The sequence below is a fragment of the Eurytemora carolleeae genome, unplaced genomic scaffold (genome assembly GCF_000591075.1).
Source record: "Eurytemora carolleeae unplaced genomic scaffold, Eaff_2.0 scaffold456, whole genome shotgun sequence".
In the NCBI taxonomy this organism is placed as follows: Eukaryota; Metazoa; Arthropoda; class Copepoda; order Calanoida; family Temoridae; genus Eurytemora; species Eurytemora carolleeae.
In genome coordinates, this window is record NW_019402108.1 from 106,103 (window position 1) to 248,913 (window position 142,811).

At 31.7% G+C, this 142,811-nt stretch overlaps 9 protein-coding genes and 2 long non-coding RNA genes across 14 annotated transcripts; 6 read left to right on the plus strand and 5 right to left on the minus strand.

Annotated features, from left to right (window-relative positions):
- The first annotated feature begins 12,879 nt into the window (after window positions 1–12,879).
- Window positions 12,880–14,091, plus strand: LOC111717870 (uncharacterized). The gene has a single exon (XM_023493327.1). The coding sequence runs from the start codon at window positions 13,472–13,474 to the stop codon at window positions 14,012–14,014; it is 543 nt and encodes a 180-aa protein (XP_023349095.1). The 5' UTR covers window positions 12,880–13,471; the 3' UTR covers window positions 14,015–14,091.
- Window positions 14,092–14,898: 807 nt separating this feature from the next.
- Window positions 14,899–20,568, minus strand: LOC111717871 (EIN3-binding F-box protein 1). The gene is made up of 3 exons (XM_023493328.1): window positions 19,469–20,568; window positions 17,556–17,718; window positions 14,899–17,474 (listed from the first exon to the last, which is right to left on the minus strand). The coding sequence occupies exons 1-3, from the start codon at window positions 19,559–19,561 to the stop codon at window positions 16,588–16,590; spliced, it is 1,143 nt and encodes a 380-aa protein (XP_023349096.1). The 5' UTR covers window positions 19,562–20,568; the 3' UTR covers window positions 14,899–16,587.
- Window positions 20,569–20,697: 129 nt separating this feature from the next.
- LOC111717872 (serine/threonine-protein phosphatase 6 regulatory ankyrin repeat subunit A) lies at window positions 20,698–33,538 on the minus strand. Of its 2 annotated transcripts, XM_023493329.1 has the most exons (14): window positions 33,394–33,538; window positions 32,189–32,230; window positions 31,965–32,021; window positions 29,932–29,986; window positions 28,971–29,003; window positions 28,498–28,563; window positions 25,944–25,981; window positions 25,515–25,573; window positions 24,485–24,522; window positions 23,248–23,313; window positions 22,939–22,970; window positions 22,502–22,560; window positions 21,444–21,480; window positions 20,698–20,783 (listed from the first exon to the last, which is right to left on the minus strand). In XM_023493329.1, the coding sequence occupies exons 1-14, from the start codon at window positions 33,433–33,435 to the stop codon at window positions 20,724–20,726; spliced, it is 684 nt and encodes a 227-aa protein (XP_023349097.1). In that variant the 5' UTR covers window positions 33,436–33,538; the 3' UTR covers window positions 20,698–20,723. The 2 variants fall into 2 exon arrangements, with proteins under 2 accessions (XP_023349097.1, XP_023349098.1); XM_023493330.1 differs by lacking the exon at window positions 22,502–22,560 and having other exon boundaries at window positions 20,765–20,783.
- A 4,703-nt stretch (window positions 33,539–38,241) lies between these two features.
- Window positions 38,242–44,129, plus strand: LOC111717866 (uncharacterized). Its single transcript, XM_023493322.1, has 6 exons — window positions 38,242–38,364; window positions 39,993–40,161; window positions 40,360–40,508; window positions 41,501–41,638; window positions 43,825–43,919; window positions 44,021–44,129. Exons 1-6 carry the CDS (start codon window positions 38,326–38,328, stop codon window positions 44,082–44,084), a joined length of 654 nt encoding a protein of 217 aa, XP_023349090.1. The 5' UTR covers window positions 38,242–38,325; the 3' UTR covers window positions 44,085–44,129.
- Window positions 44,130–48,532: 4,403 nt separating this feature from the next.
- On the plus strand, window positions 48,533–51,928 carry LOC111717860 (uncharacterized). Its single transcript, XM_023493320.1, has 5 exons — window positions 48,533–48,654; window positions 50,274–50,370; window positions 50,586–50,929; window positions 51,303–51,397; window positions 51,775–51,928. The coding sequence occupies exons 1-5, from the start codon at window positions 48,616–48,618 to the stop codon at window positions 51,833–51,835; spliced, it is 636 nt and encodes a 211-aa protein (XP_023349088.1). The 5' UTR covers window positions 48,533–48,615; the 3' UTR covers window positions 51,836–51,928.
- A 5,148-nt stretch (window positions 51,929–57,076) lies between these two features.
- On the plus strand, window positions 57,077–77,697 carry LOC111717863 (putative aldehyde dehydrogenase family 7 member A1 homolog). The gene is made up of 20 exons (XM_023493321.1): window positions 57,077–57,188; window positions 57,270–57,319; window positions 59,786–59,837; window positions 60,396–60,458; window positions 60,710–60,817; window positions 61,526–61,590; window positions 62,067–62,145; window positions 62,546–62,602; window positions 63,061–63,124; window positions 63,845–63,933; window positions 64,245–64,346; window positions 64,643–64,752; window positions 65,546–65,626; window positions 66,060–66,147; window positions 67,281–67,409; window positions 68,199–68,317; window positions 73,908–74,037; window positions 75,423–75,540; window positions 75,867–75,943; window positions 77,518–77,697. Exons 1-20 carry the CDS (start codon window positions 57,174–57,176, stop codon window positions 77,533–77,535), a joined length of 1,614 nt encoding a protein of 537 aa, XP_023349089.1. The 5' UTR covers window positions 57,077–57,173; the 3' UTR covers window positions 77,536–77,697.
- Window positions 68,980–70,873, minus strand: LOC111717864 (uncharacterized). The gene is made up of 3 exons (XR_002768938.1): window positions 70,382–70,873; window positions 69,851–69,975; window positions 68,980–69,060 (listed from the first exon to the last, which is right to left on the minus strand). It is a non-coding gene; the product is annotated as an uncharacterized LOC111717864 (long non-coding RNA).
- Window positions 77,698–90,214: 12,517 nt separating the features above from the next.
- LOC111717865 (uncharacterized) lies at window positions 90,215–92,541 on the plus strand. The gene is made up of 3 exons (XR_002768939.1): window positions 90,215–90,356; window positions 91,840–91,880; window positions 92,459–92,541. It is a non-coding gene; the product is annotated as an uncharacterized LOC111717865 (long non-coding RNA).
- A 2,995-nt stretch (window positions 92,542–95,536) lies between these two features.
- On the plus strand, window positions 95,537–112,714 carry LOC111717874 (uncharacterized). 3 transcript variants are annotated; one of them, XM_023493332.1, is made up of 20 exons: window positions 95,537–95,637; window positions 95,695–95,730; window positions 96,313–96,566; window positions 97,144–97,193; window positions 98,475–98,562; window positions 99,087–99,128; window positions 100,026–100,098; window positions 100,525–100,586; window positions 101,557–101,587; window positions 102,040–102,136; window positions 103,486–103,547; window positions 105,012–105,099; window positions 105,390–105,473; window positions 106,106–106,187; window positions 106,872–106,935; window positions 107,642–107,706; window positions 107,764–107,790; window positions 108,087–108,192; window positions 111,658–111,784; window positions 112,426–112,714. In XM_023493332.1, exons 8-20 carry the CDS (start codon window positions 100,534–100,536, stop codon window positions 112,602–112,604), a joined length of 1,065 nt encoding a protein of 354 aa, XP_023349100.1. In that variant the 5' UTR covers window positions 95,537–95,637; window positions 95,695–95,730; window positions 96,313–96,566; window positions 97,144–97,193; window positions 98,475–98,562; window positions 99,087–99,128; window positions 100,026–100,098; window positions 100,525–100,533; the 3' UTR covers window positions 112,605–112,714. The 3 variants fall into 3 exon arrangements, with proteins under 3 accessions (XP_023349100.1, XP_023349101.1, XP_023349102.1); XM_023493333.1 differs by lacking the exon at window positions 101,557–101,587; XM_023493334.1 differs by lacking the exons at window positions 95,537–95,637; window positions 95,695–95,730; window positions 96,313–96,566; ... (2 more) ...; window positions 99,087–99,128; window positions 100,026–100,098 and having other exon boundaries at window positions 100,523–100,586; window positions 101,557–101,729.
- Window positions 112,715–115,863: 3,149 nt separating this feature from the next.
- On the minus strand, window positions 115,864–118,670 carry LOC111717876 (uncharacterized). Its single transcript, XM_023493335.1, has 3 exons — window positions 118,554–118,670; window positions 117,200–117,335; window positions 115,864–116,095 (listed from the first exon to the last, which is right to left on the minus strand). Exons 1-3 carry the CDS (start codon window positions 118,668–118,670, stop codon window positions 115,905–115,907), a joined length of 444 nt encoding a protein of 147 aa, XP_023349103.1. The 3' UTR covers window positions 115,864–115,904.
- A 523-nt stretch (window positions 118,671–119,193) lies between these two features.
- On the minus strand, window positions 119,194–137,192 carry LOC111717868 (uncharacterized). The gene is made up of 17 exons (XM_023493323.1): window positions 137,100–137,192; window positions 137,012–137,047; window positions 132,770–132,983; window positions 132,555–132,604; window positions 132,149–132,236; window positions 131,355–131,396; window positions 129,892–129,964; window positions 129,250–129,311; window positions 128,295–128,467; window positions 126,866–126,982; window positions 125,529–125,590; window positions 125,103–125,190; window positions 121,225–121,308; window positions 121,035–121,116; window positions 120,485–120,560; window positions 119,543–119,607; window positions 119,194–119,430 (listed from the first exon to the last, which is right to left on the minus strand). The coding sequence occupies exons 8-17, from the start codon at window positions 129,264–129,266 to the stop codon at window positions 119,400–119,402; spliced, it is 795 nt and encodes a 264-aa protein (XP_023349091.1). The 5' UTR covers window positions 129,267–129,311; window positions 129,892–129,964; window positions 131,355–131,396; window positions 132,149–132,236; window positions 132,555–132,604; window positions 132,770–132,983; window positions 137,012–137,047; window positions 137,100–137,192; the 3' UTR covers window positions 119,194–119,399.
- Window positions 137,193–142,811: the final 5,619 nt, after the last annotated feature.

Here is a 142,811-nt window from a genome sequence, read left to right on the forward strand (position 1 = left end):
AATTATAGGGTACATTACAGAAAAACGCCATAAAGTGCCTCACAGATATGTACGGAAAAACGGCAAAACCCGTATTAATTTTTTATATTTTTTCTTGATGTTTTTTCACTCTCTCTTGGTTGTTACAAGTATGCTGAACACGGTAAACCCATTTTATATGATTTTGTATATTTTTACTCTTTCTGTGAGCTTGTTCTATGCATTATATGAGTAAAATTCCCCAGAAATTTAAGATTTTTCATGTAGACCTAAAAATCGTCTCAAATGGTCATTTTTCAAAAAAAAATGTCATTTTTTCGGTGAACATCATAAATATATATTAAATTATCCGGTAAAGACTATATTGACTGGAACTGAAGGTGAGGGGAAGGAGAGTGGGATGGTTCTGAAGACACTGAAGGTGGAAGAGGAGAGTGGGACGGTTCTGAAGACTATATTGACTGGAACTGAAGGTGGGAGGGAGAGTGGGATGGTTCTGAAGACTATATTGACTGGAACTGAAGGTGAGGGGAGGAAGAATGGGATGGTTCTGAAGACTATATTGACTGGAACTGAAGGTGAGGGGAGGGAGAGTGGGATAGTTCTGAAGACTATATAGACTGGAACTGAAGGTGTGGGGAAGGAGAGTAAATATTGAAGACAAGGATGATGGTTTTAAGATAGAAAAGTAAAATAAACAACTTTTGAAGTTAATAGTTTAAGTTCAATAGTTTAAAGTTATATTTTGATTTTTAAAATAAAATAAAAATATTTATTTTCATTATGTTTTTTTTCCTCTTCAAAATTAATTTAAACCAATTCACAACGGTACCTCTTATACATTTATCTTGACAATAATGTTGCTCTATGCAATAAAAAAGAAATTGTTGGGTTGTAATCGGAAAAACCATTTTGTAAAGAAGCATCGAAAGTACAATTATTTACTATTCAACAACAGACCCATTTTGCTTTAAAAAGTTGGATTCTATAAAAATATCCTGCGTAGAACAGAATGAGAGCCTATAGTGTCCTAAATCTGTTACTTTAATTAATCTATAGGTTTGACTGTATGCCTCTAACCATAACAATGTGATATGTCTTTATAGTGACTTGGGTTCAGAGCCAAATTCTCTGATCAGCAAATTCACAGCCAACATTTCTTCTTTTCATCCATCTTTGTGTATCCTCTCATCCACAACCAACTTCTTTCTATTCATCCAATATTCATCCCTCACCCACTATTCTTATATTTATTTAAAATCCTGTCATCCCTGACCAACTATTCTTATATTCATTTAAAATCCTGTCATCCCTGACCAACTATTCTTATATTCGTTTAAAATCCTGTCATCCCTGACCCACTATTCTTCTATTCATCCAATATTATCTCATCCCTGACCAACTATTCTTCTATTCATCCAATATTATCTCATCCCTGACCAACTATTCTTCTATTCATCCAATATCCTCTCATCCCTGGCCAACTATTCTTCTATTCATCCAATATCCTCTCATCCCTGACCCACTATTCTTATATTCATTAAAAACCCTCTCATCACTTACCAACTATTCTTATATTCATTTAAAATCCTCTCATCCCTGACCCACTATTCATCTATTCATCCAATATTATCTCATCCCTGGCCAACTTTTCATCTATTTATACAATATTATTTCATCCCTGACCAACTATTCATCTGTTCATCCATATTATCTCATCCCTGACCAACTATTCTTCTATTCATCCAATATTCTCTCATCCCTGACCAAAAATTCTTCTATTCATCCAATATCCTCTCATCCCTGACCAACTATTCTTCTATTCATCCAATATTCTCTCATCCCTGACCAACTATTCCTCTATTCATCCAATAACTCTCATCCCTGACCAACTATTCTTCTATTCATCCAATATTCTCTAATCCCTGACCAACTATTCTTCTATTCATCAAATATCTTCTCATCCCTGACCAACTATTCTTCTATTCATCCAGCATCCTCACATCCCTGACCAAATATTCATCTATTCATTCAATATTCTCTCATCCCTGACCAACTATTCTTCTATTCATCCAATATCCTCTCATCCCTGACCAACTATTCTTATATTCATCCAATATCCTCTCATCCCTGACCAAATATTCATCTATTCATTCAATATTCTCTCATCCCTGACCAACTATTCTTCTATTCATCCAATATCTTCTCTCATCCCTGACCAACTATTCTTTTATTCATCCAATATCCTCTCATCCCTTACCAACTATTCTTCTATTCATCCAATATCCTCTCATCCCTGACCAACTATTCTTCTATTCATCCAATATCCTCTCATCCCTTACCAACTATTCTTCTATTCATCCAATATCCTCTCATCCCTTACCAACTATTCTTCTATTCATCCAATATTATCTCATCCCATGAGCAGCATGACATCCAACAGCACCTCTTCTTCAAGTCAGCATCATTGCAAAAACTGACTCTCCAGTGGGAGGTTGCGTGTTCTATTCTTCTATTCATCCAAAATCCTTTCATCCCTGACCAACTATTCCTCTATTCATCGAATATTCTCTCATCCCTGCTCAACTTTTCTTCTATTCATTCAATATTCTCTCATCCCTGACCAACTATTCTTCTATTCATCCAATATTCTCTCATCCCTGACCAACTATTCTTCTATTCATCCAATATTATCTCATCCCTGACCAAATATTCTTCTATTCATCAAATATCCTCTCATCCCTGACCAGCTATTCTTCTATTCATCCAATATTATCTCATTCCTGACCAACTATTCTTATATTCATCCAATATCCTCTCATCCCTGATTTACTATTCTTCTATTCATCCAATATCCTCTCATCCCTGACCAACTATTCTTCTATACATCCAATATTATCTCATCCCTGACCAACTATTCTTCTATGCATCAAATATTATCTCATCCCTGACCAACTATTCTTCTATTCATCTAATATCCTCTCATCCCTTACCAACTATTTATCTATTCATCCAATATTCTCTCATCCCTGACCAACTATTCTTCTTTTCATCCAATGTTCTCTCATCCTTGACCAACTATTCTTCTATTCATTAATCAATATAATCTCATCCCTCACCAAATATTCTTTTATTCATCCAACATTATCTCATCCCTGAGAGTCCTGCACTACAAACACAAAACAACAATTGTCTTGATTTATCGAAAACAAATTTCAAACACGCAAAAATATATATCTAATTCAAATTTTTCGAAAAAAACATTTTGAATAAAAAAGATTTTTAAGTTAAACATGTATGAAAATTTGAACAAATTTACATAGACTGGAATATTTAAAGAATTTCCGATGGTATTCACTTATATTTACAAAATTAGAATGAGTACCCACCCCATCCCAGTAGTTTTAGGAAGTACGTTAACAGGATTTCAAGTGCACTGGATTTCAAAAACAAATAAAGTCAAAGTTATGAACTCTTTTAAAAGATACAGGGTGTCCCACGAAACATGACAATAGGAAGACGACTTGAAAGTCGTCTTAATATATGTATATATATTTCAGTTTTTAAACTTCACATTTTATTAATAAAGAATTATACTATAAAACACAATGACGATCTTCAGTAGTCAAAATTCTTTGAACAACTAAAATTCCAACGTTTTTTCATCACATAAATTGCGTATTTTTTAAAACATTTTTTTGCAATAGTTTTCCTTTTAAAAAAACAAAGCACATAACTGCTATATGCAAATTATTAGATAGATATAAAAACATGATCACATTTTGCTAAATCGATGATAATAGATATTTTCTTCTAGCCGACATGTACTTGTTAATTAACTGCGCTGATTTAGAAGATGGCACGCACCTCTGACCCTTTAGTAAAAGTAAATTAAACCTAAAGTCTGACCGCGTTAACCTTGTTGCACCGGCTAGTCCTATTGAGTGTCTGCCTTATTTACCCAATGTCCGGGAGACACAGTAAAAATAGGAGCGGAAAGGTTAACCCGTCTCGGATATTCAAATGTACTAAGGCTGCCTGTGATGATGATGTGTAGATGTGAGCATAAGGTTTTTTCTGTGTTGCATAAATTGCGTCTCTTTTTGGTTTAATTCTGATATTTTTAGTATGCTTTTCTGAAGTAGAAATGCCAAGTCACTTTTATAGAGAAACCTCAATAGAATAATAGATAATAAATATTTGATTTGACTGTCTGTCTGTGTCCAAGAAACTTAAAAATTCCTTAACCGATTGGAACCTTTTTTTGGTGATAGCTCACCTGAGCCATGTGACAGTTTGTCTGTGTCCAAGGAACTTAAAAATTCCTAAACCGGAACCTTTTTTTGGTGAGCCATGGGACAGTTTATGGTTGAAAAATTATTTAACGTTTTCGCTTTATACTTATACGAAAGAACACGGGCAGCCATAGTAAATTAAAATTTCCGAGCCGGGTCAACCTTTTCGGTCCCAGTTTGTTCAGTACCTAGATCAATGGACAGGACTAGCCGGTGCAAAAAGGTTGACGCGGTCAGACTTTACGATTCATATAGATTAAATTTACTTTTACTAAAGGGGCAGAGCTGCGTGAGAATGATTTTCGCCCAATGTACTTATTAAGCTGAGAATTATTTTATAACAGCTTTTTCTGTAGTCAATTGTAAAACTTGATTTTTTTCTAAATCAACATTTTTTCTTGGCTTAATCTTTTAGTATGACCTACCATAAACTGTCCCATGGCTCACCAAAAAAAGGTTCCGGTTTAGGAATTTTTAAGTTTCTTGGACACAGACAAACTGTCACATGGCTCAGGTGAGCTATCACCAAAAAAAGGTTCCAATCGGTTAAGGAATTTTTAAGTTTCTTGGACACAGACAAACTGTCACATGGCTCAGGTGAGCTATCACCAAAAAAAGGTTCCAATCGGTTAAGGAATTTTTAAGTTTCTTGGACACAGACAAACTGTCACATGGCTCAGGTGAGCTATCACCAAAAAAAGGTTCCAATCGGTTAAGGAATTTTTAAGTTTCTTGGACACAGACAGACAGTCAAACCAAATATTTATTATCTATTATTCTATTGAGGTAGCTCTGCCCCTTTAGTAAAAGTAAATTCAACCTATATGAAGCGTAAAGTCTGACCGCGTGAACCTTTTTGCACCGGCTAGCCCTGTCCATTGATCTAGGTACTGAACAAACTGGGACCGAAAAGGTTGACCCGGCTCGGAAATTAAAATTTACTATGCATGGCTGCCCGTGTTCTTTCGTATAAGTATAAAGCGAAAACGTTTAATAATTTTTCATCTCTTTCTTAATTTCAAATTTTTGAGTATAAGAGTACAAAGATTGCTTCTAGATAAAGTACATGAATTGCTAATAGATAAAAGTACATAGATTGCTTCTAGGTAAAAGTATATAGATTGCTTGTAGATAAAGTACATGAATTGTTAATAGATAAAAGTACAAAGATTGCTTCTAGATAAAAGTACAAAGATTGCTTCTAGATTAAAGAACAAAGATTGCTTCTTTATAAGATTAAAAAGGTTACTTCTAGATAAAAGTACATAGATTGCTTTTAGATAAAGTACATGAATTGCTAATAGATTAAAGTACATACTACATAGATTGCTTCTAAATAAAAGTACAAAGATTGCTTCTATATAAAAGCACATAGATTACTTCTAGATAAAAGTACAAAGATTGCTTCTAGATAAAAGTACAAAGATTACTTCTAGATAAAAGTACAAAGATTGCTTCTAGATAAAATTGTACATTGATTGCTTCTAGATAAAAGTACATAGGTTGCTTCTAAATAAAAGCACAAAGATTGCTTCTAGATAAAAGTACATAGATTACTTTTAGATAAAAGTACAAAGATTACTTTTAGATAAAGTTCATAGAGTGCTTCATGATAAAAGCATAAAACCAAAGATTAAATATTGTCTTGATAAAAATACAATAATTATTTCTTAAAAAAGTACAAAAAAAGGAATTTATACTTGTTTATAAAACAATAAATTAAGACATGCTTATCAGTGCTGGCCAATAAATAATTATTTGACATTTAAGCTGATCATAAAACTAAAAACCTAGTGAATCAGTTTTTCCATATTAATTATAAGCTTGTACACATTTATAATTTGTTATACAGTATAAATAGTATATAATAAAGCAAATTCAGCAAATCTAGAGATTATTCTGAATTCCCTCCTCTCCTCCATGCACCCTTTATCTACCTTTCCCTTTTCCCAAAACCTATTTCTAACCTTCCCCCGTCCTTCTTTTGCATTTCCCAGCTCTATATATTTTCCCTTCATTTCTCCCTTGCTTCCTCTCCCCTATTTGCTTCCCCACTTTTATCTCTTTTCCTCTTCCTTCCCTTTCCCTCTTTCTATTTATCAATCTTTATATCTATCTATCTTTCTATATATATATCCATCTATCTATCTATCTATATATCTATCTATCTATCCTTCGATATATATATATATGAAGGTGTTTGAACTATATTCCTGATTGAAGGGCTGCCTCTAATCAATGTTCTTTCTGCACGCATAGGAATAGAAGATTGGGATTCATGAAGAAAGTTACAATTCAAACAACTTGAAGGGACTGTAGGCAATATTTAACATGACTCTTTATCCATAGATGTGCAAGTCCAATAATACCCCCTTTCTATTTAGCTCTATATATGGTCAAACTTTAATAGAATGATGGTGGACTAAGCCCGTGGGGTCGGTCAAATAGGCCTAGGGTTAGGCCAGGTACTGTAAAAAGTCTGAACGCGCCATGACCCCTGTCGTATGTTAGTCTGGTTAGGGCGACGTACTGTACCATACGATCGGGTCAGTACACGCTGTTATCTGGCAGGCCGGTACAAACACCACAAACAAACACCAAAACAGACAAACAGACAGACAAGCCAAATTTATATATAGATATATAAATTTGGCTTGTCTGTCTGTTTGTATCCAATAAACGTCAAAACGGCTGAACCGATCGGGCCCAAATTTTTTGTGGGACATCTAGGGACCCCAGGGAAGGTTTATGAATGATCAAAATTTCAAATATTTGTCTCCATCAAAATTCGATCTCCATTAAATTTTTCAAAATTTTGAAAATCCACGAAATTTTTTGTGAAAATCCGCGAATTATTTTTGTTTTGTTTTACGATGTACACAAAGTGAACATGTTCACAATTAATTTAGAAGATGGGCGCGAAGCGCTCTCTAAGGCTAGTCTATATAAAAATTTGGCTTGTCTGTCTGTTTGTTTGTTTGTTTGTCTGTTTGTCTGAATTATTGACCAATGATCATTTCACAAAGGCTATATGCCTTTCACTTTACAAACGATGATTTACAGTTATAACTATAAATCAAATGATGATTTATTCACCTTAATCATTTTATAAAGTTTATTTAACAGCTTTAAAAACTTGAAATTAAAATGGATAGTCTAGGGAACATACTGTATTAATGTACCCTACTGCATATAATTTCTGAATATTTACATGATTTGTATACTTTGAATTCCCTTTCAGGCTAAAAAGGACTGAAAATTTACCTATGTATCAAACTTACCTATGTATCAAACTAACCTATTTATCAAACTTACCTATTTATCAAACTAACCAGTTTTATTTCTTAGGAACTGATTACTAATTTAAAACTTGATCCTTATCAGAATTTATCATGATATCTGGATATATCAGGATATTTCAGGATATATCAGGATCAGGATATATCAGGATATATCAGGATATATCAGGATATATCAAGATATATCAGGATATATCTTAATCTACTAAGATATGAATTAAACTTGTATTTGGTTTTCATCTCTATATATATAAAGTAAACACATTCTCCTCCCTCTAGAGACATGATTCAAATATTAGTTAGATAGACGAACATAAATAGATAGATAGATAGTTAGATAGATAGATACATTTTTTGATAGAAAGATAGATAAATAGTTGAATGATCTGTTCATAGTTGAACGATCAGTTGATGGTTGAACTATCTGTTGTTTGCACCATCAGGCTGCAAACATGTAGAAATTAGAAAATGTCAGTTTGTGGCAAAATTTTAGTTTCTTTGCTTTTCTCATTTTATTTATTATTATGTCTATATTTGTTTCCTCCTTATCAAGGTTGTATATAGCTGCACAACTCCTGTGATATACAAGCAAGAAATATTTTTATTACACTCATTATTTTATCCAGAGATATGAAAAAACCTAGTCCTCGTTCATGACTTGGAGTATGTATAATGTATACTAAGACCGAAGAAAAACCTAGCCCGGGTTCAAGAATTAGGAGTATGTATAATGTATACTAAGACCGAAGAAAAACCTAGCCCGGATTCAAGAAATAGGAGTATGTATAATGTATACTATAGACCAAAGAAAAACGTCTAATTTAGACAACAATTGACACGGTTTTGGGATCTCAAGCTTTTTTAGTCTTGATTAAAAGCAATTTTACATCTTAGAAATTAAAACCATTTTCTTTTTATCTACAATTCTTCAATGTGAGGAGTTAGGATAAAAAATATAAGATTTAAATGTTACCTTCAATTTACTTTACTTTGACGTGTCTTAGTCTCAGTGGAAGTAAATATTTCCATTTACTGATATATCGATATAGCGCTGATTGAAGGATTTTTAACTCTGTTTGGATAATGAGATAGATAGAAAGATAGATGTTACAGCCATACTATTTCTATTGGTTCAGAATAGACAACACACAACTGACTGAATCCTGATTGGATCAGGCGCTAATGGACTCGGCATACAGAAGTGATGCTTTGTTTTTTACTATACATTATATGCACAGGGTGTCCCAATAAACATGGAAATTTAGTGACGAATTCGATATCGTCTTTTAAAATAATTCTTTGATTTAGTACAGTGATACCAATTGAGAAAGCTGTAATCCTTAAGATTTTCGTCTGCTACAGGGTGTCCCATCCCATCATATTAGATCGTCAATGGATCTAAATTACAATTTTCGGGACTAATCAGTAAAATTAAATAAGACTTATATAAAAGTTTTAAAAACGGCTAGGTTTTTCAAGTGTTATGTGTTTATTTTGGCGCTAAAGCTTGGAGATAATCTTATATGATATGGGAAGCACTGTATAATTACAATTTGTTTGTTTATGTTTTGACTGCATACGGTTGTCCTTAGTAAAACAAGAAATTACAGTTTACAAACAGAGTAAACTTGTCCGTTTTCACTGTTTATCTTGCAAAGACATTTTAGACTTATCTTTACAGCCATTTACCGTTTTCATTAAATAAACCTTAGCAGACATAATAATATTATGGCTTTTGAAATTAAGTATTATACAATGCTAAATCATAACAAAGAGGATATCGAATTCGTCACTGAATTCCCGTGTTTATTGGGACACCCTGTATATCGTATAGGAACAATTGGGTATAAAAATTACAGTAAATTTACGTCTTATTTGACCTAAAATGATTTTAAGATTTAAAATCTCTATATCAAGCTGATGCAGATAATGTAAACTTTTGATATTTCAAAATTAGATTATTTGATTAAACAGAATACTTAGTTTGAAATATCTAAGTTGAACGTCATTGGGTTGCAAAGATATAGGGATTAGACAAGCAGAGTTTGTGGCGAAGGCTAAATAAATCTTTTTAAGAATAATTAAAAAGATGCAGTGAAATCTAATGGAAACATAATTTGTATTCTATTTTATTCCAAAGTTTCAGCGCACAAAATTATTTATAGGAGCTTTTTACGGATTTTTGATAGATATTTGTTGAACTATTCTTATAGATATTTTCCAATTATGTTTTTTGTCAAATAAAAAAAATTGGGATTTTTTGCACATCGTTAATAATTTTTTGATATTTTTTAAGCCTACAACATGAACCCTGCTTAAACTAGTTTTGTTTTATCTTACGTTAATTTTTATTTTTTTACTGACCCTGTCTGTCTCTTCAATTTAAAAACTTTTTGAAAAAAAAACTCGAACTCTGAATTAAAAACTGTGTGTATCCAAAGTTTCTCATCTAATACGATTTTTTTCATTCCTTTTCATTTCTGTAATACAGCTTATACAGGGTTACTCACAACTAATAAGACTTTAGAGAATTTAAACTTTCCGTTTTCTTGTATTCCTGATTCTTTTTTTGCCAAATCATTCTATAGCCATTAGAAGACTGACCTAAGGCAAAAGACTTAATTTAGGATTTTCATAAAAAAGAGTTTAAGGTCGTCTTTACAGTCTCATTTTTTTGTGGGTAATCCTGTCGGTTTACCCCTATATTTCTATTTACTGTTATATATGTAATTATCATTATTATGTAATCTATAAATATTTATTAATAAACAATGTTTATTGTTTTTATTGATTATCTAAGATCTAGAAGATAATAAATGATGCTTAGTCAGATTTATTCTATTAAAGGGTTTCATGAATAAATATTCTGTATTTTATTAAATATATATAAACTAGGATTTTCATGCGCTTAACGCGCCCATGCATCTTCTATTTCAATTGTGAACATTTTTTCTTTGTATACATTGTAAAACAATAACAAAAAATGATAATCGAATTTTGTTGCAGGCTAAATTTTGATATCATCCATAAACCTTCCTTGGGATTATGAGAGGTTCCACACCAGTTTGTATCCAATAAACGTCAAAACGGCTGAGCCCAATCGGTTCAGTCGTTTTGACGTTTATTGGATACAAACTGACACCCTGCAGACATCCTGACAGTAAAAATGTAAAAGGAGAGTCTTTGGCACAAACTCGGAATTTCTATTCCCTATATCTTTGAAACCCAATCTAATTTTAATATATCAATGGTTTACACCATCAGGTTTACACCATCAGGTTTACACCATCAGGAGACAAAAACATATTCGAGGTTGTTGTAAACACTCAGTTCCTATAAAGGAAAAGGATTAGATTATTTTTGCTGGATTTTTTTAAAAATATAAAAATCCACCGATGAAGAGTGACAAGAAAATCTGCAAATTTTATTTGTTTTTATTTTTATATCTGTCTATCTTTCTATCACTCTATCTCTCTATTTGCCTAATGAACTCCCCTTCCTTTTCTCGTTAACCCATGATAAGATTTAATCCTTTATGGTTGAGATATACATTCATATACAATATACACATACATATACATATTCATCTTAATATACATACCCAAGCATAGAAAAAAACATTGATCATGCCAATGTGAGTAGAAGTAAGGTGGGAGGAACAGAAACAAACATTGATCATGCCAATGTAAGTAGAAGTAAGGTGGGAGGAACAGAAACAAACATTGATCATGCCACATCACCTTTGTTTTACGCACATTGGTATAATGTTAACGTTTACATTTTGAAGCAAAAATGGGGTGTTCAAATTAATGCTGCACCATTGTTGGTTGGATTTAAGGACAAGACAAGTTAAAATTTTTATATTCAGAGGATAGTGTAGCAAGTAATAAATGCCGTATTCTAAAAAGTTCGTCTCCATATGTATTAGTCCAGGTATAATCCGTAAATGGATATCAAACAGAACACGATCTACATGGCTACAATCCCGTGAACTATCAACGCCACAATACCACTGGGCGTGATCTTGTTTGCTATGTCAACCGGACGTTAGCGATCAATTGATTGTCTAAAACGGGACACAATCCACACGGCTACAATCCCATGAACTATCAACTGGGCGCGATCTCCTTTGAGCTATGTCAACCAGGCATATTCATTACAAGCAGACCCACTTTTATAGAAAGTATAGCAGACCCAGTTTAGAGGATAGTGTAGCAGACCCAGTTTAGAGAATAGTATAGCAGACCCAGTTTAGGGATAGTATAGTACACCCAGTTTAGAGGATACTTTATAACAGACTTAGTTTAGATAAATGGATAGCAGACCCAGTTTAGAGGATAGTATAGCAGACCCAGTTTAGAGGATACTTTATAACAGACTTAGTTTAGAGGATAGAATTATAGACCCAGTTTAGATGAAACTTAATAGCAGACTTAGTTTAGAGAATAATATAGCAGACCCAGTTTAGAGGATAATATAGCAGACCCAGATTAGAGGATAGTATATCAGACCCAGTTTAGAGGATAGTATACCAGACCCAGTTTAGAGAATAGTATAGCAGACCCAGTTTAGGGATAGTATAGTACACCCAGTTTAGAGGATACTTTATAACAGACTTAGTTTAGATAAATGGATAGCAGACCCAGTTTAGAGGATAGTATAGCAGACCCAGTTTAGAGGATACTTTATAACAGACTTAGTTTAGAGATTTGGAAAATCAATTTTCTTCTGTTTAGACGATGTTAGAGAAAGAGTGCATAAGGAAGAGAAGGAAATAAAATTGAGGGGGTGGGGGAGGTAAAGGGAATAAAATTGAGGGNATATATATATATATATATAAAGTAAGATTGTACACGAAACAATTTTAACAGCAATACAAAAAAGGAAAATAATCTGATCAGATAAAAAGATATATATACATTATACATATGATAGAGATGTTTAAAATGTTTTTAAAATTCTATTGTATGTGTGTTTTTAAATGATACTAACACGGTGTCCCAAAAAAACGATCTTGAAGCACATTGTAGCACTCGCCATGGTTCAATTTTTAAAAAATGTTCATTTTTTTAATTTTTTTTTAATGTTCCAAACATTTCCGATTGATTGATTTCAATTAGAGGTATGTATCAGTAAAATTAAGAAAGTATTGACTGTTTGAAGTTTGTCATATTAGCTCAGTTGAGTTCATGAATTTATTTTTTCGAATTTTAAAAATATTATGGAACTTTATTAGTGTTTGAAAAACACTCAAATCTTCTAAACAATCTTAAAAATGCGCAATTATTGTTTAATAGTGGCGGCAAGACCTCAGTTTACAACACAGGAAAGAAACTTCCGTGGTTTTGAGTATCACAAAAGAAATGGTCACAGAAACTTTATGCCTGGTCTAATCATGGACTTTGGGAGCAAATTTCTCAATGCAAGACACCCTGCTTTATGTCATGTCAGAAGAATTGATAAAAAGGCAATGGAGCTAGGGACAGTACTCAATGTGAATAGTAAGACAAGTCCTGGAAATTTATTCAGTGGAAGATCTCGACATGTCAGAACTCCAAGAAATGTTGCCAGGGTAGCTGCAGTAATGAACACATTGTGCCAAACACATTGGAGCTAGAAATACTTCTCCTGTAAGCTCTGCAAGGAGAAACTCTTTAATGTTAAGCAAATCCAGCTGGTCAAGGATATCAACTGATATGAAATATCACCCATATCGGCCAATTAGAAGGCAGTAACTAAAACCTGAAGATTTACCATGAAGAATACAGTTTTGTACCTGGATCAGAACTCTCACAAATAATCAGCTAGGTAAACTTGTCTCAAACTTTGAATTAAATTGTTCTGTAAATTCTCAGAAGGTTCGACGGTATGCTCCTCTCAAGTCTAGTGATCCAGTAAATGGTGGCCGCGGCCTGCTCACTTTATTGTGGAGAAACCAACCTTTCCAAACAAATTGATGGTGTTTTGTGCAGTGTGAAGGTTGATGGAACATTTGGAATGGAAGTATACAGAAATCAAACCATGAATGGGGCTCGATACCATTCTTTGTTACAGTTCACAGCTTTGCCTGAATTAGAAATAAGAAAAGGTGGCAATCTGAATACCCTATGGTGGCAGCAGGATGGCGCACCATGCCATGTTACTGATCACAACATGAGATATCTGGACCGTAAGTTTGAGGGTAGAGTTGTTAGCAGAAGAGCCATTAGAGGGCATGACTGGCCGGCCAGGTCACCTGACCTAAATCCATTGGACTTTTTTCACTGGGGGTTCTTGAAATCCCAAGTATACACACCAAAACCAAGAGATTTAAACGAGTTAAAACTGGCCTTGAAGAGAGCAGTTGCTAGAGTAGACGTTGATATTTGCAGGAGAGCAGTTATGGATGTAAGGAATAGAGCAGAAAATTGTATTGCAAACCATGGTGGGCATTTTGAGTAGAAAGACCATATAAATGTTTTTGTATCAATATTCTATATTATTTTTGTAATTGTAAACCATAATTTTCATATATTGAAATAAAATATGAATATGCAGTGATAAGTTTTTGTTTTACCTATTACAATGTCAATTTCAAATTTCATCCAAGTCAAAATGACAAACTTCAAACGGTCAATACTTCCTAAATTTTAGTGCTACATACCTCTAATTGAAATCAATCGATCGGAAATGTTCCAAAGATTTAAAAAATGTACATTTTTTTCAAAAATTGATTCATGGCGAGTGCTACAAGGTCTTAAAGATCGTTTTTTTTGGACACCCTGTACTAAACTTAAAAATTCTAAAACAAGCTAAGAAAATGTCCGTGTTTCAACCATATTCCTCAATGAACGTTTGAGGCAAATCGGTCAAGGACTGCATGAGTTATAATCGGACATACAAAGAGCAAAGCAAAGATATCTACTATATTATTTATATATATATAATACTGATGATTGCATAAAAGCATGAAACAATTTGTTTATGAATAAAATGTTATAAGAAGATTGTTGCGTTTCAACTGATATATATAATATATATATATACAGGGTGAGTCAAAAAAAAGTGTGATTAGCAGCGCCTGATGCAAAATTGTACCTTGTTTTGTGCAACTCTCGTTTATGGTGTTTTTCAATCTTTTATGGAAATTTTTATTTTTTTGCTACTCCTATGGCCAAGAAAAATCCACAAACCTTTTTTTACTCTCAAAATCAAAAGTTCAGAAAAAAAAAATGTGTATAAATATTATTTCTATATCCATTCTATTATTTTATAAAGATTGAATTACAGAATCACAGAAAATTTGCAAAATTGTAACAAGAAAATTCGCAATTTTCAGTTCTGGTCTTATTTTTAGGAAAGTTCTTTAAATCCTCTAGTTTTTTTTTTCTAAAGTTAAAAATATACGATGTTCAGTGAAACCTGAAGAGCCACTGAAAAACAACGTTTCCTTACTTACGCCCTGCTTTAAGTTTTCAACTAAAGCAACATTCAGGAAATTATGATGTCTGGTTTATCCAAAACATCAAATTGATTAAAAAATCTTTTTATTTTGCAAAAATGTTCAAAAATAAAAATTGTGCGAAATATAATAAATTATACATTTTTTAAAAGTGCTTGACTCAGGCGAATTCAATTATGCAAACACATTTTCCAAACCTAAATGTGTATTATAGTTAGAAAAGTAGACAAAAACTTGAACAGCCAATACTTTTTGAGCTATCGCAAAAAAATTATAGGTTTAGGGTCTCCCCCTCCCCAGTCCGAAAAGGGTTAAGCTTATAATGGAACCTCCTATAGTTACTACTTCCCTCAATTCTCTAATCCTAAATTTCTGTTTGAAATTAAAATATTCCAAGTTTACCATTATTCAGAGTATTGGTTGAATACATTATTTATATTCAAATCCATCCTTACAAAATAATGGAACTACCACACCCCCTAGAAGAAGGCCTTAGAGTTTAGGTATAGGGTAAAAATGCATGTTCAAAGTCCAATGTTCAAGGCCAGCTTATCAATAAAAAATTAGACCGATAACTTTAAAAATAAATCTTAAAAACATTTTGTTTTTGTTTTAGACAATTACAAGAAGTGAGTTGGACACATGTTCCTACATCCATTTTTCAAGGGCTTTTCAAACATATAGTTTTCATGACTGTAGCTTTAGTCACAAAAAAAAATGTATGAGAAGTTTTAGATTTTTTTTTACACAGACTGGACTTTCACTGCCCTTTTATAAAAAGGATGCTTTTGTAAATTAGCCATTTTACAAGGAGGACTATTTTTTAAAAGATCTTGTTTTTTTCTAAGCCCTGTATTCATTTTGAATTAATTGTCTGTTTTTCTTTTCTTGAAAGCTGACCAGGCAATTTGTAGTATTTCAACTCAGCTCTGTATTGATTGCTTACACATGTTTGCAAGGGTCGGATTTACACATTTTCTAGATCATTTAACTTCTGGAAGATTTTTTGAAGAGAGTTTTTGTCTCCATTCACTATCAATAAAAAAAGATAGTGTAAAGCTTAAAACACCCCTTCTAATTTTCCTGTTCTTTATTTCTTCTGTTTTCTTATTTATCTTGTTTTTGCACTTTAAGACCTTTCCAAATAGTCCTTTAAAAGTCTAAGTTGTGGAGAAGGTAGAGGAGAGATATTAGGAGATTTGTAGGAAGAAGGGTATAGAGAATTTATTACTGTGTTCCTTCATTTTATACTCTTTCCCAGTTAGGGAAATTAAAAGGAAACTCATAACTGCACCCCTTATGCAAAATGAGGAGTTGTAAGCCCTGTAAAGCCCTCTTGAGGGAATCTTCTTTATCAGTCCAGTCCTCAGTACAGTCCTCTCAGCAGGTTGAGTAAAAAACCAGTATCATTGTGCATGTTTACCTATAAGGGGCTAAATTACTTCTTTCATCCTCAAAGAACCAAGAGTCTCTATATCTGTATTTAAATTGTATGTTTTTGATATATATCCAGGGTTCTCAGTGTGATACCAAACAGTTGAAGTATCTTCCACCGTCCACAACCTGAGAGTGGTCAACACCGACTTAAGTTCAGGTTCTCTAAGCAAGGCAGGATTCCCTTGTATTCATAAATATCCTCTCCAGTTATATCTGTTCCTGATATATCCAGAGATTTAAGTGTACTCCCACAAAGCTGAAGTATATGCAGCAGTCCTTTTTCTGTGAGTTGGTAACAATCCTTCATTTTCAGGTTCTCTAAACAAGGCAGGGTTCCCTTATATTCTGACAGATAATCTTTACCCATATGTGTAAGCCCTATATCGAAGGATCTAAGTGTACTTCCACAAAGCTGTAGCATCTTTAACAGTCCGTTATATCCAAGTTGTTTACAGTTTCTCATGTTCAAATTCTTTAAATGTGGCAGGGTTCCATTATATTCAGACAGCAAGTCTCCATTAACTTGCGTACCCTCAATATCTAGTGATCTGAGTGTACTCCCACAAAGCTGAAGTATATTCAGTAATCCATTGTCTGTTAGAAGTTTACAGTTGCTCATGTTCAGGTTCTGTAAACAAGTCAGGGTTGCATTGTAATTTATCAATATTTCACCAGTAATTTTTGAATTAGACAAGTTTAGAGATTTAAGTATACTTCCACACTGTTCCAATATTTGTAAAAACCAGACATCATCAATATTTGTGTCTGATATTTTACAAGTCAGCTCTAGAGTTTGGAGTTGTTTTGAAACTATCTTGAAATTGTCAGGAAAATGAAATGAAAAAGAAGAATTTCTTATAATTAAAGAAGACAAAGATGGAAGAGACAATATTTCATTTAATCCAGTTGATGTCAAAGAAAATAGTGTTCTATATGATGGAACCAGGTGAACCATGAGTATTTCAGGATGTTTCTTAACAAGGTACTCAGCACCATCATCTGTAGCATCTTCAACTTCAAAACCTGGAAAATGTAATGGAAATAATGAAATTGAAAATCATTGAGCTGAATCCTTGTTTATGAGAATTAAAATATTTCAATTACCTAAGACTGTTTCAACTTCATCAGCAAACTTGATGAGCTTGTCTGTTGTAAACTCAGTAGAAAACCTCCAGTAATGAACTAGTTTATCCCCACATCCTTCAACTCTGTTCTTGAGAGAAGAGGATACTCCTCTCAGCATCTTCTTACTCCTGTAATCCAGGAACTGCAAAGAATTAAATGAATTCCATGAATTGATAAATGAATGGTCCAAATAGTTTCATTTCTCATCCCATTAGGGTTGAGAATATACATTTAGGGGCATGAAAATACACTTTCGGTGTCATTGTAAACTTCGACAATGGTTTTTTTTGTATGTGTACTAAAACATCAGAAATGTGTACTGCATTTGGGGTGTTAAAAGATGTCTGCCCCTAATATCAATTAATCAAAATTTTTAATCGTAATGGATGGAATTATATGGACCCCGTGAATTCAACCATAAGACATTTTTGATTTCTATAATTTTGAGTCAATGAACTTCCTGTCAACCTAAATACAGATATACCTGGGTAAACCTCTCATATTTAAAATAAGAAAGCCATAGTGATAAGTTTAGAAATAGTATTGGAGGTGGGATAGGATGTTGAATAAGAAATATCTAAAGGTGAATGTGGAAAGAATGATTTTAAAATTGTTGGGAATATCTATAGTACTATAGTTTCAGTAGAAGTAAATATTTCTGTTTACTGATAGCGTCTATTAAAGGATTCATATCTCTAATTGGATAATGAGATAGATAGAAACATTTCTATTGGTTCAGAATTATCAAAATTATCATCCATTTTCGTTTTCTCACTGAACAATTGTTCAGTAAAATTGTTCGATCAGTAAAATCAATTGTTTAATAAAATCGTTTGTTCAGTAAAAAATAACAATTGTTTTTTCAAAAATTTGTTTTGAGAAATTATTAGATCAGTGAAAAAACTATCTTGTTAAAAGTTTGGTCCAAAGTATTGTTCGTTCAGTAAAGGGTTTTTGAATCTTCTTGCAGGGAAATTTGATGTGGTGTCCGTGTACCCTAGGGTTGGTTTGAGGCTAACAATTTAACACTTAATGTCTCAAAACCCAAAAATATTTTAATTAGAAATAAATCCATGCCATTTCATAGTAAGGGTTATAATCTCAAAAAAGGAATCAAATTATTCAAAGAATAGGTTAAATTTGCAAAGATATATTTTTTTAACTGAAAAAGAAAAAGATATTCACAGCATACAGATCCATTGTGTTGCTAAACTTAAATTATCTGATATTCACAAATATAATGCTTCTACTTTAATGTATAAATATATAAATAAAAGTAACACTTCATTTATCTTTAAATGGAATGTTTGCACCATTTGTAGAACCTAATAGGACAAAAAGTTTTTAATTGGAATTAGTATTAGACAAATACCTAAAACCTTTTTCTAAACTATTTATTACAAAAATTGTTCCAACAAATATAAAATGGTCATTTTTATAGTATTCAATTTTAAAACGAATATGAAAATATATCTAGCTTTTAGGGAAGAGGAATTTAAATATAAAAACAGGAACGATGTTTATGTGATTTGTAAGTTTTGTAAACCATGTTCCCTTCAAATTCACCACTTTTTTCCCCTTTTAAAATTACTTTGTGCTTTGTGTAATGTATTAGTTATTTTTTAATTTAAAACAACAAAATGTTTGTATAAAACTTTAGAAGGCCATGGCGAATCAAAACAACTAGAAATAGTTAGGCTTTGGCCTTGGCTAGTTATTTTTTACTGATAAATTATAAATGTAAAATATATTTATTTTTATGTTAGCCAAAATATATTCCTTCCAATTTAGGATAATTCTAAAAGAAAAGGAAGTTAGGTAATTATTTTTGCCGGCTTAAACAGCATACATATTGTGTCTCTTTAGTCAATCAAGATCAGAAATGTCAGTACCTGAAGAATATGCCTGATTATATCAGTACACATATAGTCCAGTGCAGGAACCCTTTCTAGTGTTAGCGCAGTCATTAGAGGGAGTACAGTCATCTTTTCTTTATCCAATTTTTCTTAATACAGTACGACACTGTAGATATTAATAATTGTCCTACACTGACTGAACTGTGTTGATATTTATCCATGGTTTTGATTCCATACTTGCCTTTCCTTCTTATTTATATCCTAGGAGCAAATTAAACAGATCCATTCTTTCATACACACTACACAGTATACCCAACAAATAGAATTTAACTCGACTATTTACTCCAAGGAGTTAACACAACTTTAACTCGTAAATTGTCGTTCCAGAACTCGACTTTAAGCTGAGATTTTCAACCACTTTTGGACAAGTTTTTACAACAATTAAGTCGGCAAAAGGTCGACCTTTAAAGTCGTATAAAAGTCGATTATTAATATTGAGTAAAATTCGATTTTTAAAGTCGAGAAAAAGTAAACTTTCAAAGATTCGACTTTTTAAAGTGAATACTAGCATTAAAACCCTGAAATACCAGTTCCCATTCTGTATTTGTCATGAAGAAATGGAAAATTTGTGTTTCAAGTTTGTAACTAATTCAAAACTGGGGTTTTTTTATGACTTTTTATTCCATTTGCTCTATGGCCGTTTGATCTATTACAATTTGCTCTTTTGACTATTTGCTCAATACCCTTCCTTATAGATCACGGCATTTACTCTAGCGCACAATTTATCTATTTACTATTTGCTTTGTAACTAAACTAATCATTTGCTCTATAAACAATTTTAAGATATGCCTTTTGGCTCTTTTCAATATTTGCTCTATGAGTATACATATTATTTGCTTTATATTAACACTTATAAATATGAACTTTAAATTATAATTCATTTACATGCGATTTTCTGTCTTCAGAGCAAATGGTCTATTTTTGTTATAGAGCATATTTGCGATAAAGCAAGTTGCATATAGAGCAAATGGTTCATAGAGAAAATTACGTGATAGAGCAGGTTTTATAGCACCCAAAAAAATGGAACTGATTCTTAACTCAAATTCTAATTTTTTAATTACACATTTGCAGCCTAAACCAATTTCACAATTCAATTTTTTATTTGGTCCGCAGAAGAGAATTAAAGTTGTTAATCTTTAAATTATCTCACAATTATAATATTTTCTAATTATAAGAAGTATTTTAATAATTTTTTTTTCATTAAAATATTTTTGCGCATTTATTAACTAAATTACAAAATATTTTTCTGTTTTTGTAGAAGAAAATTCATGAGTTCAGAGCACCCAAGTTCCTAAACATAAATGGCAAAGTTTTTTTTTTAATATTTTAACAAATCCGAGCAATGCAGTGTCTGAAATTAACATTAGTTAGATATTTAATGATAAATTGCTACTTTTTTAGTTTGAGCATCTTCATATATAGTATCTTTTTCTTTTGTATGCTCTAAATGATTTGAGAATTCGACCTTCGATTTATCCCGGACTCTTGTCGTCACAAATTTCGGGAAAATATTTTTTAAGTTCACTCTGCAAAAACAAAAACAAAAAAAAATGTACATGTATTTATTTACGAAAATATGAAAATTTATATTTAGATAAGATTCGTTCTAGCAGAACTTTCAACATGTTTGATTTCATTCTAATATCTTGAATTTTGATTTTTACTGTGCATTTTTAGCCATGATCATGACGAATTTTTAAGATTTTAAATGGATGACTTAATAATAGGACTGAATCTGTAACACTTAAAATATTCATCTTCTGGATGTTTGTGCATGGCCTAAACCACAAAGGATAAGAATTCAGAGACGATTTTACTGAGTTTATATTAAAAGTTTTCATAAAGAAAGCCATGGGTTTATAATATTGTTTCTCTTTAATACTCAATAACGGATCAACGCAAATGTCGTCTTCTCTGAAAATCTGCTAAATTTTATTCAAAATCTACGAACCTTTGCAATATCAGCTGGAGTTCTGCCAAATCTATCCCTATATCATATAAATGTAAATTTAAACTTTAAAATATTTAAAATGGAAGGGGAGGAAAATTCATATAGGGTAGAATCACAAAATTAAATTGAAAAAAAGTAAAAATTTGGAATAGGTTGAGAATCTTTTAAAACTGTCCGAAGCTTAAAGACTAACGCTACAGGTCCCACTCAACGTGAAAGAAATTGATTTTTTGCCACAAACTCAAATTGCAACCTTTGATATTTTAAACTTAGATTAACTGATCCATGACAGATTTTATGGTTTGAAATATTTCAGGTTACGACATTGGGTTGCAAAGATACGAAGACTCAAAAACTCAATTTCTTTTAGAGAGAGACAAGTTAAAAAACTACTGTCACGTGGGACGGTGGGTGGGACCTTTGACAATCCGGAAACTCTTAAAATCCCAAAGTTTATTGCGGCTTTTTACATTAAACATAATCTTGTACATGTGAAATGGTGTCTTTGTCATTAACTAAGAATCTTGTCTGTAAATTCAATATTTAAGACAGGGTCGACTTTGAGGCGTCGTAGCGCCTTGGGCTTTGATTTACCACCACTATAGCTCACGTAGTTCTTTACATTTACAATTTAAACTTGAGGATTACTCTATATGGACAGTATATTTCTGTGAATTTCAGCGAAATAAGAAAGATTTTTTTGTCTCGTAACTAATGGGTTAACGCACTTATTTCTAGCTTCGGTTTTTAAAAAGTGATTTTCTTCTATTTTGCTTGAGAGCTTAAGACCTCGAAATAAAGGTAACAAGACAGATTAATTAGAATAACAGACAGAACACTAAATGTCGTCTTTTTAAGATCTCTGGGTGTTTCGTTCACAATAACCTTGAGGCAGCAGCCCAAAGGAGTTACGTGTAGTTGGCGTAGAACAAAGACAGAAAGAGAGCCTGCACATAACTCCTTTGAACTGCTACCTAGGGTTATTGTGAATGAAACGCACAGAGATTTTGAAAAGACGACATTTAAAATTGCTATTAAACAGTTAATTTGAACTTTTCCTGGCTTCAAGACTAGCATTGGCATTAACTAGAATCCGGGCACAGTTTATGGATCCAACCTAATTATACAAGAAATATAAATAAGTTGCAACTTGTAGTCAGAGATAAAATGGTTACAGAGACATAGATAAAAAAGATAAGATATAAATTTAAATGGTTGCAGTAAGCATTTGGAAAAGATTATATGAAGGAGCAGAAACAAGATAACAATTTACAGATTAATAACAAAGATAATAGAATAGGAAGACGACATTATAACACGTTTTTAATTGCATATTTAATGTTGTTACAAAGCAAATGGTCTCATTCTTATTGAACTTTCTAAAGCCATAGCTTGATTCTTAAAGTCGTCTTTTCTATTTCAGAGTTTTCTTGATATTATTGGGACAAAAACAAAAATATTCAACAAAATCATGTTATTAAAAATACATTTTAACCTGTGCTGCGCCATGTAGAGGTGTTGTCCCATCTGAAAAAAGGAATAATTTACACATTTGCACTTTTTGTGGTCTCATTTGTTAATTACCAAAAAAAATTTGCTCGTTACCCAAGTTTTGGTTTTTTGATTCCTCAAAAAATTAAAAACAATAATTCATGAATTTTTGTTTGTTAAATTGATCAAAATTATTATATCTACAAAGTTTTAAAATGTTAAATAATATTTAATTTTCTAAAATCTTCTTTTCAAAAAGCACATCAAAGAAAGACGACGTAAAAAAGTCGCTTTTCCTTGTGAATAAAATTACCTTCGTCTGGGATAGATAGATCACACTGTGCACTAACAAAATAGTTCACCACAGCCTCTTGTCTTCCTGTACAAAACAATATTTAATAATGTTTTGAAAACAACAAAATTCTAGACATTCTGGTAAATTATAAACATAATTGGAAATGCCAGGACTATGGGAATTTTGTTGTTTTTGTTTTTTAAGAGTCAAAACTCGACACGATATTTAAATAGTCCTATTTTGTGGACTATACAAATTTTTTTCGGACAATAAGGTATCGTTTTCCATACTCAAACAAATTATACATTCATTAAAAGCAAATCTAATGAGTTCCCACACAAAATTTGGACCCAATCGGTTCAGCTGTTTTGACTTTTATTGGACAATAACAGACACCCGTGCCCCAGACGTACAAGCAAAGTTTATGTATAGATAGGTGTTATAGATCATTTCCCCAACAGCAATTTCCCCAGTTTTACAACTTCCCCAACATAATATCCTCAGCTACAACTTCCCCAACAGTAATTTCCCCAGTCACAACTTCCCCAACAGCAATTTCCCCGGTTACAACTTCCCCAACATAATATCCTCAGTTTCAACTTCCTCAACAGTAATTTCCCCATGCAGTAAAATTCTTAATTTCCCCCACATGCAACTTCCCCAACAATAATTGTCTCAAAATGAAATAATTGAAATACATTAATGTTTACAAACTTTACAGACTTATAAAAAATCGCACAGAACCGAATTCTCAATATCTGGCAGAACATTATTTCTCACATTATTTTGGGTTAGGTTAGGTTAAGACAATTTCTGGGCCGAGCGCTGGGTCTATGATGGGCTAGGGGGCCGACCGCTGGGTCTACGATGGGCTAAATAAGGGGCGTGAAATAATCAACATTCAACATTAATATTTTACTGCATGAGGAAGTTGCTGTTGGGGAAATTGCTGTTTTTACTGCATAGGAAAATTGCTGTTGGGGAAATTGCTGATTTTACTGCATGGGGAAATTGTTGTTGGGAAAATTGTTGCTGGTGAAGTTGCTGTTAAGGAAGTTGATGTTGGGGAAGTTGATGTTGGGGAAGTTGCTGTTGGGGAAGTTGCTGTTGGGGAAGTTGCTGTTGGGGAAGTTGCTGTTGGAGAAGTTGCTGTTGGGGAAATTGCTGTTGGGAAAATTGCTGTTGAGGAAGTTGCTGTTGGGGAAGTTGTCTCGGGAAAGTTGGTTGGGGAATAACCTAATACTTATAGATATACCTAAAACAGCGTAGTAAAGTGGTGTGCAGTGCTCCTCACTAAAGCATAAGAAAAAAATGTTAGACTAAAAAATGTCCAAAATATCAATTTTAGTATTTTACAAATACGGGGTTGTCCATAAAGATTAACACTGTAGAAGATACAAAAAATTGAAAGTTGGGATTAGAAAAAAATCTAAAAAATCTAGAATTGTTTTTTCGACAATTTAATAAAAATGTATAATTGCACACAAACGTTGAAATTCTAAAAAAATGTTTATGTACAGGGTGTCCCATTAAACATGGGAATTTAAGACTACTTCTAAATTGTCTTTGTTCCTTGCGAACGTTAACACAATTTTAGTAGTATTCTTGAAATAATTAATTTTATTTGTATTCTTTAAATAATTAAAACTTTTAGTCGTGGTAATTCTAAAATGTGGTTTCCTATTTTTGTACCTTTGAAATTAACGGAGATATTAAGAAATTTTTCCAGATTTAAATTCTATACAGTAACAGCAAAATCATTAAAATATTTGTTATCTTTCTTTGTCAATTAAAAGAAATCAGATCTCACTTTGGAAAGCTTCAAAAACGCACACTCTTCAATAGATAGATTTTTATGTAATTTAACAACTTTCGTTAGAAAAAAGCTTTTTGCAATTTTTGTATGTATGGGGCTATGCAATAAAGTATTTGAGAGTTGGTGACGTAACCCCAATGGCCAAGTAGAGTAAAGGCGGTCTACAAATTTGATGACTAACTTTCAGAGTTGTCTAGTTATTCTTTGGTATATTTAAAATTTTAGCAACACTTAAACACTTTGTGATATTACTTAAGGTTATTATACTAAACAATTTTCTTTAGTAGAAAGCAGTACAGTAATGAAGACTATAGAAGGCAAAACGTGACAGTACAGAAAATGAATAAGCCCCTTCTGAAATTCACAATATTTTTGAAAACGAGCAAAATCAATTTCTTAGAACGAATGAATAAACTAAAGGAAAAAATCGAACACACCCATCTCTACCTTCAAGTGTAAAAATACTTGCCTGAGAAGATTCTTGTCAGCCCCTGCACTTACAAGTTTTTTCACGATTTCAAGATGCCCCTGAAACAAAAATTTTCAAATTTCAAAAAAATGTTTTTATGTAAAAATTATGCTCGATGCAGGTTGATTCTAAAAAGTTTTCTAAAGGAAATTCAATTATAATTGTGATCTTAAATTTATAGACTAGTAAATCCGATTAATTAATAGATTTTTTTGTGGAATTTCTAGAAAAGTGACTTGCGCTTTTTTACTGCAAAAAAAAAGAAATTAACAGAATTAAAGATGTTTTCGTCAACAATATTGATCGGATTAAGGTTTCATGGGTACTGTTGTAAATCAGGCATGCGCTCTTTAATGGGGGTTGTATTTAAATTTGCAATGAGAGACCCCTTGTATAATCTTTGTATTTTCCTACTAAAATAATGTACACCTTGCCTGCTGCGTAGTGTAGAGGAGACCCATATAAACCTAAAATATTTATTTTTTAGTTTACAATATTTTAAATATAAATTATAAGAATTAATGTTTTTACTGCAACAAAATATACAAATTCAAAGAAACAATCTTAATTATCTTGTGGTTTCGTATTAGTATTATATCGTTAGAACTGACGAGGGTCAACCCAGACCGAAATATATTTTCAATAAATGTGGAACTAACATCTACTTTTTTACTCTACAGAGATTTGGTCCATCACCATTACCGAAGTTTAAATATTAGTTTAAAACAGGAACTGGATTTAATGAATTGTATACAAACGATCGTTTTTTAAAAGATATTAAAATGAATGAATCTGAGTTTTCTGAAATTAATTGATTTTTTTTTCAGGAAGATAAGGTTATTAAAATTGTATTAAATGTTTTTTATCGAGAAAAATAATCAGAATATTTTCTGTTCTTGGATTTCTGATCAAAAAATGTATTTTTCTTTAAATATTGTTAAATATTTTAAAATGTCGTTAAATATTGTTAAGGAAGCGTCGTCGTTAACTAACATCGTCTCAAACCGTCGTTAACAAAGGGTCGTTTTCAAAAACATAAAAACAATAGTTTTTTATAACGAAAAACTATTGTTTTTTATAAAACAATATTTAAAAAGAAATATCTATACAATTCATATAGTGAAGTTTTTAACTAAACTTTTAAAAATGTAAACAATATTATAGATAAAGCTTTGTTTAACGAAGGCTTATTATCTTGAGTTTCCTGAACAGTATGGTGCGCTAAGAAACAAGAGACAGTGAGATGAGCGAAATAATTTATAGAAGTTTATTTATATTTTATGTGATGATCACGTTATATATAAATATATTCTCAATCAACACAATAACAATAATACTAACAATAATACTAATTCTTGTGGATTCTACTGATGGTATGAAAAGAATGCAAAATATTCATAAAAGAAATGTTGAAATGGACAGAACTATATATCACTATATGAATAGTATTGAATTTAAAGATGAATTAATGACCAGAAAGACCAGACTTCAGGAGATAAAAAGTATAATGGATTCAAAAGATCAGTTTATATCAAATAGTGTTTATTACTTAGAAGAGGAATTAAAGACCAAGAGGACCATGCTTGAGGAAATAAAAAGTATGATTGATGTGACTGCAAAAGCAGAATTTCCAAGTACAAATGTCCAGGCCCTAGAAAAGGAATTGAAGATCAATAAAAACATGTTGGAGGAATCAAAGAGAATTCTGGAGTCCAAAAATCAAATGGTGGCAACATTGGAACGAAAACGCAACGAACTTATTAAACAAACTGAGGAAACAGATGTCACTTTGGCTTTTGTTAAAAAACTCTTAAAAAGTATGGAGTTTATAGTATCAGACCCAGTTTGTCCTGTCGAATATACATCCATTTGTGGGAAGCAGATCAGATTAGAGGAGATGACCAAGCACTTAGTGGATTGCCAACACTTGGACAAAAGAGAACGTACTATCCTAATTAACACGGACACAGAAGAACGCTGGCATAAATCAAACTTTAAGCAATCTAATCAACCTATTGTATACAAGTTGGGAGACTCTGAACAATATTTTATCTTACAAGGAAGAAGTGATAATTCTACCACATTCAGTTTTTTTATGATGCATCATTCAAGAGAAGATTTTTCTGGTCAATATCTTGTTCGCCTAGAAATCTATGGCGAAACTAAGAATATTACAAAAACCAAGATGCTCAGATGTGCACCTATAGGGATATGTCTGGAGGATGCTAGAAACCATTTGTACACCATGGATATCAGCCATGAAGATCTGGAAAAGATTAGTGTCCGAGAGAACCCAACAATTGATGAATCAAAAAAGTTTGAGTTAAATGTGAAGTTTTCTGTGATGGTGATTAAACCATTTAAAAGAAATGACAAGATTGCTAACAGATGTGCCATGCAATAGTTATTTGTATCATTTGCAGATCTTATTAAGAATAATTTAAAAGCTTTAATTATTAACAAAGTTTAGGAAATAAACGATAAAATTCGGATATTTTTAAGTTTTATGATTGTTTAATATGCAAGAACTGATAAGCGGGGCCATTTTAATAAAAATAAAATTACAAAAATTGAGATATGATAAAGATTTTTGTCAAAAAAAAACATCGACTGGCCTTTCGACTGTCTATCTTATGCATAACAAAAATTTGTCCTTTTAAATACTTTATCTTAAAGTAATTTCAAAGTGATAGTTTGTTTATGGTTCATTATAACCTACTTTGATTTTATTATGCTTTTTGCTTATTATACAATACATAATATTTACTGAAATTGACTGCAATATAGTGTAATTTGAAGCAACCCTCCAGTTCAAAAAGAGTTGCTTGTTGAATAATTACAACGACACCCTGTAAAACTGTGTTATAAAAAAAATTTGTTATTTACTTAAAAAACAAATCTTTTCATTCAAATTTTCAAAATCGCTGGTTCAAAGAAAATCTTGAATTTTAGAGAATATTTTAAGTTAAAGTTTAAAAGATACCTGCGTAAGTAAGGTTATCAAGGGGTACTTTGCACTGTAAAAGTAGTTCTACAACATCCACAAATCCTAGAAAATTTGCACTGTCTGAATTTCTGCACGTCCAATTTTGGCTTTATCTAGGTTTTCCAGGTTTTCTAGTTGCGCGAATATTTTTGTTTTGCCGAAAATTTCGCAATTTATTTGCTTTCCTTTCATAGAAAAAAATGAATAGGTTTTGCTTTCTTTTGCAAAATAATTTTCGCGAAAAGACGCAAACTTTTGAAATAAAGTTTTTATAATTGCTTTATCTTTCCAGCCCGTCACTATAGATCTTTGAGATTTCAAACTTTAAATTCTGTTAGATCAAATAATCTAAGCTTAGAATATCAAAGGTTTACACCATCAGGCTGTAATTATAAATTGTAAAAGAAAATATGAGTATGTAGCAAAGAGAATTTTTAATTCTAGGAGTTAAATTGAAACGTTGATATTACCTCCAGATGCTGCTAAATGAAGAGGAGTATATCCTAAACAAAATTAATTTTAAAAATAAAATAAGTAATCTTTTGAAAGAAGACATTGATGCTTTTTGTTTTTTGTTCACCCCATTACATAATATAAATCATTTCTAAAATTTTTAAAAATATGGTTTATTTTTTCTGAAATAAAAAAACTTGTTTTTAGTTATCAAAGAAAAAGAAAAAAACAGTTTTCATCAAAGAATGGAAACATCCCACCAACAATTAATTTAAGATGTATCTTTCGTTTTCAGAAATAATTCCACAACCACAAACTGAATTTTTGAGATTTTTTGCTTCTCAAATATTTTATTTTTATTTTTATTATATTTTATAAATTAACAATTAATGAGGGGCCCAGTGATCCCCGTGGAATTAAAAAAAGATATGATTTAAAAAATAATATTTTTGAAAAATTACGAATTTTAGATTTTTTAGCCTATGTTACTCCCAGGGTAACCATGGGTTCCCTCAAAAAAAGTCAGCCCTTAGGCCGTCTAAGGGAACAAATATACGAATGTCTTGTTTTATCACATAGATTATTCTTTGTTGCTAATTAAAGTGGAAATAATTTCAAAACTGTTCACAAATTTTGGTTTATACTTTTTTGTATAAAAAGGGATCATTTTTATTTTCTGAAAATCCGTATCCAGAGCTGAAAACTTTAGAATGGTGAATATCAATATTAATGCTTAAACTCCTTGTTTTACTAAACCCAAGATTATTTTAAAATGCATTCGATATCAAAGAAAAAAGTTAAAAATTTAACCAATCAACGTGTCCTGTTAAGATGTACTCTTTAACTTTTGAAAAACCGGTTTTGATTTTAAGAAGAAAATCAAAAGTGTGAACATTGGATAATCAGGATGGATAGGATAGATAGATTAAGCGGTCGTGATTAAGGATATCTCATTCTAAAGTTGTCAGCTCTGCAGACCTGTATCCGTACTCTGGGATGGATTAGCACCACAATTCAACAACATTTCACAAATCTAGAAAATTATTAGGGTTTTCTTCAACCTTCAACATTAAAAGAAGAGTCATCAAGTTTTGAAGTTAAGTCTCTGCAGCATGGAGATATTACATTTCCTGTCTATTAAGCACAAAGGTATTATATTTCCTGCCTATGAGCCATAGCATTATATATTTCCTGTTTATTAAGCACAAAGGGATTATATTTCCTGCCTATGAGCCATGAGCATTATATATTTCCTGTTTATTAAGCACAAAGGGATAATATTTCCTGCCTATCAGCCATGAGCATTATATGTTTCCTGTTTATTAAGCACAAAGGTATTATATTTCCTGCCTATGAGCCATGAGCATTATATATTTCCTGTTTATTAAGCACAAAGGGATTATATTTCCTGCCTATGAGGCATGCACATTAAATATTTCCTGTCTATTAAGCACATGGGATTATATTTCCTGTCTATGTGGCATAAGCCTTAAATATTTCCTGCCTATAAAGCACTAAGGGATTATATTTCCTGCCTATGTGAAATAAGCCTTATATATTTCCTGCCTATAAAGCACTAAAGGATTATATTTCCTGCCTATGTGACATGAGCCTTATATATTTCCTGTCTATATACAACGAAAGAATTATACTGCCTGCCTCTTAGCCCTAAAGGAATTATATATCTAATCTTTAAAGCATGAAGAAATTATATTTCCTGCCAAAAGACAATAAAGCAAAACGAAATAACCTGAATATTTCCTGCCTAGAGACAATAAAGCATGAAGAAATTACCTAAATATTTCCTGTCTAAAGACAATAAAGCATGAAGAAATAAATTGAATATTTCCTGTCTAGATACAATAAAGCATGAAGAAATAACCTGAATATTTCCTGCCAAGAGTCAATGAAGCATGAAGGGATTACCTGAATATTTCCTGTCTAGATACAATAAAGCATGAAGAAATTACCTGAATATTTCCTGCCTAGAGACAATAGAGCATGAAAAAATTACCTGAGTATTTCCTGCCTAGAGACAATAAAGCATGAAGAAATAACCTGAATATTTCCTGTCTAGATACAATAAAGCATGAAAAAATTACCTGAATATTTCCTGCCTAGAGACAATAGAGCATGAAAAAATTACCTGAGTATTTCCTACCTAGAGACAATAAAGCACGAAGAAATACCTGAATATTTCCTGCCAAGAGACAATAAAGCACGAAGAAATACCTGAATATTTCCTGCCAAGAAACAATAAAAGCATGAAGGGATTACATGAATATTTCCTGCCGAGAGACAATAAAGCATGAAGAAATTATTGAATATTTCCTGCCTAGAGACAATAAAGCATGAAGAAATAACCTGAATATTTCCTGCCAAGAGACAATAAAAGCATGAAGAAATAACCTGAATATTTCCTGTCAAGAGACAATGAAGCATGAAGGGATTACATGAATATTTCCTGCCAAGAGACAATAAAGCATGAAGAAATTATCGAATATTTCCTGTCTAGAGACAATAAAGCATGAAGAAATAACCTGAATATTTCCTGTCAAGAGACAATAAAGCATGAAGAAATAACCTGAATATTTCCTCCCAAGAGACAATAAAAGCATGAAGAAATAACCTGAATATTTCCTGCCTAGATACAATGAAGCATGAAGGGATTACCTGAATATTTCCTGTCTAGAGACAATAAAGTATGAAGAAATTACCTGAATATTTCCTGCCTAGAGACAATTACCTGAGTATTTCCTACCCAGAGACAATAAAGCATGAAGAAATAGCCTGAATATTTCCTGCCAAGAGACAATAAAAGCATGAAGAAATAACCTGAATATTTCCTGTCTAGAGCCAATGAAGCATGAAGGGATTACCTGAATATTTCCTGTCTAGAGACAATAAAGTATGAAGAAATAACCTGAATATTTCCTGTCTAGAGGCAATAAAGCATGAAGAAATAACCTAAATATTTCCTGTCTAGAGACAATAAAGCATGAAGAAATTACCTGAATATTTCCTGCCTGTGCTGCGGCATGAAGTGGCGTCCAGTTTGTCCATGTATCCTTAAGATAAAAATATATCATCTTTTCTAAAATAATTTAAATAAATTAATTAAATGTATTTTTTCAATTAAATAAAAACATTTTGCTCCTTTTTAGGATAAAGAAATTTAGATGCAGAAGAAAAAAGTTATTTTTTTTTTAAACTACGAAGCTCCATGAATGCATACCTCTCCATCTGAGTTTGAACCGGCATCTAAAAGTTTCTTCACCTATAAATAAATTAATTGTTTTTATTTAATTTTTTGAAATGTAAACAAACTGAAGGTTTTATATAGGTTCTTTGCCTTAATCATTTAATGGCTTACTATGATTTGCCAAAGAATAAAAAACAAGTTTTTAGTTGCAGGAAATCAAAATTAGGAAACAGACAGTAAAAATTCTATACAGCCGTCTTAATCAGAAATAGTATTTTTGTAATCATCTGTATGCCGTGTACGCCGTGTACGCATATAGATTTAGATTTTTTTAAACACGCACACGGGCAACCGCATTACATTTGAATTTCCGAGCCGGCTCAACCTTTCCGGTCCCAGTTTAGGCTGTATCGCCCGGACATTGGGTAAATAAAGCAGAGACTTAATAGGACTAGCCGGTGCAACAAGGTTGACGCGGTTGAATTTACTTTTACTAAAGGGTCAGAGGTGCGTGAGCAAATAATAAAAAAAATTCTAATTCAACATCAAATTTCATCAGAGGTCAGAACTAAAATAGACGATCAATCTCTTATCTCTTAAATTTAAAAGTTTTCACCATGCATTGTCCTGAACATTGATATCAAGTGTTGTAGATAAAAATATTATTTTTTGTCCCTTTCAAATTTTATCCCATTTAGTTTTTCCTAACATTGTAGAAGATCGCAAGAGATCTTTAAATTTTCAAATTGTTTTTCAGTCTCATATTTTGTGGGTCACCCTGTATATTCAAGAACGCACAGTGATCCAAAATTTTAAATCTAGCGCGTAAAATTTGATTAGAAAGGAATTTTATAATTCCTATATCTTTGCAATCAGATAGTGTAAACCTTTGATATTTTGAATTTGTTATTGGATGGTATTTCTGAAGAATATTAACAATTAACAATAAAGATATTTGCTCAATTTTTTGCTCTTACATTTTGATCGCTCAGCGAAAATTTAAAATATGAGAAGTAGCATTTAAACTAATAAAAATTACAATATCACATTTTAATTACTGTGTTAATGCAAACATGTTATAGAATATTATCATCATTATATGCTGTTCACTTTGCAGGTTGTCGATATTACAAGTATAGTCTCATTTTTAGAAGAAAAACATGGATATCTCATACATTTTTTAACAAAGCTATAAAATACCGTTATGAATAGGAAATGTAATTTTGTTTTTATCTTACTGTTTCTATATCTCCTGCGCTAGCTGCATCAAACAAAGACATTTTTCATAATTTTGCAAATTTGTTCACTATTTCAAAAAATTCTATGTTCTCCCCTGTACTATCAATGTATAAGAGTACAACACAACTAAGTTCTTTCTTGAAACATTGCCAAAAGTTTACAATTAAACGAATTTAGCCTCGTTTCAAAGGGAGAGACCGGCTGGACATGATAATTGAGATGAGAGTGCAGTATTGTATAAGTTACATTTTTTAGGATTTTTTTGAGACCTTTTTAATATGTATAAGTGTTCGGAATAAGCGCAAATTTAACATTATAAATTCTCCTGTCCTAGATTGTCCTTTCTGGAGGGATGCTTTTGAGAATAGGGTTTTAAATTATTTTAAATTTTAAATTTTAAACATTTTTAAAATTTTTTTCAAAAACGAGGATGAAAATGTGACAAGTTATACAGTAAACTAAATACACAATAACGGATTTTTGCTTCATCATAAATTTCAATTAATATTTTGTTTTATCCAAAGGGAAAAGAATTCCGTCTGGAAGGATGATTTTGAGAATCGGGGTTTTTGAAATTATTCAAAAACGACGAAAAAAAATATTACACAAATTTCTACAGAAATAACAAAATAACGGATTTTAGCTTCGTTCTAACTTTCAATTAATATGTTTCTTAAACAAAGAAAAGTATGATGCATCCTAGATTAGTCCTAGATTAGTCCTAATTCACCCTTTTCAATATTCAGAAACACTCTCTTTTTTATTCATATAAATATAAATATAAAATATATAAATATAAATTTTAAACTGTAATTTTATCGACCTCAAATAATGCAACTATTGGTGGTTGAGCGTGCATATTTTATTTTAATTTAATAATTTGTTATCTACAACATAAATATAATACATTAACCCTGTTCTACCTTCTCCTTAGCCCTCTTCCTAATGTTTAAAAAAAATGTTTCTTGGATTCTTGAAAGGGAGCTGTATTCTTGCAAGGGAGCTGTATTCTTGCAAGGGAGCTGTATTCTTGCAAGGGAGCTGTATTCTTGCAAGGGAGCTGTATTCTTGCAAGGGGGGAGCTGTATTCTTGCAAGGGAGCTGTATTCTTGCAAGGGAGCTGTATTCTTGCAAGGGAGCTGTATTCTTGCAAGGGAGCTGTATTCTTGCCGCAAACTCTGATTTTGTCATTCTTATATAGGTGCAAGCCTATGACATAGATCATAGAAATTTGAATTATATTAGATTAGAGAATGTAAGTATGAAATATCAAATGTTTACACCATCCGGTTTCAAAGATATAAGGATTGGAAAATTTATGTGTGCGGCAAGAACTCAGTTTCTTTGAATTTTATTTAGAGATTCTTTTTATCTATNCAGTCGGAATAGGGTTAAAAACAAATAAAAAATATAAAAAAGCATTCTTATTTCGTGGTTACTCCTTCCTTGGTTTGGTTTATTCTTCCTTCTATATTTCCCTTGTTATTCTTCAAATGCAGGTTTCATAACTTTTAAAGTTATATATATCGTTTTTTCAAGGTTGTTTACGCAAAATTCATTCATTGCAGTTATCCTAAGTTTATTTTAGAGTTTGCATAATCTTGAATTTAAGTTTTCTATCAATATTTTATGATTTATAAATTCCAGCATTTCTGATCCTGTATGCTGTTTCCTGGGAGTTATTTTTCAGTATGTTTTAGTTTAGTTTACATTGATATAATTTGACCCTATAAAGACTGGGGGTCCAAATCTATGTAACCACCCCCCCCCCCATCCCCCCGAAATGACCCATGAATAAAGCTTCACAGTTGCAATGCATGTACATAGCTCGGTTTGTAAGGCAACTTCATGGAAGAAAAAAATTAGAACGCTAACTTTAATGGTTTGGGTGTTAGGGAGGTTTTAAAAAACGTAATACATCCATTTTTTAAGGGCTTTTTAAAAATGTGGTTTTTAGATATCTAATTAGAAATAGTTTACATGGCTCTTATTTTTTAGTGTTTTTATTTCCAATATTTCCTAGTTTATAATGGTCCTAAATCCACTGTGTTTAAGTTTTTACAGTACTAATTCAAGTATTTCATGATTCAGATAGCAGTTTTTCATGATTCAGATAGCAGTTTTTCATGATTCTGATAGCAGTATTTCATGATTCTAATTGATTCTAATTTTCATGTTTGAATTCCAGTATTTTTGTGCCTAACAATGGTTGTCATGCAAATAATTCTGTACTTCTGAGTTTTCATTGTTTATATTCCAGTATTTCTGAGTTTTCATGGTTCTAATTCAAGTATTTCTGAATTTTCATAGTCCTAATTAAAGTATTTCTGAATTTCCATAGTCCTAATTCAAGTATTTCTGAGTTCATGGTCTATTGCTTATTGCCCATTTATTTGATCCTATATATATCCTGTTAGTAATCTAGGTAAACAATTAAACTCAGTTTTTGACCCTTGAGTTATTGTTTAAATAAGGGGATAGTCGGCAATTTTTTATCAAGCGACACTTTAATCAAAGAGTATCATGCTTGATTCACAACGGTTCCCTTTAAACATTTTTTTAAAAGAAAATTAATAATTTTAAATTTGTGGTTGCTGTAAATTACACTTGCGGATCAATATAGTGATAGACCATGAAGGAAATTGAGAGAATTAATAAGATTTAACCCTATCTCTGCGGGGTACTTGAAAACCAGGATATGCTGGGCCGGGGGGGGGGGGGGCAATTTGAATAGGGTTAAAGTTAAAAAAACGTTAATTAGTTAAAGGTACACAGGAAACACATGAATTGCTTTAGATCAGATCTAAACTACCTAAAGTATCTTTTTTCTTTTTTTGGACGATTTGTTTCAAGTATTATCGACAAGTTTTATTTGCTATTCTACAATTGATTCTACAATTGGACAGCTAATATACAACATTTCCAAAGATTAAGTTAATAATTTAGGACCTCTGATTCAAAAATGTCATCCAAACAAAGAACTTTAAAAATGTTCTTCTCGTATTAAAATATATTTAAGGCTTTTTCATGAAAAGAGGATTTTTTCCAAAATTGATTCAAACGAAAACGTCTCAAATTAGCGACCTAAAATATAATTTTCTTACATTTTCATCTAAGATATCGCTAAGATATAGGGATTAGAGTGGTTGGCAAATACTCAATTCCTTTGCTTATTTTTTAACTGTTTTTACACGATACCCCTCAATTTTTCGTGCACCTTCTCTTTAACAAGTAGTGTTCTTGTTTGCTTCTAAATGATTAAGACCCTGAACGCGCGTAAACTGTGTAAAATGCCCCGTCACTCTTCTGATTGTAATCAATTAATCAAGGAGAACAGACAAATATTAGCTGTGTATGTAATTTACAGGCACTTTTTGATGGTCACATTAAACCTTCTCCCCCCCTGTCCCCATTCCCCCTCCTTATCCCCAGTCCCCACCCGCACAATGAAATTATTGAACCAAAAAATACGTTATATGTTCAATGCCATTTGTATTTGCTCTAAAACAATTTGCTTTCTGACAAATTTTCTCTCCGTCAGATTTGCTCTATGGGTCATTTGCTCCATGTCTCATCACGTCCTTGCATTATATATTTGTTTGCCGTTTGCTCTATACATGTCTATACCTAGCCACCCGGCCTCTCCTAATCGCAGCGCTTGGCCCCTCCAGGAGTCAGAATAATAATTACTTCGACCCACTTTTACAAGTAGGCCTACTTCTACAATTAGACCTATTTCTACAAGTAGATCTACTTCTACAAGTAGACCTACTTCTACAAGAAGACTTACTTCTACAAGTAAATCTAATTCTACAAGTAGACCTACTTTATATGTATACCTACTTTTACAAGACCTACTTCAACATGTAGACCTTCTTCTACAAGTAGATCTAATTCTACAAGTAGACCTACTTCTATATGTATGCCTACTTTTACAAGACCTACTTCAACAAGTAGAACTTCTTTTACAAGTAGACCTACTTCTATAAGTAGACCCTACTTATACAAGTAGACCCTACTCATACAAGTAGACCTACTTCTACTAGTAGACCAACTTATACAAAAAAACTACTTCTATAAGTAGACCTACATCTATTAGTAGACCTACTTATACAAAAAAAAAACTACTTCAACAAGTAGTCACACCTGTACATGCATATCTTTTATAGTAATAGCTGTGTACTCAACTCATGTACAAGTCTCCCCTTAACCCCATTATTTGGTCTACTAACATGACATACAATAAAGCTTTTAATCTATAATTGTTCTAAATGTTTCAAGGCTATCATGAAGGAATCATGAAGTAATGTTTTTCGTGGAAAAAAAATTACTCATAAGAGTACAATTCAGACGCAGACCTATTTACGCCTGGTAGAGATAGGCACTGCTTTTTTGAACGAACACAATTTTTGAGAACGAACAGAATAGGGTGTCGGTTAGAAAACAGAACGATGGATGAACGAAATGGATCGTTCAGAGAAATGAAAAAATTATCGTTTTTGGAAGACAAACGAAAAAAACGATTTAAAATCGTTCGAAAAAACTCGAAAAAACTTTGCTGACGAACAATTTTACTGAAAGATTAGTGAGAAAATGAACGAAATATATATTTTGAGAACGAACGAAAGAAATCAAAATCTTTTGAACGAACAACATGCCTGTACAAGAACAATGCCTGAACGAAGTGAAGAAAGGTCGAACTGGCCCATCTCTATGGATATATACGCCTGGTCTGCGACCATGACAGACAATAAGCCAAACTTGGGACTATTTTATCACAGAGCACCCAAAATGTTTAAATTTTTCTATAAAAGAAGTTGGTTTTCAAATATTATTATCAGTGTTGGAGCTTTAACTGCTAGCTGCACATATTCTTTAGACAGAGGTTTATTAATAAACTTGGTCAAATTCTCCAAATTATACTAAACAAGATGAAATCCGCTGTTGCCTGTATTGCCTTTGCCTTGGCGGTAAGTTACTTTAAAATAATTCTAAAGATTTTGTAAAGTTACTTTTTTGTTACAGTTTAAACCTAGATAAATAAGATAGAGCAAGAAATCGTTTGCACTTAAAAAAATACCAAAAAAAAATTAATAATTTGATATTTTAAAAACAGTGTTTACATTCACTTTTTGTAGTTGAACTGGTTGTGCTTAGTTTATCTAATTCACTCTATTTATTAATTCCTAGCTCAGTTTCATATCTATTTCATCTTTGGATATTTGTTAAGATTATTGAACTGTTAAACCTATTGAACAAAGAGTAATTAGCTATCCTTGTTGTTCACTGAGATCAATCTGGTTTGTCATCACAGTAAACTAAACAGATTGAGACGGTCAAAGGAATTGAGTCTTTGGAACAAAATCAAATATTTAAATCTCAATATCTTTAGAACTTGATTTTGTAAACCTTTGATATTTCAAACTCAGATTATTTGATCTAACAGAATTCATAGTTTGAAATATCTAAGGTCTGAAACATTTGGTTCCAAAGATTTAGTGATTAGAAAATCAGAGTTTGTGGCAAAGAGTAAATTTTTTTATGCGAAATTTCTGCTACGACTTTGTGACACCGAAGCTCCTCTGGTTTTGATTTTACGCAAAAGTATGCAAGTTTTTCTGATTAAAATAAAACAAGACTTTCGTATGTATAAATATTGCCAATAGCCGGTCAAACGGCTGAACCGATTGGGCAGACATTTTTTGTGGACACTCATGAGTGGCCGGGGGGTGTTAAAAAATTCGAAATTTTTTTTCAAATTTTTTTTATTACACGGGCAACGCCGGGCCCTTCAGCTATTTTAAACTATTTAAAACCTTCGGTTCTTTCTTAATAAAATGAGTTATGATTGAAACCATTTCAGACTTTAATATCACGTTCAGTTTACTTTCGTTAACCTTCGTGACATTATGATGGGCTCAAGAGGGTAAAAGATTATTCAATTTTCATTTTTGATTTTGTCCGAAAGTTTAGCACTATTTGTATAGTGTGTACAAAAGATAAGAAACGTTAGGAGAATTGTGAAACACAACGGTATCCCTTGGTTAATGCACAGAGTTAATACAAAGTAAAAAGAATAAATTAGGCATTCATTTTTTAAATCTTACAACAAACAAAGGCTTTACAGCCGTCAACGAAAAAAATTAGACATATTGTAAAATTTGTAATCTAGTTTGAATTCAATACACTTTTAGACATTTCTGGAATCCCTTAATAGCCACAAAACTAGTGAGTAAAAACGAGACAAATTCAGAGATCACAGATAAAGAGGGGCCCTGACCCCAATAATTTTGCTTTTAAAGTTAAAAAGGGAGTATAATAAAGGTACCAAGTCCAACTTTTCAGAGCCCGCTTATTTAAAAATACACCTCTAACTTTTATGGTCAGAGTGCAAGGGAGGACTTAATAAGAGTTTAAACAGTATTTCGGACAAATGTTGAAAAATAGTCATTTTTACTTTTACAAAAAAAATTAGTAAATTTTCCACACGTCGTTGCGTCAATTTTTTAGGCTTTTCAACGAAATAAATTTTAGATCTGTAGCTGTCTAAACAAATTGACTATAGTAATAAAAAGTGTACAATTTTGTTGTTGTTCAGGTACCAGCTGTGTATTCAACGTTCCTTTCTGCGGGAACCATTGGATCCGGTTTTGCATTTCCGTTCATTACTCTGGGAGGGTCTACAGCGGCGACCGGAACTACAGCCGCTTCCGGTCTAGCTATCACAGGCCTAACAGCAGCATCAGCTACTCTAGCAGGATTCGGAGGTATAGGGCATCTTATCTACATATATAAAGTTGTAATCTCTGTTTGGGTGTCTGTTTGTTTGTTTGTCGGATCATATCTTTTGGTTGGGGAACTCGGGAGGCCCATGGGAATGTTCTTAGCTTGGTTTTGAGATTCTAAGTTAAGTGGGTCGACTTTAATAGCGAAAAATTATAATATATCATTTTTTCCAAATTTAGGACTACTGCTGGTTGTCAAGGCCGGAGGAATTTTGGGAGGACTTGCTGCACTTAAAGTTCGAGGAGCTCTTAACAACAGAAACAACGGAAACAGCAGGAACCACAGTTATAGGAGACGTGGGAAACGCTCTGTAGAATCTGAAGAACAGGTTGGGAAACAGTTTATCTAATCCATTACGAGTCAAGGATAATCCATTAGTGGTCATGGATAATCCATTCCTGGTCAGGAATAATCCATTACGGGTCAGGGATAATTCATTACTGGTCATGGATAATCCATTAGTGGTCAGGGATAATCCATTACTGGTCATGGATAATCCATAAGTGGTCAAGGATAATCCATTACTGGTCAGGGATAATCTATTAGTGGTTAGGGATAATCCATTACTGGTCAGGGATAATCCATTATTGGTCAGGGATAATCCATTACTGGTCATGGATAATCCATTAATGGTCAAGGATAATCCATTAGTGGCCAGGGATAATCCATTTCTGGTCATGGATAATCTATTAGTGGTCAGGGATAATCCATTACTGGTCAGGGATGATCCATTACTGGTCATGGATAATCCATTACTGGTCATGGATAATCCATTAGTGGTCAGGGATAATCCATTACTGGTCATGGATAATCCATTATTGGTCATGGATAATCCATTACTGGTCATGGATAATCTGTTTCTTGTCAGGTATAATTTATTACTGGTCATGGATAATCCATTACTGGTCATCGATAATCCATCACTGGTCATGGATAATCCATTACTGGTTATGGATAGAGATGGCGTTCGGTTTTTGTTTGTTTCGTTTGTGACCGACCCATAAAAATTGATTTTGTTCATTCACAAAATTATTGATATTTGTTCAGTAAAATCGTTCATAAAATAAAAAAATCTGTTCATTATAAAAACGGTCGTTTTTTCAAAACTTTGAACGAATATATTGTTTATACTTCAGTAAATAAAACAATCGTCTTGTAAAAAGTGTATTCCAAAAAATCGTTCATACATTAAAAACACTTTTTTTGGTTTTTTAAAAATCCTTTGGAAAATTTGTTCGTTCAAAAAAAAACTATCGTTTTATCAAATTGGTTTTTTTCGTTTGTTTTTAAAACATTTTTTTATTTTTTTTTGAATTTGAGGTTGGTGAAGCGTTTATTTTTGATGCTATTGCATCAATGGATAACCTAGACTGTGGTAAGAGATATCTCTGTGAGCTTGCTGCAACTCCATTACCTGATTTGACAGAAGAAGAACTTTCTTCATTAATGCTGTTTCAGGTACATAGATACATTAGCTTGAGAACCTAGCGTTGCCCAGGGTACTCGAGTACACGAGTAAACGGTGCGGCGGTAGTAACTACAGTATGTCCCAAAAAAAACATGGGATTTAAGTGATAATTTTTTTATTTAGTATAGTAATACCCACTGAGAAAACTGTAATCCGTAAGATTTTCTTCTGCTGTGTTTTGACTGCATACTTTTGTACTTAGTAAAACAAGAAAATTACAGTTTACAGAGTAAACTTGTCCTTCTTCACTGTTTATCTTGCGGAGACATTATAAATCTTTACAGTCTTTTACCCTTTTTATAAAATAAACTCTAGCAAACCTAACAATATTATGGCTTTGAAATTAGGTATTGCAATGCTAATTCATATCGAAAAACGACATCGATTCGTTACTGAATTCCCATGATTATTGGGACACCCTGTATGATCATAGTTACTACCGCCGTTTACCCGTGCATGGTCGTAAATTACTGTTTTAGCTTTTTTCCCCTATTTAAAGTCTGACTCAACTTAGAATCTCAAAACCAAGCTTTAAATATTTTCGTGGTTCTCCCCTAGTTCCAATCAAAATTGAGGCAAATCGGTCAAGGGAATCCTGAGTTATGATCGATCGGACACACAGAAATTACAAATTTAAATACATAGATACCGTGTAACCCACAAAACTTTGGAATAGGAAGATTATATTTGTTTAATCTATATAAATTTAAAATTGTTTAAAAGCAAGCATTTAACCTGCAGTGGCTTGAAGTTGAACATTCGGCTTCCCGTGTCACTTTCCACAGCTTTGTGGGTCTTACTGTATTAAATTATCCCAACAGGGACTAGATTGACTAGGTTTACAAATTATTTTGTAGTCCTGGAAATGTTTGGTGAAAAGACAAATCATAATTTAAATTCAATTTTTTATTAATTATTGGTGGTCCAACTTTCAGGATGAAAAATATGGTTTTTAAAGTTTTTATTTAATCAATTTTAAATCTTATATAATATTTTTGATGGCCTTGTAATGTTTATTCTTTTGTTTCTGATTTTAAAGAAATATGTCGACCATGAAAACTGAACAAAAAAAGCGTTTAAAGGGACTGTTGGCGATATTTCAAATGCCTGATTCACAACTTATATTTTTAAGCATCGATGGGTAAGATAATGTTAATTTTTTCTGTGTAAAATTCTTGAAAATTCCGTCGTTATCTCTGTTGCATAAAAGTCATTTTGGTGAGCACACCTAATTGAAAATATCAAAAAATTAAACTAGAAAAATAAAGGTATCTTGTAAATAAAAAGCTGTACCAGCACCACTTTGTTGTCTTTATATTCCGTCTACAGTCTCTTTAAGAACGTATATTGGATGCTGTATCATGAATACAAGTACAGTCCCTTTAAGAACGTATATTGGATGCTGTATCATGAATACAAGTACAGTCCCTTTAAGAACGTATATTGGATGCTGTATCATGAATACAAGTACAGTCCCTTTAAGAACGTATCCTGGCGCTGTATCATGACTTGCCTATTTTATCCTACTTTGACATATCTAATTCTAAATGACTGTAATAACCGTCATTTATTTCATTGTTAGCTTTTCAGCTTGTAATTAATATTCTTCTTCAATTCAAGTCCTCGTCGTTTAAATCAATACAATGAAGACGACTTTCGATTTAAAAAGCTTGTCAGAGATCAAAACTTAAATAGACAGTTCGTCTTCATTGTATTGATATAACCATTCCTTTTTTCGTTTATTCATTTAACTTAAAAGTTTCTTTTATTCTAGAAATGAAAATCGAAAACCTTAAATAATAAAGTTCTAGATATCTTACAATTTATTGGAAACATTTTAAAATGCTAATTTATGAACAAAAAAAACTTATGTTTCTAACAATTTCCAGTAGATTGTTGAGAATGTCCAATAAATTAAGGTTTTTAGGAGCTATTTTATTCTTTTTTTTACCCGAAGCCGTGTTTCTGGTCAAAATATCAAATATTTATTTTTTCTTTGACACTACATAATATGTTTTTTTTTCTTCTTTTTCTGGGAACCTCTGTATATAGTATTTTTTTTTTCTTTTTTTGAGACACTCTGTTCATAGTATTTTTTTTCTCTTTTCTTTTGAGACACTCTGTACATAGTATTTTTTCTTTTTTTCTGAGACATAGTACATAAAATTTTATTCAGTCTGCTCCTGGACCAGTAAACAGTGGTAAGGCCCTTTTTGAAGAGGCAGTACGGCTTGGAGCAATCAGCAGAAATCAGCAATCCTGCCAAATTAGGTAAAAAAATTAAACAAATATAAACGAATATATATATTTTAAATATATAACACGAAGTCTAAATAATAATATAATAATAATAATAATAATGAATTGTTTAGATATAAGAAATGTGAAACTGTGTCAGCCCCCGACTTCACAGCATTTTCTAGCAATCAATTATAATTCTGTTCATCTTGTATATTTTATAAATAAATTTATTCAAACTTCCATGCTTTTTTTAGGAAACTTGCAAAATAAATATTTGCAAATTTGTCGATTAAAATTGTTGCAAATATTCTGTTGCAAAAGTAATAATTATTTAGAATGTTGCTAATCTTCATCTACTATATAATAAAACAAAACATTCGTATAATGTTCCCTATAGCCGGCCAAACGGCTCAACAGAATGGGCTGACATTTTTTGTGGACACTCATGGGTAGCCTGAGGGTGAAAAAGCAAAAAATTCCAATTTTTTTAATTCACACTTTCTTTTTTTTCAATTTTTTTCCACAGGCAACAGCCCTTCAGCTAGTAATATATAAAGATACAAGCTTGTCCAATGTGAACTAAACAAAAGGACCATGTGATTTCAAAAATGCAAAAAAATGCAAAATTTAAATAACTTGATGTGTAATCAAGAAAAACTAATAATATGCAAATTGCTTTTGACGTATGCAAATAATTTGTAAAAGTTTCTCTGCAAAACTTGTGCAATACGTTTCCTTCTGACATGGGCTTTCCAAAAAGCTAAAAATTATCAAAATTTATCAACTGGAATTGGGTCAAAACAAAGATTTAGTTCGTTACAGGAACAAAAATCATTCAGGCAGTGTGTCTGAGGACTCAGGCAGTAAGTATAAAAGCCCGGTTTTAGACCTAAAGGAAAGGCTATATGTGTTAAGGAAATGTCCGAAAATTTCAACAGCCTCAGACAAATACTTTTTGAGTTATGTAAAAAAAAATCTGTATTATTTTGTATTGTTTTGTATTGTATTGTATTGTATTGTATTGTATTGTATTGTATTGTATTGTATTGTATTGTATTGTATTGTATTGTATTGTATTGTATTGTATTGTATTGTATTGTATTGTATTGTATTGTATTGTATTGTATTTTATTGTATCGTATTATATTGTATTGTATTGTATTTTATTGTATTGTATTTTATTGTATTATATTGTATTGTATTGTATTGTATTGTATTGTATTGTATTGTATTGTATTGTATTTTATTGTATTGTATTGTATTGTATTGTATTATTTTTTATTGTATTGTATTGTATTGTATTGTATAGCATTGTATTGTATTGTATTGCATTGTACTGTATTGTATTGCATTTTATTGTATTGTATTGTATTGTATTGTATTGTATTGTATTGTATTTTATTGTATTATTTTGTATTGTACTGTATTGTACTAGGAGCTTTTAGGGCGCTTCGCGCCCATCTTCTCTTTAAATTGTGAACATGTTCTTTTTGTTTACACTTTAAAACAAAGAAGAAAAAAATTTTGCGGATTTTTAAAAAAAAATCGTGGATTTTTAAGAATTGAATTTTTTTACAAAATTAAAAACCTTTAAAACACATTTCTTTAAATTTTTATCATTTGTAAACCTTCCCTGTGTTCACGTAATGTCCCAAAAAAAATTTGGGCCCGATCGGTTCAGCCATTTTGACGTTTATTGGATACAAACAGACAGACAGACAGACAAGCCAAATTTATATATAGATTGTATTATTTTGTATTGTATTGTATTGTATTGTATTGTATTGTATTGTGTTGTATTGTATTGTATTGTATTGTATTGTATTTTATTGTATTGTATTGTATTGTATTGCATTGTATTGTATTATATTGTATTGCTTTGTATTGTATTGTATTGTATTGTTTTGTATTGTATTGTATTGTATTGTATTGTATTGTATTGCATTGTATTGTAATGCATTGTATTGTATTGTATTTTATTGTATTGTATTGCATTGTATTGTATTGCATTGTATTGTATTATATTGTTTTGTACTGTATTGTATTGTATTGTATTGTATTGTATTGTATTGTATTGTATTGTATTGTATTGTATTGTATTGTATTGTATTGTATTTCATTGTATTGTATTGTTTTGTATTATTTTGTATTGTATTGTTTTGTATTGTATTGTATTGTATTGTATTGTATTGTATTGTATTGTATTGTATTGTATTGTATTGTATTGTATTGTATTGTATTGTATTGTATTGTATTGTATTGTATTGTATTGTTTTGTATTGTTGTATTGTATTGTATTGTATTGTATTGTATTGTATTGTATTGTATTGTATTGTATTGTATTGTATTGTGTTGTATTGTATTGTATTGTATTAAATGTATTGTATTGTATTGTATTGTATTTCATTGCATTGTATTGTATTGCATTGTATTGTATTGTATTGCATTGTATTGTATTATTTTGTATTATTTTGTATTGTATTGTTTTGAGAAAAAGAAAAAAAATATCGTTCTATAAGGTCACTTTATAAGGTCACAATTTGGATCATTGTAACCAGTTGTACTGTACTTCTTTTAGTGTGCGATAGACAACTTTCAAAAAAGGTCTTTTTAAATCATTAACTTTTAAACTGTGTCCTAATAAATATAATAATTAACCCTATTTCTGCTGGTGGGGGGGGATATCAGTTTGACCTCCCTTCCCAGTAGTTTTTTTTACATAAATCAAAAAGTGTAGGTCTAATTGGCTATTAGAATTTTCTGACTTTTCATAAATACTCAAAGCCATCCATTTAGGTTTAAAACCAGTCTTAGTCCTTAGGCACACTGCCTGAATGTCTACTTTTTTCTGTAACAAACTAAATCTTTGTTTTGACCCATTTGCAGTGGTCAGATTTTTATAATTGTTAGCTTTTTAGAAAGCCTATGACATAAGGAAACGGATCGCAAAAACTGTTTGCATACAACACGTCAAAAGAAATTTCCACACTTTTAGTTTGTTTGAATTGCAAACCATGTAATTTAAATTTTGGCAAATTTGTGTGCATATTTGATATGGCATTGTCAAGGGCTTTTCAAAAATGTATATTTTATCTTTTTTTTTTGGATATTTTTGTTTTGCCAACATGTTTACAATTTGCCAAAAAAAAAATGCAAATTTGTTTCAGATTCTAAAAGTAGAGCTATATATGCTTTCCAATGATGATACTTATCGTTTGTCATATTTGGACATCAAACATGGGATTAAGAGGGGGGGGGCAAATTGACCCCCCCCCCAGCATATTCTGGTTTTCAAGGAACCCAGCAGGGATAGGGTTAAAAGTCGACCGTATATTGATAAATACCAACGAGTAAGACTTGTGAGCTTAAATAAATGTGGTCAGCCATTTTTGTAACTATTAGCGGAGATATTTAACATTTTTTGTAACTATTAGCGGAGATATTTAACAATTTTTGTAACTACTAGCGGAGATATTTAACAATTTTTGTTGAATTAAACAAAAAAAAGTTAATTTGTAAACAGTTTACAATATCTCCGAACATTTCAAAGGTTTAGCAAAGGTAGAAGAACACATAATTTTGGAATTCCCGAGACTATTAGTTCTTATTGTAGAAAATATAAATATTTAATTCTTAAAAGAATTAAATATAAAATGTTGAAGTACGCATTAAAAATAAAGAAATGTATTTGATTATTTCTAACTAAAGTCTACATAAATTATAATGTATTTGTCTAAGCTAATTAAACACTAAAAAATATTACTGATAGCCATTTTTTAAAACAAAATTTTTTAATAACACAATTTAAAAAAAAGAGTATACTGTAGTTTTCTTTTTTAATTAATGCGTTTTATGTTTTAAATGAAATAAACACATATTTGAAAAAAGAATTACATTTACTGTTTATTATCAAGTTGTCATTTTTCTTTGCAAATCGTATTTCCCAAAGGAAAGGGGAAAAAAATTCCGAGCAAATTATTAATTAAGCAATTAAGAACCTTCCCTCGGGCCATGTCAGTTTACACAAAAAAATTGGCCCGGAAGGTTTAATCGTTTGGCGTTTATTTGACACAAACAAACAAACAATCAAAATTTATCTATAGTTCGCATTTCATTAAATAAATCTAAATAAAACCTAAATTGTTTAAATCTTTGATAGCATGCTCAGTCAATCATGTTAAAACAAAAATTATTTTTTTCTAGGTAATAGAAAATTAGCCATTGGAAAACGTGGATTTCTTGAAAACAGCGTAAGAAGGATTTTAGATTATACTAGCTGAAGGCCCGGCGTTGCCCGTGGAAAAATAAGATAAAAAAATTTGGCAAACAAAAAGAAAGTGTCCACAAAAAAATTCACCCCATTCGGTCGAGCCGTTTGGACGGCCAGAGGGAACATTTATATAAATGTCTTGTTTTATTATATCGATTATTAAAGAATTATATTTTTTCAATTTTCCTCCACGCAGAGATAATTGCTCAGAGTACACAGTTCAGTGGTCACCCATGAAGGCTATCCTGTACGTATGCTATACCGATTCGTATGAACTATGACTGGCACATTTCGTAATTTTTGACGCAAAAATGCGTCGCCTTGGATCCTATATAAAGCGATAGAAACATGGATTTTGTATCAATCGTGTTGGAGCATTACTGCTAGCTGCACTGATATCATAGACAGAGGTTTATTCTTAAACTTGGTCAAGCTCTTTTGATTATACAAATCAAGATGAAGTCAGCTGTTGCTACTCTTGCTTTTGCCATGGCGGTAAGCATTTTTTTTTGTAAAATTAGAGTATTTCATGATTTTTCATGAAATACTCTTTCTTATTTTCGTTGTAATTTTACTTAACTAGTAGATTGTAATAACTTTCGAATTGATTTCCTTTTGGCAGAAAAATTTTATTAATATGAACTCAAAAAACATTCACTTGCTCCAAAAACAGATGTTAAAAGATTTAATTTATGATCACTGATGTTTTTTTGTATTGCATTAAACTTTTTTTTCAAAATTTGAATTCTTCATGATTGCTAATGCATGTATAATTTCAAATAAAAGCAAAAAAATATTATTAAATTATTTTTAAGCTTTTTTATTTTAAAATTTTAAGTAAAATATCCTGAATTTTTACTTTCATAAAATTTTCTCAGTGGATTATAAAAACCAACACCAAAAATGTAAGTAATATAATCTTTAAAACAATATGTTCTCCAAACATAAACACTAAGGCCTAAGCTTAATATCTAAAACGTTTATTTCAGCAATAGCTTGATTTGTTAAACTTAGGGAGATATTTACAATTAATTGACTTACTGACTGACTTCAAAAGGAACAAAGGAATTAAATATTCGTCACAAACTATTACTTGATAATTCCTAATCTTAGCAACCTGATGGTGTTAATAATTAGAATTTCAAACATAATTCATAGTTTTCCCCATCAGGCTGAAAAGATGTAAGGATTAGAAAAATAAAAATTGTGGCAATTAATCCATTCCTTCGTTACCTACTTGAACTTCAGATCTATTTCTTTCTTATTTTCGAATCAAATATTGACTTTTCTCTTTTTAACATTTAAAGGAAAAATTTAAAGTGACCCTCCATGTAAATATAAGGGTACCCTTAACCTTATAAAGGGGGTCTGAATCTATGCATAGCCGGGGGCGCCCCCTAGAAAAAGGCCTTAGAGAATAGGTATAGGGTTAAAATGCATGTTCATAGTCCAATTTTGCATGGCCAGCTTAAAGAAAAAAAACATATACCGATAACTTTAATAGTTTGTGTGCTAGGGAGGGTAGACAAAAATGCCTAAAAAAGGGTAAAAAAAATGAAAAAAAAAATATTTATTTTTGTTTTAAACAAATATCAAAGTGTGACACATGTCTCCACATGCATTTTTCAAAGGCTTTTCAAAAAATATAGTTTTAGATCTGTAGTTTTAGTTACAAAAAAGGTATGGGCTATTTTAGATTTTTTTTCACAGACCGGACTTTTTTCCGCACTGTACCCTACCTTGTAAATTAAAAAATTTTAACAGCAAATCCTTTAAATTACTATTTATTAAAAGTCACAAAATTTCACGGTGATAGTGTCAAAAATGAGAGTGCTAGAACAAAAAAACTACAGGTGGGCGCCAAACGCCCCCCCCCCCCCAACCTGTTAGGGTTAAAAGCTTTTTCTGATCAATTATGAATTATGATATCTATATTTATAATATTGTTAAAAATTCAAGAAACGACAGTATATTCCAAATTATTGATCAGCTAGATAACGGTTTTTAGGGTACCATTGTGAACCGGACATCACCATCTTTGCATGAAGGATCACTTGAAATTTCGCTCACAGTCCCTTTAATTCACATCTTTTTGAATTAAAACTATATTTTAGATTCCTGCCGCGTATTCTATTTTCATAAGCGGGGGAACTGTTGGAGCAGGATTTGGTCTGCCCCTTATCACCCTTGGGGGCACAGGAACCACTGCTGGTAAAAAAAAATACTAAAAAAATACTAAAAATTTAATAAAAAAAATGTCTTACAAAAAAATGCATTTCGGCAAAAAATAAAAATATGTTTTAACTTGCAAGATTCTTCTAATTTTGATTCATTTAAATTCTAAGAGATCACTTAAGAAGTAAGGATTGTAATGAATGGTAATTTTTACAAATATTTATAATTTTGAAGGTTTGATTTATTTCTAGGAACCGCTGCAACTACCGCCATAGGCATCACAGGTCTTACAGCCGCCTCCGCCACTTTAGCCGGGGTCGGAGGTTTAGTTGCTGTCGTCGGAGCTGGAGCTGTCCTCGGGGGTCTAGCCGCTGCTGCCGTCAGAGGAGCTGGTTCTCGAGGTGGTTCCCAAAGAGGAGGCAGGAGGGGTAAGAGGTCTCCCGTCAACCAGGAGATGATCGGAGAACAGTTTGTGTTTGATGCTATTGCAACCATGGATACTATTGACTGCGGAAAGAGATATCTCTGTGAGATTGCCGCAACTCCTCTTGAAGAACTCACACAAGAGGAACTATCTTCTCTTCTCCTTTTCCAGGTTAAAATCTTTTTTTATTTTTTTCACATTTTTTTAAATTTTTTTTTCGAAAACTACTTTTTTAAAGGATACTGCTTAAATTGTTTTTAAAAGGAATTGAGTATTTTTAAATCTTTAACATATATGCAACCCAATGTCGTAGACCTTCAATATTTCAAATAATGAATTATGTTAGATCAAATAATGTAAGTTTGAAATATCAAATGTTTAGACCATCAGGATGCAACGATATATAAGAACATTTGAGTTTGTGGCAAAAAAAAAATATCAAAACTTTAGGCTGGAAAAATAACATTTTGATTTTAGTTTTATAATGGCGGAATTCCGACATTGGATCCTAGAATTTTTTTTAAATAACATTTTTGTTTGTTAGTCCGCCCCCGGAGCACCTGGAAGCGGCAAAGCTGATTTTGATAAAGCTGTCAGACTTGGAGCTGTCAGCAGAAACCCTAACACCTGTCAAATTAGGTACTATAAAACTCTACTGACACAACTTTGTAACCTCGTAGCTCCTCTACTTTTGATTTTACGCATAATTATGAGAAAAGTAATTTTATATGGTTACAAATTAGGTATTTAACCTTTATTTCTCTAAGTATAGATTTTCGTGGTTTTTTTTGCATGAAAACGTTTTAGTTTTTTTAAATTACTGAACATTTAAAATTCAAGATTTCGCAGATTTTTCATTAGTGGATTTCAGAAAAACACTTTATTTTTTTAAATTACTTCACCGGCTTTCACTTAATTTAAAACAAAAAAAAATTGGTTTATTCGTTTTAACGTTTATTAATACAAATAAACATGAATAGATAAGCTGAATGTATTAATAATTAACATTTTTTTAGATACAAGAGTTGCCAGACTGTTGACGTTGATGCCAGCAGTTTGCAGCAGAACCAGCTTTAATTTGTTTTTTTTTGTATTTTTTCAAAATTGCATTCATTCTGATAGATTTATATTACATTTACGTATCAAAGTAAAACATGTGTTTTAATCTTATGTAAATGAATTATGCAAGATAGATTTATACAAGATAGAGTTATAAAAGATAGATTTATAAAGGTATAATTACAAAAAGATAAAATTACAAAAGATAGAAATATAAAAGGTAGAATTACATAAGATAAAATTACAAAAGATAAAATTACAAAAGATAAAATTACAAAAGATACAATAACAAAAGATAGAATTACTTAAACGGTATAATTACAAATGATAGAATTACAAAAGATGCAATAACAAACGAAAGTATTTCTTAAAAGGTATAATTACAAATGATAAAATTACAAAAGATAGAATTATAAAAGGTAGAATTACAAAAGATACATTTACAAAAGATAGAATTACTTAAAAGGTATAATTTCAAATGATAAAATTTCAAAAGATAGAATTACAAAAGATAGAATTATAAAAGATACAATAACAAAAGATAGAATTAATTAAAAGATATTATTACAAAGAAAGAAATATAACTGAAGGTAGAATTACAAAAGAAACAATTGAAAAAGGTAGACTTACAAAAGGTAGATTTACAAAGGGTAGAATTGTAAAAGATAAAATTACAAAAGATACAATAACAAAAGATAGAATTAATTAAAAGATATCATTACAAAAAAATAAATGCTAAAGGTAGAATTACAAAAGATAGAATTACAAAATATACATTTACAAAAGATACAATAACAAAAGATAGAATTACTTAAAAGGTATAATTACAAATGATAAAATTACAAAAGATAGAATAAAAAAGATAGAATTATAAAAGGTAGAGTTACAAAAAATAAAATTACAAAAGATATAATTATAAAAGGTAGAATTACAAAAGATACATTTACAAAAGATACAATAACAAAAGATAGAATTACTTAAAAGGTATAATTACAAATGATAACATTACAAAAGATAGAATAAAAAAGATAGAATTATAAAAGGTAGAGTTTAAAAAAAATAAAATTACAAAAGATAGAATTAAAAAAGGTAGAATTACAAAAGATACATTTACAAAAGATACAATAACAAAAGATAGAATTACTTAAAAGGTATAATTACAAATGATAAAATTACAAAAGATAGAATAAAAAAGATAGAATTATAAAAGGTAGAGTTACAAAAAAAAAATTAAAAAAGATAGAATTATAAAAGGTAGAATTACAAAAGAAAGAATTATAAAAGATAGAATTACAAAAGGTAGAATTACAAAAGATACCTTTACAAAAGATAGAATTACTTAAAAGGTATAATTACAAATGATAAAATTTCAAAAGATAGAATTACAAAAGATAGAATTATAAAAGATACAATAACAAAAGATAGAATTGATTAAAAGATATTATTACAAAGAAAGAAATATAACTAAAGGTAGAATTACAAAAGAAACAATTGAAAAAGGTAGACTTACAAAAAGTAGATTTACAAAGGGTAGAATTGCAAAAGATAAAATTACAAAAGATATAATAACAAACGGTAGAATTACTTAAAGATATAATTATAAAGAAAGAAACACTAAAGGTAGAATTTCAAAAGAAAAATTGATAAAGGTAGAATTTCAAAAGAAACTATTGAAAAAGGTAGATTTACAAAAGTAAGAGTTACTAAAGGAAGAATTACAAAGATAAAAATACTAAAGTTAGAATTGAAAAAGGTGAAATTACAAAAAGTAAAATTACAGTAAGGTAGAAATATAAAAGGTAGAATTACTGAAAGCAGAATTACAAAAGATACATTTACAAGAGATAGAATAACAAAAAGAAGGATTAAAAAAAGTAGAATTGCAAAAGTTAAAAATTACAAATGAAAAAAATATAGAAATTGCAGTACACTAGATGTACTCAATTGACCACGCTGCAATTAAAACAGTGAAACCAGAAAACAATGAAATAGGAAGACGACATTAGAGCAGTAATTAAGTGTATTTGATTTTGTTACAAAGTAAATAATTTTAGGCAAGGTACCTTTACGAAACTTACAATCGAAACCCGGTTTTACCTAGAATATCTATTATTTAGATATTATTTTGCTAGTTAAAATTTAGTTTCCAATGCAGACATTTTCTGAAGAGCGTTCCTCCATGAAAAGATCAAGAACATGGAAAATGAAAAGATACAGAATATGGAAAATGGAAAGATCAAGAAAATTAATTATTTACAACTGTGTTTTTATTGTACCTTGCGGAACTATGCAGCTAAACTAATAGGGTAAATAGTAAGAATTAAACACTTTTTAAGATAGAGAATCGACGATATCTTTTACATTATTGCTCAGATAAATGTTAAAGGGTATTTTTATAGAATTGTGCATATTTAATTAGTGGGTTGACTTGAAAATACAAGGACAGTCCCTTTAAATTACCGGCTTCTGTTTTAACCGGGTCCATGTCTGTTCATGCATTTAATATTTCTTCTTCCAACCTACATGGGTTTCTATTATCTGGGGAAAAAAATCCATTTTGAAATATACAATTTTAGACCATTTTCGGTTTTCATCGTCTCCGGAATTCCAGAATTCCTGAACCTTTTCCATTTAAATAATGGAAAAATTCGGACTCATTTTCGTACACGTAAACCGTAAAGCGGAATTCCGTCGGTGGAAACCCTAAAACCTACCAAACCACCTCCTACACTTTACACTGATAACTGATAAATATTAAAATAGATTTAAAAAACAAGTTTTCACCTTCCCAGGGAGGAGATAATACGTAGATTCATAATTTGTTTTAAAAAATTAAAGCTGACCCTGACACATCCTGACTCCCCCGCCCCACCCTCACACCCCCTCCCCCATTTCCTGAATCCCCATTTACGCTCACATCCTCCCCTCCTCGCTCTCCCTCCTAGCCCCCTAACAATAAACATATAAACAGACTCTTTGACCGCAGTTTCATTTGTGTGTTTGTTATAGTAACATCTAACTTACTGGGTTACCCACAAAGGATGAGACTTCAGAGACGATTGTACGGAGTTTGTTTTCTTGCATTCAGGGTTTCTTTCTTGCATTTAGGGTTCCTTTCTTGCATTCAGGGTTCCTTTCTTACATTCAGGGTTCCTTTCTTGCATTTAGGATTCCTTTCTTACATGTAGGGTTCCTTTCTGGCATTTATAGGGTTCCTTACTTGTATTTAGGGTTCCTTTCTTGCATTTAGGGTTCCTTTCTTACATTTAAGGTTCCTTTCTTGCATTCAGGGTTCCATTCTTGCACTCAGGTTCATTTCTTGCATTCAGGGTTCCTTTCTTGCATCATTCAGGGTTCCTTTCTTGCATTTTTGGGTTCCTTTCTTTTATTAAGAGTTTCTTTCTTGCATTTAGGGTTCCTTTCTTGAATTTAGGGTTTCTTTCTTGCATTCAGGGTTCCTTTCTTGCATTTAGGGTTCCTTTCTTGCATTCAGGGTTTCTTTCTTGCATTCAGGGTTCCTTTCTTGCATTTAGGGTTCCTTTCTTGCATTCAGGGTTCCTTTCTTGCATTTAGGGTTCCTTTCTTGCAGTCAGGGTTCCTGTAGGCCAACACTGGTTCATATCTGTGCTTAATCTGTGCTCTTTAATTATGATGGAGGATTTAAGCATTCTAAATATAGTGCTTTTAGTCATTGATTTGGCAAAGAACGAAATAAGTTTACAATTACCGGGAATGATGTGTAAAGTGGAAATTCCGTACAGTCGTCTTTGAAGTCCCAATATTTGTGGCTAACACTGTATCATTTTATTGTGATGGCTTTTCGTTCGGTCTGTAAATTATCTCTGTATTATAAATAACGCTTTTTAACCGAGTGAGGATTTAGGAACTATAAAGTAAGAAAGTAAGGTATAGACGCAATTAACCTTAACAATTGACTTTTAACCCTATTCCTGCTGGGGNTGACTTTTCCTACATACCCAAAGCCCTCCCTTCAGGCCTAAAACCGGGCTTTAATACTAACTGCCTGAGTCCTCAGGCATACTGCCTGAATGATTGCTTTTTCCTGTAACAAACTAAATCTTTGTTTTGACCCACTTTCACTTTGCAGATTTTGATAAAATTTCGCTTTTTGGAAAGCCTTTGACAGAAAGAAACGAATTGCACAAGTTTTGCAAAACAAAAAAATTGCAAATTTCATGCAAACAACCTGTCATAGGAAATTTGCACATTTTTAGTTTTTCTTGATTAAAAATCAGGTTATTTTCTTTTTTAAACTCAATTTTTGCAAATTTGCAAATTTTTTTTCCAGATTCTAAAAGTAGAGCACTAGAGTTTTCCAATGATGTATCATTTGTCATATTTGGACATCAAACATGGGATTTAGAGGGGGGGGGGGTCAAATTGACCCCCCCCCAGCATATCCCGGTTTACAAGTACCCCAGCAGAGATAGGGTTAAAGTGGTATATAAATTGCATCTTTTATTAAATTCAATTTGTACTTTATAAGCATTAAGCATTAACACATTTTAGATTTTAAAAATGTGGTCTGCCTATGTGTGTAACTTTAAATTTTAAAAACTTAAAGAATTAGTTCAAATCTAAAAAAGTAGATAATACAAATGTTACGAATATTTACTTATATATTATATATTAATGTTATATAATGATTAAGATACAAAATTGTAACAACAATTATTTTTTTTTAATCCAAAAAAACTAATTCGGAAGACGACATTTATTCAATCGTGTTAGTATTTGATGTTGTTATTTATTGGTACCGTGCTGGGTAAACCCAGATTTGTATTTTCTAAATCATTATGTAACTGCAATACTTAAAACGCAGAAAACCAAAACCAAAGTTTAAATCGTCGCGTTTTAAGAGTTTCAGGTCGTCTTTACAGTCTATCCTTTATAGCTTGGAAATCAATTTATTGAGTGAAAATTATCGTTGTGTAATTTCTGTTTATAATTATAAACTTAATAGAAACTCATGTATAAAGAACTCAATAAAGGCAACTTTACAAAGTAGATTCATAATTTGTTTTAAAAAATTAAAGCTGACCCTGACACATCCTGACTCCCCCGCCCCACCCTCACACCCCCCCCCCCATTTCCTGAATCCCCATTTACGCTCACATATGCCAACTTTTCTATTCTCTCCCTAACTCAGTCTAGAGTCTACTCTCTAATCTTCTATGAACAACAGCTGACTGAATTACACAAACTGATTTTACGAAAATCCGCGAATCTCTTTTGTAAATGTGTAAGGTGCAACAGTGTGCACTGATGGTAGTTATTATTATTTTTTTTTCAGATATTTTAATTGCAGCGAGTAAAGCGTAAAATTTAGATAACAATGGCACACTTATTGGTAAGTCTTTTAATTATATCCTTTAATCTTAAATTTACTGCTTACACACATTTAAATATTTTTTTAAAATATTTTTTTCAGACTGTTGTAAGAACATCGAGTTTCAGGGCCGTACTTCATTCCAATATAAGGTACTAATTATTTATTTATTTATTTAAAATAAAAATTCCTAATTGTGTCTTACGTGAGTACTAAAATTCTGGAATGGAAAGACAACTTTTAGACTCAAGTTATGAACATATGACTCAGAAAGTGTACAATATAAACAGATCTATTTCACTTAAAAAGTTTTGCTTGAATGTTGTCTTCATTCTCCATAGCTTTCTGGTTTTACTGTATCTCTAGTATATTAAAATAACATTGCGATTGATAATGTTATTTTAACATTTTAAAAAGTTGACTAACTCCAGTATGAAGTTTTAAACCAAGCTGTTCCCGTGGTTCTACCAAGTTACCTCATCCAAATTTGAAGCAAATCGGTCAAGGGTTTAGAAACGGGCATATAAACACAGATTACTACTTTATATTAATTGATGCAAGGGATATATATGAAGCTAAAATCTTATTCTTACATAGTATTGAGAAAACTGTTTCTTATAAATATGATATCACGTTATATTCTAGCTGTATGCCATGCATGTGTTTGTTTATTTGTTTGTCCGATCATGAATAATTAACCCTTAGACCGATTTGCCTCAAATTTTGATTGGGGGACTCGGGAGACTCACGGGGATGTTCTTCGATTGGTTTTAGAATTCTAAATTGAGTGGGTCGACTTTAATAGCGAAAATTTAGTTTCCCGGTAAAATCATTCAGGTAAGGTTAAACGGTGGTAGAAAGAAACTATGAGAAACCTGGGCAGCGCTGAGTTCCTATAGCTAGTACATATATAACATTTTAATCTATATTTGCCTGTTTTTGTGTGTCGATCATAACTCAGGAACCCCATGTCTGATTTGCCTCAAGTTTCGGTGAGGGTAGGAGAGCTACGGAAATGTTATTATCTTGGCTAGCTTTGAGATTTTTAGTGTGTTGGTCCACTTTTATATGGCTATAGATACAAGCCTCTGTAGTTGGGGCTTCACGGCTTCGGCTACTTCCACTCGGGCATAACAGTATCATTGCACATGTCATGCTAACTCTGTAACCCAAGTACTCCTAAGGGAGGCGGAGGGTTGCCGGGAGGGGTGGTTTCCTGGAAACATTTGTGTTATTGGGATGTCCTAATAGATAGATAGATAGATAGATATGGAAAAGAGCTAAAGTCGTAATTAACGACAAGGGGCGGGTAAACGGCGATGATAACTATGAGTAACCTGGGCAAAAAATAAAAGCAATTAAATTTATTTACAGTTTTATTTAATTGAAATAAAACATCGCATTATTTTAAGATAGATATATTGCAACCTTCAGTTTCTGTAAAGGGACTGTAAACGTAATGTTTAAGTGACCCTCCATGCACAGATGGCAATGTCCGATTACAAGGATACCTTTGAAAGCTTTAATTGTCTGATAAAGTATGAATTATTTGTCAGTGTTTTTCTTTTCTTTAAACTGTTTATTTTCATTTGATACTTGCACACGCATTTCTTGTTTAAAGAAGCAATGGAAAAATTCGTAGAAATGAACACCTTTAGATATAGTAAATGCCCTACTCCATAAAGGTTTCTCAAACCTATATCTATCCAGATAAAATTCAGTTTCACTTAGCTATCAATGTCTAAATCGGTCACAATCTCGTCAACTATCAATGTCAACAAGGCCACTAGCTTATAAACTATCAATGCCAAACCAATGGGCATGATCTCGTAAGCTATTGATGTCAACTGGACACTAGCTCGTAACTATCAATGCCAAACCATTGGGCATGATCTCGTAAGCTATTGATGTCAACTGGAAACTAGCGCGTAACTATCAATGCCAAACCAATGGGCATGATCTCGTAAGCTATTGAAGTAAACCGGACACTAGCTCGTAACTATCAATGCTAAACCAATGGGCATGATCTTGTATGCTATTGATGTAAACCGGACACTAGCTCGTAACTATCAATGCTAAACCAATGGGCATGATCTTGTATGCTATTGATGTAAACCGGACAATATAGCTCGTAACTATCAATGCTAAACCAATTGGCACTATCTTCTCTACTTACTTGTTTAAAACAAGGAACGAGTATTCTCTCACAATAATAAGTACGGAGTCTCTATATCAACTGAGTATATTTCTAGGTGTTAGATTAAAGCGTAATTACAAGTTATATATGCGTTACTATATATAACATAGTTAATCAATCACAGTATGGGTTTTACGGAATTACTTATATGCGTATCCAAGTAAACTAAATCCCAATACATGTTTTGGGTATTTACAAATAAGCGTATTAACCTCTATAGACAATGTACAATGTAATTTATCTAGATTACTGTGGAGCCTCTGTATTTACTAAATAGAGTCATAAAAACAATTGTTAATATTAAGGTTTCAAGGGTATACAGATGTAAATCTGGCATTGTAATCTTTGAAAGGAAGGTGACTTGACAGTACGCTTTGCATTTTATTTCATCTATAATTTCAATTTTTGTTTTATATTTTAGATGTATGTCCTCTGGTCTTCTATTAAACGAACCTAAATACTCCTTTCTCAAGGTATATTTAGATTTTTATTTTTTGAGCACTTTATCACTCAAGGTCAAATTATGAATTGAATTTCATTATAGACGTGCCATGGATTAATCAAAGTGCTATAATGTTAAATTAAACTATACATAGAGCTGTGATTTTGGAATTGTTAACGATTCTTTTGATTGTTTTGAATAGTATTTTGTGTTCTTTCCGTATTCTGAGGAGTGCAATGTGGACCCCATTATTATATTTATATTAAAGGGGCTGTATAAGCCAATATCAAAGGACTTTCACGCAATGATGGCAATGTCCGATTTACAACGGTACCCTTAAGAGCGATGAATTATATATTTAGGTTTATACTTTTGAAAATCAATTGTTTTCAATTGAGGTTTCTCTGCAAATTTATAACTTTATACATTTTCAGAATTAAACATTTGATTTAATCAACCTAGAGAAGTATCTTCCCACATTGTTGATTTTAAGGGTAACATTGTGAATTTATAGGCATTGCCTTTACGTAAGGATCAATTGAAATTAACCTAACATTCCATTTAATAGTAATACTGTATCTCTTTATAGGATCTTGGCTTGGAGGAAACTAATGCCGGAGTTTATGACGGGGCATGGAAAGGTTCAGGAGAGGTAAGACGACAATTATTCAAAAGACGACATTTAAAACCTTATTTATATATAAATTTCCATCAAAATTCGATTTTCATTAAATTTTCTAAAATTTTGAAAATCTACGAAATTTTTTGTTAAAATCCGCGAACTTTTTTGTTTTGTTTTACGATGTACACAAAGAGAACATGTTCACAATTAAAATAGAAGATGGGCGCGAAGCGCCATAAAAAGGCTAGTTTTTAAAAATTGGTTATCAAACATTTGTGTAGATTGTGACCTCTATCTGTCCCTCTAATGGGCGTCCTATTGCCGCTGTAAGGACAGGAAACCTGCAGGATTATGAGGACTGTGTCAAGCAAGCTCAGGAAGCGTGGAAGGTATGATAGAATTAACAATATAATCATCATCGTTCATGAAGTAAATTTCAAATACACAAGAATCCCAATTGAACGTTTCATTCCTAATTAGGCTTAAAATTGTAAACAGATATGCAATTATATCAATGCAATGAAAACGAATTTTTTATTTAATTGATTTGATTGTTAACAAGATTTTTCGAAGTACAAGTAATCAAAGATAAACTTTTTTTTTATTGACAGCTTCTCTTGATATAAATCAAAATTGAAATCGAACAGCGCGGTGGCGTGGAAGGCTCTGAGAGCGATCCTGGCAGAAGGCTTCATTGTATTGATAGAATCGCCTACCACTCTAATGCGACCCCATATGGCACACTAAAACCGGGAATAATTTAGGAAATGATTTGGCCCTGGTAGTTTCAATCAAAGTAACCAAAAAATTGTTGAGTTTTCAAAATGAAATCAAGTTTCTTTTTATGATTGAAAATTGTTCAATTGTTTAACATAAACTTCACTAGAAGGGGATCTTTTATTTGGCGTACAGTCCCGTTTTGCTTTATATATTTTGTATTTGTACTGTACTGCTTGCCTTGGCTGGTTGAAATTCGGCCTGGTACATGAAATAAACTTAGAAATTTAGTCAGACTTTTCTTTTTTAGAATAACGATCAAATGCACGATTTTAATTAAGTGATTAATTATCGACTGATTTATTGATTGATTGATTTAGGTTTGGGCGGATATAACTCCGCCTCATCGTGGTGAAATTGTCCGCCAGATTGGAGATGAACTCAGGTGAGCAATGATTTAATATTTTGTCTGATTTATGAATTATGAATATTTTTGTAACTAAAGCTACAGGTCTGATCTAAAAACTCTAGTTTTGAAATGCCCTTGAAAAATTGATGTAGAAATATGTGTCACACTTTGATATTTGTTTAATAGCAAAAAAAAATATCTTTTACATTTCCCTGGCACCCAATCTAATAAAATTATCGGTCTATTTTTTTCCAATGAGATGGCATTTAAAAATTAAGTTTTGAACTATGAACATGTATTTTAACCCTACCTATATTTTCAAAGGCTTTTTTAGGGGGGGGGGTGTCCCTAGGCTTTACATAGATTCAGGCCCTCAGCCTTTATCCTGTTAATTTTCTTCATTTTCTTCATAAGATTAAAAATGATCAATTTTAGACTAGAAAATAAAAAAGTCTTTATGATTGTTTCCTTAATTCATCTTTCTCAAACTTTGTATTTGGGGATATTTTTAGGAGTCAGCTGTTACCCTTGGGGAAACTGGTGTCACTGGAGATGGGGAAAATAGTCCCCGAGGGGGTGGGGGAAGTCCAGGTAATATTTTGTATTATGTACGTAGACAATATGGGACATATGTTTTGGTTAACTTGATAAAGCTAAAACAACAATTGTTTACTGAAGATTTTAAAGATTTGTAAAAGAATAGGGTTCAGGAGATCAATTAAAATAGACGTTTTTTTGTACTTTTACAAAGAAAAACAATTCAAACGGCTGGACTGATTGGACTCAAATTTTGTGTGGACACTCATGGGTGGCCGGAGGGTGTTATAGGCTTAAAAAAAATTCAAAATTCTTTTTTTCTAAATTTTGTTTTAAAATTTTTTTTTATTTAAAAAAAATTTCAACATTTAAAAAAAAAAAATTTTCCACGGGCAACGCCGGGCCCTTCAACTAGTATTATAATAAATTCATATGTTGAAATTTTTTATTTCAGGAATATGTTGATATTTGTGATTATGCTGTCGGGCTATCAAGAATGTTTGCAGGACAGGTACAGTGAAACCCTTAATAACGAATACATCGAAAGAATTCATCAAATGTCGTATTCTTCAATTTCTGATGATGTAACGTAGCAGATATTTAGTTTTTTAATTAAATGATTATATGGAAATCTTTAAAACTGTTCACGCATATTCATGGCTATTTATTTTATTTCGCAATTACTGAAATTTACGTAATAAAGTATAAAACTCGTTGAAAAATTTTCAAGACGACATTTAATAAATTCTTCCGATGTATTCTTTACTAAGGGTTTCACTGTATATACAATACTTAATTTTTTTATAATGCCATAAGATGTATTTTTTTCTTCTCTTTTTCGGATTTCAAAAATAAAAAATAAAAATTTAGAAAAATAAATATGGTAATTTATCTTTTATAAGAAAAGCTCAGTTTTAAAATAGCAAAGTTTATGAAAAATTATAAATGATAAAAAAATGATTGAATTAGGTAATTCCAAGTGAGAGGCCGGGGCATGCTTTGATAGAAAACTGGAATCCTCTCGGAGTTATTGGTAAATATAAAATATTTTCAAAATTTGCTTCTATTTATTGCAATGCAAAATTTTTAGTTTAGTTTAGAGATCAATCAAATCCTTTGGGTTGATATTTTTAACCAAAGAAAAATATGTTGCTTAATGCTTAATAGAAAACTTATAGAAAATTGAATTTTTCTATGGGTTAAAACATCTCATATTCTTTTAGAGAACATTTAATGCCAAACAACCTTGACATTTGTTAAAACGGAATCCAAACAGTATCAATAATTTTGTTTCTCTTCGTGCCATGGTGGATCACATCAAACTGTTTAACATGGACTACTGTTAGACTCATAAAATTCAAGATATGATTTCATTTTTTAATTTGATTTTCAAACTATTGATGAGACTATTAATTTAAAACAGCATCAAATACAACACCATTAGGATGCAAAAATATATTGATTAGAAGACTTGAATTGATATGTAAATGTGTTCAGATCCCCGTTCTCGAAATGTTGCCTGAATTATAGAGATATTAAATACTGCACTATAGTTTCAGTAATAGTAAATATTTCCATTTTGTGTATAGCACTGATTTAAGTATTTATCTGTAATTGGATGATGAGATAGATAGAAAGATAGATGTTACTGCCATGTATAATATCTATTGGTTCAGAATAGACAACAAACACAGGACTAAACCCTGATTGGATCAGACGCTTACGGACTCGGCATACAAGAGTGACTGTTTAGGTATTATTACTGCTTTTAATTTCCCTGTAGCTGTTTATGGTTGGAACTCAGCTCTAGCAATGGTCTGCGGAGACACTATGATCTGGAAGGTAGAATTTTAAATTAAAGGGACAATAGACTAATTTCAAATAAAGGGAGTGTAGACGACATTAAGGTGACTCTTAACTGTCCAATTCATAAGCTTTACTGATTTAGTTTGAATAAGATATTCATGTGATTCTTTTTGAAAACTATTTTAACAATGAAAGGGACTTTATACTAATTACTTGAACTTAGAATTTCTGATCCCAATAAATGTGTAAGCTAAAGGTGCATGAAAACCTTCAATATTTCAAATATTACACATTTGTAATATGATAAAAAATTTCAAAAATTAAATTTTGAATATATTTTTGTGCAGGGAGCCCCCTCTACCCCTCTGACCTCAGTAGCAATAACAAGATGTGTTGCTAAAGTTTTAGAGAATAATAGTCTTCCTGGAGCAATATCTGCTCTATGTCAGGTTAGCAATATAACTATTTCCAATGTTACTGTATATGGAGGATCGTGTTAAACAATTGTATACGTCATTAACCAATGTTACTGTATATGGAGGAATGTGTCAAACAACTGTATATATCATTAACCAATGTTACTGTGTATGGAGGAACGTGTTAAACAATTGTATACATCATTAACCAATGTTACTGTATATGGAGGAACGTGTTAAACAATTGTATACATCATTAACCAATGTTACTGTGTATGGAGGAACGTGTTAAACAATTGTATCTGTCATCAACCAACGCCACTGTATAGGGAGGAACAGATGTAGGTCAGCGTATAGCAGAAGATCCACGTGTTAAACTAGTCTCATTTACCGGAAGTACTGAGGTTGGCAAGAAGGTAGCCATGACAGTTCAAAACAGGTTTTATTTTATTTTATAAAGTTAAATAATACTAATAAACAATGAAAAAGAAGAATATAATGATTAAATTAAAGGCATTAGTGTATTTTGTTGATTCTGCCAATGCTTCTTGAAACAGTAATATCTTTATTTTGTGTTTGGCAATAATTTTTGTATTTAACGTTACCATACTATCTTGTAAAATATCAATTTACTTTATAAATTTGTAAAGTTAATTGATTTTTTTTCTAACAGTGTGTATCATATCTAGGGTTTCCAATGCAAGTTAATTTTACTTGTATGCAATTGCGAGCCCTGTAAACTCCGCTCAATTCCGCGCAATTCAGTACAATTCCTCGCAATTCGAAAACAGTTGCGCACAATTCCACGCAACGTAATTTCAATTGGCAACCCTAGTATCGCCCAATTTCCAAAACATAAAAATTAAAAATTTACTGTAATAATAATGAATTGTGAGAAGGATTTTCTTAAACATTTCAATTTTTAAATATGTAAAGAATCTTTCTTTAATATACAGTGGTAGGCGAATATAACAATACAATGAAAACTACTTTCGTTTCCAAATTTGTTTTATATCTAGCTGTTAAACAGCATGGATGGATACACATTAACATCAAAGTTAAGAGAAGCTGTCAGCTAAAAAAATCTTTGATTACTTGTAAACTTGTAATTCGAAAAAAGCTTGATAAAAGTCAAAACATAAATAAAAAGTCGTCTTCATTCCATTGATAAAATCGCCTACCACTGTATGTTATTAAAAAAGATAATTACATTATAATCCCTTTATGTGAAGGTTTGGTAAACATCTGCTTGAGCTGGGAGGTAACAATGCCCTGATAGTAAATGAAGATGCTGATCTTGAAATGGTTGTCAGGTTAGCTTGTCTCTTATATCTACTCTGATACTCAATGAAGATGCTGATCTTGAAATGGTTGTCAGGTTAGCTTGTCTCTTATATCTACTCAGATAGTTAAGGAAGATGCTGATCTTGAAATGGTTGTCAGGTTAGCTTGTCTCTTATATCTACTCTGATACTCAATGAAGATGCTGATCTTGAAATGGTTGTCAAGTTAGCTTGTTTCCCAATTACTGTTAAAAACACCAAAGCAAAAAACAAATGTTTTAAGGTTTTAAGTTAGTGATATAAAATCAAAAGCCAAGGCATTGTGACAATTTAATGTTCATAAGCTAGTATTTAATAAGGTTCAAGAACTATAATTTATCATTTGATTGTAAAAAATTTTATTTTCAATTCAGAGGAAAAAGTGTATTTATGATTTTCAATAATATTGTTTTTATTTTGCTAGATCAGCTGTGTTTGCTTGTGTTGGTACCGCAGGACAAAGATGTACAACGCTCCGAAGATTAATCCTCCATGAGAAGGTTTATGACGAGGTATTTTTTAACATTATTTCTGCCTAGCTGTTAATAGCGCAATGTGTAGAGATCAGGACTGCCAGATGGCTATTTTTCCAGCCACATTTCCTTAAAATGGCTTTATTTCACAGCTTTGACCAAATGTGGCTTATATGGCTTTAAAGTGTTTTTTTTCAGGATTTAAAGTAAAACCTTATATTTTGCCTTGTTTAATGTACAAATCATTTATCATGTTATTATCATATTTCATTTTGTTCAACCGTGTTTACAATTAGCCAGCATTTAGAAACAGCAAAATTGTTCTTGAAAAAGTTTAATCATTAGATCTGAGGACTTCACATAATTCAATCAGCCCTCGAACTCATGGCATGCAGAATTGATCTCATCCCTATAAAAGTTTTGCAGCAGGTTCTGTATTATAGCTGAAGTCTTTTACATTAAGTATCTTTTTCAAACTTCTTCATTAATTCTCTTCAGTCTTAAGAAAATGTCTTTTTTGAGTTTGATATCTTATGTTTTTATAAATTTCGCAAGATTACATGTTAAAATTGAAAAAAAAACTTTTAAGGAATAAAAGATAACCAGTAAAGGGTTAAATATCTACTTTATTAGCAAAAAATGTTGCTTAGTATTGGCTCTTTTTACTATCACAAATGGTTGGAATGGCTCTTTTTAAAAATTATAATGGCAATTTTTCTTGAAATCTGGCAGGCTTGGTAGAGATCACAAAAAAATTTATTTTTCTTGTCGACATATTTTTCTCCTTCATTTTTTTTGTTCTGTTGTTGAATGTCCCTCCTGGAAATTTAGAAAAAATATATTTTTACAAAACACTATTAATTTTAAGCTTTAGATAAAAAAAATATGTTTTTGTCTCATGAAAAAGATGAAGTACACAGAGTATAAGTGTTTTTTTTGCAGGAAAAATCTGCACTGAATTAGTTATTGAGTTGCTCAGTAAGATTGTTAGCGATCAATATCAAATTCAATTAATTCTAGCTGTTCATAGCCGAACAAAGTTTTTAAAGTTTTTGAATAGTTAGACTATGAAAATAAGTGTCACCGCAAATCGGTTGTTGAGAGACTTCCGGATTTTCTCGTGGAGTCTCTGTGAGTCAGGATTAACACTTTTTAACATTGCGGATTTACAGGTTTTGGAGAAATTGAAGAAGTCGTATTCCTCTATCGTGAAGAGGGTTGGAGATCCACTAGATGATGGAACTCTATATGGTCCTCTACACTCAAAACAAGGAGTGCAAGCATATCAGAAGACTATCCAGGTACAGACTGACCGATAAATGATTTTTATAATTTTGTACATGGATTTTAGACATGGATATAATTGACCATGTGGCCGCAGCGCTCGGCCCCCTAGCCTGTCCTAGCCGCAGCGCTCGGCCCAGAAAGTGTCTGAGCCTAACCTAACCCTAAATAATAATAAATAAATACTAATTTGGTCATGTAATAGGAGGGGGGGGGGCCTGGGGGGGTCCGAAAATCGTTCACTAGGACGGACCCGAAATTGATAGTGTGTAACTGTTGAAACTATATACAGGGTTACAAATAAAGAATGAGACTTCAGAGACGACTGTACGAAAACTGTATGTCTCCTGAAATTCTTTAATCGCCATTTTTCGTGTTCATCAGTCGTCTTTACAGTCTCATCCTTCTACCCTAGATTGCTAAAAATATCGAGGCACATTTTTAAATTTGATTGTATCAAAAATCAAGAAATTCCTTAGAATCATTTTATAATTAAAGGGACTGTAAGTTCATGTGACCCTTCAACCCGATTCACAACTTTATCCTTGTCACCTTTATTTCATCAAAACGGTGATATTTTCGTTTTTATAGGTTTAATTCAGTGTTTAATTTTGATAATTTTGCAAATCACTTTTGCAGAGAAATCACAATTGAAAATAATAATTTTCAAAATTAAAACATTATTATCTTATCCATACTTGATCAGATAAAGCTTCAAGAATACCGTTGGGGGATACTTGAAATTACGATGACAGTACCTTTAAATTGAAAAGAAGACGACAATAATTTCTCTTTTTTATCATCAGGATGCTGTGAGGGAAGGAGGTAAGATTGAGTTTGGAGGCAACCTGATGGATAGAGAAGGGAACTACGTAGAACCAACAATTATATCTGGACTCAACCATGATTCTCCCGTTGTACACAGGTAATAGAAAAGGGAACTACGTAGAACCAACAACTCAACCATTTTTCACCAGTTGTACACAGGTAATGGATAAAGAAGAAAACTATGTAGAACCAACAATAATATTTTGATTATGATAGACAACATCTGCCACATTATAGATCAGATAAAGGTAAATACGACAACATCTGCCCCATTATAGACCAGATAAAGGTAATTACGTCAACACCTGCCACATTATAGATCAGATAAAGATAAATACGTCAGCATCTGCCACATTATAGATCAGATAAAGGTAAATACGTCTACATCTGCCACATTATAGATCAGATAAAGGTAAATACGTCAACATCTGCCACATTATAGATCCGATAAAGGTAAATACGACAACATCTGCCACATTATAGATCAGATAAAGGTAAATACGTCAGCATCTGCCACATTATAGATCAGATAAAGGTAAATACGTCAACATCTGCCACATTATAGATCAGATAAAGGTAAATACGTCTATATCTGCCATATTATAGATCAGATAAAGGTAAATACGTCAACATCTGCCACATTATAAATCAGATAAAGGTAAATACGACAATTTCTGCCACATTATAGATCAGATAAAGGTAAATACGTCTACATCTGCCACATTATAGATCAGATAAAGGTTGCAACTCAAGAAAGGATTACCTGCGTAGTTTTTGCATGTTGAAGAGCTAGTTTCTGCAAGGCATCCAGGTAAATATCCTTTGTGGTCACTTATAGTTCTTAATGTTTAATTGATCTCTACTGAGTGTTAGGTTTGGGTAAAAACATGAAAATTATCTTTTTTTGACAGTTTTGTTGACAAGATAAAAATTATTTATATAAAATAGTCAAGCCTACATGTTAAGACTAAAAAATGAAATAGCAGAGTCCGAATTAAATCAATTTATGCCCCGTCTCAAATCAGCCAAAAACAGATTTCAATTGAGCGCCGGCTTAAATTATGAAACTGTATTAAATACAATTTTAAGTGGAACAAATTTTTGAGCCTCATCTCAAATTTAAGCCGCGGCCCAATTTTTTTTTTAACTCGTTCGGCCTCAGTTCACTAGAAATTAATACACCTCTCCCTATGATAATTGATAATTTTATATTTGGAACAAATTTCTTTTTTTGGGACAAATTCACTCACTTCGGAATAAATTTCATTTTTGAAGTAAATTCACACTTTGACTTTTGAGCACAAAACGCAATTTGGGACAAATTACATTTTTGAAGCAAAGTTACACTTTGCTCACTAAGCGCGCTTTGGAACATTTAGTGATTTTGCAATATTTATCAGAGGCAGAAATTAAAAAATTTGTGCTGCGGCTGAAATTTGAGAAGCGGCTCAAATATGGTTGGATCTACTTAAAATTGTATTCAATGTTTCAAGATATAAGCCGGCGCTCCATTTAAATTGTTTGTTTTTTGGCGGATTGAGTCCCGGCTCCAATTCATTAAATTCGGACTCAGAACAAGTTTTTTAATTAGAGATATCGTAAATCTGAAAAACTTAAAAGATGATTAGACCTGCACGGTATAACCTTCACGGAAAATCCTCGAGGAATGATGGATGAAGTTAATCTGTCACTCCTGTATGCCGATCCATTAGCGCCTGATCCAATCAGGGTTCAGTCATGTACTTGTTGTCTATTCTGTACCAATAGAAATAGTATGGTGGTAACATCTATCTCATTATCCAATTAGAGATATTTATCCTTCAATCGGCGCTATTAGTAAATGGAAATATATACTTATACTGAAATTATAGTGAGATTAATCTGTATAAGATCTTCATTAGTTGGAGATCAAGGCTTGATCTCAAGATTAACAACACAAAATTGTTTTACTTCAGAGCGGGGAACTTTTCTCTTGAACGGATATCCATTATTCCTAAATCTTGATGAACAATCCTGATATCCGCAGTGGATACTTTTATATTGTGAATCTCGGATCAAGCATTGATCTTCATCTTGAGAATATGTAAACGTAATATTGTTTTAAAGTTTGGACACTCGTTATATCACGTTATCACAGATATAATGTATGATAAATTCTTACCTGACTTTTTGAAAATACCCCAAATATTTGAAATAAGAAATCTGCCAAATTTGATGTAGAGTCTGTGTAGAGTCTGTGTAGAGTCTGTGTAGAGTCTGTGTAGAATGATGAGTGTACGAGTATCAAATGAAGAGAGAAAAAGACTGACTGGTTTTAACAGAAAGCCATATTTCTCCCTCCAGGCTTAACTCTTTATATCTTCTTTTGAGGAATTCTTTTCAAAGTCCCCATTTTGCATTTCCATCTGTTTTCTCTTCTAGTCCATTTGTTCCTAATCGTCTCCATTTTGTTTTACTCGTCTCCATCTTGGAAACGTGGTAGCATTAAGCTTTAAAGTAGATTTATAATTTGAAAGGCAATTCAAAATTTCTTTTTTAATTTTCATGAAATATAAGTTTAAACAATATTAGATTATAAATGATAATTCAGAACTTTGTATTTGTAAGACATTCTGCTGTAGACGGAGTCAAAACCAAGCTTTAAAGCAGTTCGACTAAATGCAGGACCTAACTGCCTGCGTTTCTGTATACCAAGACGAAACAAAATAAATAGAATTCGGTAAAAATACTGGCTTCCCATTGGTTAACGCTAAACGAACTTAAAAATGAAGAGCCAATGAGAGGCCAGGACTTGTGACGCCAAGACGTAGGTTAGAAAGGGGGGCCACAGAGGGGACAGCTGTATATATATATATATGCACCAGAACCTTCTTATAGGGATAGAACAAAATAATTATCCGTTCGAAACAATTAGATCCTCTTAACCCTATAAAGGATGTGGGGTCCCAAGCCCCCCCCCCCAGAATAGGCGTAGGGTTGAAATGCACGTTTATATCTCAATTTTTCAAGGCCAATTCATTGAAAAAAAATTAGACGGATAACTTAGGTTTGGGTTTAAACAAAACCGCCAAAAAAAAAGTAAAAAAGTGTAAAAATATTTTTTTTTTAAACAAATATTAAATATTAAACACATGTTTCTACATCCATTTATTAAGGGTTTTTCAAAAATATAGTATTTAGATCTGTAGCTTTAGTCACAGGCAAAATTCTCTCTTTAATATAAAATTAATAGTTTATTCAATAATTTACCTTCGAAAAAAATTAGTTTACGGTTGCAGAGGACCATGAATATATAGTTACAGTATATTAAACATTCCGTACAGTTGTATCTGAAGTATTATCTTTTGTGGGTAACCCTGTATATTAAGACTTTTTTTATATTTTTAAAAATTGATTAAATCACAAAACTAAACTAACAAAAAAGCATGAAATAGAAAATAAGAAAACTTTTTTTTAGATAGAAATAAGTTCCAAAATAAAAGTTCTCAGTCTTTTAATAATTTAATTTAATTTACCGTAATTTTTCATTTTTTACGAACACTCCCTTTAAAATAAAAAAAGTCATATTAGCACGCGGTTTCTTGCTAAAAATAGAGCGCAATTGCGGGCCCTGTAATTTCCGCACAATTACGCTTACTTCTGAGCAATGCGAGAACAGTTGTGCGCCATTTCGCACAACGGAATTCCGATTTGAAACGTTATCTGTGCAAAGCCTAGGTTTACAACTGACGAATGAATGACGTATTGCCGCCATTAGATTCTGTACAGTCTGATTTTCTATGAATCATTGATTTATCATAATTTTTCTCATCGTTATATCCATGGCAGGGAGGTTGGAAGGGGGGGGAGGTCAAAGGAATATACAGGGGGCTAATCCCCACCCCGCTTTAGATATAAAAACTACAGTTTTTGGGTTACCCGCCCCCTCTGAATAAATTGTTACACCCCCCCTGCATACGCCCCTGAGAAGGGTGGTGCTTAGACATATTCAATGTGGGGGGGGGGGGCCTTAAATGTATAATCTATATAATAAAAGCTCTTTAGCTCATTTCTTTGTATAAATGTTAGCTTTAGATGGCCAAACGGCTGGACCGAATGGGCTGACATATTTCAGGGAACTTTTGAGTACCCATGAGGTAATATTTTTTTTTTTTGAAAATTGGAATCTGCTTAATAGTATATTACTATTAATTCTATTATAATTATATATTTTCTTCATTTTATTATTAATATCAATATTATTATTAATCATATTATGTTTATCATTATTTTAATTATAATTTTCTATATATTTGATAAATAAAAGAGGGGTTCAATTGATGAAAATTCAAGTTAAGGAAGTTAAGGAATTCATTACTTTTCTGGACTCCATTCTTAATATCCTTGTATCTTTGCAACAGAAAGTCGTAGATCTGATAATATGAACTAGCTGAAGTGCCCGGCGATGGCCGTGGACATTTTGTTTTTAATTAAAAAAGATTAATTTCGAATTTTCAGAAAAAATATCGATTTTTGAAGAAAATTTGAATATTTTTGCCTATGCTTGGATAGTTANCCCCCCCCCCTTCATAGGTACCCATTAAGGGTTTCCTCAAAAAAAGTTTGGCCAGCTATAGTTGGCATATAGATATATGTATCAACAAAAATTCATACATGAGCGAAAAGCTTTTTTATTTAGATTTGAAACAATCATTTATAAATCAAGAAATAAAAGTTTTAGATATCGTAGGTGTCAACCATTATGTTGTAAATAGTGTGGCGCGAAAACCCAAAATCCAAATTTCATACATTATTGGATTTATTGCAACAAAGATTTTCTTATGAGCTATAAAATGTTGAAATCCAATGAATTGAAAAGTGAGTCTTAACATAGATTTAGTTTGGTAAAGTTAAAACATGGCATTCAGCCCAAGGTTGTAAGGCAAGGAAAGTCATTTCAGAAGTGTACACATCTTTAGTACTGCAGTGTACTGTCTCTGGGCGCTAATGTAAACACAAGACGGATGTCGAAGCCTGACATGGGATAAATAACTATCTTTATATATATATATATATATATATATTGTTTCCCTGTCTGTTTGTTTGTATCCAAAAAATGTCAAAACGGCTGAACCGAACGAGCCCTAATTTTTTGTGGGACCTTGCGTGACCCCAGGTATAGGTTTCTGGAAAAACGAGTTTTCAATAATTTGCCACTAACAAAATTCGATTTTCGAAAACTTTGAAATTTCACGAAATTTACTTTATGAAATCTGCAAAATTTGTTGTTTACTTTTGTTTCACAATGTACACAATGAGAAAATATGTTCACAATTGAAATAGAAGATGGGCACAAAGGGCCCTAAAAGCCTAAGATATAAAATTTCTAAACTAGCACCGGTTGGATTTTATCTAAACTAAGACCAAGTTAAAATTGAAGTTAAAAATAGATTTTCAGAGCAAGGAACAAAATTAGTAAGTTGATTTACTGCAAAGAATAACAGGGCCTTTGCCTCATTATAGATCAGATAAAGGTAAATACGACAACATCTGCCATATTATAGATCAGATAAAGGTAAATAAGACAACATCTGCCCCAATATGATAATAATTTGATAATGATATGATAATGATATGATAATGATATGATAATGAAAATAGTAAAATATTAAATAATTAAAATAATAAAATAATTATAATACTTTTAGAGAAACCTTTGCTCCAATTGTCTACGTGTTGAAGTGTTCTAGCCTTGAGGAGGGAATATCAATTAATAATGAAGTAGAACAGGGGTTGTCGTCTTCACTCTTCACTAAAGATCTAGGAAATGTTTTCAAGGTAATATACAGGGTGTAGACCCCCTCCCCCCCTCCTACATATAGACATGACAAGGTATTGTGATTCCAAATCATTTTATGAACTGCAAAAAAGTAGGAAACATAGTTACAAGTATAAATTGAATAGGAACATAATAATGGAATTAGATTTCGGCGTTGGGACATTTCATAGAAAAATATTTCAAAGATAGGACATTTCATAGATAGGACATTTCATAGAAAGACATTTCAAAGACAGACATTTCATAGATAGGACAATTCACAGATAGGACATTTCATAGACAGAGAAGATTTTCCATAGACAGAGGAGATTTTTCTATTTACGAAACTTTGCTTTCTTTGATTTTTCATAGACAAGAACAAATGTAAATACAGTGCTCCAAATATACATTGTTACAACGAATTTAAAAATCATTAAATACAAAATGTATTTTTTTAAGAACTTTGAATTCAACTTTTTCATCTGTGAATAAAAGTTTTCACTAATAATGTTTTTGTTGAATGAAAATGCTCGAGTGAATTGTTAAAAATCTGCTAAACATAATTGGAAAAACTTTTTATAGACAGGGAAAAATATGAAGATGAAAGGAAAGAAAAAAATTATTATATTAATAGTTTTCACATTCTATAATGAAACCAAACAATTTTATTTCCCTTGTAATTGGAAATAAAATAAAAAAGGTTCAACTTTCGAGTTTGCAAACTCGAGTAAACTTTCTTTAAAATAAGTTGCTTTTACTTTTTAAATTTTTAAACAATCATCTCAGTTTTGCGAAAATTTGCGTTTGTATTTCGCGGAAAAATGCAAAAAATAATTAGTTATAATTAATCATTTCTCTTTCTTAACTTTGCATTTTTTCTTCGCCTAAATTATAACATTTGTTTTTTTTTCGCGGAATTTTCTCATTTTTTCGCGACATTTTCGCTTATCTTGCAAGTAAACGAAATGGGAAAAAAATACGAAATTTTCGCGAATTAACCCTCTTCGCTGGAGACCTTAGTTCAGAGGCTAACACAGTACACACTTATTTTACACCACAATATGTTTTTTTCAGCCGAAAAAAAAGGAATTCAGATTTTCCCATAACCCAAATTTTCTAATCCCAGTATCTTTGCAACCTGATTATGTAACCCTTTTATTTCAAACTTAAAATTTGTTGATCTAACAGTATTTATAGTTTAAAATATCTAAAGTCTACCACATTGGGTTGCCAAAATATAGGGATTAGAAAATCAGAGTTTGCGGCAAAGACCCGATTTCTTGAGGTTCTAAAAGTTGCCCAATCATAATATGAGGTAAATTGTTCAAGTGTTTCATGAGTTATGATAGAATTTACAAACAAACATAACATATTGCTAATTATTTATATAGATTACTAATTCTAGTGGTTGGGACCCAAAGGATCAGATTGTGGAATTGTCAACGTGAATATCCCAACCTCTGGGGCAGAAATCGGCGGAGCTTTCGGCGGAGAAAAGGCAACCGGCGGCGGTCGGGAATCAGGTAATTAGGGGTAAAATAGTCGCCGGTGTTTTGAAACATTGAAATGTTTTGAAGTAATTGGCATAGTTATCTTATTGAAAAGACACTACAAATAACTCCCAATAAACTTATATCATGGTAACCTGTTGCAGTAAACCGTTACGATATCATGTTGCACAGATATAGGGTATTGAGTTTGAGGAGAGTCATCTGTTCCTAAAATACTAAAAACTTTATTCAATTCTAAATTATAATTTTTCGTACTCAATAGATTATGGGAGATATAGTTCAAATAAATGCTTATTTTCAATTATCTTTAAAAATTATGAACAATTTCACTTGTCAAGGGTCTGACTCCTGGAAACAGTATATGCGAAGATCCACCTGTACTATTAACTACACAAAGGAGCTACCCCTAGCACAGGTTAGTAAGGTCGTCGTCGTCAATATGATGAAGACGACTTTCGATTTTTATTTTTATTGCTGACAATCTTTTAAACAGCATGGTTAAAAAAACATAGAAACAAAGGGAAGCTGTCAACGTCTCCTTGTATATTGATGTAAACTTGTAATTTGGAAAACACTTTTTTAAAATCTAAACTGAAATAGAAAAGTCGTCTTCATTGTTCTCATATAAACGCCGATCACGGTAAAAAAGATTCTATATTCAAACAAAAAACATTAAAAAAATCTGAAGGGACATACCGGCTATGTAAGGTAGTTAAACTGAGTATGCATGTTGTGGACAAATTCTTTAGGATTCATTTAAGACATATAAAACTTTTTAAAGATCTGTAAATCATGAGTATGAGCGCAAAGTCGACGTTCAAAATCGTACTTCAGAATCGGTTTTTTTTAAATTATTAAATAATGACTACAAAAAATGTAAACAAAATTCTACAGTAAACTAATTAGTTGTTTAGGAACAGGTTGAGAAATTAAAAATTAACTCTTATCTAAAATAAGTAAGCTTATTCAATTATTAGTTTCTATAATCTCTCTTTAATCACAAAGATTTTCTGCAGATTTTCTGGAATTTTTATTAAAAAGATGACATTTGAAGAATTTGAAGAAATCTGCGAACAAATTCATGGAAATAGGAAATTCAATATAATGATGAAAAAAGAATTAATAAATTCTAACTTCGATTTATTGACAAATTTCTTTTGAAATATATGTTCCTAAACATCCAATTAGTTTACTATAGAATTTTTACTATATTTTTTTTCGTCGTTATTTAATAATTAAAAAAAAACGATTTTGACCGTCGACTAGTTTGCTCTCAAGCTCAGTAATTATACATCGTGGAAACCGTTTATATGTCTCAAAAGAATCCTAAAGAATTTGTCCATAACACTGCATACTCAGTTGAACTACCTTACATAGCCGGTCTGTCCCTTTAACATTTTTTTAATCTTTTACTCCTAATGTATAAAAAAAATTGGGCTGAATTTGATCATTGGAAATGTGATTTTGTTTCTGTCAATTTTTTTCTGTCGTCGTAAAATATATTTATTAATTGAAGACTATTTTCGATTTTAAATTTTTATTTCTATACCATGCTTTCAAACAACATGGATAATAAACATGGAAACAAAGAGAAGATTTAGATTAACCACTTCTCTTTGTTTACTCGTAGACTTGTATTTGTTAAGAAAACAAAATAGAAGATTTGTTTGTATTGTATTGGTATAAACGCAGACTACTTCAGTAAAAATTCAATATTTAAACAAAAACAGTAAAAAGTTGTCAACATTTTTTATTACTTTACATCTTAATTGTAAAATATTGGTTGAATTTGATAAATTGCAAATATATTTATTTCTGTAAATTTTCTGGAGATTATCATTATCAAAAAAATTACTAATCATACTGTGTGGGTCAGTAGCATGTACCTTTATTTTTTTAGGAAACACTTGCTTTAAGCTTGGATAGTTAATGATAAATCTGACTCGACAAACCTTGAACATTTGTAATATTAAATATTTTCTATTTTAGGGAATTAAGTTTGAGTAATCTTGACAGAAACATTTTCTTTGTTACGTGAACAGACTTCTATCCTTCCCAACATTCTGACTAATATACCCATCTATAAACATATCAATAAATGAAAACCTAATTCTGTCATATTATTTGTAATAAATAATATAATTATATTTTAATAAATAAGATTAGAAATATTTGGGTTTTATTAATTAATTAATCAATTTAGTGTTCATTCAGTAATTCAACTCCAAACAGGACTTTTCCCTTCAAACTAAAGTAAATTTCACGTAACGTAAGGTAACGTAACTCCTTTCATAAAAGAGCCATTGTTTTGAATTACTAATATGTTACAGAATACTTTGCCTTTATCATATTTGTGCGTTGAATCAAAACTTGTGGAGCTCCGAGGTCACAAAGGCGTACCAGTAATCACACGAAACCATCCCCTCCCGTCAAGTTTTGCAGGTTTTTGTGTTGTCCTAAATTTAAAAGTGCCTATTTTGGAAATAGAGATCAAGATTAACGATTAACAAGATTACCGAATGACTGTACTTCATTCATAGCCCTTGTTGTTAGCTTGGGGTTTTAAGAAGTAATTGGCAAAATTCTCATAGATTTTTGCTTTAAATCAGAATGGAGACACCTAGCGACCAAATAATCGTCCTTTAAAGTATATTGTATATGAAACAAATAAAAATATATTATAAAATATTAACCATAAACAATAAAATTCGATGATTAAAGGTTGTAATATCTAAATGATTTGTTTGAAATTAAATTTAGTTAATTACGATCTGAGTCGAATATTGCACCTTTCTGAATTTGTATGGACGCTACGTTCTTCGGTAAGAGTCGTGTTTAACAATATTCTCCTAAAGGAGACTCAACGGATAGAAATAAGGTTAGTAGCATCAACATCGAATATTTTTCTACATAAGCATATACCCCCCTTTCATTCTTCATATAAGTTAACAATGTAAATAAACCCTGCTAAGCTGAGTTAATCCGTTGTCAGAAGAATAGTTACGGATTAAAATCTTGGCTTCTGTAGAAAACACCATATTGGAATATGGCTCAAATGAAATAACTGAATTTGCGCATTTGTTGGTTTTAGAATTGTGAATTTTCATTGTATACAACAAAATTAAACACTTTTAAACTTAGAAATACGCCAATATCTGCCACAACGTCAACATCTGCGACATTTTAAAGCAGAGAAAGCTAAATACGTTAACATCTGCCCCATTATAGACCAGATAAAGGTAAATACGTCAACATCTGCCATATTATAGATCAGATAAAGGTAAATAAGACAACATCTGCCACATTATAGATCAGATAAAGGTAAACGCCATATATTGGTAAATAAAGTCCTACTGAGGTTCAGGTGTTACATTGTTAAGAAATTCAAATTGTTGTCATTGGCAATAAGTTTTTTTTGGTATAAACCCCAGAATATTTATTAAATGTTTAGTTTTAGACGCCTTAAGTTATTAGTCAATAAGAAATTGTATAAAAAATTCACTGTCAATGAAAGACGACATTGAAAAGATTCTGTTTTTTAAGGTTGCTGTAATTTTTTTTAATTGTCCTTGTCTTCGTACATGTCAGTATCCTTGTTGTCTTTATCTTTATCTTTGTCCTTGTTTTTGTCATTTTCAATTTCTACACTTTAGTCATGTTCTTGTCCTTTTAGTCTATTTCATAGTCTTTGTCTAATTGTTATTGTTCTTGTCTATATCAATATCCTTGTCCTTGTATTTGACAATGTTCTCGTCTTTGTCAATGTCCTTGTATTTTTCCATGTCCTTGTCTTTGTCCATGTCCTTGTCTTTTTCCATGTCCTTGTCTTTGTCAATGTCCATGTTCTTGTTCATGTCCATGTTCTTGTCTTTGTCCGTGTCCTTGTCTTTGCCAATACGTTAATGGTCTTGTCCATGTCCATGTTCTTGTCTTTGTCCATGTCCTTGTCTTTGTCGGTGTCTATGTCCCGGTTCTTGTCCTAGTCAATGTACATGTTCTTGTCCATGTCCATGTTCTTGTCCATGTCCATGTTTTTGTCTTTGTCCATGTTCTTGTCTTTGTCAATGTCCATGTTCTTGTCCATGTCCATGTTCTTGTCTTTGTCCATGTCCTTAACTTTGTCGGTGTCTATGTGACTATGTCCCGGTCTGTAATTGTCCATGTCCCGGTTCTTGTCCTAGCCTAATAAAACCTTACACTTGTTCACAACTATTAAAAAATTAAATATAAATATATGAAAAATGAGATGTTCAAAGAGGATCGTCATTAGACATGAAACATCATTTTTGGTGTAATTATTTTTGAATGAAATGTGAAGTTTAAAAACTAAAATATATGAAAACTGTGTATCACCATTTTCCTGTATTTCTGAAGTTTATTTTCCTGTATTTCTGGAGTTCATAATTTCCCTCTATTCCTGGAGTTTATTTTCATGTATTTCTTGAGCGCATTTTTCTGTATTTCTGGAGTTTATTTTTCTATATTTCTGGAGCGCATTTTCCTGTATTCCTGAAGTTCATTTTCCTGTATCCTGTAACATTTTCCCTGTGTTTTCTTGTCTCACTGTATCCTTGCATTCGGCCTTTTTATACCCTTTTCCAGGATCCTTGCATCCTTGCATCCGCGTATATCTTTATGCGAGTATCCTTGTATCCCTTTATCCCTGTTTTCTTACATTCAAAAATTTCTGTACCCTGTATCGTTGTAATCATGTATCCCTGTCTCATTGTCTCCATGTATCACTGTATCCCTGTGTTCCTCTATATCTGTATCCCTGTATCCCTGTATCCCTGTATCACTGCATCCTTATATCCTTGTATCCATGTATCACAGTATACTTGTATCTTTGATTCCTTGTATCCTTGTATCCTTGTATCCTGTATCCTTGTATCCTTGTATTCCTGTATCACTGTGTATGTCTGTATCCCGGTATCCCTGTATCTCTGTATCTTTGTATCCTTGTATCCCTGTATTCCTATATTCCTGTGTATCCCTGTATCCTTGCATCACTGTATCCATGTATCCTTGTATTCATGTATCCCTGTATCACTGTGTATGTCTGTATCCCGGTATCCCTGTATCTCTGTATCTTTGTATCCTTGTATCCCTGTATTCCTATATTCCTGTGTATCCCTGTATCCTTGCATCACTGTATCCATGTATCCTTGTATTCATGTATCCCTGTGTATTCCTGTATCCCTATATCCCTGTATCCCTGTATCCCTGTTTGCTTGTATTCCTGTATCCTTGTATCCCTTTATGCGTGTATCCCTGTTTATCCATGTGTATCCCTGTGTATCCATATATCCTTATATTCCTGTATCCTTGTATCCCTGTATGCCTGTATCTTGGTTTCCAATATCCCTCGGTATCCCTGTATCCCTGTATTCCTGTATCCCTGTTTTCATTTTTATCCCTGTATCCTTGTATTATTGTATCCTTGTTTCCCTCTATCCATGTATCCCTGTATCCTTGTATCCCTCGGTATCCCTGTATTCCTGTATTCCTGTTTCCATGTTTATCCCTGTATCCCGGTATCCCTGTATCCCTGTATCCCTTTATCCTTGTATCCCTCTATCCTTGTATCCCTGTATCCCTGTATCCCTGTTCCCCTTTATCCCTGCATTCCTGTATTTCTCTATCCTTGTAATCATGTATCCTTGTATCCTTGTATTCCTGTATCCCTGTATCCCAGTATCTCTGTATCCTTGTGATCCCGGAACAGTGCTAAACACGGACTGCAGACTAGTGAAGCTAGAAATGGCAGGGTTCAACAACCTCCTTTCTCATGTACTGTGTGGATAACAGAGTTCAAAAACTGCGCAAAACCTTGTTGCGGCCCCAGACACAGAGACCGGAAATAGGATTTGTCTCCACGTGCTTATACATTCTGCATGCTTGGCCCACATATCCATCTCTCTTCCTATCCTTCTATACCCTACAGTATTAAAGGGAATGTACGTTTAATTTTAAGCGATCCTCCATATAAAGATGGCAATACCAGATTCACAGTTGTACCCTTACAAGCAAACTTTCCGATCAAATTTGAATGAGATATCATGCAGTGTTAATAATTTGACTATTTTTTATTGCTGGTTCTCTACAACTTGCGTATTTCAACTACAGATAAACACGTTTAAAACTACACTAAGGAACACGGATAAAAAGATACACAAACATACAAGGATACGCAAAGGTACAATGATACAAGGATACTCAAAGGTACAATTTGATACAAGGATACACAAAGGAACAAGGATACAGGGATAAACAAAGATACAATGATATAAGGATACCCAAAGGTAGAAGGGTACAATGATACACAAAGGTACAATCATATATGAATACGTAAAGTTACACTGATACAAGGATACACAAAGGTAAATTGATACAAAGGTACAAAGATAAACAGAGGTACAAGGTACACTTATGTACAAGGATACACAAAGGTACAAGGATATACAAAGGTAAAAGGATACAAAGATACACAAAGGTGAAAGGATACACAATGATACAATGATACACAAATGTACAATAATACAAGGATACACAAAGGTACAAGGATACACAAAGGTACAAGGATACACAAAGGTAAAAGAATACACAAAGGTACAAGGATACACATAGGTACAATAATACAAAGATACACAAAGGTACAAGAATACACAAAGGTACAAGAATACACAAAGGTACAAGGATACACAAAGGTACAAAGATACAATGATATACAATGGTACAATAATACAAGGATACACAAAGATACAAGGATACACAAAGATACAAGGATACACAAAGATACAAGGATACTATGATGCACAAAGGTACAAGGATACAAGGAAACTCAAAGGTACAAGGAAAAAAGGATACACAGTGGTACAATGGTACAAAGGTTTCATGGGTACTGTTGTGAGTCGGGCATTTCAATCTTTGCATGGAAGGTCACTTAAAACTACACTTACAGTCCCTTTAATGCTGGTTCTTTTGATACTATTTTCCTCATTTTTTTACTCCAAATTTTGATAAAATTCAATAAAATGTGGAACTGACATCTACCTTATTTACTCTACAGAGGTTTGGTTCATCACCATCACCAAATTTTAAGTTTTCCTTGTTCTTTCAAGCTTGAGAATCGTTTGTTATTAACTTGTTTAATGTTTATAAAACATATCAAGCACACGGAGCTGAGGGAGGGGGGGGGGAGTCAAATTAAGCATCTTGTTAAATTTTTAAAATGTGAAAAAATTATTTTCCGGATTTATCTTTTCCTAAACTTATCTTGGATCTCTATGTGCATCTTTGTATCCTTGTACCTTTGTGTATCCTTGTATCCTTGTACCTTTGTGTATCCTTGTATCCTTGTACCTTTGTGTATCCTTGTATCCTTGTACCTTTGTGTATCCTTGTATCCTTGTACCTTTTTGTATCCTTGTATCCTTTTACGTACCTTTGTGTATCCTTGTATCCTTGTATCCTTGTATCCTTGTACCTTTGTGTATCCTTGTATCCTTGTACCTTTGTGTATCCTTGTATCCTTGTACCTTTGTGTATCCTTGTATCCTTGTACCTGTGTGTACCTTTGTGTACCTTTGTACCTTTGTGTATCCATATATCTTTGTACTTTTGTGTATCCAATTGTATCCTTTACCTTTTTGTATCCTTGTATCCTTTTACGTACCTTTGTGTATCCTTGTATCCTTGTATCTTTGTGTATTATTGTATCCTTGTATCCTTGTACCTTTGTGTATCTTTGTATACTTACATCCTTGTATCTTTATGTATCCTTTTATCCATGTAACCTTGTATTTTTGTATCCCTGTATCAAACGATGTTTCAAAAATGTATGGTTTTTACACAGTGGTCGGCGTTTATATCAATAAAATTAGAACGACATTTCTATTTAGATTTTTATTTTAAATTACAAAAGTTAACGAGTTAGCAAAGAGAAGCTGTTGATTGGCAGATTACATTTATTTCATTTTTTATGTGCATCCATGCTTTTTGAAAGTCTGGTAGAGATCAAAAATTTAATTCGAAAGTTGTCTTCATTGTATTGATATTTTCAAAGACGACGACTGTACTGCAATCCAGTATTAAGCAAGTATCCACGGTTAACCAGATGTTCTGGTTATTAGGAACTTATTTTCACCCCTTAAGCTTTAGTGAAGTTCTGTATGTTTAAATAAGAATAAAATAGCTTTAAGTCGTTTACGTTATTTTTGATGGATTTTGAATGAGACTGATATAGACCAAAACATTAACGTGTTAAACTTCATGATTTACAAGATTTGTAATACTTTTGTTCATGGTCGGTTCCCTGTCCGTGAACCTTAACTTTCGAACACATTTTCATCCGTTAAAATAATATTTTTCTTATTTGCTATATATTTCATACTTTTTAGTGTTGAACTATATATACATCATTAAAGAATATCGAAACTGTTATGCTTTTTTTCGATATATGATTTTAAATTAAAATTTAAAAATACTGAAGATATGTCGATTTGCAGTTCATGTAAATTCCATATTAAAAAAATCGCTTAAGAAATTGTTGTATAATGAAAAGAACGTAAGTATATCCTTCAGCTTTCATGGTGTCCAAAAACAATGGGAGTTACATTCTTGTAATATTTTTTATAGAAGTATCAGCTTGGTTTGAAGCTGTCAAAAGGAGATCTTGATCATTTTCAATTGTGATTTTTCTAACAGAACCTGTAAACAGTTTCAGAACCTGTAAACATTTTCAGAATCTGTAAACAGTTTCAGAACCTGTAAACATTTTCAGAACCTGTAAACATTTTCAGAACCTGTAAACATTTTCAGAACCTGTAAACATTCAGAACCTGTAAACATTTTCAGAACCTGTAAACATTTTCTCTGTTGTATATTTTAAACAATGGGATTTCCCTGTATAACAGTTGAAGGATTGCAGTATGCTTTTGCTGAATTATATTGACGTACTAAGCCCAGGGGTGTCACAATTTTTTGCATATGCTTTCAACGTATATAAACCTGATAAAGTTATATTTTAATGAAAAGTTTTTCTTCGATTTTAAATATCTATATTAAAATTTCTTAGAATGGCTTATTTGTCTAAATTCATTTATAGCTAACATTAAATCAAAACAACAATAAGCGATAAATAGTGCTTTTAATCGAGTAGATATCACGGTACACGGTACAAGAATTTCCAGAGAACGAAAATGTTCGCGAAAAATGCAAAAATATTCATTCGTATTTCGCAAAATTGTTCGCATTTTTCGTGAAAGTTAAATAGCGAAAAAATGCGAAAACGATGCAAAATTTCGCGAATGATAACTTAACGAAAATTGATTTAGCGACATAAATTCCCCGAAAACCGTAAGTGCTGCAGCTGCAACAATTAATTGCCCAAAAAAACGTGTGGAATTCTCTACTCTGAGAGCTCAGCGTTAGAATTATTACTTTATTAGCATTAATAATTTCTCTTTCTTTACTTTAAATAATGTTTGATAAAAAATTCGCAAAAATTTCGTATTTTTTTCGCATTTCTTAGTTCAAATTTTGCATTTTTTAGAGAAACAAATTAAAAGCAACGATATGTGAAAAAAATACATTTTTCCTCTCCAAAAGGCCAATGAATCCAGCTTTCTGACTTTACTGTTTAAAGATTTCTCTCTGAATTTTTGCATGAAAACCTGAATTTGGATCTAGTTTTTAATCAAAAACAAAAAAAATCCCTTTTATTTTACGGACATTTTTTCAAAAACTTTGTGTTAGGTCCATGTGGATTGAAAATCTCTTGAGTCAGGAAAATCAAAAATAATTACTATTTTAAATTTTTCAATGTGTGATACAATATATGGTCATGGATAATGTAAATACAATAAATGAAATATATTAAATATTTATCAATTTGTAACTGTAAATCCGCCAAACCTATGAATATATGGGGGAATCTACTTGATTACAAAGATATTGAGAATCTGACCTGCAAAGGTACGAGTAGAAACGAGCAGAAAAAGGTTAAATAGCAACTTGTGAGTTTTTTAACAAATGCAGGGTAATCGCGAACATGTACAAAAAGCGATAATGCGATGAAAAAATTTTCATATTCTCAACAACTTATAACATACTCTTAATTGATTTCAATGTAATATGTTCGGGATTGTGTTCAATAATCTTCTGAAGATTAAACATATAACACTTCTGTACGCCGGGTCCATTAGCGCCTGATCCAATCAGGGTTCAGTCATGTGTTTGTTGTCTATTCTGAACCAATAGAAATAGTATGGCGGTGACATCTATCGTTCTATTTATCTCATTATCCAATTAGAGTTATGAATCCTTCAATTGGCGCTATCGCTAAATTGACATATTTACTTTCACTGATACTATGGTGGTGATAACTAAGAAAACCACCCTAGATTATTTTATCTGTAAACTTAAAAAAAATGTTAATATATATAAATATATCATACACACATTAAAAATAGTGCTATATAAGAGTTATTTGCAACAAAATAGTTTAATCACTTCAGTTTTCATCAAATTATTTGGTGAGATAAATAAGCACTGTTTTTCATTCTTTTGCTTTCTTTTATTTTCCATCTTTTTTAAAAACTTTCTATATGGGGGCCTGTTTTATTCTTTTTCCTAATTTTATTGATTTTCAAAGTACTAATGAAAAATAGAACCGCGTATTGCTTTGTTTTTGTTTTGTTTTTATTATGAAGTGTTTAATAATATAAATAAAGAACTGTCTGTGAGAAAGTTCAATGCAGAATTAGTAGACTTTAAGTGTTATTCACAGACTACACAGACTGCTCATATACTCTACCTGGATAGGCTGAGCAGGCCTATAATGTCCCAGCACGCCATGCTACGGTTTCATGTAATGTTTTTTGACTGACATCTCACGGCCATTTGTTGCATTCAGGGGTTTTACAACTTTTAAAGAAATACTCCAATTTTAAACATAAAACATAACGTTTATGAATATTGTCTATTTTTAAAGATTTAGCATTTCCTATATTCAAAGGATCCTTAAATATCCCTGAAAACAGATGTCTCCTGATTGGTCGTGTACAATACTTGTATACAATAGAACATGCTGTGGAAAATATCGCATATTTATAGTAGGTAGTCGATCTCTGTAACTCTCTTATTTCTGGTGTAATTGGTATCCTTGCCCTCGAAGAGGAACGGTTCTGAAGGTTTGAAAATCCACGAAAAAAAAATATTTGTAAATCCGCAAAATTTTTTTTTGTTGCATTGGAGAGAAAGTGCTGAGGTTTTATATCTAAAAAGTTCTATGGAGCTTTATTCATTCTTTATAAGACAAATCAAATGATGTTTTCAGAAATGTATTTTTTATCCAACATTTTCCATAAAACAGGAAAACTGTAGTAATAAAGCTTTCTCATAAAGTACAAGAAACAATTAAAATTACTAAAACAAAGATTGTTTCCAAACATTTGCGTAAAATTAAAATATGTATTTGAGATAAACTGAGTTTGTGTCCAAAACCCTTAAATCCCTGCAAACCGTAGTTGTAAAATTTTTCTATTGGCCCTCCATTTAAAATGCCTGATTCACAACGGTACCCTGGTTTAACATTCTTCCTTCCAAAATATAATGATGATATTCATGTTTTTCTATCTGAATATTTCTAATTTCTAATTGTGATTTCTTTATGAATTAGATTTGGATCTATGGTTAACTTATTACAACTTGATTATTTTCATTTGTGACTTGCGCATCAGATATTAAGATCAGATATTAAGATCAGATATTAAGATCAGATATTAATATCAGATATTAAGATCAGATATTAAGATCAGATATTAAGATCAGATATTAAGATCAGATATTAAGATCAGATATTAAGGCTTTTGTTAATCGGAACTCTTAAACTGTAAAATTTTAAAGAGATTTAGTTTTCTTGATCGGCACTACAGTATGCCGAGTCCATTAGAGCCTGATCCAATCAGGGTTCAGTCATGTGTTTGTTGTCTATTCTGAACCAATAGAAATAGTATGGCGGTAACATTTATCTTTCTATCTATCTCATTATTCAATTAGAGATATGATTCCTTCAATCAGCGCTATCATTAAATGGAAATATTTACATCTATGTAACTATTGTGTCGGGTAAACTTTGAAGTGTCGTAATCCCTTACATAACGCACTTTTTTCGTTTTTTTAGAATAAAAATTTAATTGGAGAGTGCACACTTTTGAGTATATACTGTCATTAATGAGTAATGTGCGTTGAGTTGGTTATAAATTTCTTTCAGACTAAAACTTTTTGCATAATGTAACAGAAGAATTTATTTCTTGAAATTTTTATGCTAATTATTTGCCGTTTTTTTTGTAAAATTTAGACGTTTGCAGAAGCTAAAAGCAAAAAACGATGCAAAAACTATGCAAAAACTATGCAAAAGCGATCCAAAAACGATGCAAAAACTATGCAAAAATATGCACAAGCGATCCAAAAACTATGCCAAAAACGATGCAAAAATGATGCAAAAGCGATTCAAAAACGATTCAAAAACGATGCAAAAACGATCCAAAAACGATTCAAAAACGATGCAAAAACGATCCAAAAACGACCCAAAAACAATCCAAAAACGATGCTAAAACGATCCAAAAACGATCCAAAAACGATCCAAACACAATTCATAAACGATCCAAAAACAAACTAAAAACGATGCTAAAACGATGCAAAAACGATGCAAACATGTTGTATATTGATTGTATTTCTAATTTGTTTTTATGATAGATATTGCAAAATCAGATAAAAGCAAACTTTGCCTTAATATTGTTTTGAAATATTGCCTGTTTCAGGGATTGTTCTCTAAAAGCTATTAAAATATATTTACACCACTAACGTTTGAGGAACAGATTAAAAAGTAAAAAAATGTAAATATTTTGGTTTCATGGGGTGATGAAATAATTTTTGTTCTTTTCTCAAACTAAAGTGTAAACCATCTGAAATCGCAGGTGTAAAATCCATGTGGAGGCTTGATAAAGAGACATAATATCATACAATATTATATACAATAATCTCTCTAATGACCTGTATGTCCAATGCTGTGCCAAAACTGTGTAAAAACGTGGTACAAAGTGACCAAGGTTTCTCAAAACTAAATAGTAAATACTCTGTGGTTTAAACGTCTCATTTTCCTCACATGTAACCTATTACAGTAAAAATGACGTAACTTCACCCTTTCCCGGTACACAAACATAAAGACTGCAAATTCAGGGCAAAATATATTTTTGCAAACTTTTTCCGGGCATCCGTTAAACGATGTGGAACTTTTAAAACATAAATTTGGATTTTAATGATTTTTTTGGGGTTTTTTGCTGAGTTGGGCAGGGGCTAGGTTTTTACTTCCCGTCTACAGCGAGTAATGGAGGCCATTTTCTATCTATCTATCTATCGAAGTCTCTATCTATTCATTTATCTATCTATCTACTTATTTATCTATCTATCTATCTATCTATCTATCTATCTATCTATCTATCTATCTATTCTATCTATCTATCTATCCATCTTATTGGTATTAAAGTGTTAATTATCATTTTCCAGTGGAGTACTTAGTGTCCTGAGTGTTAATTGCCATCCCTCCGTCGCCGATTGAGTAATACATATTCGGAGTGTTAATTAAGTTCCCTCCGATTGAGTAATACATATTCGGAGTGTTAATTAACTTCCCTCCGTTGGAGTGCTACTAGTTGGAGTGTTGATTATCTAACCTCCGATAATGTGCTACATAGTCGGAGTGTTAATTATCTACCCTCCACACGTGGATTTAACGGTTCTGTCAATATTCCAGAAAGTTGTGACTTTCGATCACAATTTGACCCATTAAACATAATTTTTTTGCCTTTTTCTTGGATACTTTTTTTGTCGGCATATACGTTTTTTTGAATTTTTTTGAATGAAAAAATATAAACAAATCTGTAAGGTAAAAGATTGTTGAATAGAGCAAAACATGTTTGGTTTCAAACAGAAGAATAAAAAATGTGTATTCCCTTCGCAAGAGATAATTTCCCTCTGCTGGCAGATGGATTTGAAAATACTACTGCAAACTTCAATCTCTGAAGATATCGTGGATTTTTTGTCTTTAAAACATGACATTTCCCTGAATTCATGGATAACATTTTGCCTCTTTGAGTAATTTTTTCTATATTGATTATTAATAAATTGTATAACTTACTTTTAGTAATATATATTTCCAATGCCAACAGTAAATGAATCGTTATGCAAGAAATTAATTGTGACTGGAAAAAAAATTTCCAAGAACCCCTTAAATGTCGTCTTCTTTGTTGAAATAAAAAAATGTGGTTTTAATATTGGTCACAGGAGGGAGGGAACCTCCGGACGCCATGAGCCTCCGCCACACTGTAAACACACATGGGGAATGGAAATGGAAATGGAAATGGGTTCCCTTTAAATGAGAATCATTTTCCGACTTTCAAGGATATCCCTTTCCTTAATTTCAGAATATGATTCCTTTTCATTACAGAAAACATTTTCTTAATTTAGGAAATATTCTGTCATTATCGGAATTTGAATCTGTATTTTATGTATAAGAACTCAATTCCGATATAAAAAGAATATAATTCTAAAATAAGAAAACTATTCCGAAATTCGCGGAATTTAATTTCAAGTGAACGGAACTCATCCCTGAATTAGATCCAAGATGGCCACTGGCCAGTACAGCTCATTTTTCGGTCGGTGAAACATCTTTTAATTTCTAGACTATATTTAAAAGAATCTTTATACTTATTAAATTAATGTTTGCAAGATCGGTTTGGATAACAAATCAACACTTCAAGTCACTGGTACGATATAAATTCAAAATTTATTGCGGGTATGTTTGATAAATAACGCAATATATGAGATCCGGATTTGGATGAGGATCCATTTTTTTCCAGTCCGGAGCCAGGATCCGGATCCGCATCCGCATCAAAATTAAATGGATTCTAAGCACTGGTCTAAAGTCATCAACATTTGGTCGGGAAACTCAGTTTAGACACCCCACATGGACCTATCACAAAGATTTTGAAAAATGTCCGAAAAATGCGGAAAAAAGGGGAAAAATTATTTTTCCTACATTTGCTGTTTGATTCAAAAACTAGATCACAATTCAGGTCTGCATGCAAAAAATCAGAGAGAAATCTCTATTAGAAGGCTTCTTTGGCCTTTAGGAGGGGGAAAATGCGGGAAGGGGGGGGGAAATGGTATAAGGAGAGGGGGAAATGCATTATAGAATCCAGAATTGAGTTTCCTGACCCAATGTTTATTACTTTAGACACCCCACATAGGCCTAACGCAAAGTTTTTGAAAAAATGATCGGAAAATGCGGGAAAAATTAGGGGAAAAATATTTTTCTCTCACTTTGGTTTTTGATTCAAAAACTAGATTACAATTCAAGTCTGCATGCAAAAAATCAGAGAGAAATCTCTGGTAATTAAGTCAGAAGGCTTCTTTGGCCTTTAGGAGGGGGAAAATGCGGGAAAGGGGGGGGGAAATGGTATAAGGAGAGGGGGGAAATGCATTATAGAATCCAGAATTGAGTTTCCCGACCCAATGTTTATGACTTTAGACACCCCACATAGACCTATAACGCAAAGTTTTTGAAAAAAATGACCGGAAAATGCGGGAAAAATCAGGGGGGGAAATATTTTTCTCTCACTTTTTTGATTCAAACACTAGATCCCAATTCAGAATTGAGTTTCCCGACCCAATGTTGATGACTTTCGACACCCCACTTGGACCTAACACAAAGTTTTTTAAAAAAAGTCTTAAAAATGCAGGAAAAATTATTTTTCCCCCACTTTGGTTTTTGATTAAAAAACTAGATCACAATTCAGGCCTGCATGCCAAAAATCATTCAATACTCTTCAAAAGAGTAAGGACAAACTCCTGATGATGCCAAAGTTTTTGGCGAAATATATTGAGAAGAAAATGATATAATTCTAGTGCTAGAGAGTAGGGTTGGGATTTGTTTAAAAACGATCTAAAGTTTATGCCAAAAATCAGAGAGATATCTCTAAAAACAAAGTCATTAGAACCCCCCCCCCCCTTTTTATGTAAATATTCTGTCTAATTATATTTTTTTTCAACCGAGTATTTATTTTGACAAAGTTTTTTCTTAATCTTGTCAGGAAATGAGCTAAGAATATTTTTTATAAGTGAGGAGTGAAAACTGCTCAATCTTCTTATCTCTTACCTCATAATCCGCATTCCCTTTTTAAAAGAAACAAAAAAAGCCCTGTAATACCTCTAAGAGAACAGAAAATTTATGTCAAATTGTTGTTTAAGTCTGAGCTGAGCTCTGAGAAGATCTGAGCTGGGAATCGAAGGTAAAATTTGATTTTTTTAAATTAGTAAACATGAAGTAATTAATAATTTCTTATGAGATTTCTACTGCATTTTTAACCTGAGCTGAAACCTTTAGAATGTGATATCCTTAATCACGATCGGTTAATTTATCTGGAGAATAATTTAACAAGAGGAGAACAAGCATTATTTAATCTTGAGATTAAGAAAATGAGTAGATCAAGCATTAATTCCGATATCCACTATTCAAGAGTTCCCAGCTCTGGATTTCTATTTTCTTTTTATTTAATTAAACGGCGTTACATATTCTACAAACTTGTAGTTTTTACCTTTTCTCTATCATGGTATAAAACTGTGTTTATACCGTTACTAAGAACTGAATTTTTAACCACGATCTTTTTTTATTTAATTAAACAGGTTTGGGGGAAAAAGCTATATATATGTCTCTACGAAACTAATGAGCTATAAAACCAAATATTTGAAATAAACCTATTCTTATCTTGTTATCCTTTATTCCACTGCACTTTGCTGAATTTGTCATCTAAAATCTAAAGCGCCAGATTTAAAAACTGTTTTTATGGCACAACTTTTTTATATTTAGATGTTTACCGCTGAGGCTGTGCCAACCTGGTCGACTTAGATGGTTTCTAATCGAAAATTCAGAATATATATTTTAATTAATCTTTAAGATTAGCTCATCCTGAACCTGGACTGGACTAGATCCTGGACCCTGGACTGGATAGGATCCTGGATACTGGACTGAAGCGGACCCTGGACTGGAAAGAATCCAGAACCCTGGCATGGACAGGACCGTGGACCGGACCCTGAACTGGACCGTGGACTGGCATGGATAGGATCCAGGACCCTGGACTGGACTGGACCCGAACTGGGAAGGATCCAGGACCCTGGAGTGGACCCGCCCATGAACTGGAAAACGGGAATTTAGATTTCTAAAGATAGGAAAAGAGTTCCTTTAATATCGGAATTCAATTCCGATATTTTAAGAATTGAAAACTATGACCGGAATTCAGTTCTGATATTTTAAGAATTAAAAATTAGGATCGGAATTCAGTTCCGATATTTTAAGAAAGGAAATCTAGGATCGGAATACAATTCCGATATTTTAAGAATTAGATTCTATTTTAATTCTATTTGAATAATTGAGACGGAATCAAGTTCTGGATTTCGAGAAACTCTTTTCCTTTAATTTCGGAAAATGCTTCCATGAAATATCGGAATCTGGTTCCTATATTCACGCACGAATGCCTTTTTTTCCGCGAATATCGGAACTAGTTTCTGTAGTTTTCCCGATTTGTGTTTACAGTGCATGCAGACATGAGCCTTGCAGATTTTCTAGGCAGACTGAGCCTCCGCTATACAGCAAAGCCTACTAACAAATCTCAATTTATACATGTATTATAGATTTTTTTTTCATTTTTATCAACATAGTGGAACAAGAATTTTACTTAGGATTAGTGTTGCTTATTGATTTTCATTATTTGGTTGATAAAGTGGTTTATGGGATTTACAATAAAACATTTCTTACGCAGCACTGAATTGAACAATTGGTTTATTTTGTTTTAATCATTGATCAAGATGTACCTTGCAGCGTAGGACTGCATCCAACTCTTGGTGTTGAAAAACCTGGGTTGGTGTGTTCAGAGCCCCTGCGAGGCACGGACGTGTGGGGAGCTGACTGCTACTTTCATCCCCTATCGACGTCGAACCTATTTTTTTCCCAAAGAAAATGTTCAAAAATCCGCGAATTTTTCATCAAAAAATCCGAAACTTTTTGAAAATCATTAGTTTCCTACAAACCAGTCCCAAGGAAGGAGGCAAGAAAATGGCTTTTCCGATGTTTTCAAAGGATGAAACTTCAGTAATGATTGTATGGAATTTCTGCATTCTTGTGTCATCTGTATTTTTTTTTCCTTTTCAAATTATTTAATGAATTATTCAAAAACTATATTCATAACATCTCATCCTTTGTGGGTAACCCTGTATTTACACGAATAAATTCACGAGTTTTCTAAAACCATCTTATATTAGAGAAAATAAAGCCAAAAAATTAAAACACATGTAAATGCAGGTCACACAATATTAGTATACAGGGTTACTTACAAAGGATGAGGCTTCAGAGACGACTGCAACGAAATTTATACTGTCTGTTTTTTTATAGTCACGATTCCCTTCACAACTGTAAACTTGTTTTTTTTATCAAAAAAAATATTACATTACTATATCTAAGGCAAAAGATTTTATTTAAAAAGAAAGAGCGGCTATGTACGGTAGTTAAACTGAGTATGCAGTGGTGTGGAAAAATTCTTCAGGATTCATTTGAGACAATAAAACTTTTCCATGATGTATGATTACTGAGTTTGATTGCAAAGTCGATTATCAAAATCATGAATTCGGGTGGCTAAGTTTTTTTAAAATTTTTAAATAACTAGGACGGAAAATAAAGTAAAAATTATACAGTAAACTAATCAGATGTTTAGGAACATATTTCTCAAAAGAAATTTGTCAATAAATCAATGCTAGAATCAGTTATTTCGTTTTCTTTATTATATTGAATCTCTTATTTTCTATGAATTTGTTTGCAATTTCCTACAAAATCTTCAAATGTCGTCTTCTCAATAATAATTCCAGAAAATCTGCAGAAAATCTTTGTGAATAATAAAAAACCAGAATAATGAGAAAATAGAAACTAATAATTGAAATAGATTTTTTATTTTCGAGGATAAGATTAATTTTTATTTTCTCAACCTGTTCCTAAACAACTAATTTGTTTTCTGTAGAATTTTGATATTTTGCCCCTTGGATCCTGATTCGTGGATCCGCATATTTTTTGGGATCTGAATCCGGATCCAGAAAACCAAAATCTTGCGGATCCTAAGCACTGGAAGAAATAATTAAAGAACAAATATTTCTGCAATTTCTGGTATTAAAGAGGTGGTACGTGCTTTGTATGCAGAAATTGTTACATTTGAATCCACCTTTTTTAACTTTGTTTTAACAGTTTAAAAATTTTGTTCTGCATTTAATTTTTCTTATAAAAACAATAAATAAAAATGTATTTTTATTTTATTTTATCAGTTCTCAAATTATTCATAAATTAAGGATAATTTATTAAAAAAAAGTTCTGCTTTACTCTTTTCCAAAACTTCTTTTTTTTATTACGTTTCAATATTTACAGTGTAGCTGTAGAATGACATTAAATCATGACAATATTTGAAAAAATTTAAATATTCTATGACCTATTTGAATATGTCAGAGGATGTAGCAAAATTTAAAGTTAAAGGATTTTGAAATAATTTGTTTTTGCATAAACCTAAAATACTAAAATGATGTTTTTGAAATACCAAATATAATAGTGTGAGCTGAACAAAAGGAATAATACTCGAAAGAGGGAAAGGCAAGTTGGCAAGGAAAACACTCTCTTCTACCAGACACAGATAGATGATAACTTCTTGAAAAAAGTATATTTCAGTAACGAGGTTTCCTACAAAATACAAATTGTTATTGGCGTACATGCATATAAATAATAATAGTTAATAAAGATTAAACAGTTGAAGGGTTTTTTATTATCAATAAATGAGTATTGGAATTCTAGGTTTTGTAGGTTTAGTAGGATTGGAGATTTTAGGTTTAGTAGGTTTAGCAGGATTGGGAAATAATAATTTTAGTTTAGAACTTGAAATATTGGTTCCTTATCTTGGGAACTATATTCATCCCTCCCAGTATTGTATACTCTCTCTGTTTGGAGAATTGAATCAAGGGGTAATATTTTTTACTAAAAAACGAAAAAATTCAGATTCTTATTTTCACTATTTTTAGGATATGATGGCTGCAAAGCAGATTCTTAAAACCAAGGTTGTATTCACACTTACTGATAACGGAATGATACAGATATTTAGTTGTTTAATGAAATGATTATATGGAACTCTTTATAACTGTTCCCGAACATTCATGGATATCTATTTATTTTTGTAATTAGTGAGATTTACGTATGTTAGTAAAAAAAACCATGAAAAATAGTGAAGACGACATTTCATACATTCTTTAGATAGCTCAAAATCTGGGGTACACATAGAATAAATTCATCCTTACTTTTCATGTTGTCACAACATTTTGTAAATCTAAGAAACAAATTGTTTTTTTTCTTTTTTTAACAATTTGTTGAATTTGTTTAATCTTTGTAACTTTGTAAGATACTAGAAACCGGCGTTGCCAAATCAAGTCAAATCAAAATATTTATTAGGCTACAAGTTTTTACAATGTACATACACCATAATGATAATTAAAAATAACAAACAATTATTAATATATTTTGGCCGGGGAGCTACTCCTCCCTAAAATTTTCCTCCAATTTGGTTCAGCTGTTTGTCCAACTATGGCTAGAAAATATATATTGGTGAAGAGCTTTATATAAAAATATGGATATTTTGTATGCAGATTATTCTGAATGAAGACGACACCCGCGGACTGAAACGAGGAGATGGATTAGATACTTGTCATCTTACTATAACAAATGATAAAAATAATCAGGAATTTTAAAAATTTTCAGTTTTGTGAAAAATCACAATTTACGACATTTTCAAGAAAATTTCAACTAATTTATAAAAAATGAAAGTTTTATATTTTGCGAACAACTTACTTTTGCTATGATTTCAGACTAGAATTAAGAATAGTTTGTGTCTTTCAAGAAGGTAATTCATTGTTTACAACTATTTTACAGTTAAGTTAAGGGAAGTTTACTTTACCAAAGGTTCCCCACGACCAATTTGATCTGCAAAACATCCAGAGCGAGATATGTTTTTTTAGCAAAATTGGTCAACGGAACTCCGTGGTATAAATTATATAAATTATATTTTCAATTTCTCAAAAAAGTAGTTTTACATAATGTCAGATCGTTTATCAAGATAAAATGCGCGAATTATTTCCCGAAAACTTCACAGAGCGGGTGTTTATTTTACTCAAATGTCCCAAGGGACGTTATGTCCCTCTGTTGGTGAAATCATAGGTCAGTAATGATGGTCAAAAGGTGGTAATAATTGTTTACATCTTCTGTCTATTTTTTTTAAAGAAAAGAAAAATTATATTTTATTTGCACATTAGTCACACTGATCCTTAAAGATTGAAAGTTCTTAAAGCAAAAAAAATCGATAAGAATTTTATCACTTCTAGAAAAAAAAGCTAAAAAACAATTTATACTTTGCAAATAATAAATGTCATCATTAAAACTACTGTTTATTCAAAGTATTTTTAAGTATTTATATTTTCTAGGAGGTCTGATTGCGTATTCATAAATATAATCGAGGGACAAGGAGAATCAGGTTTTTGATTTATTAAATTAATAATTGCGCGCTCAAATACCCGGTTTTGCCCGTGGAATCCCTAAAGTAGCTGCAGCCACATACTCTTCATGGTGTCTCACGAAACATTTTGTGAATATAAACTAAACAAATGCAGCAACTTATTGAACATTTCATAGAAGATCATTAAGTTGTCTTTTAACTGTCACGTTTGTGGGACACCTTGTTTCGCTATTTATTTTTGTTACAATTTAATAAGTTTTTCGGGTTGGCAACTTGGTATACATTTGGCTTAGGGGACAATTATGAAATCCATTAAAACACCTGCAAACCACCCCGCTTATCATTGAAGTACACTTTGACCCCTAGAAGTATGAGTTCGCTGACTGTACAATTCTTGGTGATTTTGCGTTTATAAGCTCAATGTTTATTTACTTATAAATGGGACAAACACACACAATCATACTCAAAAACAGACACAAGACCAAAGGAGTTATGTGCATGCCGCGTTAACTTACAAGAGGGCCTGTTACAGCCACGGCGCTCGGTCCTAGCCGCAGCGATCGACCCAGACAGTGTCTTAACTGAGCCTAACCCTAACATTTGTAATAATTTCTTCCTTTCCTTTAATCCAACGCGGCAAGCGCATGTAACTCCTTTGGACAAACAAAAAACTCCTAAATCTTGAAAAGATGACATTTATTGTTCTTGTGTTGTTATTAATCTATTAGAAAAACATACACGCAATCACATAAAAAACACGAGGCTTAGCTTTATTTATCATTTGAAATGTCAAAGTTCATGTATCGTTTGTACTACGTAGCATTGCTAATTGTTTTAGTTCGTTTTTAGTTCATTTTCAGTTCGTTTTCAGATCGTTTTCAGTTCGTTTTCAGTTCGTTTTCAGTTTGTTTTTAGTTCGTTTTAAGTTCGGTTTCAGATCGTTTTCAGTTCGGTTTCAATTAGTTTTCAGTACGTTTTCAGTTAGTTTTTTGGTTTGTTTTGTGTAGTGGTTGCTAATCGTTTTTAAAACAATAGATAAAACTATCGTTTTTCGTTTCATTTGTTTTTTTTTTAAAACTACCATTTCCTTTTTGGAAGAAAACGATCGTTTTTGAAAACGAACCTTTCGCTTTAAACTTTCGAAAAAGGAAAAAAGATTGTTGTTTAAAACGTAAAACTATCGTTTAAAAAAAATTCCCTTATAAGCGATTAACTTTTTATCCTTCTTTTTATTTTTGCGAAAACCCTATAGAGAGTGTTTTTTGCGATCTGATTTCAGTATAAAAAACTTATCATTAGGATACAATGAATCAACATTGGAAGTTGTGATAAAAGGAAATTTAAGTTTTCTGAATCTTTTTTTCCCTGGTTGCGGAGAAACTTACAGGTGAGTGAGATGAAGGAATAATTTCTCTTTATTAATAGTTTTTTTTTAACTAAATAAAGCTAGTTTAAAAGCATCAAAGATTAGATTAGAATATCAGCACATTTTTACTACATTTTTTAAGCATATTCAGTTTATATATATATATACATATATATATATATATATATATATTCATAGATTTTTGCTTGAGACTATGCAGAGATCTTAAAATCACAGTGCAGTATGTCCCACAAAAGCCTAAAAGAGTTATGCACGCTTGCCGCGTTTATACAAGTAAGAGAGACATAATTATATAAATAATGGTTGGGTAAGGCTAAGAGTTAAGACACTTTCTGAGCCGATCGCTGAGGCTAGGAAATACTATGGGGGGCCGAGCGCTGCAACTAGGGCAGACTAGAGGGCAGATTACCGCGGCTGTAACAGGCTCTCTTTCTTGTAATTCAACCCAAAATGCGCTATAACTCCTTTGGGCTTCTGGCTGTGGCTGTATATCTAATGCAATCTTATTTGATTTTTTTGTTCAGATCTGTTTGCATTTACAATCATGATCATAATCGTACAACAAGGTGAGAATGTATTTTTTTGAAAGGGATCGAGATGGGGATGAACTAAAAGTAAAATTTAAAACACTCTCTTACAGATTTCATGATTTGATTTAACAGAACTTATAACCAAATTTGTGTACTGTCCATGAGCCTAGTGTTTTGATGTTTTTATGTTTTAGAAAAGAAATAAAAAGTTGAAACAAAAAAGGTGGATTCATAAAGATCCATAATTTCAGGTTTCGTACTGTCGTCGCCGTATATATCAATGCAATGAAAACGATATTTCTCCTAAGCATTAAAACAGTTTTGATATACAAAAACATTAAATTAACAAGAAGTTGTCAATCAACTGCTTCTCTTAGATTTCTTTTAAATTTGTAAGTCGCCTTCATGGTGTTAATAAAAACGCCATCCACTGTATTATAAAGTTTCCCATTTAAATTAAAAAGTTTGAAATAAGAGAATTATAATTTCATTGCTCCCAAGATTTTTACTGTTTCATAGAGTTGAATTATATCTGCTGTATTCAAATTCGGATTAATTTAATCTTTATTTGATATCTGGTGAAGTGCCAATCAGATATCCCAAGAACATCCAATTAGAAGCTAGGGAATTTTGGATTAAAATAATTAGAAGCTAGGAAATTTTGTGGTAAACATATTGGAAGCTAGGGAATCTTACATAAAATCAGAAGCTGGGAAATTTCGGGTTAAACCAATAAAAAGCTAAGGAATATTGTGTTAAACCAATTAGAAGCTAGGGAATATTGTATAATTATAAGCTATGGGAATTTTGCGTTAAACCAATGAGAGAATCAAGAAAGTGGAGATATCCTTCGCAATAGAAAGGCAAAACAGAAATGATCAGTTGGACAATTTAGAATTGTTTCTAATCTTAATCTTTACCAAATATTTTCAGGAATTCTCATGTTGAAATCAAACATTTATGTCAAATTCAAGGAGTGCCCAGGGATAGAGTGGACTCCTTGAAGGTAAAAAAAAGTAAAAGATCAACAAGTTTTTATTTTTCTCTAACTAAAAACCCCGCATAAAAAAATGATGGAATTTAAAATAAATATGCAATATTATCACATTTTTTGATGCGGCATGAATTACAAAAAAATAAGTGTAATAATTGTGCAAAAAAAACATCTGTGATTAGAAAATATGTATATTTCTACTTCACATTCATTTATATCACAACAGATAGTTTTGATGAAAGTTTTTCTCTTAATTTTTTAAAATTTTGAATCTATCTGGTGTTTCAAGAGACTTAACATGCTAATCTTTAGAAGTCTGAATTTTTTTTAATTTTAGTGCGTTTTATACCAGTTCTCTATTAGTTAGATAAATAAATACATAATATAAAATGGGAATGAATCAAATGCTTTAATTTCAAATCACATCTACATATTTAGTCTGGAGATATGAAAGATATAAAACTAAACATCAATCATTTCCCAATGTTTTGGTATTACAGGTAAGAAGGGGTTTATATTTTCATGATAAATAATCCCCCCCATCTCCTCTAAAATCTGTTCTTTCTGTGTTAAAAGACAGTAAGCGTAATGTAATGCAAAAATGGCAATACCCCATTCGCAATGATACCCTTGAAACCTTTATCTGATCAATAATGTGGAATAAATTGTTGTTTTTCCAGGTTTATAGTTTATTTGAAAATTGCTCTTGGTTTTTCAGAAGTAAATAATCTTTTTACAAAAAAATAAAAATTGTTAGGACAATGCATGTAAATGTATCATTGTGAATTGGAGTACTTTTTAAATTTTGCAAAATATCTTTCTAGAAGGGTTGAAGGGTATGGTTGTGAATGGAGGATGATATAAAATTGTATTCATAATCTCTTCAACATCTAGAAGTTTTGATGCTTTTCATTTTATTATCTATATAATAAAACACCCAACAAGCTGGCCTGACATTTTTAGTAGACACTCATGGGTGGCAGGGGGGTGTTATAGGCTAAAAAAAAACATTTCTTTTTAAATGTTTTTGCAACGGGCAACACTGGGCCCTTCATTAGAGGTCTAATATGAGACCATAGGAATAATAAAACCCTTTTTTTAAATGCATAGTGAGGTTTTCTAAATCAGCATGCATAATTTCTTAAAAGGGGTTGTCTAAATCAGTTTACAGTTCCTTTAAAGGGATTACCTACAGCTAGACTTAGTATTTGAGCCAGTGCACCTTCCTGCATGCATGCCCGCAGGTGTGCTACACCACAACCTGCTTAGAAGGCGTCAAAACCTGCTTTGAGGGGGAGCGCGTGAAGGATTTCAAAGATCGATTTTGCGCTCTTAATTAGGAATTATACAGCGTAAAAACATCCTGTAGGTCTCAAATGATTTTTAAGTTGTCACAAATACTGCACTCTCCGCTCAACTTCCATATCCAGCCAGACCAGCCTTTAACTATCCATAAAAATAACTATCTAGGAGTTCCTACAACGGATCAGACAGTGAGGGGGTAGAAATTCCTTTTGGACCTTCTTATTCTACATTTTATATATTTGCTGAAAAGTTTGGATTTGAATTTACTTTATACGAAGAATGGGAGTGTACAGTTGAAAATGAAACATCATATAGCCAAGAGTGTCAACAAATTATAAGTATTTATTTGTTGGATAGAAATTTTTTTTTTGAGAAAAAAATGTTTACATTTTTAGTTTTGTAAAATCAAATATTTTATCTGATGTTTTTGAAAGAAAGATAATAGAAAATCGATTAATGTAAATCTTCTTTTTATCTAATGTTTTCAAAAGAAAGATTATAGAACAAAGCTTTGATCTTGAAATGAAATTGGCACTTTTTTATCCTTAAAATTTTTCATTTAGACAAAATTGGCACTTATTAATTTGAAGATCAATGCTTCAGACGTCATAAAATATGTTTTTTTTATTCATATGATCCTTTTTTCAGATGGGGAGGTTTTTATGTATATCCAACATGCCAGGAAAAAATAGTTATTTCACCCAACTAACCCTGATTCCAATTATTAACTCAGCAGTCGTTATAAGTAAGTATGAATAAAGCTTCTTGATCCAAAGTTTAATGTTTAATTCCAATGGTTTGGTTTTAGATAGTTTTCTGCTTAAATGTGTTTTAGGATCCAAATTAGACAAACTGAGTCTAAAACTAAAGGACGAAAAGTTCTGACTTAAATTTTAAGGTTTAGCTTAAATGACATTTCTCACTAAATTTAAACCTGTATTTTAACCCTGGGGTTAAATAATTAACTTGTCGATTTTTGCGAGTTAAAAAAAACCTGGAAACCCCGCATTCAATTGTGAGATATTGCATTCATAAAAATGATTCAATCTGACTATTTGAGTTTATAAATCTTTTCCCATTTTCTTGAATAACTAAAGACATCGTGTAATCCAAAATATATTTGAAAATTTGAAATTGAAATTATGAAATGGAACAGCTGATGTTGTGTAATCTCTGTAGATTCACAATTGTTGTAATTCTGATTGGTTGAAATTTCTCTCAGGAAATTTAAATTTAAATTTCACTATTTTTCAGAACTTTTCAGTTGTAACTTAGATTTCGCACATTCTTTAGTTTTTGACTCTGTATGAGATTGTTTATTTTAAACATGTGTTTTTCTTACTTAATGCCAAATTTTGACCCAGACAGAATTATAGGAAAAAATGATCAAAAAAACATTATAAAAAGATTGGTTTGGGATCTTTTTTTTGATTTACAATTTATCTAAGGATAAAAGTTTTGCAAATTTTAATAAAATAAAAACAGTTGTGAAATCTTGAAAATTTTATTAGAATGTTTCATCAACTGATCCATAACAATTATTAACTCCATAATATCTACAATCTAGTTCCCAGCGGTAATTTACTAGGCAGCATTTTGCCATGTAACAATTGACAAAGTTGCCATGGTTCAATTTGCCAGTTAACACTTTGCCATGAAACAAGTTTGCAAAGGGACTCTTTTGCCAGGGGGACCAATTTGCCTGGGGACTTAATTGTCAGGGGACCAACTTGTCTGGGGTCTAAATTGCAAGGGGAACAGTTTGCCAGGTGACCAATTTGGCAAAATTTTCTTCAGACAAAATTGACACCTGGCAATATTGTGAATTGGCATATTATTAACCTAGCAAATTAGTCACTTGGTAACGTAGACACATGGCAAAGAGTCAACTGGCAAAGTGATATTTTGTTACCTGTATTGTTTTAAATTTTTTTTCTTAAAAATGAACTTAAAGCTAAAAAAATCATAGTTTTTAAGAAAAAAAAACACAGATTAAAACTAACAAATTTTTAATTTTGCAAAACAAAAAACAAAACAAAGTTTGTGATATCCTCATGACTTAAGTTTTAAGTAAGATTTCCTTCTTATGTTTAGTGTGCCCCCTGCCGGCCAAAATAACAAACTTGCTTCAAATAATCAACATTTTCACATACCAGGTTTAATTTAATTCAATTTTAATTTTTCAGGATACAATTGAAATGTAGAATAATAGATGTAGTTTTAAAATATTAAGTGAATTTTTATGTCTGTTCTTAAGAACATATTTTAATGACTTATACCTTTGGTAAAATAAACGTAATGATTAATTTTCGGTAAAATTTAAATGGTTTTTTTAATTTACATTATATATGTCAAATTATGGCTATGAAATTTTCAGTAAAATACAGCCTATGGCTGTTCTTTTCTACAAATCAAAATTTATGGTTGTTGTTTTGTAAAAATAAAGTTTATGGCTTTTGTTTTAGAGAGTTAACAACTAGGTCTTGAGAGGCACTTCTTAAAGAAATCAGAGATACAGGGTGAGAGAGAGAAAAGTACAAACTAGAAAAACTTTAGCCAGGGGTGTATATGGGGAAAACCTCTTAACACACATGGAAAAGAAAAACGGGACTAAAAGAAACATTAAAGGCCTGCATTACTCTTTTAAAGCTGCATTAACCTGGAGAATGGAGAGTTTATACCTAGCTGGATCCAGATTTTGCTTTAAATATACTCATTAATAACAAGCCTGCTTAGCTATTATTAAGTATCCGAACTCGTCTGAAAGACAGTTATCCTTTTGATTGAATCTTGTTCTTTGAGTAAGCCACAAGGGAGCTCAGAGCCGTCAGATTCTTGCACAACTCTCTTCAGTTTCTTGTGGCTGAACAGAACCCTGTGTGGAATAACATGACAGTACATCTTACTTGGGAAAAAAAGAAAATAATATTGCAGAGAAGGAGGGGTTTCTCTCTCTCTCTCTCTCTCTCTCTCTCTCTCTCTCTCTCTCTCTCTTCCCAGAAACATGGAAAATGAAAAAAAAGAAAGTAGAACCCTGATAGGTTGTGCACCATTCACTATGATACCAGTTACTCTGCCGGCTGCAATGAAAAGATTGCAGTAGACGAGGCCATATTTTTAAGCACTGTGTCTGAGATGAACTTACAAGAATCAAGAATTCTTTTGTCAAAATATCCACTCCATTCCTAACCTAACTTATACCATATCTCGTTATTAAGGCCGAATTCTGAAAATGGATATCCTCAGAGTTTTCAAACCCTGCTTAGTGCAGTGACTTTTATTTTTTCCACCCTGTAAGAATATAATAAATATGTCTCCTGAGCTTTTCTTGTTAGTGAAGCATAGTCCCTGTGAAAGCTGTATCCTGAAATGCAGGAATGCCTACCCAGACCATACATAAACAAGAAGGAATAATCAGAATATAATCAGAGATTATAATACGTAGATCTAAAAGAGAAGAACAGAAAACAGATATTTAATCAGTTAAAAGAAGATACAATAGCCGGAGAATAACAAATCACTGTACTTTTAAAATTTTGTTTAAAAATTTCTTTATTTAAAAATAAATATTTTGAAAAAATTTTTAAAACCCAACATTTTTTCTTGGAGTAACTATATAGGTCTGGCTCTGTGTTATTGGTGGGACAGCTTTATCAATTGGAACCTTTTATACTTTGATAGTCATAGACTCTAAACTCTGCTCATATGGTAAACTTAAAAATAAAACTGTTGATAAAATTTCAAGCCACCCCTGAATCAAAGAGCACTGTTTCAGTTTTTCATTAGAACCCTGTAAACCTTTTATTACGGAAGGGAAACGATGAAGAAATTATTGATTTTCTATTTAAAACTGTTAGTTTTCTAAAAAAAAGTTAAAAACGAGGAACAAATGACATACTTCCCCAAACGTTTTACTTTTACCCTATATAATAATGTTATTTATGTACACCCCCCCCCCTCAGGACTCTTATAGGGTTAAATAGATTAACTGTTCCCAGAACGAATTATCAGTCTCACTGATGTTGTTCTGCATTTCTATGGATGCTACTTTTCTGAGCCGTTTCACGCCAATATAAGAAAAGGTAATTTTCAAGTAATCCTTTCTGCAAACTTGGCAATGTCTGATTCACAATTTAAAAAGATAATTACAAATGTCAACACTTCTTCTCAGAGTTACACCCTAATGAAAAGAGTTTGGGCCCCCAACGTAAATCCAGGGGTATCTAATGAGATGTTTGTGGGAGGTCTCGGATAGTACTCCAATCATGATGACTTCCAAGGATGTAATGCAAGGAAAGTTATTTCAGAAGTGTAAACATCTTTTGTACTGCAGTGTACTGTCTCTGGTCGGTAATGCAAACACAAGACAGATGTCAAAGCCTGACATGGGATCCATCTTTCACATAAAAAATCAATGAAATATTCTGGTCATAGCAAACTATTATGTGAATTATCACAATTATCCAAATTTACTGCTTTTACCCTCCTCGGATACTAAACGAACACTGCATCTATTCTTGTTTACAAATTCTGCCCAGAGAGAACTGGTCTCAATATTTATTCAGAGTATACGCGACAGCAATTAACTTTCCATGCATTACAATCTTGATGACTTCTACCCAAACTTTATACTGTGTACTTTGCTCCTCTTAAACAATTGGGATTTGTATTACAATTTCTATGTATTATGTGATTGCAATTTCTTTTGTTTTAGGGAAAAGATTTGTGCAGTGTTTCCAGTTCTTTTGGTTCCTCTGCACTTTGTTTATTGTTGCAGCCTGGCAATGTGATTTAAGGCAAGAAATCTAATATTTTAAAATATGGTTTTGTTATTGTGATCCATATAAATATAAATAGTAATTTCTGTTTGTTTGGATGTCCAATCATAACGGAGGAACCGATTTGCCTCAAACTTTGATTTGGAAACTTTGTAGAAGAATCGCGAAAGTGTTCTTAACTTGAATCACAAAATATAAGTTGAACTATGTAGAGAAAGTTTAGTTTTCAGGCAAAGCTGGGTTCCCTAGCTGGTATTGTGAAATAGATATTTTATAAACCAAGGTTCATTACTGTAAATAAAAGGTTATTTTTATGATTTGTTCAGTAAAATAAGAACAATTTTTATTGTTTTTTTTTGTTTTTTTTTTGATAACTTGAAACGAATTTGATCAACTAAATCTGTCAAATGCTGTTTCAAAAGAGTTGAGTTTAAGCCACAAACTCAGTGTTTTTAATCCCTATATCTTTGCATTCCTGATGTCATAAACCTTTGATATTTAAAACAATAAATTCTTTTAGAATAACAAGTTGTAGTTTGTAATATAAAAGTTTGTCACAATCAGGTTGTAAATATATAGGGATTAGAAAAATGGATTTTGTGACAAAAACTCAATTCCCATGAATGAAGTTCAGCGACGTAGCTCAACTTTATTTAATTCGTTTCTTGTTTAGAAGGAATCCTTTTATATTTCTTTTTCCAGGGCCTCTGAATATGAGCCAGAAATAACCTCACTCAGCCAGCTGGCAGACCAAACAGATTTTTTGGTAATATTAATGATGACAATGATAATAATGATGGTGATAAAAAGATAACAATGATAACGATGATAACAATGATAATGATGATAATGATGATAATGATAATAATGATGATAATGATGATAATGATGATAATGATGATAATGATGATAATGATGATAATGATGATAATGATGATAATGATGATAATGATGATAATGATGATAATGATGATAATGATGATAATGATGATAATGATGATAATGATGATAATGATGATAATGATGATAATGATGATAATGATGATAATGATGATAATGATGATAATGATGATAATGATGATAATGATGATTAATGATAAAATGATGATAATGATTATAATAATGATAATGATGATAATGATGATAATGATGATAATGATGATAATGATGATAATGATAAAATGATGATAATGATGATAATGATAAAATGATGATAATGACGATAATGATGATAATGATGATAATGATGATAATGATGATAATGATGGTAATGATGATAATGATGAAAATGATGATAATGATGATAATGATGATAATGATGATAATGACGATAATGATGATAATGATGATAATGATGATAATGATGATTATGATGACAATGATGATAATGATTAAAATGATGATAATGATGATAATGATGATAATAATGATAATGATGAAAATGATGATTATGAGGATAATATATTTTTTAGTTCCATCAAACTCAGGATTTTGCTTTTGAAGAGGTGCACAGCCAACAAGAAATAGATAAACTGAAGTAAGATTTGCTAAAAAAAAATCAAAATCTTATGAATTTTTAATTTTGTTAATTCAGGTCCCAGATGAGATATATTGAGCGTGAGTAAGTTGTTTTAATTTATAATTTCTAGGCTAGTATTTATGACTGGGAAAAGTTCTGTAAACTAAACCAAGGTTTTTGAAAAAAAAACAGTAGAGTTCATTAACTAATGGCAAAAATCGTTAATTGGTAAATCATTCCTAGAACAGATTAGCTGTTTATTAAAACAAAATTAATGGCTGAAAACAAAAACGAAACAAAGTTTTTTTCTTGGGAAAGAAGGATTGTTTGTCAGGAATAACGCCTAGCCCTTCCTTGTGTGCTTTTATCGCAATGTTGATAAACTGTTTAAATTACAGTGATGTTATGGATGTTGAAGAGATCATTGCAGAAGGTGCATGCTCTACCGAAGACCTGAATGATATGAAGTTTTATGTTTTTGAGCAGCAATTGATCACTGGAAGGGTACATTCTATTCTATTCTATTTATCATATTCTATTCTATTATACTTTATTCATTTCTATTTTATTTTATTCTTTTATGTTCTATTCTTTTCTTTTATATTCTGTTCTAATCTTTTCAATTGTATTCCATTCTATTCTATTCTATTCTATTCTTTTGTTTTCTATTCTTTTCTATTCTATTCTATTCTATTATATTCCATTCATTTCTATTCTATTCTATTCTATTCATTTATATTTTATTCTATTCTATTCTATTCTTTTGTTTTCTATTCTTTTCTATTCTATTCTATTCTATTATATTCCATTCATTTCTATTCTATTCTATTCTATTCATTTATATTTTATTCTATTATATTCTATTTAATTCTATTCTATTCTATTATAATCTATTTTATTCTTTTCTATTATATTTAATTTAATTCTTTCAAATTCTATTCTATTATTTTTTATATTCTATTTTATTCTTATCTAATTTGTTCTATTATTTTTCACCCTATTCTATACTAATATATTCTATTATTTCCATTCTATTCTTTTCTATTCTATTCTATTGTATATCTAATTTGTTCTATTATTTTTCACCCTATTCTATACTAATATATTCTATTATTTCCATTCTATTCTTTTCTATTCTATTCTATTGTATTCTATTTTGTTTTATTTTATTTTATTCAATTCTATTCTATTTCATTCTTTTCTATTTAATTCTATAATATGTTATCCAATTCTTTTTATTCTATTATATTTGAATCTATTCCATTCTATTATATTTTATTCTTTCTATTCTATTATATTATGTTCAATTCTTTCTATTCTATTATATTCTAGTCTATTTCATTCTGTTATATTTTATTCTTTCTATTCTATTATATTATGTTCAATTCTTTCTATTCTATTATATTCTAATCTACTCCATTCTATTATATTTTATTCTTTTCTATGCTATTTTATTTTGTTCAATTCTTTCTATTCTATTTTATTCTATTTATTTCTATTCTTTTATTTCTATTCTATTTAATTCTATTATATTTTATTCAATTATTTTTATTCTATTATATTCTAATCTATTTTATTCTGTTATATTTTATTCTTTTTATTCTATTATATTCTAATCTATTCAATTCTATTATATTTTATTCTTTCTATTCTATTCTATTCTATTCTATTCTATTATATTCTAATCTATTCCATTCTATTATATTTTATTCTTTTCTATTCTATTATATTCTGGCGTGGGGTCGTTTTCCTGAATTACAACCATGTGCACTTATGTACATTATTAAAATTAATTTTTTAAATAAAAAATAATGTGCAGTTTACAATATTATAATTGAACATTATTTAGTTTAAAAGATAATCTTCTCTCTGATTCAGTGAAATACAAACCATTTCCTAATGGAAAATCTTCTAAGTAGACAATTAACTAATGTTGGTATTTTTCAACAAATATAAGATTAATCACTATCTGGATTAACATGTTTAGTAAAGGATAGAAAAAAAAAATCAATATTTCCGTTAAGGTTTTGTGATAAATGTACAATTCCAACACCTAGTTAAAAAAAAATCAAATGAAAAAGTTGCAATTCCCAAATTAGTCTTGTGTCGTATTTTACCCAGTATTTAAATTAAAGGCGCAGAAAGGTATGAGATGAGCTTCCAAATTGACCCCTGGTTAGGGTTAAATGAAATAGAGGACTTTAGATGCCTTTTACCTTGTGTTTATTTTATTAGCTTACTTGACCAAATTCTACAAGTACTCAGCTTTCTCACAAAACCAAACTTTTCAATAAATTTTTCCTTTTTTTGAGAGGGGAGGGTATTCCATAAATAAATACACTGTAAATATACATCAGCAACATTGTTTAAAATTTGTTTCTTAATCTAATTTTTTTAATATAATATTCAAAAATTATGTTTATTTGAAAACTGAAAATATTTTTTTCCTTTTATTAAGTTTTTTGTAAAAGATATTTTTTTTCAACAAATGAAAGTTGAAAAATTACAAAAATAGTGGAAAAACATATTCATTCATTGTTGATTAAAAATTAACTTATTTTGACATTGATTTGTAATTTTTTTTAATAAATAGCAGAACAGGTAGTTAACTGATTAGTTTAGTTCACTTCTGACTTCAGTGAAAACTACTGTTATAAAAGCTCGACAATTGTGAAGAAACATATCTCAAGAACTGTCGAGGGTGAACCCAGACTGAAACATATTTTCAATAAATGTGGAACTAACATCTACTTTTTTACTCCACAGAGGTTTGGTCCATCAACATCACCGAATTTTAAATCGCTCAACAATTTTGAAGATATGCTGTCCTAGCTGCACCACTGACATATAAAGAAGATAAAAACGAGTTTTTTCAGTGAATGTATTAGTTGTTAGTTTCTTTATTTCCTAATAAATATCACATTTATTGGTAAAACAAGTTAGCATCAATCATCATCAGCACATGAATGAATAGTGTTGTACTTGTGAAATAATACAGTGGTGTGATAATACCAAGACAATGGTTTAAATTTAATTTATATCGAGCTTTATAACAGGCTTTTAAACGACTTCTCTTTAATTACATGTAACCTTGAAATTCAGAAAAAAAGTTTGTTAACAATAAAACTTGAATTAAAAAGTCGTCTCCATTATATTGATATTATCGCCTACTACTGTATCTCATATTATATTATTTATTTGATTTTCAAATCACAATTTAATTATAGTTATATTATAAATTTAATATCAAATACATGGTATTTCATGTTATTAAGTATGAAGTATTTCAAAGAATTTTTATATTTACTGTATGTTATAATTTTTTTCCTCAGTACAAAAAGTATAAATAATCTTTTCTACAGTAAATGCGCCCAAAATGGATGTGATAAATTTAGAACCAGTACAACAAGGGTGGGGCTGTAGGGAAGGAGGGGGGACGGGGATAGGAGAATGTCAAATGCCATTTTGTACTGTTTACGTACTTATTCAATAAATCTTATTTAATTACCAATTTGTTTTTTTCTGTTTGTGTTTTTATTTAATTAACTTCATATATGGATAATTAATGTGGAAGTTTTTTCAAATTAATCAAAAAATCTGATAAGTTTATCCAGAAATCATGATTCGAGAGCTGCCGCATTTGGCCACTAGGTGGTGTCTACTCTAAAATAGAGGTGGCGCGAATATGTATCCTGAAATTGTTATATTTTTATCCACTTTTTCTTAATAATAATGATTTGCATTATTAACAGTTTTAAAAATATTGTTCTGCATTCAGTTTTTCTTATAAAAATAATAAAAAAATGTGGATTTTTTTTATTTTTGCTGTTTTCAAAATATTCATAAATTAGTTATAATTTATTAAGAAAAACCTCTGTGATTCGCTTTTCCAAAAATTCTTTTTTTTTATTACGTTTTAATATTTACAGTGTAACTTACTAATACAAAATAACATTTTTTGCTTGTAAGGTAATAACAAAAGTTACTGAATCCACCGCTACTTTTGTTCCTAAATCTTTGTATGGTTGGTTGTATAAGAGGGATGGAGATTTTATAGAAACTATTTATAGGTTCCTAGCTAAACTTAAAGATTCAGGTAATTTTAAATTCCACATTCACTGCTTGATTTTTTTAAAACATCATTGCAGTGGTTTCTAATGGATATAGGAGGTTATTTTTGAATTTTAAATCTTTTTTATCCTGATTAAAATCCGACACCCCTCTGGAGTTGGGGGGGGGGGGGGGGGATTGGTTTTTGTCATAATATTCCTTTTAAAATGTAGTTGCTTTGAATTTTATGGTGAGAATGTATTTGGAAATCTTTTTGTTTAAAAATTTTCCATCAATTGTATCTTGTATTAATTTATAATGATTTCAGTTTATAATTTATTATCCATTACAAATGTTTTATAGAAGATGTAAAAAACATATACTTTATAGCTTTTTTACAAGAAATTACAACAGATTTATAATAATCCAATTTAGGGCGTTGCAAGCAAGCCCAAGTATTTGTTTTGTCTCTAATTTTTTATAAAATACATAATTTAGAGGTTTTCACAGAAATGGAGAGTAAATATAATCGGATTTTAGAACTTTAATGCAACATTACTTTGAAAAAATACTTAAGCGGCCGAGCCTTATTTGACTTTAACAAGAGGTTTATAGTATAAACTCAATAATGTNACTACTGTTCCTCTCTCAGACTTTACACTAGAGGACCATTTATTTCTATTTTAGGAGTTGACATATTCATTGAACGTGAACACTTTGGAAGAGCTCTTAAAGTTTATGAAACTCAATCAGTACCTCTTCCACTGACTCTAGAGAGCTTTTATTTAACCTTTATTCTGTACACCCTGGGACTAGTGGTTGCAACAACTGTATTTCTTTATGAAATGTATTTCAAGAAAATCTAGAATTTTGGATTATAATAAATACATTTCAAAATGGATATTTTTTCGTTAATGATGTACAATTTGCATAAAGATTTATAATTCACGTTAAAAATTTTTTTTAACACAGTGTGAGTGGGACAATGTGAGAAATTAAAAAAACTGAAATTTTTTTTTTAAAGATTAACAAACATTTAATGGGATCATTGAATGTTGATATAATTTTCCATGAGAAAAACTCAAATATGACATGGTGTCATATTTGAATCAAGAGGAATCTTTTTGTTCATGCTTGATTAGAGCAGAGTAGGATTTATCATACTGTGGGGACAGGGCTGTTTAGTGGAGAGGGAGAACTAGAGATAAATAAATAAACATGGATAGCTGATGTATGCAAAATCACCAAGGTTTGTACAGTCCGCGAACTCATACTTCTAGGGGTCAAAGTGTACTTCAATGATAGGCAGGGTGGTTTGGTGTTTTCATGGATTTCATAATTTAGTGTAAAATAACTCCGGGAATGGAACTATTTGAACAAAAATATTTCACTGAGCAATATCTCATATTGACGAGAACTGAAGAAGGACATGAGAAGGACTAACCTAACAATTGAATTTCTCTCTACAGAACTCATGTACACCACAAGTACTCAATATCATAAAAACAGCCAATGTTCACAACCAACCTAGTTAATCTATATAATAGGAATATCTTTAAAGCATCTCTGTACATTTATATCTTTCAAGATGAAAAATGTTGTCTTAGGTGCAATCTATCTTTATCTATGGAGAACTATAGATAAATAAATAATCTATGGGGAGAACTACTTTGGAAGAACAACCATTGCTGGTATCCTGTATACTATTAAGTCCAGTTTATTTCAAGAACTAGACCAACATCTAACAAGGGCTGGGCAAGTTCCAACTATTTCTAGCCATTTTGTTAACGGTTAGTTCCAACCATTAAAAAAAAGAAAAACTTCAGGTAGCCGTTAGTTTAAAGGTAAGAACCAAAAGGTTATAGTATATAGACTATAGAGTGATGATGTACAATAATCCTTTACTAATTGTACAGGCCATGTACTTCACTTCCAAAGGTCAATCTGTATATTACATTACTCAGGGGTGATTTCTGGAAATATTTAAATGGAGAATTTGTTTTCTATGTAACTTTTAAAATCCACTACTCCTTTATCGTGTGCAGGATTCCATTTTCACAGGAAGACTTACATTTACATCCTTTTTACAGAGCAATATTTCATCATTAATAAACAGTTCTGAGAAAACTTAGTAAAATTCAAGATACAAAACTTGCCAATACACTTGTACTCCGAAAGCATACTGCATATTTGATATTTTGTACTGTATGAATATGCCATAATCTCTTAATATCCTTTATCAGTAAACTATTCCAAGTGTACACTCAGGCTAAAACACACGTAGAGGTAGCTAAGATCCAGTCTCCCTGATAATATCCATAAGTTTCAACATTTTTACTTAATTTTTTTAATTTTTGAGTTTTCATAAACCTAGACTATGCACATTATGTATAGATTAAACTGTACTGCATATCTGTTTGGATTCAGTACCAATGTCCATTTTCTGTACATAATGATTATTTTGTTTTAGTTATTTATTTAGTGACTTCTTTTCCTTTTATTTAATATTTTTAAGACCTTTTTGGTGTTGATGGTTCAGGTTAACTAGTAACAGCTTTCCAAATAACAAATATTATAGTCTACAATTGCCATCACATATTTAACTGTAAGTAATGGCCAATAAAGCTATAAAAATTCAAAGAATTTGCCCACAGAGCTTTGGATCAGAAGTTAAGAAATTCAGTTCAGCAAAATCTAAATATCTTGTACTAATCTTGGAGAGAATTTCAACAGATTATTCATGTTCTGAATCAGCCCTCCTCCAAAAATTACTAAATTAGTCAGCTATTGTAGACTTTAATGTTAGCATAGTGCATAGATGGTAGCACTATCTCGGTGCATATTTATATGTCATATTTATCTATTAAAGTGCAAAAAAATGACAAACATAGATAGTCAGAGCTTAAAATTTCCTCCTAGTCTAATTGTTCAAGCATTCATTGATAAAAGTATTCCACATTTGTATATTCTTCATCTATGTGTGCTCCTGCGGTCAAGCAAATATTTGTATATTTTTCATCAATTATTATTTTACTCATCCACCTTTGCCAAATTGATTTTAAAGTTTTGAATGATTGCTTCATTATTTTTGCTCTTTTGCAAGGAGACCTTAGATATTTCAAACTATGAATTCTGTTAGCTCAAAGTATCTAAGTTTGAAATATCAAAGGCTAACAACATCAGGTTGCTGAGATATTGGAATTCGAAAATTTAAGTTTGTGGCAAAAACTCTATTCCTTTACAAGTACTCAATGAATGAGAGTGAATAAAATGGAAATCATTGCTTGATCAGGAGATTCACAGCAATAAAGTTCTAACTTCTAATCATATAATTAACACGAAACAAATTTCATCTTATTCTATTGTAGAAGCAAATAATACAACTTATTAAATGGACTGTGAGCATAATGTCAAGTGACACTCCGTGCAAAGATGGCAATGCTCGATACACAACAGTACAATATAAACCTTTATCTGATCAATAATGTGGAAGATATTTCTCTTTTCTAGGTTTACAAATGTTTATTCATAAATGTTTTCTCGCAACAGAAATGTGCAAGTCCCTTTTAAAGTGAAAACAATCATTTTCCAAAATTAAACATTGAAATCTAGTTCATTTGAGAGGTCGTTAAACTACCTAGTACAGCTGCTTTAAATTACAATGCAATTAATTACCTAAATCTTTATGAATCAGTGATTCAAGATTTGAACCGGCGGTAGGTAGTTCAACGACCTGTTATAACTTATTAGATCCGGTTCCAGAAATATATATTGATACATATATATTTCAGTTTATTGTACTTGGCTGACGTCTGGTTTAACCAAAATAGTCTGATGGTTTCCTTATTGTGATAATTAGGAATTTTTTATGTTATCAAATTTTTAATTTTATTCAAAGGAGACCACTTACCCCCAACATTTAAAAAAATCATATTATCAACAAATATCAAAAAAACGCAAATCTTAGAAACGTAAATGATTTTTTTTAAATTGGACTGCTTCCTCCTCGCAATTTTCCTAAAATATGGTATAAAACGTCACTTTTCTAAGCTTGCAAAAGAGCAAGTGCTTTAAGCTAATAACATAATAGAAATATTTGAAAATTTACCAATAAGAATAATTTATTGTGTATTTCAAATTTCAAATTTCAATTCTAACGTATTTATTTAATTAACAGTTGAAGTTTTCTTGAAATACATTTCATAGAGAAATATAGCTGTTGCAGCTACAAGTCCCACAATGTACAGGATAAAGGTTAAATAAAAGTTCTCTAGAGTCAGTGGAAGAGGTTGGGATTCAGCTTCATAAACTTTGAGAGCTCTGCCAAAGTGTTCTTTTTCGATAAATATGTCAACTCCTAAAATAGAAATCAATATGACATGCAAATATTGGATATGTGAATTATGCCTCTGCCACCAGTTCAAATCCTGAATCATCAATTACATGAGGATCTAGGTAATGAATTAGACAGAGGGTTGGTAATTCGGGATTTGACCCGGCAGTTCAACGACCTCTACAATTTATTAAATCCAGTCCAAGTTCTAATTATTTTACAAATATGTGATTGGTTCTATATATTTCTAAAGTTATTGGGAAAAGGTTGTTTTTTGAGCAAATACTTAGTAAGTAAGCATTAATATTTGTTTGTTCATAAACAGCTTTTTATAATTTTAAGTTAGTAAGTAAAACAAAAGTTGTCATTCATGGTTTGATAAGTGCAAAACATGGTCCAATGTAAGGTTATCTAAGGTCTAACATATGATTGTCACAATAAAAATTCCAATTTCAATAATACACTGACATGATCATAAATCCAATACAACAATCTTCCATGAATATATTTGTTTACATTAATCAATATAAATGTTTATTCAAAATTCTTAGATTTATCTGTCGCTACTTTTTGCCGCCAGGTGATGCAGCTTTGGCGGCACTATAATGTGGCGCCCTGACATTTATAATGTTAAAAAATAGTCTAGACAAAATAATTCAAATATCAATCCTGATATAACACAGATAGAAATATAATATTACTGCAAGTCAACAATATGGTATACAAAAAAATAGAAAAATGCAATTAAGAATACAAATTGAAGAAATCAAAATCTAGTCCAGATTAGTCTAGGGTACTTTCACAAAGGCTTTTTCCCAAGTGGCAACTCACCTAGGGTAGTTTCACTTTTGGCAACTTGCCAACTGTTCAATTTCCCAAGCAGCAACCTCCCAAGTCTGTTCTAGCTGCAATGCTCGTCCCCCTAGCCTGTTCAAGTCCCAGCACTTGTACCCAAGCCCTACCTAGCCATAGCCCTCGGCCCCTATGGCAGCCTGCTTTGCCTCAGAAGACCTAACCTAACCTTTGGGAAGTTGCTTTTGGGAAATTGCACATTTGGGAAGTCGTCCTTTGTTGAAATGCTATCAGGGTGATGCATCAATGTGGTTTACAATCTACATCTGCAAGTACCTGAATCTTTAAGTTTAGCTAGGAACATCTGAATAGTTTCTGTAAAATCTCCATCCCTCTTATACAACCAACCATACAAGGATTTAGGAACAAATATAGCTTTATAATCTGAAGTCAGGCTCACGGATACACTCACCTAAACATTAGTAGGACTATAGGGTCAAATTGAATTCAAACTGGACCAACTCCTTGTACCATTCTGACCAACCCGCTGCATGTATTGATTCACACCCTACCTAGGGATGTTAATGTTTTCATTTTTCAGAAAAACGATCGTTTCATTATGAAAACGACGACGAAAAATCGAAAACGAAACGATCGTTTTTTTAAAAAGTTCGTTTTGTAAAAATGGTCGTTTTTAAAACGATCGTTTTTCAAAACGCTCGTTGTGAAAAACGATCGTTTTGAAAAACAATCGTTTTGAAAAACAATCGTTTTGAAAAACAATCGTTTTTTTAAATTCGTCGTTTCGTTAACGATCATTAACGACGACCCTTTGTTAACGATCGTTAACAACAGACCTTTGTTCATGATTGTTAACGACGACCTTTTGTTAACGACAACCTTTGTTAACGATTGTTAACGACGACCCTTCGTTAACGATCGTTAATGACAACCCTTTGTTAACGATCGTTAACGACGACCCTTTGGTAAACCATCGTTAACGAAGAGAGGAAACCGACCTGAAGAGCATCTGTACTTATCATTGAGTAGTTTTTAAAAAAATATCAAGGAGTTTTAACTCCCCCACAACTGTTAAACTTCATGTAAAATGACATTCAATAAAGTTGCATGTAATTTTTTTCCAAAAACGACCGTTTTGATAAAGTTTGTCGTTTTGTTAACGATCGTTAATGATGACCTTTCGTTAACAATCGTTAACGACGACCCTTCGTTAACGATCGTTAACGATGACCCTTTGTTAACGATCGTTAACATAATTGTAAATAAAATTTTTTTTCAAAAATGATCGTTTTTTAAAAACAATCGTATAAAAAACGGTTGCAAATCGTTTTAATAAAACGATCGTTTTCAAAAACGATCGCTATTCGTTTTCTAAAAGTTCAAAACAAATGGGTCGTTTATAAAAACGATTGTTTTTTCCAAAAACGAAACTATCGTTTTTGAAAACGAAACAAAAAACGATCGTTTAACGATCGTTTACAAAAACGATTAACAACCCTACCCCTACCCTATGTCAGTCTCAAGGATCTTTACAAAGGTTGGTTACTCTTGATGCGCTCCAAGGTACAAAAAATGTTGTCTCCTCAGCATAGATAGACAGAATCCGTATGTGACATCACTGATTAAAGATTATAGATGTTCAAATATTGTAATGAAAAAAGTGCTTAACCTTTCCAGTTGTAAGTTGTTGGTTTGTGACGAGATATTTCATATCATTCAAATCCTCAGATGAACAGGCTCCACTATTCACAATATAGTCCCCAGATTCACTGTCACTGATACACATTATCATAGTTAAAAGAATAAAAAAATGAAAGACAAACATTTTTACAGATCTGTGTTCGAATTTAATGAATTTAAGCTGCGTCTCAATTCAACCAACAACCGGTTTCAATTGATCGTCGAATTAAATCTTTAAAAACTTAATACAATTTTAAGACGAACCAACCATATTTGAGCCGCAGTTTAAATTAAAGCCGCCGCTCAAATTCTTTAAATTCGGCCTCTGTCAACACAATAAAGTTATAAAGTGACCCTCCATTAGAACAGATGCATATCAATTTCACAATTGTACCTTTTATACCTTTATTTAAGCAAGATTTTGAAGTTTTTATGTTTAGTGATAATTTTAAAGTTGTGTTTCTCTAAAAAAGCAATATGCAAATTTATGCAGAATGACAAAAAAGGAAATTGTCAGGTTGTGAATCTGGCTCTTTCATTTACGTTGATATTAATTAATTCACTGTCATTAAAAATCTCACATTCTCAAGCAAAAATCTATGAGAAATTTGCCAATTACTTTTCAAAAACCAAACCTGACAACAAGTGGGTTATAGTGCTAAAATGTACATGTAAAGGGCTACATAAAAGCATAAGTGAGTTAAAGCAGTATGATCAAAGCCCTCGCTATTGCAACACTTCAAAGTTGACCCTGTCTTAGAAATTGATGAGACTGTTAATAAGCAGGCTAAATCCTCTTCACATGAACCACCTGACCCAACAAAGCAATAATTTCTTACTTTCGTACAATATATCTCTGTTCGGCCCTGAAATTATTAGATTGATGTTTGAATTAATTAATTGTTTGGGTAAATAAAAAACATAAATTTAATCTTTTTTAATTTATTCATAATTATTTTTTTTATATTTTTTTATTACTTGAGTTTGTCGATTTCTTTCTGGCTATGGATTTCTTCAAACATAAAGTCTCTAGTTTGATGCAGCTTAACATTATTATCATTATCATCATTATCATCATTATCATCATTATTATCATTATCATCATTATCATTATCATCATTTTTATCATTATCATCAATATCATCATTATCATCATTATCATCATTATCATTATTATCATCATTATCATCATTATCATCATTATCATCATTATCATCATTATCATCATTATCAACATTATCATCATTTTTATCATCATTATCATCATTATCATCATTATCATCATTATCATCATTATCATCATTATCATCATTATCATCATTATCATCATTATCATCATTATCATCATTATCATCATTATCATCATTATCATCATTATCATCATTATAATAATTTACATAATTTTCATCATTATCATCATTACTTTCTAGTTCTTCAAAGAAGGTAATGGTCAAGGGGGGAGCTAATGTTTTGTGTCAAGAAACTTTTGTGTAAAAATTAGCCTTAAGTTTAAAAAATATATTTAATCCAGTTTTGTTGTATTTCTTCAACTAACATTTTGCAATTGATTTTATATTTTTTTATTTAATTTTAAGAATGGGACGTTTAAAAAGTTTGGTTTTCAAGGTATTGTATCTGAATTTTATACAAATTGACTTAGAAATTGTATATTTATGGCATTTATGTGCAAGACATTCACTCTGCAAAAGCTTACCATAATATCTAGTGAAATACTTCCAATTGTTTCAATATTTTTTAATTAAAACTAGAATTTTTTTCAAGTTTTTGCCAAGTTTTAAGATGGCAAAATATCACAAGAAAAATTTGTTATGGTAATTTTGTTAGTTTGATAAATCTCTCAATAAAGAAAGTAAAACTCATCAACTTTGCATTTTCGAATTTTATTTTTTAATCTAGTACCACAAAATTTGATTTGTCTGCCATCTGGGCCATAGAAGATATTTCTGGTTCATATTCAGTTGCCATCAGGTTTGCCCTGCACAAACAAACCTTTTGATTTACCCTAGAATCTCATTTTCATCACATTGAAATTTCTTGATTATTAATAGATATAAACTTAAAGGAAATTTGCATTTTTTTTTTTAGTGCTAGAGTTGGCTAATTATGAAAACTGAAAGGAATTTTGTTATTAAAAAATACAGATCTAAAATTTAAACTTTTGATAAGCCTTTAAAATGGATGCAATTTTTACTTTTTTTTTTTACTTTTTTGCTGATTTACAAAATTTTCTAGTAGTGGAAACATTAAAGTCAGCAATTCTTTTTCAATGGGCTTGAAAATTGAAATATGATCAACATCTTACTGTTTTTGTGAAGGGGCAGACATCCTCTCAGTGCCCTCCCCCCCCCAAAAAATAAATAAAATTGACACTTTTAATTTTGTATTTTTGTGCCTCCAACTTAAAAATGAAAAATGTCCCAGAAAAATGTTGTTTTCCTTAAACACTTGCCTTAGGTCACATTGCCAGGCAGCAACAATAAAGAAAGTATAGAGCAACCAAAAAAACTGGAAACACTGCACAAATCTTTTCCCTAAATCAAATCAATCTTAAAAGTATTAATTTTTTCCTTCTATTTTGAGAAGTTTTAAAAGTGAATCTGTTAAACATTTAATGATAAACAAAAATTGAAAAAAAGTACCTTTTCTTAATCTGCTGGTTAGGGGTTCTTGAAAGTACGCGCCAAAGAAGTACAAAAAAATGTTAGGAAGGGATATATTCATATCTGAAAATAGTTTACTTATTTTTACAGTCCTCAACTGTTTCATGAGAATAACAAGTCTTTCATATATTGTCTTTCATGTGATTGTCTTTTAATGTTTTCTTTTTTATTGTGTTGTATGGTCTCCAGTCGTAATTATGTTGCGTGAATTACTTGTAAGCGTAACAGTTTCTATCACTTAGGCATGAGTATTACACTAAATAACGCATTAGTTATGCTTTTTAAAATAGCCTTGTTTCTCGTAATAAGTGTGTAATTACTTGTAATAACATAATACGAAATTGATCAGTATCAACTCCCTGGTATCACTTTTGGGTCAAAGAGCCAAACCCAGTCCCCAATCTCGAAATTTGATAACATGGGAGCATTTCTCTTTACCAACTCTTGCTGTTTCTCTCTCAAGCCAGCATAAGTAGTTTAAAACCTTTCTTGCATTGTCTCCCTCTAGGCTAATAATGCCATCTATCTGTATATACCCAGTGTACTGGAAGTGTAGCTTCACATCCAAATGAAGCGAAAAATGGGGTCTGTCCTGTACTTGTATGAACCATCATGTTATAGGTCAGACAGGTCATTTTCACTCCCAGATCACATTCATTTTGCATCTAACTGCCCATGGTACACAAAATACTCATTATCCTTCTATGCCATTGCTAGATAATATTAGAGGAGGAGTTACAGGGCGAGGTCTTAATATTCAAAATTAATCAATTCCAAAAACAGTTCTTGCCATAATTGATTGGCAAATTCAATACCATTACCAGGATGGATTTTATTTGGCAGTCCAATAACAGTGAATTTTCACATACAAACACTGTAACTACAGTGTTGGCCTCTTTATTACAAATCAGATATGCACTGCCAAATCATTTGAATTCTTTGTGCATGGGAATAATAAATAATGATTTTTTCTCATTGTTTTTCATAATGTTACAAGATCAATAAATAATATCTCACTTAAGTTTCCAACAGTACTGGGCTCGTGAGGGCGCATCTTGGCTTTGATGCTCCTCTCCTTAGTTAGACAAACATCACAACGTTCTACCAATCTACAAATCTTGTCACATGCAGAAAGTACAAAAAATATCCTCTGGAATTTGTCTAATGTTCTGTTCACTCCTCTGTGTCCAGTGGTATCATCACACAAACTGAAACCTTTCTTTAGTTTTACATCCAGTATACATATGCCTGAATTTTCCCAGCTGTGAACTCTGCCTTTAACTATTGAAAATCATTTTCCATGTCTTCAGATCACTCAAAACATTATGTCTTCTTCATAGAGTTCATATGATTTCTGATGTGAACGTAAGAAATAAGGTTTGGCCAGTTCTGTATATCAGGTACATAACTGTCTAGCATTTGTACACCTTCCTTGACCACTTTGTTCAAGTTTTGTCTTGAAATATCTTGGTTTTCTTGGGTTGGATCTTGAGTCCTGCCTTGATTTGTGCTTGTACTACTTTTCCCTAGTGTTCTAAGCGTGCCAAGGTATCCATAGAGTACATGAGAATGTCATCTAGGTATGATAATCAGTAATCTTAACCCAATAGTGACGAGACAAATAATTCTTTCTGATCTTGCTGAAATTCACAGGGTTAACTCATTATACTATCCATAGAGTAGATCTAAAGTTTCAATTTTTTTCAATGAAGGGTTGTGGAGATACAAAACCCGGCACATTTTGTCCGTCTCGGCATCGGTCAAAATTGACTGCCCGGTCATTTTTGACAGTCTGCAGCAGGAAACGGTCAATTTTGTCCGTCTCGGCTCGGACAAAATTGACCGGGCAGTCAATTTTGACATATGCCGAGACGGACAAAATTGACCGGCTCTTTATCTCTACTAACCTTCATTGAAAAAAAATTGAAACTTGAGGGGGGGGGGGGTGTTTATCATATATACAGGGGTGTGTAAGTACTAAACAGGGTGTGTGTATATTTACTACACTAGGGGGTTTATATATACTATACAGGGTGGAGGGGTATATTTACTATACAGGGGGGTATATATATACTATATGGGGGGTGTATATACTAAATGGGGGGGTGTAATTGTACTATACAAGGGGGGTGTATATATGCTACACAGGGGGGGGGTGTATATACTTTACAGGGAGGGGGGTGTATATACCATACATGGGGTGGGGTGTGGGGTGTAGATATATACTATACAGGAGGGTGTGTGTGTAAATATACTATATTGGGGTAGGGTGTATACCGCACAGTGTGTGCCTAAAAACTGGCATTTCGACAGTGCAGTCAAAATTGACCTGGTCCGAGACGGGCAATTTTGACCGGGCAGAAAAAAAGGCTAAAAAGAGCAGTAAACATAAACTTTTTACACTGAACGTAACATTAGCATAGAACTAACATCAAATGCAAACTTTTTATAGAAATATAAAAGTTTTGCAAAACATTTTTCACAGATTTATATCTGTTGGAGTTGGAGGTTCCTGAATTTGAATCTCTCCCAATTGTTGCTAGCTGTTCTATCACCCTATCGACCTGTAACATGCCTGCAACCTATAGGCGATACTCGGCATATCTAAAGGAAGGGTGGGAATGAAACAGGACGACATTTAGTTTAAAAATGAAGGCGCTAAAAAATAAAAACCTTACCCGGTCAAAATTGACCGTCTCGTCACTAATGGGTTAAGGCAGATGAGCTAAAGCTAGGTCTAACATCCGGCTACACACACTTCTGGCATTAGACCTAAACATACCCCGTGTCTACTTCCTTTTTATTCACCGCTTGTACTTCCTTCCATAGTGCTTTCTGTTTCGGCATCTCTGTTCCATAGTGCAACCTCCATGTGCTCCATTTTCCGCATCATCACTTCTAAGTGGTTATCTTCCTCCATATCTGAGTCGTCACTTGGTAGTGTAGGGTATACACTATATGTTTTCACTGTATCACTTGTTGCAGCAATGCTTTGCATCTGTTCTGTAAGTCTCAATTTCCCTTTAGGTATATTTTCCCTTGCTAGTGTTTCTCTTGCTATACTGTTAAAAAATGATTTTACTGGACTCTTCTTTCTGAACTTCTAAGTTTCTGGCATTTAGCTTGAGTTCATAGATCCCACCTCTGCCACCACATTGTAGATAATGCCTAAACTCCTCTTAGTCTGTATCAGCCTAAATGCACTATCACAAACTCTGTGCTCTCTATATATCCAGATTTATATCCTCCGTAAATAGCAAGAGTCTGTGTTGAACTGTCTATATTTAGGTATAAAAAAATTTGAGTGCTAGGGTCAATGAACTAAAGAACATATTTTTACAGGTTACAAAGATATAAATGAAATAGGTTTTATTTACAACACATGTAGTAAACTATATAAAAATTGTTGCAGATTTTTGCCTGTAAAAATCATAACTTTGAAGTGTATTTTAAGCAATAAACTATATCTTATCTTATCTTATCTTATCTTAACAATGTTAAGCTTCATACTGTGAAAGTATAAAATAATGAAAATGGGTCTTTCACAAACAATGAACAAACAAAATTCAGAAAAGCTGCATGCCCATCTCTCAATCCTGTCAATATTCCAGTTACTTAAATTATTGTACGAAGGGTTCCGACTTCCGATGTTTCTTGTTTAGGTTAGGTAAAAATTTGAAATTTTCCAAAAAAGTAATTTATACACTTTTTTTAATTAAAATTGTACGAACTGTTGACAAGCAGCTAGTTAGTTTACTTAATTGTCCCAAAGAACGTTTTGTTAACGTTCCACTAATGTGGAATCATGGGTCGGAAATGGTGGTCAAAATATGATTGAATAATATCGTAAAAGATACCATAATTCAACAAGGTTGAATCTAAGAACAGCAATAAGTAAAGGAATAGAACAGATAGAACAGTTGCTCCAAAAACTGCCAGCCAAACCTTTATTTAACAAAAATTTGTAAAAACTAGTTTTTGAAGATATTTATTTCAGATAAAATAGCTAAAAATGACAGGGGACATATTTTCATAGTTGAGATTTCTCAGACAATTTAAATAGTCGATTCATTTAAAAGTACAAAGAAGTCATGATTACTGAATTAAAAAGGTGATAATGTTTAATTTTGAGATTAAGGTTTAAACAGGTATGACTGTGAACCAGGCATGCACAACTTCAATAACAAGATTGCTTGAAATATCATTAAATGTATGTCAGTTTAACGATAAAAATTATGGAAAAAAATAAATTTTCGTTTTCAATTTACATAATTAAAATTTACCCGAAATGTGAATATATTGAGAATCTGCATCATGTTTGTTAATTTAGCTGGTAGAGGGCAAACTAAAAATTTATATCATGTTAGTTAATTTAGCCAGCAGAGGGCACACTAAACATTAATATTATGTTGGTTAATTTAGAACGGAAGAGGGCAAACTAAACATTATATTATATTGTGTAATTTAGCCGATAGAGGGCAAACTAAACATTTTTATGAAACTATTATGTACTTTATCATTCTTCCTCACATCATTGTGAATTTCATAATGAAGGTGCTATAAAGTTGAATTAGCTGTACATTATAGCACATGTGCTATTTAGTTTTGATTGGTTCCTGGATTTTCGCCAAAAAATGCATGATATTTCCAAAACACTTTTTTTCAATCCAAATGAAAATTAAATTGAAGTAAACTTTCTATTCTTACTTCTGCTTTATTTTAAAGTTTATTGGATTTTAAAATAGCCATCGAAATAAGAAAAGTGCACAAATGTTTCATAAAATCACCTTTAACACTATTATTTTGGACTTAAATTTTCTCTTTATCTCAAAGGTTCTAGCCTTTTTAGATTATATTTAGTCACTCGCTAAAGCTCTGGACAAAATTAAATCTTCGATCTTCATGAAAGAAAATTTCTGTCTAAAAACTTTATAACACAACAAACCAAAATAACAGTGTTATAAATAGTTAATATCATTTTGAGTAATTTAGCCAGTAGTGGACAAACATAACATTTATATCACTTGGTTAATTTAGCCGCTAGAGGGCAAACTAACATTTATCTCATGGCATCCCTAAGGCTGATAGTGAAAGTGAATTATCAGATTGGACGGAAACTATACAAGAACGTTTTCAAACAACCGTATCCAGCAATGAGAGAAAAACAACACGAAGCAGTAAGGAGAAATGCCCAGTATTACAAGCCCCTGTTAAATTGGTTTGAAGCGGGGCAATGGGTCTGGATCTTTTACCCACATGTAATCCCAGGCAGTTGTCATTACTAGGCAGGGCCACATGTAGTGATTTTAAACATTTTAAAAGGATTCAGGGGTAAAAATGATGTGCATGGTTTCCCAAGTGAATAGACCTGGCTCAAACTACAGTTGTAGAAAACAGAGATACAGTGCGTTTTCTGTAACTAAGATAGAATTGGACTGGCATTTGTGACACTTCTTTTTTGTCTGTAAGAAACTAATCTTTAAAATATCAATTTTTAAATAAAGAAAAAAAGGATATCTCATACTTCTTGATAATAACAAAAGTGAAAAGGGTCCAATGTGAATCAGACATGCTGCAATCTTTTTAAATTGAAGTGCACTGTGGTCTAAAAGTAGCTTACTTAGTGTAACTCCAGAGTTTATGATTGGAATCAGATTCACTTTAGAGAAATATTCGCCTTTTCCAGATCCATAGTACAATACATTGGCATGTTCGATGTACATAAATACCTCCCCATCTGCCAATTAAACATTTGGATTTGTAGCAATAACTAGAAATCTCTGGAATAAGAAGACAACATAGCAACTTCAGAATGTAAATAGACCCATTTCACTTAGTAAGTTATTTTATAAGTTACTTGAAGTAAAACTATTTTCTTTGAAATAACATCAAATTCACTTAATTGTTTGCTTTAATGTCGTCTTCTTATTCCACAGTTTTCTGGTTATCACTGTATGATGCAAACATTACTTCTTAAGATTTTAACCCTATCACGGTTGGGGGGGGCGCGCCCCCTTCCCTCAGCCTGTGCAGTGCTCTAATCTGAATAACTTTAAAATGGCTTACAATAGAACGCTAAAACTTCTTCACTTTCTAAACATCATAGTTATGAACAAATTTTGCAACAAATTTGTTTTATGCACAGAGAATGGTCAAACGGCGGGTCGGGGTTTAAACAAAATCAGAAATGGTTAATAGCTTTTTTATTAATTAAGCTCCAGGGCAAAGACTTAAATATTTGAAAAGGTCTTGAACAATGGATATAATAACATGTTTCATATGTTATTATTTGCTAAAAGTGAAAATAATAATTTTTAGAAATTTTTTCGACATACTTTTTGAACTTATTAAAAGCACCCTAACCATTAAAGTTAAAGATCTAATTTTTTTTAATGTGCAGGCCTTGAAAAGGTGTACTAGGGATATGTATCACACTCCCCTATCTCAAATCTAAGGGCAAAATCTTAGGGGGGTGGAAAACACCCCCCCCCCTCCCCCCAAGCTACATTAGTCAAAAATAACCTAATCGAGATAGGGTTAATATAGTGGTTGCAATTTTGACTAATTATAAAATAGAGTTCAAAAGAAAACTTTTGTGAAAAAAAAAATTTGACAGAAAAAAAGACACAAAAAATTAATTTGTCCACAACACTGCATACTCAGTTTAACTACCTTACAATAGCTGGTCTGTCCCTTTAAATAAAATTGACTGGCCGACACTAATAACGAAAACTAAAATTTGAGTAGTAATATAAAGTAAAAAAATACTAGGCTTTTGGGCACATTGCGCCTATCTTTTATTTCAACTATTAATTCTTTTAACATTTACTCTTTAAAAAAAAAAAAAAAATTTGCTGAGTCAAATTAATCGTTTCGTTTATTTCCAAAATTTTACAAAAAAAAGGTTTGGAGACAACTTTTTATAATTTTAAGCATCCATAAACCTTTCCGATGGGGTCAAGTGAGGTCCCACACAACATTTGGGCTCAATTTTGACGTTTATCGGTCACAAACAAACAGGAAAGCAAAGTATTTATACAAGAAGTTACCTATAATTTTCCTACAACTGTCACTGTAAACTGATTCACTTTCAGCAGTACATTCCCATGCCGGGTTCAAGTTATATTCAAATCCAAATTTGTTCGCAAAAACGTAAAAAGTTGAATATGAAGGACCAGAAGGGATGACCTCCCCCTTACTATCCGTTCCGTTGTAGGAGTTCCTTTAAAAAATGTTGTTAAATGATTGTAAGCGTTATTATAAGTGAACCTCCATACAAAGGTGATAGTTTCCGATTTACAACGGTACCCTTGAAACCTTAATCTGAAAATGTGGAAGATACAGTTGTTTTTCTCTGTTGCCTCTGATAAGCAAGAAATGCGCGAGTGAAAACGAGAAGTTGAAAGAAACAAAAACATCGATACCAAATTCATACTGGATAAGCAAAAGCGCCATATTAAATTGGACATTACCATCTTTGTATGGAGTGTAACTTGGAATTTTACTAACAGTCCCTTTACAGGGACTGTTTTTGTTATTTTAGGTACTCTTGTATACACTTGTAAAAAAAGGTCATGTCTAATTCACACTGGTACTCTTGAAATCTAAATTTAATCTATAATATTTCTCGAGTAAGAAATACAAAAGTCTCTATTGACAAAAAAGTTTACAAAAATAAAAACATGGATATCTGTTAATTTTGTTCAGGCAAAGTATTGAAGGTTACTGATTTGAATTAAACAGCTTAAGTCTTTTTAAGGTACCCTTTAAAGTATTAGGAACCAAAAATAACAAATTTTATTATAATGGTCTAAAAATTCTACACCATTGAAAACTTTCTTAATTTTAAAGTGATTTAATTACATTTGCAAGAAATTAAAAGTTTGCTAAACTGTTACTCTATCAACAATTATTTGAAAGAAGGGCTTGATATATTGGTAGAAAAGTTTGAGAAATTACTTTAAAGAATGTTTTGGAAGAATAATTTGTTTTAAAAATATTTACCTATAATACCAGAGCATGGGGTAATGTTCTACATTCAGTTTGTGATTGTTCAAATCCCCTGACTAAATATTATTTATGTACATTTTTGCGTACATTTTTGTGTACATTTGTGTACATTTTTGTGTACATTTGTGTAACTTTTTGTGTACATTTGTGTACATTTTTTGTGTACATTTGTTTACATTTTTGTGTACGCTTGTGTACATTTTTGTGTACATTTTTGTGTACAGTTGTGTACATTTGTGAAATTTTTTGTGTACATTTGTGTACATTTTTGTGTATGTACATTTTGTGTACATTTGTGTACATTTTTATGTAAAGTTGTGTACGTTTTTTGTGAACATTTTTGTGTACATTGTTGAGTACTTTAGTCGGTTTTCAGAAGCTCAAAACCATTAAAAAAAACTTTAATTATTTGACAAAATTTTCCAAAGATTATTTGATAAAGGAAGTGGTTTAAAGTTCAAAATTGTACATGTTTAAGGCATTGAAAAAGTATGTGAGTTAGAAAAAGGCCAAAATATTGATTTAAATCTGAGGAATTACAAAAAAACCATAATGTTTAAATGAGGTTTTAAAACACAATATATCTACAAAAAATTTCAAATAAGAAAAAACATAATTTTTTATTTTCTAAGAAACCTGTAGGGAGTCAACTCTACCCCTGGGAACTCCCTTGATTTGGCAGAAATGCTTTATTTTCAGACGTAAATTCCTAGAACCAAAAAAAAAGGTTTTTAAGTGGAAATTATACGTTGTTGGGTCGTTTTCCTAATGTAATCCAAAGCTTTCCGTCACAAATCTGTAAAAAGCAATTTCCACAATCACTAATTTCCCAATTGCAGCTTCCCCAAAAAACTTCCCGTCACAAATTCCCAAGCAGCAACTTCCCCAATGACTAATTTACCCTACAGCAACTTCCCGTCACAACCTCCCCAAAATATTTTTCCCAACAGGAATTTCCTCATCACAATTTCCCCAACAGCAATTTCCCCATCACAATTTCCCCAACACAATTTCCCCAACAGCAATTTCCACAACACAATTTCCCCAACACAATTTCCCAACAGAAATTTCCTCAACAGCAATTTCCCCATCACAATTTCCCATTACAACTTTCCCAAGAATAACTACCCCAATCACTAATTTCCCCAACAGCAATTCCCCATCACAATTTCCCGTCACAAATTCCCAAACAGCAACTTCCCCAATCACTAATTTTCCCAACAGCAATTTCCCCAACAACAATTTCCGGCAATAATTTCCCGTTACAACTTCCCCAACAGCAACTACTCCAATTACTAATTTTCCCGACAGCAATTTCCCCAAAAGCAATTTCCCCTACAGCAACTTCCCAACAGCAACTTCCTCAACAATTTCCACATGCGCTAAAATTCCCTCATAAAATGATAAATTTCAGAAAAGTTTGAAATGATCTTTGATGAAATTAACAAGATTATTGGTTAAAAAAATATTATTTGATGAAAATTAACAAATTATACAAATTTAAATTTTAATATTTGTTATTGCATGGAATTCATAATTAAATTATAAAATCTAAGGTTTGAACACAGAACAGTTACGTTTTTTTTTTATTTTCAATTTGAGATAATCAGACAGGATGAATCCTTTACTGAAGCTTGTTTATCAATATCTGTTTGAAATTATCTAAATAATAATTATTCTGAACTCTAATCAATAACATTGAATTGTTCATATTATCCCACTTGAACGCAGAAACTGAAAAGGAACTTTCAGCCATTTAATTGCAAGTGACTATTCATTCAAAGATGGCAAAGTCCGATTTAAACGGTTATACCATTAAACACTTAGTCTGATCTCAAGTATAACCTAGATATTCATATCGTTGTTCCTTCAACCATATTTCAATTGGCGGTTTCTCTGCGAAAATTACATTTCTTGCTATTCATAGAAGAAGCAATAGAACAATTTATAGAAAATCGACGCTATTTTCCACATTTTTGATAAGATAAAGTTTTCAAGGGCACAGTTGTAAGTAGGGCGTTGCTATCTTTGCATAAAGGGTCACTTGAAATTACGCTCACAGTCCCTTTAAAAGTCTTGTTTTTCTTCTAAATCATTACCTTGTGGTTCGATTGTTTTTGTAGTTGAAAATACTCACACCCCTGCAGCAAAAACCAGATTTGTACGGTGTGAATAGTAATACAGTTAGGGATGGGCGAAAGCTAGATCAGTTTTACATAAACTTTAAATATTTTCGATTTTTGAAAGGTTTTACGAAAATCTGAGAAGAGTCCAACGATTTAAAATTGCGTTCTGTAGAAGTTTGCTTTTATCAAACATGCAAAATTGTTATTCTAGGTAAAAACAAATGGCAGAAAAGAACCAAAACTGATCGTTTTAAAAACCAAAAAACGGTCGTTTTAAAACGATCGTCTTGTCTTATTTTCTTTTAGGGTAACAAATTTACATGTCTGATTAAACCAAACTTCTTAAGAATAAAATATTTAAATGATGGAACGTACCTTGTAAACATATTAAGACAGTTAAAGGAACTGTAAAGATATTGAGACGGTTAAAGAAACTGTAAACATATTGAGATGGTTAAAGGAACTATAAACATATTGAGATGGTTAAAGGAACTGTAAACAGATTAAGACGGTTAAAGGAACTGTAAACATATTGAGATGGTTAAAGGAACTGTAAACATATTGAGATGGATAAAGGAACTGTAAACATATTGAGACGGTTAAAGGAACTGTAAACATATTGAGATGGTTAAAGGAACTGTAAACATATTGAGATGGTTAAAGGAACTGTAAACATATTGAGATGGATAAAGGAACTGTAAACGTATTGAGACGGTTAAAGGGACTTGAAATATAATTTTAAATGAAAACGTGCCAAAAACACAAACCTGTAAGTTTCTCCGCAACCAGGGAAAAATAGATTCAGAAAACTTATATTTCCTTTTCTCACAACTTCCAATGTTGATTCATTGTATCCTGATAGAAGGTTAGGTAGGTTAGGTAGGCTAGGTAGGTCAGGTAGGTTAGGTAGGTTAGGTAGGTTAGGTAGGTTATGTAGGTTATGTAGGTTAGGTAGGTTAGGTAGGTTAGGTAGGTTAGGTAGGTTAGGTAGGTTAGGTAGGTTAGGTAGGTTAGGTAGGTTAGGTAGGTTAGGTAGGTTAGGTAGGTTAGGTAGGTTAGGTAGGTTAGGTAGGTTAGGTAGGTTAGGTAGGTTAGGTAGGTTAGGTAGGTTAGGTAGGTTAGGTAGGTTAGGTAGGTTAGGTAGGTTAGGTAGGTTAGGTAGGTTGGTTATACCTATTTTTTTATCTTCTCCTTTCAGAATTATGTAAACGCAATCAGTTGGTCTGAAAAGTGACGACATTAAATTAATTATTAATATTATCCATAGTTCAAAGTTTGACCACCAATAAGAGAAATAATAAGGTAGACTAAATGTAAGAATTTAAACAAATGTAAGGTCGTCTTTAAATTTCGATTTTGTGACCATTGTATAGAAGACGATTTTTTACCTTCTTGAGAGACAAAGTGTATTCCGCTGAGTTTTCCCCTGATATAATTTTTAAAATAATTATGAATAAAATTTAAATAAAACAATTCATAAAGTTTTTGAGAAATAAACAATTAAAATTCCTGATCTGTTTTATCATTTGTTATAGTAAGATGACAAGTATCTAATCCATCTCCTTGTTTCAGTCCGCGGGTGTCGTCTTCATTCAGAATAATCTGCATAATACAAGTGGTTGTTTAAGAAATAATAAAAGTGGTAATAACACCCGGCCCCCCTAACCTAACACTCGGACCCTAAACAGTTTAATACAGTTAGAACCAGAAAACTTTGGATTTAGAAGACAACATATTTTGGTAATATTTAAGTGTATTTGAAGCTCTTCAAGGGCGTACTTAGGGGGGGGGGGGGCAAATTTCAACTGTAAATTCAAAACATTTTGCTTCTTGGATACTTTAAAGTACGGTTTCCAATCACAATTTAAAGGGAGTGTTCGCAAAAATGAAAGGCTTAATGCGATAAAAAAGCGCTTTTGATCGCCACTAATCTTACTTCTATAGACGCAACAGATATATCTGTTGCGTCTATAAAGAGAAAATTGTTAAAGACGTCTCATACCGAATAACTGGCGTCCATACAAATTGAGAAAATTGCAACATACGACTTAGACCGTAAAAAAAATCAATTTAATTTCAAACAAATCATTCAGATATTACAACCTATAGTCATCGATTATCTTTCGCCACATTTATATATAGTTGAATTAAAAAAAGATAAACATCAGGCCCGTAACCAGGGGGGGGGGGAATGCAAGATAAACAAACATAACTTGCGAGATTTCAAAACTGTATTATGTTAAAGTTATACTTAATTTATTAAACTTTACAATATCGTTAAATAAATGAAAAAACGGTTTGCGGATGTGAATTTGAAGTCAACAAACAGAAATATTTTTAGAATTTTTATTTCTGTCGAAATAATCCTTAAGCTGCCTAGGATTATCCCAATTAAAAGAAAAATGCCTTAACTATGAATTTTAAATATTTGAATGGTAGAAATGTAATTTGCTCTATATATAGAACCTTTATTCTGGAACATTCGGAATATATTCAAATCCTATTTTGTATTCAGCAATTTTTGTATTCAGCCATCTCGAATAAGGAAGCAATTAAATAGTCGCGGAATTGCGCACAAATGAATTAAGCTTTGCCACCGAAAAATATTTTTAATTGTGATATTTTGCTACAGTGAGAACCAGAAAACTATGGCATAGGAAGACAACATTACAGTGTACTAGATGTCGTTACAAAGCAACAAATTTTAAATTAACAACTTATTAAATCACTTATTCCATGAAAGCAGAACCAGAGTCTAAAAGTCGTCTTCTTATGCCAGAGTTTTCTGGTTGTCATGCTGTATATAAATATCATAAAATAAAAAAATAAGTTTAAATACAAATTTCTTAGAATTTAAGACTGAAATTTTAGTGAAGTTCAGTTTATTATATGCCACTACCAAAGTTTAAATTGATTTTTTTTAACTCAATGTTGTTGATCGGAATTGCGCAATAAGTAATTGCATTTATTGCGTTCCATTAGGTTTTAAGTGATATATATATATATATATATATATATATATATATATATATATATATATGCCTTTCAGTTTGATAATCGGAAACCCTCGTTTAAAGGGAGTGTTCGCGAAAACTGAAAGGGGGTATGGGCTTAATGCGATTAAAAAGCGCTTTTGATCGCTACTAATCTTACTTCCAAGTTCCATCTGTTGCGTCTTTAAGAAGAAAAATGTTAAAAACTACTACTACTAATAATAATAATAATAATCAATTCTAAGCAAATCATTCAGTTATTACAACCAAAAGTGATCGATTATTTTTCGACGCATTCGTATATAGTTAATTTTTCATAATATTTTGATTTTGTTGTCCAAAAAAATAATATTTCGCTGGTGCTGGATTTTCAAACATACGAAAATTATTTCAAAGGTAACTATCACGTCATAGAAAAACAAAAAAATATTACGAAATATCAACTATATACGAATGAGTCGAAAAATAATCGACGACTATTGTTTGTAATATCTGAATGACTTGTGTGGAATTAAATTGATTTTTTACGAGCCGAGTTGAATGTTGCAACTTGCCGAATTTGTATGAACGCTACGTTCTTCAGCATAAGTCGTTTTTAACAATTTTCTCCTTATAGACACAACAGATGGAAGTGAGATTAGTATATGCGATCAAAAGGGCTTATTATTCGCCGCAAGCATATACCCCCTTTTAGTTTTCGCACTCCCTCCCTTTATGTGATTTATAGAAACAAAACTAGCAGAAAAAATATTCACTATTTATTTTCAGATTTGAAAAGTGTTAAAGCTCTGAGTTTAAGAGGGGGCCCAGCCCCTCCCCCTAAACAGGTGTAGGGGGGGCAAAGCCCCCCTGAGTACGCCCTTGGAGCCTCTTACACAGTAACTAGTTTACTGTTAACTTATTGAATTACTTATTTATTAAAGTTGGTCTGTTTACACTGCACAATTGCTTTTTCTCATGCTCATTGGTCTATATAAACGAACACTTAAGTCTAAAAGTCTATTTTTTAGTTTTCTGGTTCTCATTGGATGCTTGCGAATGTAGAATTGTGGACACATTTTTAGGATTCATTTGAGACATATAAAACGTTTCTACGACTTATATTTACTGAGCGCAAAGTCGATGTTCAAAATCATGAATTTGGGTGGATACGTTTTCAGAATCGTTTTTTTTAATTATTAAATAACAGCGACAAAAAATGTAAACAAAATTAGTTGTTAAGGAACCGGTTAAGAAAATAAAAATTAACGCTTATCATCGATGATAAGTAATCTTATTTACTTATTATTTTCTACAATCTCTTGTCATTCACAAAGATTTCCTGCAGATTTTCTGAAATTTCTTTTGAAAAGACGAAATTTGAAGAACTTGTAGAAATCTGCGAACAAAATCTTAGAAAATAAGAAATTCAATATAATGATGAAACGAAATAATTGATTTTAACATTGATTTATTGACAAACTTCTTTTGAGAAATATGTTCCTAAACATCTAACAAGTTTGTTGCAAAATTTTTACTTTATTTTTCATCGTCGTTCTTTAATAATTTAAAAAAAACTGATTCTGAAAATTCTGAAATTCATGACTTGGACGTTGACCATTCAATCAAACTCAAAGTCGCATGCTAGACATAGTCGCATGCTAAACATAGTCGCATGCTAGACATAGTCGCATGCTAGACATAGTCGCATTCTAGACATAGTCACATACGAGACATAGTCGCATGCCAGACATAGTCGCATAATAGACATAGTCGCATGCTAGACATAGTCACATACTAGACATAGTCACATGCTAGACATAGTGGCATGCTAGACATAGTCGCATGCTAGACATAGTCGCATGCTAAACATAGTCGCATGCTAGACATAGTCGCATGCTAGACATAGTCGCATTCTAGACATAGTCGCATACGAGACATAGTCGCATGCTAGACATAGTCGCATAATAGACATAGTCGCATGCAAGACATAGTCACATACTAGACATAGTCACATGTTAGACATAGTGGCATGCTAGACATAGTCGCATGCTAGACATAGTCGCATGCTAGACATAGTCGCATGCTATACATAGTCAGATACTATACATAGTCGCATGCTAGACATAGTCGCATACTAGACATAGTCGCATGCTATACATAGTCGCCTACTAGACATAGTCGCATGCTATACATAGTCACATACTAGACATAGTCGCATGCTAGACATAGTCGCATGCTGGACATAGTCGCATGCTAGACATAGTCGCATACAAGACATAGTCGCATGCTAGACATAGTCGCATACTAGACATAGTCGCATGCTAGACATAGTAACATACTAGACATAGTCGCATGCTAGACATAGTCGCATGCATGTCGGTGTATGTACAATAAAAGCCAACTTGTATTTTGAAATTGTATTTACATCTTAGATTCTTGTAAGGCTAAAATCTTTAAATGTTTAAAAACGTCCCTCAAAACAATTCCCTTCAGTAACTGTGATCCATTTTTTTTATAAGAATATATATATTGTTTAGCGCAAGCACAAATACATCCAGTAAGATATACCTTAGTATGCAGTAAAGAGTATGCAAGAATACTGTTACTTTTAATACTTAAAAAAAACATTCTAATCTCTGTTTGATAAATCATCACCTTGGTTTTAGGAATCTGCTTTGCAACCAACATATCCTAAACAATTCAAATTAGAATTGAAATTTCTTCTGGTTTTTATAAAAAAAACCTTGTGATTCCATTCTCCTATTAGAGAGAGTATACAGTGCTGGGAGGGATGAATATAGTTCCCAAGATATGGAACCAATAGTTCAAGTTCTAAACTGAAATATTTTTTTTCTTATTGATATCATTATTATTATTATAATTATTATTATTATTATTATTATTATTTTTGTTATTATTATTATTACTATTATTATTATTATTATTATTCTTATCATTATTATTATTATTATTATTATTATTATCATTATTATTATTATTATTATTATTATTATTATTATTATATTCTAATTGAGACGAAATGGTCAAAATTTAGTACATTTGAATTTCCTCATTAGATTGTGAAGAAATAGGGCCTTTGCCGTAGTACATTTTAATTTCCGAACCGGGTAAACCTTTCCAGTCACAGTTTGTACTGTACCTAGCTCTATAGACAGGACTAGCCGGTGCAACAAGGTTGATGCGGTCAGACTTTATGCTTCATATAGGTTGAATTTACTTTTACTAAAGGGGCAGAGGTGGGCCTTTGGCGAATAATCAGTTTCTTTTTCATTTGGACTGTAAGCGTAATTTCAAGTAACCCTCCATGCAAAGATGGCAATACCGGATTTACAACAATACCCTGTAAGGCTTATGAATTATAAATCAATGTTTTTGTTTTGCTCTAAAATGTTTATTTCTATTTGCGGTTTCTCTGCAAAAGTGACTTGCATTTCTTATTTGTCAGAAGAAAGAGAGATACTTACAGATATAAACATTTTCCAAGTATGAAAAACAATTATATCTTCCACATTTTTAATCAGCCTAAGGTTTACTGTTGTAAATCAGGCATTGCCATCTTTGCATGAAGAATATTATATATCATGGAAATATAATGTACTGTGTTTGTCTGTCCAATACTAAAACCCTATTAACAATATTTACAAATATCAAGGGGATTAAGGATTTTTAAATGCTAGATTAAAATTAAAATATATTTTTTTAAAAATTAAATTAAAAATGTTTGAAGCTGTTCATTGTAAAGATTACGCAGAAAATTAACAAACATTTTTTTAATCCAAACATTATGTTGATTTTTACCCTCCCTACACCCTATACAGACATATTTGATAGGTCAAAAAATGTCATCTAAATACCAAGTTAATGAATAAATATTTGAACAGAATCAATATATAAATTTGGCTTGTCTGTATGTTTCTTTGTCTGTTTGTTTGTATCCAATAAAAGTCAAAACGGCTGAACCGATTAAGCCCAAATATTTTGTGGGATATCACGTGATCCCAGGAATGGTTTAGGAACGATAAAAATAAAAAATTTGGCTTAAAAGTTTTGATTTTAAAGCCTAGTAATATATATTTTTGATGTCACGCATAATGAATTTAAAATAAAGATAAAAAATATTGAAGAAAAAAAATCAATAAATTAGTATTCAGCGGTTTATGACGCGTCTTTTTGAACCCCATTTAAACATGTTTTGAAAAATTGAAAAATTCCTCCTTTATGATTTCTGTCTTTTGAATCGGTAATTTCCGAAAAAGTTTTAATTTCTTTTTATATAAATAATCTTATAATTTTCATATATTTTTTTGCTGGTTCCAAAAGGATTTGATATTTTCAATGAAATATAATAACCTCTTATAGTGGCTCGGACGAGAAAATGAGGAGAATGTGGCGTAGACGAGAAATTGTTGTAGCTGGCCTTCCTCCCCTCGTTAAGTGGGATCTATGTAACTTTGGATTAGCTAGAATTAGACGACTGTTGGATTCAAGTTTTCATTTAAGATAATTGTGTTCACATAAGTCACAGCAATTGTGCATGTGCAATATATAAAAGCCCATTTTCATTAACCCTAGTCCTGCTGGAGTGGGGGGGAGGGGGTCGAATTCTGAGGAAATTGATACAGTTCAAGGATGGCAGCTGAAAAAACTATCTGAGGGTCTTCAATCAATTTAAAGACTTAATAGGAGATCAGCCGGAGTCCAGACCACCAACTAAGCATGAGTTATTACAATTTGTTCGTCATCTTGAAGAGGAGAGAGGATGGCTTCATCCAGTCTTCAGAGAATCTACATTATTGTAGCCATCCCCTCCCCCCCTCCCTCACTCTAAGGGGTTGTGTAGACTGCAGAGTAACAATTCTGCTGAAAGCTTTGATGTTGATATCAAAGAAAAGACTAATGTGTCATCAGTAACTTCCAACAGTTTCTGTTGAATGCTGATTCTTTTACTCCTTAAATTGGATTGTTAGAAAGACAATTGTTTGTTTGGCGTATTATGGTGGACTAAAGGACATACAGAAATGATGTATATTCAAATAGAATTGTGTGAGAGCACATCTGAGATAATCTATGTGACACATTCAGGGGCCAAGCAAAGAAGCATTAAATGATCCATTAGGTTTTTGGTCCCTATAACCAACAAAAGTCGCAGTGCTGATAATGTTGACTAACACATTGAAACCATTTCAGAAAAGCTTGGAAAATTTACTGGTCATCTTCTTTGAACAGGAAATGCAAAATCTTTCTTTACCCAACTGATGGGTCGCAATATGGTTTCAAAGGTCCCTTCTGATATGGCGGAGAGACTACAGTGGATATACTTTGCATTCTTATAGGCGGTCAGCAGCAACTGCAGTAGCTGATGTAGTGCTACCTCAGAATAGATGAGGGACTTTTTTGGATGGGCCAGCACAATGATGACAGCTGAGTACATTTCAACTCCTAAAGCAGCTGTTATTAACATAGGTAAAGATAGATTGCGCATAAGACGACATTTTTCATCTTGAAAGATATAAATGTACAGAGATGTTTTAAAGATATTCCTATTATATAGATTAACTAGGTCGGTTGTGAAAATTGGCTGCTTTTATGTCATTGAGTACTTGTGGTGTACATGAGTTCTGTAGAGGGAAATTTAAGTTAGTTTAGTCCTTCTCATGTCCTTCTTCAGTTCTCGCCAATATGATATATAACTCAGTGAAATCAAATTCACTCCTGAGTAGTTTAATAATTATGAAATCCATTAAAACACCAAACCACCCCGCTTATCATTGAAGTACACTTTGATCCCTAGAAGTATGAGTTCGCAGACTGTACAATTCTTGGTGATTTTGCGTACATAAGCTATCTATGTTTATTTATTTATCTATGGTTATCAATGTTGCCAACAAGCTAGCAGCATCTGAAAAGACCATAGCTACCTGCCCAGTTTCTACTACTGTTGAAGAGGTTGCTGTTGTAGATAAGGAGAAGGAGATAACAACTATAGAATTTTAGGGGGGATTGAGAGTGAGGAGCTCTAAGATGATGTGGTGGTGAACCTGACTGAGGTTGTCACTCACCAACAATATGTAGAGTCTCCAGCACCAGGAACATCAGAGAGACAAATCCCATAAAGATTGAGTCTGGAGGAAAAGTGTTTGATCTATTAACTCGTACTATTGAAAACTTCACCTTCAGACTTTAAAAATTTATATTATGTGTGTATTTAGCAATAGATTATAAAATGCTTTTTTTCAGTGAAAATCTTAGACATGTAATTTGAAAATAGCTTCTGGGACATTATTTCTCACAATGTCCCAGGACAATTATGAGAAATAATGTCCCAAAGTCCGAATTTAATGAATTTGAGCCGCGTCTTAAATCTGCCAAAAACCAGTTTCAATTGAGGGCCGGTTTAAATCTTGAAACATTTAATACAATTTTAACTGGAAACAACTATATTTGCGCCATGTTTCAAATTTAAGTCGCGGCTCAAATTCTTTAATTTCGGCCTCAGAAGATTTTCAAACTACAGGAAAATATACCCGGGATGATAATTCGCTCAAAATGGAATAAAAAATGTAATTCATCTCACTAAAGCTTTTTTAAATAGTTCTGGTACTATATCTTTTAATAAATTTTACTCTTAAACGTACTTAAACTCTAGATAGCCATCTAAAATCTTTAATATTGGTTGTTCAACAACTCTAGCACTTTTCAATTTAATTCATCAAATATATTTTCAAAACAGTGTACATAACTTACAGTTTTTTATTGATCAAATAACGCAGATGAAAAACAAAAATTTTTGTTTTTTTCCACAAAGCTACAAACATGTTTCAAATTTTAGGGAATTGAGTCTTTGGCACAAATTTAGTAATTCTAATTCCTAGATTTTTGCAATCTGATGATGTAAGCCTGAAATATTTCAAACTTGGATGATTTACTTTAACAGAATTCATAGTTTGAAATAGATATATGACATTGTAAAGATATTGAGATAAGAAATTCAGAGTTTGTGGCAAAGACTCAATTCCTTTTATTATTGTTTCATTCTTCAAATTTCCGGGCATTTAGGGGACAAGTCTGAAATTCTTCTATGCATATTAGGCTTACAGGGCACTTTGAACCCATCTTCTATTTCAACTGTTAACATTTTCTCTGTGTGATCATTGTAAAACAAAGAGAAACAAAAAAGTTCCCGGATTTAAAAAATTTTTTGTGGATTTTCTAAATTCAATGACAATTTAATTTTGTTGGATGCTAATTTTTGAAACTTTTAAATTCCTAAACCTTCCCTGGGGTCATGTGAGGTCCCACACAAAATTGGAGCCCGATCATTTTAGCTGTTTTGACGTTTGTTGGATACAAAGAAACAAACAGACAGACAGACAAGCAAAGTATATAGATTTTTTGTCTACTGTAAGTGCCCAATTTTTAATGATTGGCTTGAGAAAAAATCAGAATGTGCCCATCCCTAATTAGGGTTAAATAGATTTTTAAGAAATTCTAGAATTGAACAACAAGTATTTTTAATGAACAAATTTCTGGCAAGTTAAGGACTGTGGATTAAAGGCTCAAAATATATAAATACAATTATACAAGGTTGATCAATCAAATCAAATTGAAACTTCAAAATCCAACTTTTAAAAGACTGTAAATGTAATTTTAATAGATCCTTCATGCAAAGATAGCAATACCGAACTCAAACGGTACCCTTGAAACCTATCTGATAAAAAATGTAGAAGATATCGTTGTTTTTCTGACTGGTAAAGGATTTACTTCTGTGAGTTTCTTATATTGTAAAAATGCGAAATCACCTTTGGAGGGAAATCACAAATGAAATAAGCAGTTTGAAAATGACAAAAACATGGATATATAATTCATACTTAATCAGACAACGCTTTTAAGGGTATCGTTGTAAATTTTCATATTTTACCAATCATAACGTAAAAACATTTAAAAGAAAATTCTAATTTGATAAACTTTTTGGTGAACATATTTTTGAAAATTAGCTTCACCATTTATTATAGTTTTAAAACCAGCTTTGCCCGGAAATTCAAAAAGGGGACCAAATGAATTTAGAATTTAAAACTTAATTTAGAACATTCTAATGTTTCAATGAGTTCCATCATCATAATCGAGACAAATCAGTTGAGGGGTTTATGAGTTATGATATTCTTTTAAGTTTGTTCCTACGGCAAAAATGATGTACCAACAAAAACTTTAGTTTTGAACCTCAACATATCTAAACTATATATATATATTTGTTCTTTTTCAACCTGACATTATTTGTTTCTGTATTCATTTATTTATGTATTCATGTAATTAATGGATATAATCTGTTTTTTCCGTAATGCCCTTTCTCTCCGGTCCGTCTCTTTCTCTCTCTCTCTCTCTCTCTCTCTCTCTCTCTCTCTCTCTCTCTCTCTCTCTCTCTCTCTCTTTCTCTCTC

Coding starts and splice junctions, on each gene's coding strand:
- LOC111717870 (XM_023493327.1), top strand. CDS start 13,472: ATGGTGGCCGCGGCCTGCTCACTTTATTGTGGAGAAACCAACCTTTCC.
- LOC111717871 (XM_023493328.1), bottom strand. CDS start 19,561: ATGACTGTACTCCCTCTAATGACTGCGCTAACACTAGAAAGGGTTCCT. Junction 17,719..19,468: donor TAATCAGGCATATTCTTCAG/GTACTGACATTT, acceptor AATTCTTTGCAG/TTCCTGGATTACAGGAGTAA. Junction 17,475..17,555: donor TGAAGTTGAAACAGTCTTAG/GTAATTGAAATA, acceptor TACATTTTCCAG/GTTTTGAAGTTGAAGATGCT.
- LOC111717872 (XM_023493329.1), bottom strand. CDS start 33,435: ATGTCTTTGTTTGATGCAGCTAGCGCAGGAGATATAGAAACA. Junction 32,231..33,393: donor GCGCAGGAGATATAGAAACA/GTAAGATAAAAA, acceptor ATTTATTTATAG/GTGAAGAAACTTTTAGATGC. Junction 22,561..22,938: donor CTCTACATGGCGCAGCACAG/GTTAAAATGTAT, acceptor TTGTATAATTAG/GTTGGATCCATAAACTGTGC.
- LOC111717866 (XM_023493322.1), top strand. CDS start 38,326: ATGAAATCCGCTGTTGCCTGTATTGCCTTTGCCTTGGCG. Junction 38,365..39,992: donor GTATTGCCTTTGCCTTGGCG/GTAAGTTACTTT, acceptor GTTGTTGTTCAG/GTACCAGCTGTGTATTCAAC. Junction 40,162..40,359: donor TACTCTAGCAGGATTCGGAG/GTATAGGGCATC, acceptor TTCCAAATTTAG/GACTACTGCTGGTTGTCAAG.
- LOC111717860 (XM_023493320.1), top strand. CDS start 48,616: ATGAAGTCAGCTGTTGCTACTCTTGCTTTTGCCATGGCG. Junction 48,655..50,273: donor CTCTTGCTTTTGCCATGGCG/GTAAGCATTTTT, acceptor ACTATATTTTAG/ATTCCTGCCGCGTATTCTAT. Junction 50,930..51,302: donor CTTCTCTTCTCCTTTTCCAG/GTTAAAATCTTT, acceptor TTTGTTTGTTAG/TCCGCCCCCGGAGCACCTGG.
- LOC111717863 (XM_023493321.1), top strand. Junction 63,125..63,844: donor GAATCCTCTCGGAGTTATTG/GTAAATATAAAA, acceptor GTGACTGTTTAG/GTATTATTACTGCTTTTAAT. Junction 64,753..65,545: donor GCCATGACAGTTCAAAACAG/GTTTTATTTTAT, acceptor CTTTATGTGAAG/GTTTGGTAAACATCTGCTTG.
- LOC111717874 (XM_023493332.1), top strand. CDS start 100,534: ATGAAAGATATAAAACTAAACATCAATCATTTCCCAATGTTTTGGTAT. Junction 100,587..101,556: donor CCAATGTTTTGGTATTACAG/GTAAGAAGGGGT, acceptor ATAACTATCTAG/GAGTTCCTACAACGGATCAG. Junction 105,100..105,389: donor CTCTAAACTCTGCTCATATG/GTAAACTTAAAA, acceptor AACTGTTCCCAG/AACGAATTATCAGTCTCACT.
- LOC111717876 (XM_023493335.1), bottom strand. CDS start 118,670: ATGTGTATCAGTGACAGTGAATCTGGGGACTATATTGTGAATAGTGGA. Junction 117,336..118,553: donor AACAACTTACAACTGGAAAG/GTTAAGCACTTT, acceptor ACTAATGTTTAG/GTGAGTGTATCCGTGAGCCT. Junction 116,096..117,199: donor AGCTAAACTTAAAGATTCAG/GTACTTGCAGAT, acceptor TTTCTATTTTAG/GAGTTGACATATTTATCGAA.
- LOC111717868 (XM_023493323.1), bottom strand. Junction 121,117..121,224: donor AACCAGCAGATTAAGAAAAG/GTACTTTTTTTC, acceptor GATTTGATTTAG/GGAAAAGATTTGTGCAGTGT. Junction 120,561..121,034: donor GCCTGGCAATGTGACCTAAG/GCAAGTGTTTAA, acceptor TTGTTTGTGCAG/GGCAAACCTGATGGCAACTG.